The 144,179-nt window shown below is 42.9% G+C and overlaps 1 protein-coding gene across 5 annotated transcripts; it reads right to left on the reverse strand.

The window, feature by feature from the left end:
• Nucleotides 1–3,084: 3,084 nt before the first annotated feature.
• On the reverse strand, nt 3,085–112,384 carry TAF4 (TATA-box binding protein associated factor 4). Of its 5 annotated transcripts, none has more exons than XM_084854318.1 (16): nt 112,161–112,384; nt 107,474–108,538; nt 58,222–58,388; nt 50,289–50,408; nt 48,075–48,194; nt 47,156–47,278; nt 46,425–46,514; nt 38,914–39,156; nt 36,925–37,072; nt 36,039–36,153; nt 32,851–33,020; nt 26,093–26,223; nt 22,614–22,739; nt 20,863–20,919; nt 20,607–20,726; nt 3,085–4,839 (listed from the first exon to the last, which is right to left on the reverse strand). In XM_084854318.1, the coding sequence occupies exons 2-16, from the start codon at nt 108,369–108,371 to the stop codon at nt 4,672–4,674; spliced, it is 2,796 nt and encodes a 931-aa protein (XP_084710444.1). In that variant the 5' UTR covers nt 108,372–108,538; nt 112,161–112,384; the 3' UTR covers nt 3,085–4,671. The 5 variants fall into 5 exon arrangements, with proteins under 5 accessions (XP_084710444.1, XP_084710441.1, XP_084710442.1 ...); XM_084854315.1 differs by lacking the exon at nt 112,161–112,384 and adding an exon at nt 110,559–111,003 and having other exon boundaries at nt 58,204–58,388; XM_084854316.1 differs by lacking the exon at nt 112,161–112,384 and adding an exon at nt 110,559–110,998 and having other exon boundaries at nt 38,917–39,156; nt 58,204–58,388.
• Nucleotides 112,385–144,179: the final 31,795 nt, after the last annotated feature.

The raw sequence follows: 144,179 nt of genomic DNA on the forward strand, positions 1-144,179 counted from the left end.
GGGGGGCAGGTTACCTGAAGGATCATCTCCTCCCATATGTACCTGCCCAGACCCTAAGATCATCTTCAGCTCCTGCCAAAGGCAGTGAGGCAGGTGGCTACCAGGAACAGGGCCTTTTCTGCATTGTTTCCAGCACCAGGTGAAGACCTTTTTATTTTCCCAAGAATTTTAGCATTCTGGTCTTTTAGCTCTGCTGTTTTAAGTTTGTTACTGTATTTTAAATCTCTGCATGGCTGCTAGGTTTTATCCCATTTGTACTTATATACTGCATATAAGTATACAGTATCTAAGTACAGCTTGTACTTATATACTATACTCGACCTTGGGGGAGCTGACTCGACCTTGGGGGAGCTGGGGGTGGCGACAGCCGACAGGAAGCTCTGGTGTGGGCTGGTCCATGAAGTCACGAAGAGTTGGAAGCGACTGACTGAGTTAACAATAACAAACTTATATACTGTAGTTTTAATGCTGTTATATTTTATATTGTTTTTATGCTGTGGTTTTAATTTTTGTGAATCGCCTGGAGAGCTTCGGCTATGGGGCAGTACAGAAATATAATAAATAAATAAAATATATATTCACTTTGTCTAGTCTACTGAAAACTGATTATCCTCTCTATCCCCTTTTCTCTTGCAGCTTCGCATCACAGGAAAGCCTTCCAGCTGACATCCAAGTCTCTTCATTCTGTTTAACATTCAAGCACCTTATTGCACCCTGGCTTTTGCCAACAGATCCTCCTTCCCTGTTCCTTTCCTCCCTACCATTTCTTGTCTTTAGCTTTATAGTCTAAGCACATAGGCAGACCTGCCTCTATTTTTGTACAGTGCCTATCGAGTGCAAGTGCAGATGCCTAGTTTATATAAGTCACAGAATTCAGCTTTTTTTAAATACTTCCTCCCACCGCTTTCATGACAAGCATACACAGATCACCTATGTCCACTGGAATCTCCTTGCACAACTAGAGTTGTGCTCCAAGGTGCAACATTGGTGGTCACATCTATTTATTAAATTGCCAGGAACGGTGCTGTTCCCTTTCACTCTCCTCATATGTGCATACAACATAGATTCCGTGCAGCTGCATGTTGTTCAGTCCTGCTCTACATGTACCAAAGTTGGTCAGATGGACTTTCCAAAATGGAAGGGGGCAAGGGGGAGGGAATACTTGCACTGACATCCCAAGCTTATGCTTTGCGCACAAGTGTGAACATTAATACTTCTATTGTAAATGTTCCCAGGGAGGAAATCATTAAAATTACCTTAGCCCCTTGCTATTGAAGAGAAGTGCATCAAAGGCTGAAAAATACAGCACACATTTACTTGGGAGTAAGTCCTATTGATCTCAGTAGGGCTTAAGGTAAAGGTAAAGGTGTCCCCAACCAGTCGTGTCCGACTCTAGGGTGCGGTGCTCATCCCCGTTTCTAAGCCGAAGAGCCAGCGCTGTCCAAAGACGCTTCCGTGGTCATGTGGCCGGCATGACTGAACACCGAGGTGCACGGAACGCTGTTACCTTTCCCGAGGCGGTACCTATTTATCTACTTGCAATTTCTTGCTTTCGAACTGCTAGTTGGCAGAAGCTGGGACTGAAGACGGGAGCTCACTCCGTCACGCAGCACTCGAGTCTCGAACTGCTGACCTGCCGACCTTCCAGTCTGCAGTTCAGCGTCTTAACCACTAAGCCACCGTGGCGCAGTAGGGCTTACTCATGGGTAAACATGCATAAGACCAGGCTGAAATATTGTATTCTCTTGAAGCGCAGAAACCAGACAGCTTTAGGGTGCAATCCTATGCATGTTCAGACAGAAAACTGTCCTACAACTCCCAGCATTCCCCAGCCAGCTTGTAGGACTGTTTCTGTCTAAATATGCATAGTATTGCACCATTTGAGTGTAATCCTACATATGGTTACTGAAAGAAAGCTTCATTCCAGCTTACTTAAATTTCAGCACCCTTCATGGTTTCCTGCCCATCCCCACTCACCTCTTCCCCAGGTAATTTGCCTCCATCTGTAGCCATACTGCTCACCTCTACTCAGAGCTGTGTGTATTGGCCAACGCTGATACAAGGATAGAATTTTTTTATTGGCAGAAGTTCAGCATCTCACTTTTTCTTTTGAAAGTTTCTAGCCCTTAAGGCTGGTGTGGGCAATTTGTGGCCCTTGAGGTGTTTTGGTCTACAACTCCTATCATCCCTCACCATTGGCTATGCTAGCTAGGACCAAACATCTGGAGGGTCACAAGTTGCCCAGCCCTGCCTTAAGTTTATAAAGATACACTTGACAGCATATAGGCAGTGCCTGGTAAATCTCAGAAGCCAGGTCGTTGGGGGTGAGTAGGATTTCCATGCTCAGAAGGTTGTTAGGGTCTTCCATAGCTCTGTGCCCCTCTGCATTGGCAAAGACAGAATTATGAAATATATGTTTGTGTATTTCATTTCCATAGTTTTTTTTAAATTGCAGAATTCCTATTTGTTCATCTTTAGTGTATAGTATACCTGTCTGTATCCAATCAACATGCTTTTTGTCCCTTTCCCTTCCCTTCGTGACCAGCCTTCATAAAATAAATGAAAATCCAAACTCTTTAGAAACGTCCTTATTACGTGTTTATTCCCCCAAGAGCTCAGGGTGACATAAATACTACTCTCTCCTCCCCATTTTGTTCTCTCAACAGTTCAGTCAAGTAGGCTAGGCTGAGAAATAGTGACTGGCCCAAAGTCACTCACTTAGTTTTGTGACTTTGAAAGGATTTAAACTCAGGTCTCCTTGGACTAGTTCAACACTCTAAACACTATGCCACACTGGCTGAATCTTAGATGCAGAATTAATTAGGCAAAGTACATGTTTGCAAGTTTACATAACTGGCATAATTTATTCCAAGTGCAGAATTTGGATTTCCTTGATGCATACTTTCCATTTGTATTTTAATTTTTAGTAGAGAGCACCTGGCTAATTGTATCTTCTCAACACTGCTTAACATCGAGAGGCTTTCCTAGACGTTTTGTTTTGATAGCTTTGAAAAAGAGGGGAAGGGGGGTTAAATTAATCCAGAGATGGAAATACTTTTATAGATCAAAAATACATACACAGATACAGATAAATTTGTTTTTAATAAAGGAGTTAATTTTCTTTCAATCCTATATAAAACAATAGCAATTAAAAACTTCATTTTTGAAAGTAAATATTTACATATGAACAAGGAACTGTGCAAAATTTACATGAAAAAAAATGGAAAGACAGGATTTTTTCCCTAAAAGACAAAATAAAAAGGTGTAACAGTTTGTTGGGTGTTGATAAAAATACTGATCAGCATTCAGTTTACACACAAAAAGAGTTAAGGTGCAATCCACAGGAAACGCTTCTCACACAAGGCTCCGTTGAAATCAATGCCAGTTCATGTAGAGCTCCCTTCATTTCAATAGGATTTGCACAGGAAACGTTTACGGTGGCCCCTGCCCTTAAAATCTAACATGAGAGTTCACTCAAAGAAAGCCGACATATTTACAGTCATAAAAGTACTATCAATAGACAATTTAATACAATAACCTCTGAAAATATAAAGAACCAATTAGTATATTTGTAATAAAAAAATAGGTACAAAGAGGGGAATTTTGCTCTGGACGTCTTTAAAGTAAGCCCATAGCTTGCATACAGTCTTTTAGCAAAATAATTATAGTTTACATAGCCATTTTTTAATGTTATGTGCCAAAAATTATGTACAATTACTGACAAAATACACCAACCATTTTTCAACACTTGATTTCACACTGAGAAACTGTCTTTTTGATGATTCCTCTTAACTTTGATTTTTATTTAATCTAAGCTTTCACTTTCGCTAAAAAACACAGTGCAAGTAAAATATATTTATGCTGAAAAGGTTTTTCTTTTTTTCCTTTTTTCTTTTTTTGTTTTAAACTTTACAGCTTTACAAACTATAGCAAATAAAATGCATTTCTTTTTTTCCTTTTTTTTCTTTTTTACAGATGCTGATAAAACATTCAGAAGTAACCCTCCTTTGTGGGCCTTCAGAGTGGGTAGGGTGCCTCTAATAAGCGATAATAACAAGATTAAAAGAATTGAGGTTACGCTTAAAATTAAGTGTAATCTACAATTTGAACAATTTTGGGCAGGAAAAGATAAATATTTATTAAAATCAGTTTGCTTTGCTAACTGACTCCTTTTAAAAGCTAAAATAAAATGAGGTCATCTGCTGTAGGCATATACCTATATAATCGGTTTAGTTAAGTAAAACTGAACTAAAATGCACAATTAATGTTGAAATTGCTACAGGATCTGACACAGAGTAGCTGGTTATTTGCTAAACGGTTCCATCAGTCTCTATAATATGGCTTGTTTGGCAAGAAGGCCACTCAATCAAAGAGATGAGTTAAACTTTAAATTGTCCTCTTATCGTCTCCTCAGGCCTTTGCAAGTCTCCTTACTGTCAAAGAAAGGGATCTCTCTTACACCAAAGAGTTTATAATAAACGGGAATAGAAAACGGCTCCTTGTAAAGAGATGGTTGTCTCAGAGTGGTGGTGGTTGTCGTCGATGGGGTGTGTGTGTTTTTTTAAACAGTATCCCATATGCTCATTACAAAAAGGCGTAATCTGCAAATATATATAAAAAAGTGTCCCCAGGTGTCTTCTCCGCCAAAAAATACCTTGATCTTCTCCACTTTTACTTAAGGAATGCTTTGTATAGCAATAGTGAATGGCTTGTCTCTCGCTCATTTTCTAAACAAAATATGAGGTCCCTGAGGTTCACCCGCGTTATCCTTTGCCGTGTAAACTGCCTGGTTGTTCCAACTCCAGAGCTGCCTGGGACTGCTACGTTTGTACTGGATCCCTGAAAGCAGAAAGAGAAGAAGTCATATTTCTTAAGGCCTCTGAGAGAATCCTTCATAATGAAACTTAAGCCATACAGAATAAGGAGCATGGGAATCAGGTAACATGAAATTCCTTCAAGCTCGCAGTATAGCTCAATAAGAAACAGACACCCCTTAGAAAGCTACTCTACCTGAATGTATGAAACTGCCATATACTGATCAAGTTCATCTAGCTCAGTATCGTCTTCTCCAGCCTTTCCCAACCAGTACCATCCAGATGTATCAAACTACAACTCCCAGCATCCCCAGAGAACATGGACAATGGTCAGGGGTGATGGGAGTTGTGGTCCAGAACATCTGGAGGACACTAGATGGGGAAGGCTGGTCTACTCTAACTGGTTCTCCAGGATCTCAGGCAATGATCTTTCCCAGTTCTACTACCCAAGTTCTTTTTAACTGGAGATTTCCAGGGATTTAATCTAAGAATGCATGCATGCAAAGTTCCTCTGGAAGAAGATATGCATCTGATGCATCTAAGATCAGCTGCTACTATTGCTCAGATGGTTCCAGTTTTAAGCAGCTCCTCTTATTTATTTTTGACTTTGAAATACAGTGAACATAAGAAGAGCCATGCTGGATCAGACCAAGGGTCCATTTAGTCCAGCATTCTGTTCACACAGTGGCCAACCAGCTGCCCATGGGAAAACAAGCAGGACGTAAGTGCAACAGCACCCTCCCACCCATGTTCCCCAGCAACAAGTGTACTAAGGCATACTGCCTGTGATACTGGAGGTAGCATATAGACACCAGGACTAGTAGCCATTGATAGCCTTCTCCTCCATGAATTATCTAATCCCCTTTTAAAGCCCTCCAAATTGGTGGCCATCACTACATCTTGTGGTAGCGAATTCCATAGTTTAACTATGTGCCGTGTGAAGAAGTCCATCCTTTTATCTGTCCTGAATCTCCTACCAATCAGCTTCATGGGATGACCCCGGATTCTAGTATTATGAGAGAGGGAGAAAAATGTCTCCCTATCCATTTTCTCCACACCATGCATAATTCTGTACATCTCTGTCAGGCCTCCCCTTACTCGACTTTTCTCCAAGCTGAACAATCCCAGCTGTTGTAAACCTTTCCTCATAGGAGAGTTGCTCCAGCCCCTATGAAAACCTATCTATCTATCCATCCATCCATCCATCCATCCATCCATCCATCCTATGAAAACTTCAGCTGTTCCCATCTCCAGTTACCATCCACTGCCTCTGACGTGCAAGTGCATTCAATATCATAGAATAGTAGGGTTGGAAGGGGCCTAGAAGACCATCGAGTCCAACCCCCTGCTCAGTGCAGGAATCCAAGTCAGAGCATTCCTGACAGATGGCTGTCCAGCCTCGTCTTGAATGCCTCCAGTGTGGGAGAGCCCACTACCTCCCTAGGTAATTGATTCCATTGTCGTAATGCTCTAACAGTCAGGAAGTTTTTCCTGATGTTCAGCTGGAATCTGGCTTCCTGTAACTTGAGCCCATGATTCCATGTCCTGCATTCTGGGATGATCGAGAAGAGATTCTGGCCTTCCTCTCTGTGACAACCTTTCAAGTACTTGAAGAGTGCAATCATATCTCCAGTTAATATTATTATTTACTGTTTCTTTAGCCCTTTTTCAGTAGCTTTCATTTCTTATCCCATTCATCCTTGCAACAACTTGGTGAGGCAATTAGACTATAGGCCTCCCTGCCTGACTTTTATGGGCGCATCAGCTGTTTCCAAGCTGCCACTACCATGAGCATAAGCAGGCGTCTGACGAGTGATAGCATATGCAACACTCTACATGCAAGACTGAATTAATCACACTTAATAACCTATTATTATTATTATACTGCCATCAATGTACATGGCATTGTACAGAATGAAACAATGAATCCCTGCCACAGATGTATACATTCTAATAAAATCACATAATAAGACCAAGGGAGGGAAAGGAATGCATCAAATGGGCATAGGGAACAATACAAATATAAATAAATAATATTACCAAGCAATGAATAAAATCTAAGCTAAAATTCCAAAAGCTTTGGAAAAGATAGAAGTTTTTAATTGAGGTTTAAAAACAGAAATTGAACCAACCATCCGCAAATTCTCTGGAAGAGAATTCCAGGAATAGGGAGCAGCAAGAGAAGAAGGATCGAGTTGAGCAAGGGAAGTAAAAACCCTTGGGCGTGTAAGAAACATTCCACTCAAGGAGCAAAGAACGCGAGTGGGCCTATAATGAGAAATAAGGGCTGAGATAAGGAGGAGCTAGCCCATGACAGGCTTTAAAAGTCAGAAGAAGCAGCTTACATAGAATCCTAAATGGAATAGGAAGCCATTGAAGAGATTTCAGAAGTGGAGTAATATGATCAAAATGATGGACCAGGAAAATAATCTTAGTGGCAGAATGTTGAATAGAAACCAAAGAACAAATACGAGATGAAGGAAGGCCAGTCAAAAGAAGACTGCAGTAGTCAAGACAAGAGACAACCAGAGCATGAACAAGAATCTTAGTGGAAGAGACAGATAAAAATGGTCAAATCCTGGCAATGTGATAGACGAAGAAATGACAAGACTGCACTGGAATCTCAATATAAGGAACAAAAAAGAGAGAAGAACTGAAAATGCAGCTGAGACTATGTGCTTCCTTAACTGGATGGAGAATAACATTATAAACAGTAACAGAAAATGTACAGTGCCTTACATAAGGATTCACACACACCCTTTCATTTTTCTACATTTTTATGTGTTACAACTTGGAATTAAAATGGATTTAATTAGGATTTCATAGAACCATAGAATAGTAGGGTTGGAAGGGGCCTACGAGACCATTGAGTCCAACCCCCTGCTCAATGCAGGAATCCAAGTCAGAGCATCCCTGACAGATGGCTGTCCAGCCTCATCTTGAATTCCTCCAGTATGGGAGAGCCCACCACCTCCCTAGGTCATTGCTTCCATTGTCGTCTTGCTCTAAGAGTCAGGAGGTTTCTCCTGATGTTCAGCCGGAATCTGGCTTCCTGTAACTTGAGCCCATGATTCCGTGTCCTGCATTCTGGGATGATCGAGAAGAGATCCTGGCCTTCCTCTCTGTGACAACCTTTCAACCTTGAAGAGCACTATCATATCTCTCCTCAGTCTTCTCTTCTCAAGGCTAAATATGCCCGGTTCTTTCAGTCTCTCTTCACAGGGCTTTGTTTCCAGTCCCCTGATCATCTTTGTCCCTGATGTACACAAAATAGTCCATATTGTCGAACTGGGGAGAAAATCTACATATTTTACAAAATGATTTACAAATAAAAAACTGAAAAGTCTGGACTGCATAAGTATTCACACCCTTTGCTGTGACACCCTTAAATAAGCTCTGGTGCAACCAACTGCCTTCAGAAGTCACATAATTTGTTGAATGGAGTCCACCTGTGTGCAATTCAAGTGTCGCATGTTCTCATATTAAATACACCTGTTTCAGGAAGGCCCCAGAGTTTGTTGGAGAGCACATCTAAGCAAACAGAATCATGAAGACCAAGAAGCTATCAAAAAACTCCACAATAAAGTTCTGGAGAAGCACCAATCAGGGTTAGTTTTATAAAAAAAAATCTCAAACTATGAACATGTCCCAGAGCATCGTTAAAATCATTATTACAAAATGGAAAGAATATGGCACACCCGCGAGTCTGCCTAGAGAAGGCTGTCCATCAAAACTCAGGGACCAAGTAAGGAGGGCATTAGTCAGAGGAGCAACCAAGAGGCCTATGAAAACTCTGAAGGAGCTGGAGAGATCCACAACTGAGATGGGAGAAACTGTCCACTGGACAACTGTCACCTGGATGCGCCGCAAAGCTGGGCTTTATGGAATAGTGGCGAAAAGAAAGCCACTGCTGTGGGGAAAAGCCCTATCAAATCCCATTTGGATTTTGCCAAAAGGCATGTGGGAGACACAGCAAACATGTGGGAAAATGTTCTCTAGTCTGATTAGACCAAAACATAACTTTTTGGCCTTTGCACAAAACGCTATGTGTGGCGCAAAGCCAACAGTGCTCATTGCCCTGAGAACACCATCCACACAATGAAGCATGGTGGTGGCAGCATCATGTTATGGCAATGCTTTTCATCGGCAGGGACTGGGAAACTGGCCAGGATTGAGGGCAAGATGGATGGAGCCAAATACAGGACAATTCTAGAGGGAAACCTTTTTCAGTCTGCAAGGGACCTGGGACTTGGGCAGAGGTTCACCTTCCAGCAGGACAATGATCCTAAACACACAGCCAAAGTTACGCTGGAGTGGTTTAAAAACAAGAACTTGAATGTCTTAGAATGGCCCAGTCAAAGCCCAGACCTCAATCTGATTGAGAATCTGTGGGAAAACTTGAAAACTGTTCACCAACAGTTCCCATCCAATCTGACAGAGCTTGAGCAATTTTACCAAGAACAATGGGAAAAAATTCCAGGATCCAAATGCACAAACCTGGTAGAGACTTACCCCCAAAGACTCACAGCTGTAATTGCTGCCAAAGGTGCTTCTACCAAGTATTGACTTACGGGGATGAATACTTATGCAACCAACAAATGCCAGTTTGTTTTTGTTTAATTAACTTTTGTGCCACAATAAAAATAATTTGCACCTTCAAAGTGTTAAGAATGTTATGTAAATCAAATGGTACAAATGCCAATAAAATCCATTTTAATTCCAGGTTGTAACACAACAAAATGTGGAAAAGTCAAAGGGGGTGAATGCTTATGCAAGGCAGTGCATGCCGGGGAGAAGATTTGGGGACAGATGGACAAGAAGTTCTGTCTTTGCCATGTTACGTTTCAGACGACAATGAAGCATCCAAGCTGAAATACCCAAGAGACATGCCGAAAGAAGATCATGAATATCAGAAGAGAATTCTGGGGACAAAATATATAATTGTGTAACATCAGCATACGAATGATATTGGGAGGCCATGAGATCAAATGAGATTACCCAAAGAAAGCATATAGAGAGAAAACCATGGCCTCCAAACTGAACCCTGCGGAACCCCAACTGAGAATGGAAAGGAATGAAGTGCAGCTGTTAGCCAACACGTTGAACGACCAACCCAACAGGTAAGAAGCAAACCAGTTAAAGATGGCATCACAGATCCCAAGGTCACAAAGGGAATCCAGCAAAAGATCATGAACTATGTCAAAGGCCGCAGAAAGATCACAAAGATGGTCCCACTGAAATTAATGCAAAAGGTTATGACATAACTTAACTCCCATTGATCTCAGTGGGAATAAATCACAATGAACTTAGCCTGCATCCAACACATCATGCTTTAGCATGCCCCTTCAAACCACCAGTTCTGGCCATTTACAATAGAATTGCCCTGTATTTGCTCCTGGTGAAGCTCAATGTATTCCCAGTTGCCCCTCACATGTGCACACTTCTCTCTGTGGTAATGTCAATTGCACAGAAAGGTCCCCTAAGACACAGATGACTACTCAAGGTTATATAATGCAACGAATAAAGATGTCAACTTGGATATCCTATCTCAAAACCCAGTACTATACTATTATGCACACACATCCCAGCTTGCATACTGGTTGATTTATTTATGTTATTTATGAAGAAACCAATCCTTTGCCCACCAGACAGCTTCTGGGTGGGGTGGGGGATAGGACAGTTTGGTTTCCTGGCTCTGACCTCAGAGCCAGGAAACTGTGCTCCCCACCCCCTCTCCACCCCCCTCATAACCAGCATGGAAAGAACCACACAGGCCACCTCTCTGCACTCAGAAAACAGAGCAGAGACAGGAGAAAGGGGGTGTTCCCAAGGGCAGGGAGGGGAGGAGCCGGGATGGTTGCGTTATGCCATTTCCTATGGCCACCCCAGCCTCCTTCCCCCGCCCCCCGCTCCGAAGGTCTGCTGCTAAATGGCAAGGACAGTGTTCTGCTTATAAATACCCAGTGATATCATAACCTATTAATGTAGCAAAGACATTGAAAAGTTACACTGTAAGATACTTGCCAGTTTGAAGCCTATGCATATGTGTTTATATAAGCCACAAAGGAGCTAGTTGAGCTTAAGGTAAAAGCAGTTGCTTCAGGAAGGTACAAAAGTCCTCTCTTTCTCAGCCTCCACCCCCAAAGCTCAGTTTCCAAATGTCTTGGGAAGCCAAGTGCTCACTCAGTCTAGGTAGCCTGTGTCATCCTGTCTCCCCACTGGTGCTGACAGACAGTGCTGAGCATCAGTGAGCACCTGCTGGGTCTCAACAGACATTTTGCTTCTCCAAGGCCCCTCTATTAGCCTTTAAGTATCATGAGGTCAGATGTAGCCTGCATTTCCCTTAGAGATTCAGCAAGGACCAGAGAGTGAGACTTTACCCTGGAGACCAGGGTTCAATCCAACCTCTTCTATGGATTCATTAACCTGATCCCAAAATATTCAGAAAAAATATGTGGTACATCCCTTCAAACTATATCACTTCGGAAAGCAGTCATGACGATTCCATGCTTAAACCAACGTCAAATACTTCTCACTGAATACTAGGTTAGAACCTGTCTCCATGACAAGGTAGCTTTTGATCTGGTGACTGTTCCAACATTTGCCACACATTCAGTCTTTACGAACACATGGTACAGGCCTTCCTGGGATTGTACCACTTGAGAATAAGTTATTTTGCAAATTAAGGGTGCTATATAAATGAGCATGATAAAGGACAAAGAAGGCAGGGACCTCACAGAAGCAGATGAGATTAAGAAGAGGTGGCAAGAATACACAGAAGAACTATACAGGAAAGATCTGAATGTCCCTGGTAGCCATGATAGTGCGGTCACTGAACTTGAGCCGGACATCCTAGAGAGTGAAGTCAAGTGGGCCTTAGGAAGCATTAGTAACAACAAAGCTAGCGGAGATGACAGTATTCCAGCCGAGTTATTTAAAATCCTAAAAGATGATGCTGTTAAAGTGCTGCATTCAATATGCCAACAAATCTGGAACACTCAACAGTGGCCACAAGACTGGAAAAGGTCAGTTTACATTCCAATTACAAAGAAGGGCAACACCAAAGAGTGTTCAAACTACCGCACAATTGCGCTCATTTCACATGCCAGCAAGGTGATGCTCAAAATCCTACAAGCTAGGCTTCAGCAGTATGCGAACCGAGAACTACCGGAAGTACAAGCTGGGTTTAGAAGAGGCAGAGGAACTAGAGATCAAATCGCCAACATTCGCTGCATCATGGAGAAAGCAAGAGAATTCCAGAAAAACGTCTATTTCTGCTTCATTGACTACGCTAAAGCCTTTGATTGTGTGGATCACAACAAACTGTGGCAAATTCTGAAAGTGATGGGAGTACCAGACCACCTTACCTGTCTCCTGAGAAACCTGTACGAGGGTCAAGAAGCAACAGTAAGAACCAGACATGGAACAACCGATTGGTTCAAAATTGGGAAAGGAGTACGACAAGGCTGCATATTGTCACCCTGCTTATTTAACTTATATGCAGAGTACATCATGAGAAATGCCGGGTTGGATGAATCAGAGGTCGGAATTAAGATTGCTGGGAGAATTATCAACAACCTCCGATATGCAGACGATACCACCCTAATGGCAGAAAGCGAAGAGGATCTAAAGAGCCTCTTGTTGAGGGTGAAAGAGGAGAGTGCAAAAGCTGGTTTGAAACTCAACATTACAAAAACGAAGATCATGGCATCTGGCCCCATCACTTCCTGGCATATAGAAGGGGAAGAAATGGAAGCAGTGACAGATTTTACTTTCTTGGGCTCCAAGATCACCGCAGACGGTGACTGTAGCCATGAAATTAAAAGACGCTTGCTCCTTGGGAGGAAAGCTATGGCCAACCTAGACAGCATAGTAAGAAGCAGAGACATCACCTTGCCGACAAAGGTCCGTCTAATCAAAGCTATGGTTTTCCCAGTAGTAATGTATGGCTGTGAGAGCTGGACTATAAGGAAGGCTGAGCGCCGAAGAATTGATGCTTTCGAACTGTGGTGCTGGAGAAGACTCTTACGAGTCCCCTGGACTGCAAGGAGGTCAAATCAGTCCATCCTAAAGGAAATCAACCCTGAGTGCTCATTGGAAGGACAGATAATGAAGCTGAAGCTCCAATATTTTGGCCACCTAATGCGAAGAGAAAACTCCCTGGAAAAGACCCTGATGCTAGGAAAGACTGAAGGCAAAAGGAGAAGGGGACGGCAGAGGATGAGATGGCTAGATAGCATCACGGATGCAATGAATATGAACTTGAGCACGCTCCGGGAGAGAGCGCAGGACAGGAAGGCCTGGCGTGCTATGGTCCATGGGGTCACGAAGAGTCGGACACAACTGAACGACTGAACAACAACAATATAAATGAGGGGTAGCAGCAGATGCTTTGGCCTAGGATAGAAGTGGCCATAGGTGGATGAATCTGAATTTATCAGTGTTATATTTGGTGAAACTAAAAATTTAAGTGGGGGGGAGGTATAGTCATGGCACAATTACAGAAGTCTTATTCTAAACCCAAGTACAGTCAACAACTATGGAAGAAGAGCACACCACTGTTATGCAAAATGGCTATTAAAAGGTGACTCAATTTAAGTACCAATGTTATATAATAGTAGTAAAAATTACATTACAACAAAAACAGGAGTGAATTATTGTGTCAAAACTAGGAGAATTTTTGTTTGTTTGTAAGAATTTACCACCGTCCCCACATATCTTCATAAATGGGATAGAAAGAACTTTTAAAAAATCTAATGTGGGAGAAAACAAAAGTGACAGTTTCGTCCATCCATCCCAGGACTTTGAGTGCTTAGCTCTTAAAAGTCTGGGTTTCAATTCCAGTGTATTCAACCATATTTGTGGTGCTGAATTAGGTTTACCACCTTTTTTCTCACAATCTCCTCATCTTTAACTCCTACATGGCAGGCAGGTACAACTTGGCCCTCTCCATGCTGAAATACCTGTACCTATAGAATTTAGCAAGTACAAATGAGCAAGAATTCTATTTCTGTTCATTTTTGTTAAGAATTTACCAACATTCATATATATCTTCATATAGCGTATGGAAAGAACTTGAGATTTAAATAATTTGAATGCAGAATAAAGCAAAACTGACAGATTCATCCACCCCTAGCCAGAACAGATAGGTGGTTTTGCAGTGTCTCATTCTCTGAGAAAAACTGTGGGCAGGCAGTAATGAATTGTAACCAGCAGGTGGCATATATAGTCCAGAGAATCAGATTTTCAAAAAAGAATCAAAGAGAGAACTACTGACAGGTGATTTTGTCTTGAAAGACTGCTAATTGATGTGCAAGTTGAAGTTATAGTTTGTGCATCAATGCTATTTGTTTTAGTAGGGTTATCTCTGGGCATTTTGGGAAAAATAGTGGGAATGTTTATTGCATTGTGATGCATCTTCTCCACTTCCCTCAATCCTCTACATTCATGGTCCTCAGCAGCCCCATCATCCAGCCACAGGAGCATGAACCAGTCGTTACACACACACACCCCACCGCCACCCCCCACCCCCCTGCTGATTGGATGCACAGCTTTCCCACTCTCCTCTGGGGTCACAGTGAAGCCAAAGGTTCACACACCTCATCCATCCGGCTGGACTCCTCACCTTTAACCCCCCTGGCTTCAGGCAGGCCCATGCACCCCATTCCAGAATGTCCTGGCTTGACTCTTCCTTGCTTCCCAAAAGCATCAGATTCTTTCCCCTTACTTAACTGTCTGATGAAGCACAGCGTTCAAAAAGGAGAAGGAACATCTCAATGGCTGCTGCAGTTCAAGCACTGCCTTAGGTAGCCAGCCTGTGGTATAATCAGCCCAGCACCTTTCAGGGCCAATTGTGTCACTCCCCCAGAATGAACAAGAATTTCTTCCAGGACATTCAGCTGCCAGACCTACTGTGCCGGATACCCTGCTGTGGCACCAAGAGGTGCATAGGTGGTGAAGTAAGAGATTCTGTGAGCTGGTGAATTCTTCATGTTCCCACACTTACTGTGTTCAGGTGCACAGAATTGCCAAGCAACAAGCAGCTAGTCTGTAAAGAAGGCTGCATTCCTGTATCTTTCCACCTTCTTGTGGTACAATAGGCATCTTTAGGTTGAGCAGACAGGTTGGCTGTTGCATGGCACTCCTATACATTTTGATCACAGTATGTGTGGGACCATGAACAACTGCTCTGTGATGTTCAATGCAGAGCCACCTAGATTGATTTAAAGGAAGCTATGAAGGAAAATTAAAGGTTTTTTTAAGCAGGTGGGATCTGATATTCACTGGCTAAAGATATTTTTTTCTAATTAGAAGATTTAACGGCACAGATTCATTGGAAACTTTTCCTGCACCAATGAAATGAAATCAAGGATTGCCATAAGACTTATAACAGGCACAATTCTAGTAGGCTTTGAGCCTTAGATCAAAGATGTAAAACCTACAATACATATAAGATTGCCAGCTTTTGGAAAAATGTCTAAAATGTTTGGATGGTAAGCCCGAAGAAAGCCCTGCCAGAATATATAACTGCCAAAGCTTTCTGATGATCCTAAAAAGGGGCCTGGAGAAGCCCCAAACTTCCCAAGAGCCCAGATTTATAAGCCTTTCATGATCAAGAAACAAAAGTTAAGAGAGGTAGAAGACAGAGATGTTAAGGTAAGCTTTGGATGCAGATTGAGGACAGTCCTGAACCTACATTCAACCCCTTGCAAAGGTAGCTGTAAAAGGTTCATAGTAGCATATGTCCCTAAAAACCTGGACTCCAGCCATGGCCAACTGCTGGGTTACTACAGGTATATCTTCCTTTTTCTTCAAGATCATCCACTCTAAAACTAACCCCAAGATCAGAGTAGGTCTAGGAACTTCCTAAATCTGTTTCAGAGGGATTCTGACTTAGCCCTGTGTTACTGAGCTCAGCTTTGCTGCCATTTTAAGTACCTCATTAGCACCTTGTCTCCAGTTATTTCCATTTTGCCTGGAAGATTGAATCAAGCAAAGGTTTGAGGAACAAGGGCAAAATACCCAATATGTAGTTTATGTCCTTGTTTTATCGTGTATAGTAGGAGCGGCATACCCTTCCATGCAAAAAGGTATGAGAATTTCAGGTATATGCAGATGTCTTACTCTATTGCAATCAAGCCATCATGGTTGCACCCTTTTGAACTGGCCAATCCAGAGCTGCGACGAGGGAAAGTGCTATGCCAAAAGCAATGCCACCACCAGTAGACACCACCAGTAGACACCCAAAGGACCTACACTGGCCATCAGTTCCCCCATTGGAGATTCACAGAAGGATACCCCTGTGGTCTAGCACAAAGGAACTTCCTCAGCGCTCTGCAGAGCTCAACTCCTCTCCATAAGAGAAGCCCTTTCTCCTCCTGATCTGAAAGAGGTAGCGTTTGTACTGTAATTTCCTTCTGCCTCTGTTCTCTCACTATCTTGCTAACACCCCTTTCCCCTGCCCCTTCAAGCAAGTTAGCCACATTGCTCCTTCAACAAACTGTTGACACTCTGATTCCTTTCTTTTCTCCAGCTGGGATTCACACGAGTCCATCTGGAGTCTCTTGCCCTCCCCTCTCCTTATTTGGCATTACACATTCTTCCCTCTGTTTCTTTCAGTCTTCTCATCCCCAACTCACCTCACCTTATACTTAATTCAACAGCTTACAGTTCCATCTGAATACTGCTCATGTATATTCTCTTTTTATTTTTGTAATAAACAATATTGGTTGTGGACACCTCTACCTTTACTTTACCTAATAAACAATATCCTTGGCTCTTCTAATCTTTGGCTCTTGGTCTTGTTGCCAATTCCCCCATTTTAGAGAGCCCAGGTTTAGTTTTTTCCACTTGGGCATCCCAATTCCTGCCCCTACATGCAAGGCTAAAAGACCCTATTGACACATGTTCCTTCTGCACACATGAACATTACATGTGCAAACAAAGACATGGGGGAACAACTGAGAACTCAGGATCTGTCCTGTCCCTACATACCAAGTTCTCAAACGAATGGGGGTGAAGTTTCAGGGAGGAAGCAGAATTTATCCCACACTCCCTTCAAGAAGAGCTGTTGCTGTGTTTGAATGATGTTTCCCTGTGTGCAGCTTAAGGAGCAGGTCAGATGTCCTGTTCTATTACCCTTCTAGTGCCAGCACAGGAGCAAAACCCCATTCACAGTTCCTTGCACACAGCCTGCTCTGCATATACAGAACTGCACACAAGAATCTATCCAGGCTCACCTATTAGTCAGATGGATGGTGAAAGGTTGGCAGACTGTTTAGAAGCAGGGGTAGAATTCAAAAAGCTTGAGAAACACTGCCATATATACCAGGAAGCTGGAAGCTTCCAGGCAGGTCTTGGGGCATGCTCCTACTGAGATCCCAATGCCTATTCAAGGGCTACCTACTCATACAAGCTGAAATTCAGGAGAGAGAGAAAGAGCAACATCCTGTTTGGCTGCTCCTACTCAAGAGGTGTGGGGAGAATATTCAGAGAAAGGACCTCTTAGAGAGCAATCCTATGCATGTTTAGACAGAGAAAAGGCCTACAATTTGTAGGCCTTTTCTCCATCTAAACATGCATAAGATTGCGCCCTTAATCACTCCTGGGTCTTGGCCAAGAATGCACAGGTGGGTGTTGTATTATGGGAGCCTCTGCATATGCAGGGGATCTTGTCACAATATATTTAGAAGCTTCCCCAGAAATGCTCAAGCAATCAAATTCACACAAGAAGAATAAACAATTAATTTTCCAAGATAAAAATTGGGTCTTTGCTGTTCCCTCTAATACTGAATTTAAGTTCACATGTTAATTATGTAATTCACAGAACAGAGTATATGTTTCTTGAATTCTGCTGTTGTTGTTTTTAGCATTTGTTTAGCGGCTAAACAGATACTGAATTTCTTTGCTTAAAGCTGAAACTTCACCCTCATTACGTATTATTAATACTGAACATTCCTTGTACATTAGCATGCCAGTCTGAATGAACTATTTTGGCAGTCTGCTTTAACTGCAAAAACAAAACACACATGTACGCAGAAAGAGACAAGGAAAGCTCAGTTTAAAAATGTCAACTGCAACAGCAGCCATACAGCTGTGAGTCAATTAGATCCAAAGCAGCTGGTTCTAAATTAAGCAAACAAAAGGTTCAATTCAGGAAGTCTGCAGTTGATTTGGCCATCCAGTAACTGATTACTCTAAGATAACTAAATTAATCAGAGTTCGCTAAAGTGCAAACAAGATGTCCTGCAGAAAATAAAACAAATTCCATGTATTAAAGGGAACGTTAAGCTCAACATGCACGCAAGTGTTTGTATGCAGGCACGCACGTGCACACATTAAGCAGCCCACAGTACTTAAAACCAACCTTGGTTAAATATGCAGCAACTCTCTGTTCAAATGAAAGCTGTTTTCAGACACTGCATAAAGAACAGCAGCAATGTAGCCCAACTCAACGGTCAAAGTTCCACCACGGGAGAGAAATATTGATGACAAGGCCTTTTGGTATGATGTACTTGGGCAGGGGGAAGCCATGTAAAAAAAGAACAGCTCTCCTTGGCAAGTACATTACTGGGTGACAAGGTAGAGTATGTGGACACAGGTTTCCAAGATTATTCATAAGGCATGCAGAAATCCTTTTCTTTGGCATGGACAGAACCACTGACCCTTAATGGATTTATTAGAAAAGAGGGATGCTGCTGCTCCCTGGGAGTGAACACTAGTGCTCAAAGTCCAAAGAGCAAAGCAATGGGGTGGGTGCCTTGTGTCTTAATCCTTCCTCTCTCCCACTTAAGGAAAAGGTGACAGCCTCATTTCTGTTCCTTCATACTGCTAGGAATGGGGGCAACAATTAAGCAGGTGATTGCGTTATAGCCTCCTTTCCATACTATGTTGATAGGAGTGCATGTGGGAGGGGCAACAGTCATTATTAGACCCACCCCACCTGTAGCTCAAGGTATGTTCCCCACACACACACCTTCAAGACTAAACATGTTTCCAGTGTGGCATATAGCTAGAAAAAGGTATCTCAAATTGGATAGTTGAGATTCATTTGTTTATTCTGATCTATAAAGTTTGGTACTAAGTGGTTTTATGCTGAAATCCTACACACATTTATTAGGGAGTAAGCCCCATTGAACACAGTGGGACTTACCTCTGAGTGAACATGTCTAGGATTGTGCTGCATATTGATCAGCCTTAGACACGGTGAAGCTCCAGTTTTTGATCAGTGGTATTTTATTAATGTTATTGTATTTAATTTCATTTATTACTTTGGTATATCACTTCAGGTGCTACTATTTCCAGGAATGCAACTAATATGTTTTAGAAATAAAACAAAGTTTAGACCTCATTTTAACCCAATTTCACTGTCTCCATGGCTTCGTAAGCATCATCCCATTGATTTCAAGGCAGTTCCCTTTGAAGTATTTGTGTTTGGGCTCAAATCTAGATGTTTCATAGACATCGAAAATTCTATGTAGGATTTATAAAATATTTACCAATAACAATATAAACACATTTTATTGTACTTTATCATACTTTTATCTTACTTATGTTACATGAACTTGCATTTGCTACTGGAGAGCATTTTGCTGTGATATTTCTATATGGGGTTGTCAACTTATATTCCTGTCAAGGACAGGCAGGACATTTTGTATCTTCAACAGGCAGGCATCCAGCAGGTGCTACTAAATGCCACTGTCTCCAGGGCAAGAAAACTGCACCAGTTGAATTTCTGCCTGTCCCTAAAGCCTCTATGGGGGTGGGGGGAGTGCCTTTTGGAAAATGAGTATTTTGTGACTGGCCATTTTAGAGAGTGCTACTAATTTGCTATTCTCATTGAAACCTACAACATGACAAGGCGTCATTTCTTCAAGAGCTAAATATGTAGAAGCAGATTAACTCTGCAGTTCATTTTCTTGTTTTCCTCCATGCTACAGCCTTCACCAACCTGGTGCCCTCCAGATGTGCTGAACTACAACTCCCAGCATGCACTAGCCAACATGGTTGGCTGGTGTGTGCTGGGAGTTGTATTCCAACACATCTGGAAGCCACTAGGTTGGGGAAGACTGTACTACAGCAATAAAGAAAACAAATGGTCAGAAATGTCTCCTTTTATATTACTATCAGTTTTCTGTGGGACATCTGGAGTTGCAAACTAAATATATCAAGCCTCCACCCCCTTTGCTTTAAGAGAACTATAACTAATTGTTATCAAGCATTCTATAAGTTACAACTCACATACGAAATGCCAACTCCATTTCCTGTCTCACTTCAAAAAATTAAAAAGAAAAAGCTTGCACCATTAAGGAAACACAGATGAAGACGCAACCTCTATTCTGATTCGTCTTGGAAGTTATCAGTACAAACACGTTGGATAATCTTAAAGATAAAGCCCTTAAAATAATCTACCTGTCAAACCTTAAGACATACAATTATTTGGGTGGGAGGGAGATATATTTAAAGACATTTAAAAATATCTAACAAAATTAACTAAGGGCAATTAACAGATGAAGGGGCACGGGGAATAGCACCTTGGGGAATCCTGAAGCATACAAACAATGGGTGCAATCTACTGTTATCAGTTCCCAGAACACTGACACTGGGCGGTGTGCTCTAATGAGTGTGGCGTGGGCAATCCTAACTCTCATCCTCTCCACAAGTGAAAGCCGTTCGGAGCAAGAGTGAAACATGCTTTTGATTTTAATTTAGGGGAGGAAAATATGTCTGAGCTATTAGAAGTCTGAGTTACAACACTGCATATGTATACAAATGGAATTATTAGTCTTGTACCTCTGTCCCTGATCCAGAGCCCGGACAGTCCACTTTCCTCTTCTTTCTGGGCCCTATTGCAGCCAATGCAGTTAAGTTGGCATCCCTCTGTCTCATTTGTGCTAGTTCTTGTTGTTGCATCTGTGTTTGGCAAAACAGAAAGTCACAATTTCCTTTGGGTTTTAATTCTCTCTTATGTTTTTTGGAATGCTGTCATTATTACATAGTTGAAAATATGGTAAGAGTGTTAAAATGATGAATATAGTTGAAAACATACCTCCTTGGCCTTTTGTTTCAACCTAAGCTGTTCTGGATCTTCTTGTCTAGATCGAGACTGTGTTGGTAAAGAAAGGAGTGGAAGGAATGGGGGGGGACAAAAAAGTAAGAAATCTGAGACTAAAGCAGAAACATTTTTTTTAAATTGTGCTTAGCTATACTTTACGTTTTACATTTTAATTATCTTGAATATATAAATATTGTACATTCTCATAAAGTTAGCCTTAAATACAATGGGCTACCTTTAGCTTTAAGAATAGATTAAGGGCATATATTTAAAATACGTTACACAATTGGTGTGGGGGTGGAGGGAGAGAAATAGACCCAATCCAGCCAAATTTCCATCCACCCACCAACCCAGCTATGTTCTTCTAGCCCAAGGAAGCTCTGATCTTGTTTTAATTAAGAAAGAAAAAACAGTCTGAATGCGTTTTTTTTCCTCCTCCATCCAGGCTTTGATAATTCACTCCTTTTCTGGCATCCAGATTGCTTTAGATTCTTTGAAAATAAAGCCTTATGTTCCTCAAACAAATTCTGGAACCCAAAGAGAGTCAAATCAGCCCCAGTCTTTAGGGCTGGGGCAGGCTGCTGTCTCCCTTATATACGGTCTAAAGTCCAAAGATTACTTATTTATCACATTTGCAATCCACCCTTCCCTTCAAGGAGCCCAGGTTGGTGAACATGGTCTAATCTGTATCCTCATAACAAGACTATGAGGTACATTAGGCTGAGACAAAATGATTGGTCCAAAGTCATCCATTGAGCTCTCTGATGACTGTCGATTCAAATCCAGCGTCTAAGATCTCACTTGTTTTAAAAGGATTTTGTGCCTTTACACAGTGAATACAGGAGGTTCAACACTGCCATTTTTGTGCCTGGCTCTATAAAATGCATTTGCCTCTTGAAAACAGGGCCCAAGCATGGGGGTGAGTGGTGGGTGGGGAGGATATACTTTACCGGGCAGCAATCCAGGGGTGCTGGTTCAGGCTGCAACCCCCTTACCATGAGAGAAAAAACTAAGGCTACATTGTAGATCATGCTTGAGGATATTTATGGAAACGCATTTCCCAGTATCTATGCATCTATTGTCCAGATCATGTAAGATTTGCTGGAGCCAAATTGGAAGCAGTGTTAGAGCAGAACAAAGCAACAATCTGAACGGTGAGTTGCTGGCCTAGGCCCTTCTCTAGAACAGAGAGTGTGTGCTTCTGCAATTAAACAAGGACTTGTAGTCCTGTTTTCTTGTCAAAGGGAGTACAAAGCATCTTCCACTTAAATTTCACTTTGCCTGAGAGTAAAATGATTGCAACAGCATGAACGAATGCTATTACATACCTGTTACAGTTACAGGTTGGGATTCAAGGAGTTCCCTCTGACATGGGAAAGTGCTTCCATGCACTCCATGCAATGGTTTCCCAGTTGTTTTTGCCAGAGCCCAGCTCCACATGCTGTTGAAGGCCATTCCCAAAAGGTCTGGGAATGGCTTCTGGATGGTGTAAGACACTGACCCACAATTGGGAGAAGGGACAGTGAAGCTCTACTGTGCGTACGGAACTCTCTATATAGCCCTTTACTGGCACTGGTCTGTGGCTGGCATCCAAAAGGGCAACATCACACTGTGTTAGTGTCTAAGGTTAGCAACAGAGTCTCCTGTCTTATTCTAAGGCCTGCAGAACAAAAGAACCTCTGTGCTTTCAACGCGAAATGCAACACTTTGTCAATCTATTAGGGATAAAACCCAAAAGCACTTGCCTTCGCTGCACGCATTAAAATTTCCCTTTCTTGTTCATCTTTCCTTTGTTTTTCTATTTGATCAAGTTGTTCAAAGAACTTGAGCTGAGCCCGAACATCACTTGCTGGCTCATATCTTTCATCGTCCTGAAAAATGTGATAAAATGCTTTTCATTAGAAATGGGGAGAGAGGGGGATCACAAAGCTGCTCACTTGTACAATATAGCTAAAAGAGAAGATATATGCTCAAAATGCTCACTTAGTCATCTTCAAACAGCAAGTTAATCGTTAAACCCATATACCTTGCTGAATGATTTTTTATTCCATTTTTTTCTATGATCCCATCAGGGTACAACGTTTAAGTAATATTTTCAACTAACTTCTTTTTCAAAAAATACTTTAAAAAACATAGTTATTTGGTGCATGGGATTCTGTCAAGTCAACTCAAGTATGCCCAACATTTATCCTTCCCTTTATCTTACAGAGGTTCCCTCCTTCCAGTGCTCAGTGTTAGGGAACAAAAAAACCTGGGCCAGTGGGCTAATGGTTCATCAGGTCCTCTATTTTGTGTCTAATACTGGCCAGAGATGGCTTCCTGAGCAAGCATAGAAGTAAGGGCAAAGAATATTGAGAATCACCTTCTAACTTCCTATCATGTCCAACTTTGAGCAATATTAGGTTTAGGGATTCTCTAGGCATAAGTAAGCCCTGCCTTGACCATCTCAATTGATGGCTGTTTATATTCCCATTTGACCTACGCTGGGCCACTCCTTTCCATGGTCACTGTTCTGAGGCTACCGGCCAACACAAGATCCAGTAGGAATGAGCTCCGCAGTTCAGCTTCATGAACTGCGGAAATTATTCTTCTGTGTTCCCTTTAAAATGTACTGTGCATTATTTCAACAATTGGCCTTTAGTTCTTGGGCAGCAACATCCAAACTGTATGCCAGAACACACTCATGCAGTCTTCCCGAACCTGACACGTTCCAGATGTGTTAGACCACAACACATGTGCTGGCTGGGGATTATGGGAGTTGGAGTTCAACACATCTGGAGGGCACCAGGTTGGGAAATCACAAAATCATAGAATCACAGAATAGTAGGGTTGGAAGGGGCCTATAAGACCATCAAGTCCAACCCCCTGCTCAATGCAGGAATCCAAGTCAAAGGATCCCTGACAGATAGCTGTCCAGCTTCATCTTGAATATCTCCAGTGTGGGACAGCCCACTGCCTCCATAATGCACAACTATTAAGTGATCAAAAACCCAGATCCAGACCCTCTGTCATTCAATACTATATTCAGTACTATATAAAAATGACTACTTAAGTTGGAGAAAACCTAAGATGGAAAGAGATCTAGCAAATGGAGATGACAAAAGGTTGTGCTAAGAGGACAACTTTCAGAGTTTAATTAATGGACTTCCTACAAGGACTCTGGGATTTATTCTGTTTCAATATTATATCGGTGACTTTAGGGAAGGAAGTAGGATCATGATGACATTAACCTCAGCAGCATTCTTAACACAGAGAAAGATAAGGAAGTCTTCTCAGAATGAATCTGTTGCCCTCATAAACTTTTGTAAGGTGAACAGAATGAAAACCAAGTGAAAAAAAAGTCTGGAGATAAACCATTTTTTGCCATCAACAGAATGCTGCACTGTTGTGTCACAAAAGGAGCTGAAGGTAACTCAAGTTTTCAAGGTACCCACGTTGAATCCAACTACTCCTGAGCAGGAAAGCCCTTGTCTGGAGCATTCATTTCACTATCACCACTTACCAACACATACGGAGGGACGTGACTCTGAGGAAGGGAGGAAGGGCACACTAGGATTCTTTACAGATGAAAGAAACATCACAGTTGCCCAGAAAGCATCGTCCCATCTCTGAGCCCCGCCAGACTAGGCAAAGCAGAAGGCTGGACTCCAGGGAGCAATATTAGCCAGGCTATTCCACAGGTGGAAATAAAACACACAGCCCCCTTTTTATGACTGCCCAGTCATTATAACCCATTTGCCAGTCATAACAACATGTCCATTGTAATCACTGTATGAACTACATTTCATGAGATGAAATGTTGAAAATGTCACCATATGATCCCCATGCAGCTCCAGTGCTATTTGAGGAACTAATGAACGAAGACAACTGACCTTCCAAAGTTCATCTATCAATGGGAATTTTCACATGAAACCCCTGTATTTGTCATTTAGCTGGTGAATTGGGAGAGGATCCCCTAGCACAGGGACAGGAAACCTTTTTGGGCTGTGGGCACAGTTGGCAGTTTGAGAAACTGTCCTGGGTGCTGCTACAAAATGGCTGCCATGGGAGGTGTGGCAAAGGACAAATAACCTGCCCAAAAGACTGAGTACAAAGCAGAGGTGGGATCTGAGCCCCAACACTAAACAACTCCTTTGAACCCACAGTTTTCTGCACCAACAGAAACTATTTCACAGGAATCCCAGCTGCCAGTAAGAAAATGTGTTAATTTTTTTAAAAAGAAAAAAAAAGTAGGGTTAGGGAACCTTGGTGGCTCCAAAAAAGGTGTCCAGGGGTGCATTGGTGCCCACAGGCACCACATGGCCTACCCCTGCGCTAGCAAGTCACCAGTTCATTTCAGACATAATGACAAACCATGATTTGAAATTATAAGAATGAGTGGTGGTGAGCCTCAGATCTATGCGTTCCCTCTTCTCCTTCCCCCTTCCTTCACACACAAGAGGAGGAAATGTCACTCTGCAATTTCACTCGAATGCAGCAAACTATGGTTTGCCATCAAATCAGGATCAGACCAAGTCTCTCCAAAAGTTTTAAAGGGGAGGGAAATTCAGATCATAATCAGCCTCCCCAATTTGTCTGCACTGCACATTTTCTTAATGCTCTGAATAAATGTATCTGATTTCTTAACATTATCTGCCAGGACCTGCATGCTTTCACTTTGAAACATAAGAACCTGTCACGAATGGGCCACCCAGAAGCTAAACCTAATCAATGGCTGTTTAAAGCCACCATTTCTATTTGCAAATGCTTGATTTATTGATTTAATAAAAGGCATGCAAACCTCCGAAAGTCACTGAGAGTGTAACTTGATAGCAGGTTTCAATAACTCAGAGTAGGCATTTCTCTTTTTGCCTATGGAACTGATCTGCACATTTTACATTTGAGAAGCAGCCTTGGCATAGTTATTAAAAATAAAAACTTTCCTGTTGCTCAAGCTATTTTTGATATTGCTATCTAAGGTTCTTCTTAAGAGTTTATTAGAAGTTGTTTTCTAACTCCACCATGGAGTTAGAAAACCTGCCTCCACCATGCTTATAAAGCACATTTAATTCCTTCAGACCTTGATGCCTTTGCTCATCACACAAGATTCCCTATGAGGAAGGCTGCAAAAGCTGTTAGTCACCGGCCAGAGGAAAAAGTCCTGGGACTGCATGTAAATCCATTAAACCAGAGCTCAAAAGAAACACACATTGCCAAACACCTTCACAGTAAAGAAGACAGTTACCTTGTAAGAAATATTCTTTTGCTGGGCTGTCTCCGATACCTTCTCAACCAGGTTTTGTAACCTTTGTTGCGTTGCGTGCGATACGTAGCTAACTACATCAGGGTGGATTTCCATTATTCCATGCTTTTTACCTGAGTTTCCAAGAAAAGTGAAGGCATTTGGTAAGAAATTCAAACAACCGTTGCTAATTTTAGGGCCAGGTTTACATAAGCGGTTGCATGACTTGATTACTTGACTTGCAGGTGAATGTGTAAACTGACTCCATTGAAAAGCACTGTGTTCAAGGTATTCTCAAAGTTCTACCTGTGGCGTTCGACCTGTGATGGTCCGTTCACACACGCATATCATCACTTGATACTGCAGTCACCAAAGCAATGGACACACATGCACAAACCAGCCCCTAGAAATATGCTGAAGAATTCTGACTTACACATCAAGAAGCAATCCCTTGAAGAATGTGTTTTTCTCAAATATAACTTCACAGTTTCTAATAGACTATGCACCAAGACAGCTTATATTCTAGAGTTCCAGTACCAAGAGGACCGTACTCCTACTAAACGACGTGTTCTACTTAGCAGTGATATTACTTTAGATTATTTCTATTGCCCATGTGTGTGTGTGCGCACGTGTGTGTGCATGCATGCGTGTGTAAAGTGCTTTATCTTCAAAATTTTGTTGCTCAGCCAAAGGCCATCACCAGTCATTCAATAGTACAATAAAAAAGGTAGGACATACCACTTGGAATACAATTAAACAAAACCAAATAACATAATATTTTGATATATCCATTATCTTTTATCATAAAAACAACTATAGCACTCATTAAAAAAGTGATAAAGTAGGGCCCCACCCAGTTATAATTGACAGTCCCCTACTATCCAACAGTTTTCTCATCCTCCTTCATTGTTCTAAATCGTACTGGCAGTCAATCATATGAAATTCAGCTCATTCCTTTTTAATAAGCAAAACCACAACTAGAACATTAGCTGGATCAAAGTAACTCATGATAGCCATTGTGTTCCTTGTGGCAAAACAACCATGTCAGGTAGGTCACTACAAGTCCTATTTTAGAGATGGACAGCTATACTCAGAGACAGAGGCCACACACAGGGATAAGGGTTATGCAGAAGTTTAAATCCAGATCTCCTAGTTCCAAGCCCACAACTAAAGTCACTGCATGACAATTTGCCAAGTTGAAACAGTTGAGAGTGTTTGCCCTCTGCTTACTACAAACAACTGCTTTTGTTAGACAACATAAAGAGAAACACCTGGTACTCATCAGCCATAGAAGATGGATACAATAAATATGCTTATGCAATATCTATAACAGTTGATTGATACATAACTGTGACAATGCAGTGATGTACCCTCTGTGGCATCCAATGGAGATGTGGGGGGTGATTGTGTGAGAGTGAGAGACTGAGCGTGCACAAATCCATCCTGCTTTGCTGCCAGCCATATGTAATTCCATTGTAAGGATCATTTCACACATTACAGAAGGAAAGTACATGTTTTTCTCATACAGATATGTCCCGCAGGAAGCTACAGCCAATATAGAGTGCCTGATGATTTGTACCTATACTGCCTGTGTTTTTAAAAATACATGGTTTGGAACAGAAAAGCTACATTTTTAGCATGTAAAATATGGGTACATGCTAAAAACTAAAATAAAAAGTGCCTCCAACTCACTGCAGTATAGGAGTACATCCGATACAGATGGTCTTGCAGTAACTGAAAGACTTTTCAGGTGACATGTAGATAAATCTTGTCCCCATCCTACCCATACGACAGTATACTCTATTCTCAGCCCCTTTCTGCTCCATGTAATGGCTTTATGTACTACAGTCTCTACACTGTAGTAATGGTCACCATTGCTGGCCCAGTAGTATTGTCATGTGCAATCACACCAGGATAAAATCCTAGGTTACCTTATATAACCAACTGGGCCATTACATTGGCAGAGTCATTCCCACACTCAAAATTACCCATGTATTTGCTGACACCGCAGCTCATACATTCAGGACACAATTGCAACACAGCAATAAATCATAGGAGAAATGTATGCTGTTAACTTGCTCTGCATTTCTATGTCTCTTTCAGAATCAGATGTTCACCTGATATTTTTTTAAATGTTAACTTAAAAGTTAACTGTGTGAATGAGATAAAGACTTGTTTGGAAATGTGTTATTGTACAGGTACATATATGAGCCCCTCCATGGATCACTGCCTTGTTGTGGCGAAGGGGCTTGCGTAACTCAGTGAAGCCATAAGCTATGCCGTGCAGGGCCACCCAAGATGGACAGGTCATGGTGGAGAGTTCTGACAAAATGTGGTCCACTGGAGAAGGAAATGGCAACCCACTCCAGTATTCTTGCCAAGAAAACCCCATGGAACGTATCACAAGGCTAAAAGATATGACGCCGTAAGATGAGCCCCTCAGGTCGGAAGGTGTCCAATATACTACTGGGGAAGAGCAGAGGGAATTTCCAGGTAGCGCCAGAAAGAGTGAAGCGGCTGGGCCAAAGCCGAAAGGACACTCAGCTGTGGATGTGTCTGGTGGTGAAAAGGAAGTCCAATGCTGTAAAGAACAATATTGTTTAGGAACCTGGAATGTAAGATCAATGAATCAAGATAAGCTGAAGGTGGTCAAACATGAGATGGCAAGATTGAACATCAACATCTTGGGAATCAGCGAACTAAAATGGACAGGCATGGGTGCATTTAATTCAGGTGACCATCATATCTACTACTGTGGGCAAGAATCCCTTAGAAGAAATGGAGTAGCACTCATAGTCAACAAAAGGGTGGGAAAAGCAGTTGTTGTTGTTCAGTCATTCAGTCGTGTCCGACTCTTCGTGACCTCATGGAGCATAGCACGCCAGGCCTTCCTGTCCTGCGCTCTCTCCCGGAGCGTGCTCAAGTCCATATTCATCCCATCAGTGATGCTATCTAGCCATCTCATCCTCTGCCGTCCCCTTCTCCTTTTGCCTTCAGTCTTTCCCAGCATCAGGGTCTTTTCCAGAGAGTTTTCTCTTCGCATTAGGTGGCCAAAATATTGGAGCTTCACCTTCAGTATCTGTCCTTCCAATGAGCACTCAGGGTTGATTTCCTTTAGGATGGACTGATTTGTCCTCCTTGCAGTCCGGGGGACTCGTAACAGTCTTCTCCAGCACCACAGTTCGAAAGCAGTAATTCTTCGGCACTCAGCCTTCCTTATAGTCCAGCCCTCACAGCCATACGCTACTACTGGGAAAACCATAGCTTTGATTAGACGGACCTTTGTCAGCAAGGTGATGTCTCTGCTTCTTACTATGCTGTCTAGGTTTGTCATAGCTTTCCTCCCAAGGAGCAAGCGTCTTTTAATTTCATGGCTACAGTCACCGTCTGTGGTGATCTTGGAGCCCAAGAAAATAACATCTGTCACTGCTTCCATTTCTTCCCCTTCCATATGCCAGGAAGTGATGGGGCCAGACGCCATGATCTTCGTTTTTTTACTGTTGAGTTTCAAACCAGCTTTTGCACTCTCCTCTTTCATCCTCAACAAGAGGCTCTTTAGATCCTCTTTGCTTTCTGCCATTTGGGTGGTATCGTCTGCGTATCTGAGGTTGTTGATCATTCTCCCGGCAATCTTAATTCCGACCTGTGATTCATCCAACCCGGCGTTTCTCATGATGTACTCTGCATATAGGTTAAATAAGCAGGGCGACAATATGCAGCCTTGTCGTACTCCTTTCCCAATTTTGAACCAATCGGCTGTTCCATGTCTGGCTCTTACTGTTGCTTCTTGACCCTCGTACAGGTTTCTCAGGAGACAGGTAAGGTGGTCTGGTACCCCCATCTCTTTCAGAATTTGCCACAGTTTGTTGCGATCCACACAATCAAAGGCTTTACCGTAGTCAATGAAGCAGAAATAGACGTTTCTCTGGAATTCTCTTGCTTTCTCCATGATCCAGCGAAGGTTGGTGACTTGATCTCTAGTTCCTCTGCCTCTCCGGGAAAAGCAGTATTGGGGTACAATCTCAAAAACGATAGAATGATCTCAGTACGAATCCAAGGCAAACCATTCAACATCACAGTAATTCAAGTCTATGTCCCAACCACTGAGGCCGAAGAAGCTGAGGTTGATCGGTTCTATGAAGACCTACAACACCTTCTAGAACTAACACCAAAAAAAGATGTCCTCTTCATCATAGGGGATTGGAAGTAGGAAGTCAAGAAATCACCAGGATAACAGGCAAGCATGGCCTTGGTGTACAAAATGAAGCAGGACAAAGGCTAATCGGGTTTTGCCAAGAGAACACACTGAGCATAGCAAACACTCTTTTTCAACAGCACAAGAGGTGACCCTACACATGGACATCAACAGATGGTCAATATCGAAATCAGATTGATTATGTACTTTGCAGCCAAAGATGGTGGAGTTCTATGCAGTCAGTAAAAACAAGACCTGGAGCTGACTGTGGCTCAGATCATGAGCTTCTTGTTGCAAAATTTCAGCTTAAATTGAAGAACGTACGGAAAACCACTAAACCATTCAGGTATGACCTAAATCATATCCCTTATGAATATACAGTGGAGGTGAGGAATAGATTTAAGGGATTAGACCTGATAGACAGAGTGCCTGAGGAACTATGGACGGAGGTCTGTAACATTGTTCAGGAGGCAGCAACGAAATCCATCCCAAAGAAAAAGAAATGCAAGAAAGCAAAGTGGCTATCTGATGAGGTTTTACAAGTAGCTGAGGAAAGAAGGGAAGCAAAAAGCAAGGGAGAAAGGGGAAGATATATCCAACTGAATGCAGAGTTCCAGAGAATAGCAAGGAGAGACAAGAAGGCCTTCTTAAATGAACAATGCAAAGAAATTGAGGAAAACAATAGAATGGGAAAGACTAGAGATCTCTTCAAGAAAATCGGAGATCTCAAGGGAATGTTCTGTGCAAAGACGGGCATGATAAAGGACAAAGAAGGCAGGGACCTAACAGAAGCAGATGAGATTAAGAAGAGGTGGCAAGAATACACAGAAGAACTATACAGGAAAGATCTGAATGTCCCTGATAGCCATGATAGTGCGGTCACTGAACTTGAGCCGGACATCCTCGAGAGTGAAGTCAAGTGGGCCTTAGGAAGCATTAGTAACAACAAAGCTAGCGGAGATGACAGTCTTCCAGCTGAGCTATTTAAAATCCTAAAAGATGATGCTGTTAAAGTGCTGCACTCAATATGCCAACAAATTTGGAACACTAAACAGTGGCCACAAGACTGGAAAAGGTCAGTTTACATTCCAATTCCAAAGAAGGGCAACGCCAAAGAGTATTCAAACTACCGCACAATTGCACTCATTTCACATGCCAGCAAATTTATGCTCAAAATCCTACAAGCTCGGCTTCAGCAGCATGTGAACCGAGAACTACCGGAAGTACAAGCTGGGTTTCGAAGAGGCAGAGGAACTAGAGATCAAATTGCCAACATTCGCTGCATCATGGAGAAAGCAAAAGAATTCCAGAAAAACTGTGTGGATCACAACAAACTCTGGCAAATTCTGAAAGAGATGGGAGTACCAGACCACCTTACCTGTCTCCTGAGAAACCTGTACGAGGGTCAAGAAGCAACAGTAAGAACCAGACATGGAACAACTGATTGGTTCAAAATTGGGAAAGGAGTACGACAAGGCTGTATATTGTCGCCCTGCTTATTTAACTTATATGCAGAGTACATCATGAGAAACGCCGGGTTGGATGAATCACGGGTCGGAATTAAGATTGCCGGGAGAATTATCAACAACCTCAGATACGCAGACGATACCACCCTAATGGCAGAAAGCGAAGAGGATCTAAAGAGCCTCTTGTTGAGGGTGAAAGAGGAGAGTGCAAAAGCTGGTTTGAAACTCAGCATTAAAAAAAAACGAAGATTATGGCATCTGGCCCCATCACTTCCTGGCATATAGAAGGGGAAGAAATGGAAGCAGTGACAGATTTTACTTTCTTGGGCTCCAAGATCACCGCAGACGGTGACTGTAGCCATGAAATTAAAAGATGCTTGCTCCTTGGGAGGAAAGCTATGGCAAACCTAGACAGCATAGTAAGAAGCAGAGACATCACCTTGCTGACAAAGGTTCGTATAATCAAAGCTATGGTTTTCCCAGTAGTAATGTACGGCTGTGAGAGCTGGACTATAAGGAAGGCTGAGCGCCGAAGAATTGCTGATTTCGAACTGTGGTGCTGGAGAAGACTCTTACGAGTCCCCTGGACTGCAAGGAGGTCAAATCAGTCCATCCTAAAGGAAATCAACCCTGAGTGCTCATTGGAAGGACAGATACTGAAGCTGAAGCGCAAATATTTTGGCCACCTAATACGAAGAGAAAACTCTCTGGAAAAGACCCTAATGCTGGGAAAGATTGAAAGCAAAAGGAGAAGGGGACTGCAGAGGATGAGATGGCTAGATAGCATCACTGATGCAATGAATATGAACTTGAGCACACTCCAGGGGAGAGCGGAGGACAGGAAGGCCTGGCGTGCTATGGTCCATGGGGTCACGAAGAGTTGGACATGACTTAACAACTGAACAACAACAACACATATGAGAGAGCAAAGATTGGCTGCAGCTCCCCATCAAGTAAAGACTCATTGAGAAGCCTGGGTTTACAGACATGTAACGTGTGGAACAGTCCAGAAAGCAGGCAATTTATATAGGACTAAAAGAACTTTCTACCAAGGGTGTAATCTGCATGTCTGTCAAGTTACACTTATAGGAACAACCCACCTATTTCTAGTATCCTTCTTTGCAAAGGTGCTGGGAGAAGAAAGGTTTCATCTTTACACGATCTTGTTAACGTGCCCACGAGTTCAGAATTTGTGGCCAATATACGTGCACTCTCTTCTGAAAGGTTAACTCCTGCCATCGATGCAACATCGTTAATATCATCATCATCCCTTCAGAAACAGAAAACATTAGAGTCAAAATAAATCTTCTATCACTTGGAATTTTTCAAAAAAAAACACACTAAGAATTTGCAAAACAGGTTTGCAAGAGCAAACTAAATATAAATGTCTATCACTACCCGATATGAAACTGCATTCAAAGGGCAGCTGAATAGATTATAGGATGGTGAAAATCAAGCATAAACATAGTCAATGATGTTTTACAAACAATACTATGGTTGAAACCTTGTTTCAACTCAAAGAAATTAAAGATAGTTATATTGTAAAATACTGTGGATATAAAACAAGTAGAAAAGTACACTGAATCCAATCAAGTTGCCAACAGCTGCAGTTATTTCTGATATGGAACTTAATTCAAAAACTTATCCAGGGAAGATTAGAAATATGGAAATTTTGTGACATCTAAGAAGACTGAGTGTTCTACTTTGGTCAAAGGAAGAAACCAAACTGAAAATGCATATGCATAACCCATGGTTCAAATTTATGCAAATAAGGGCTCAAAAGGTCTGTAAACTTTTCAGTTAAAGAAACTTCCTGATTTTGAAAGGAAGAAATTACAGTTAATCAATGATAATAAATTATTATTATTACTACTACTACTACTACAAAAACATGTTCTGATCCAATAGAACATGGGTGGAGAACTACTTTCAGCCTGAGGGTTGAATTCATTTGGGGGTCTTGGGGGTCACATTCCAGCAGTGGGCAAGGCTGAAGGAAAAGTGGGAGGCAAAGACTCACTGGCAAGCCTGCGTTTGCTGACATGTAACATGTAGAACGACCCAGAAAGCAGGCAGCTTATACAGGCCTGAAAGAACATTCTACCAAGGGCATTTATTGGTGTAATCTGCATGTCTCTCAAGTTACACTTATAGGACCTATTTCTAGTATCCTTCTTTGCAAAGGTGCTGGGAGGCAAATCTGGTAGGGACAAAAATACCAGCATATTGTAGCTTATAGCTCTTATTGCCAGCAGTTAAGCCTTAGGAGGTATTTTAACTATTCAAATGGGGAAACAAAATGCACAAAAGCCAGGAAACCAAATGACTGGTGATAGGGCGAAAGAGGGTAGGGCCAGGGGAGCCCCAGGGGGCTGGAGTGGGACACCAGGAGGGCCAAATTTGGCCCCCAGGCTGGAAGTTCCCCACCCTGCAACAGAGTATATTCAGATCAGCCAGGGCTGTGCACTTTTAGCCCAGTAAAATAAGCTGGAATACTGCCAATCATTTGGCGGGAAGTGGAAGCATGAGGGGGCTAAATCCTGCCTCCCTCTCCTCCCTCCCAAATGGCTGTTCGATGGGATTCTGTCTGATAGGTGGGATTTGGTTTTAAGAACAAAACCAATCATCAGGCTTTAGTAACACAGCCCTGGCTGTAGTGCTCATTTGAGTTGTGATTCCCCATCTAGGTAGGTATAGTCACTAGCTGGATCAGGACTTTTTTTCTAGTTTCATTTCTGTAAATGACTGTAAGTTAATGAGAAATGAAGCACTTTAGGTGTTTCAGCTAAGACTAGCCCAACAAATTATTGAAGAGTAAAAGGAGTGAGTTAGCAATTACTTAAATTAGAATACTAAACATTAATTCACTGAAGGACTTCCATGACCTCTTGCAGCTGGTCCATCACCTCTATGGTTTTTGTGTTCGAACAAGGACATTATGTGGAAAGTGACACCAATACATGATAACACCGCTCAGCGGCCAGTCTTGAGAGACAGGCAGGGTAGATTGACGGCTCTCAAACTGTAGGGCAGCGGGTATGGGACGGTTGTGGGGAGGATGGTACGACAGGCTGGGGATCAGGATGCAAGCAGGTAGAGACTGGAGGGGAAAAGAAGCTCAACTCATTGAACTCCTCTATGCCCAGCAGGAGGTGCTATGACCCAACCCCAAAAGTAAAATACAAGGAAAACCGGTTCTAACTCAGCTTCCTGTGGAGTTATCATTGGCCCTCCTCTTCCTTGCCACAGGAGTGAAGAATAAATGTAATGCACTCCATGGTTCCAGTTCTGCAACCTGTAGCAACATAGTGGAAGTCTAATTTCATGTGAGAGTTGGAAAAGGGCTTTACTATTCACTCTCATACAAGACAGCTTGAGAAAGTGTGGGGGCGGGGGGAGGAGAGAGCAGCTGTTCCCTACTAAGGATCCCCATTTGCAGTGGATAGGAATTGGAGTTCCTTCCCACACCCCTAAGATTTGTGGGGAAAGAAAATTTAAAAAGTGGGCAGTGGTGTATTGAAGAGGAGAAAAAAAGACTCTTTCCTGTCCTTTTTCCCAGAATTCTTTCCCTCTCTTGCTCCTAAAATCAGGACAGGCTTTATAGGCTATGCTAAGAATTTCTCCCCTTCTTTAACAGGCATATTACTAGGAGATATTCCTACCCTGCAAAAAACATGGATTCGATTTTCCCCTTCACTGGCCTTGTTCACGCATCACAACAACCCACATTTTTAAAAAAATCGTGGGTTTTCATGAATAAGGCAGTGCACTGCTGTCTGATCATTCACACTGCAAGCAGGAGCAGCTAAACAAACCAGGGATGTGCCGTCCCTGGTAGTTCAGTGCTGCATCCAGCCCCATACCTCTAGCTAGTCAATTCTAGGATTGTTCTTCTGGCTTGTCAGGGGAGAGAAGCCAGAAGCGTTAGAACACAATGCTAAACAATCCAGGAACCGAGCATCCATGGGTTGTCTAGACACTTCTACTTGCAGCTGGAGCAATTCGGCAGCATGCACCAGCATTTTAAAAATTGTAAATAGATTTTTAAAAACATATTAATTTAAAGATTAATGGAGATTTAAAACATTTTAAAGATTGTGGGTTGTTGTGATGTGTGAACCAGGCCACTGTCTCACTGAAATGGGATGCTGAGAAAGCAACATAAACCAGAGAAAAGAACCAAGTCAGCATCCATTGCAGACACAGGTGTGTTCCCTAGTATGTTTCCCCCCAACCCTCCCCCTGCAAGTCTTTTTGCATAAACACATATCTGCATTGGATTATTTACCTAAAAGAACCTCCCCCAGGTTCTTTGAGTTTATTTTTTTGAGCAGCTGCTGCTTGGGTTGAAAGAGTAGAAAGAGCTTTGGTTCCAGGTAATACTGTCTGTTTTACCACAGGGACTGCAAGAAAAGGAAATCAAGATGGATGATCAAGATGGATGCTCTATATGCAGTATTAACACACCAAAAACTGCAAAATAAGGGAAGTTGTGCAAATTTGCTCACTGTGCATGATTTACATAGGTCACAGAATCCAGCTTAACCTGGGGCAGTATTAAGAGGAGAGCAAATTAAGTGTGGAGTACACACGGCCCTGCCTAAGGACCTCTTACTGGTTATCCTTGCTCAAAGAGACTATAGAGAATGTGCACAGCTTGTTGCTAGCTCCAGATCCATTTTGTTAGCAACACACTTCCTGTGCAAGCTTTCTCCATCAAGAATCCAGCCCAAAAATTCACTCCCCAAACTAGTCATGGACCAATGAAGGGCTGTTGCCTCCAAACATTATTTCCCAACTGCAATTTTATGACAAGGCACTAGATGGGGCTTTGGTATTTTTAAAAAATGTCCCATAGTCGTAAGCAGGGATGACTGGGAATTACTTTTCAGTTTGCGAATGACTTGAAAATGCCCCATTTACAACCACAAACACGAGCGCGGATTCTCCAAAAATGTTGTCAAACTCCCGGATTTGTATTTAAAAATGCTCACTTTTACACCTTAGTGTAAAATGGAGGAAAAGTGTGCACTTTTGAAAAACACACTTAGAAATGCACACTTCCCCCATTTGAACGAACCGATAAAACAAGTCACAAACGAGAACGGGAATGAGCCAAACCAATCTTTGAAGTTCTCCCATCCCTGATCATCATAATAAGGCTTCCCCCATACCTGTCTGAAGTTGGTTCAGCTGAATTTGTTGAGGAGCAGTAAGCATAATACGGTTGTGTGGTGGCCGCAAGGCTACCATGGGGGTCTGTGTCAACGTCACCTGTGGAGGCCTAATCAACGTGCCTGGTTTTTGAGATTGCTGGATAACCTGTAAATATTTGGAGAGACAACACTCATCTTACTAAATTTGGTGAGGATAAGACGGCTGTTAAAAGATCCAATAAGGAAGCCACCATTCAAACTCGCTTGAGAGTAGCTAAAACAACAAAGTGTCTTGTGGCACCTTAACGATTAATTGTTAGTCTTGAAGGCACCACAAGACTCTTTGTTGTTCTTCCTGCAACAAATGAACATGGCTATCCCTCTGGGAATTGAGAGTAGCTGTGATTGACTAAGGATGGCCACTTCAAACTATTTTGTTTTTGGAGCTCTTCAGACATGCAGCTAGTTACTCAAATTAAAGCATGCAGTTGGAGAGATCAAGCTTAAAATTAATGGGAAACAAAGTATGTGAAAAGGGGGTGGGCCTACAAGTTGCATGGGCATCCCTGATGTGTTTTATGGAGCCCTTGAGTAGATTCCCCACATGCATTTATGATGCATGTGGTCTGCAGAGACACCTTGTTGCATGATACCACTGAAGCCCTGTTCAAGATTTTTCAAGAATGAAGCCCTTTGTAGTACGTGAAGTCCATCTGCCATATTTTGGTGGCAAGAGTCAACAGAAGCCTCTCCCCCTGTAATGCATAATTTAAATGCATCCTCTTTGGCATGGGTGCACCTTGCCACAAAGCCCCAAACCCTTGCAGAACATGAGCAAAGGCTGCTGCTGAACACCAGTGGGGGTCATAAGAATTACTGCAAGAAAAGTGTCCCTGCAGTATCAAGAGTTGGCCACCCCCACAGTTCATTGATGAAGAGAAATAGATTCGTTTTTTAAACAACAAAGAATGGGAGGTGATACAGGCAAGCTCAGGTAGTCAAAACAAAAGGTTTCAACCTTAATAAACTTTCAAAATCAAATTAAAGAATGAATAACTGCCTTACTTTTAATAAGAATACAGCCCCTTTTGGAAATGTTACCAACTTACAAGCACACATACACATAGCAATTGCCTTGTGATTCATTCAGTCCAGTGTTCTGTCTCTGTTAGTGGCCAGCCACATCCTCCTTGGAAACCCACAATCAATGGCCATCCCCTACTGCTTGTCCCTAGCATATGGCAATCAGTGGTATACTGCCTCTAAACATGGGTTTTATTCTTACCTGTCACAGGTAATAGCCACTGACAAACATATTCTCGGTTAACTTTAAAAAAAAAAAAAACCATCTATGCTAGTGGTCATTGCGTGCCAATTAATCCAATAAATTGATTTTGCACTATATGGAGTGCTACTTCCTTTCATTTTCATCCTGTACTGCCAATAAATTAAATTTCATCTTCAGAGGGGCTGTAAAAGGTAAGCATACTCCACAGTTTCAACACCAGAGAATTATTGCCAGAATAAGGCCACAAGTTGTATCACATAGCTGAGGAATGAACTAGATGTTACATGCAAATGTGTGTAAATATAGCCCTGATTGCCTTTCTTTTCTTTTCTCAGTAAAAGCAGATTTGGGTGGAGGGCACATGAAGCAGAGAAGTGGCTTGGGAGGCGGGGCTCGGGGGAGAAGGGGACAGAATCCTGATCTGTTGTTTTTCCACTCCAAATTGCTGCCCCCCAGCTATTTTCGCCTTTCAAATACAATTCTGGAACATAGCTGTTTCTCTGCTTCACATGGTCCCCTCTTGAAGATGCTTTTCCTGAGGTGAGAGAGCATCGTCATGTGACTTACACAGGTTTGTAACATCTACTTTGGTTCTGAACATGCATAGAATACTAATAAGGTATCTGTTTCACATTTAAGACACACCACTGACTAGCTTTAGGAAGGAAAAGGTTCCATTTTCTGAGAAAGCAACAGTAGTCTCATTTTGGTTTACACACCACCTGCGTAGGCTGCCCTTGCTTGCCAACCCCAACTTGCGTCGGCTGTGTTAGACTGATGACCGGCTGCTGTAAGGTACTTGTTACGGTGGCAGTGGTCTTCCCCGCTGTACGCTGAACTGAGCCAGTCAGCATCATAGCCGTTAAAGCAGTCGTAGGCTGCGTTGTGGGCTGCTGATGCTGGCTTTGCTGAATGAAAGCCGCCGAGTCTGGAGTCAGCTGTCTCAAGGCCGGTAAGCTCCGCTATAAGAAGAAAAGAGTAACTGACATGATACTTCTCTGTATTAAATGCTAATAAAATACAAAAATACATATGCACTGATCATCCCAATAGGACTTCTGAAACATGTAGAAGTCCCATGAAACATACCGTTAGACAGGGACAAAGAGTGACATAGTCAAGAACCAGAAGTTATTTGAAGTCTGTTATCTGGAGATAGAAATCCATCTCTAGGTGAACAAGGAAACCCAGGATATATTTGCCATACTTCTTTCCTTCCTCTGTTGAATCACTCATGGGGTCAACCTTGAGTTAACAACCTGGCTACAATTTTTCATAAGAGAGGTGAATCAACAGCCCCTGATTGTGTTATCTTTCAACTCACTTCAATCACGAATTCACTGCAATGAGAATGGGTGCAGTGTAGTAGCTAGGAATGTTTCATGTGAGGTTTGAACTAGGGACATCCTGGTTCACCTCTGCAATGAACTCAATAGGTGGCCATAGGCAAGCTACTCAAATAGGGGATAATTGGCTGATCGGACATAAGTGCGAAGCACTGAGAAAGGGAGCCTTTTTCAGGGCTAAGCAGGGAAAAACACTTATATTCGGTATAACCCATTTGCAAAATAACTCTAAGTGCCAAGATACTGTATCACTTCTGGACAGCAGCTAAATTGCCAATTAGTAACTAGTTTGGGTATCTTGATACTACTTACAAGCATTAATTCAGACTTTGACCAATTAATAGTAAATGGTATCAATTAATCTTATTAATTTTTGTACAGAAGACTCTAACATACTAACAAATAACAAAGCATCTGAGTATAAAGCTGTTTTATACTCAACCTGCTCATACCCAAAGCAGAAAATATCTCTGTTATGCCTAATTGCACATGCCAAGAGCTCCAAATGCAAATCAAATATCACAGGAGACAGAGGACAGCCCTGCCTTGTACCCCACTCCAAACTAAAAAAAATCTTGAAAGAATTGCATTTGTCAACACTCATGACACAGAAGAGAGATATAAAATTCTAATCGATTTTAAAAATTTCTGTGGAAATCCAAATTTTTCCCAGGTCAAACATAAACTGCCAATATAATTTGTCAAACCCTTTCTCAGTGTCAAGTGAAATAATCACAGCTGAATCCATTCTTTTAGAATTCAAAATAATCAGATTTACTGCAAGCTTTAAATTATCTGCTCCCTGTCTCTGGGGAAATAAATTCCACTTGATCAGAATGGACTAATGTCTGTATCATGCACTGAAGTCTTTAGCCAAAATTGTCGTTAATATTTTAGCATCCTCATTAATTAAGGAAATTGGCCTATAATTTGCACAGCAGGTATGGTCTTTGCCAGATTTAGGGATGATATAAGCCTCATATAAAGAAATGGGTAAAGTCCCTGATCCAAAAGCCTTATGGTAAAGACAGAAAAGTTTAGGAGTCAAAAAGTCTAAGCGTGCCTTATACCATTCTATAGGCAAACCATCTGGCCCCAGAGCTTTCCCATTCTTCATATTCTCAATGACACACTTAACCTCTGCAAGCAGCTCCTTTTGCTGTGGAAGGCGCAACTCAAAAAAGAAATTTTCGAAGTGCATTACTGCGAGAGATATCTCTTGACTTGGAAAGATGGGCATAACTTAATTTAAGTACTTGGAGTAAGGTTAACATACTTAGGGCACAATCCTAAGTAGATAGACGGCCGCCTCCGACCTTAGAGGCGACCGCCTAGCCAAAGCAAGGCAGGAGAGACATGGGGGGATAGTTCCCTCTGCGCCTCTCCTGCCTTGCTCTTTTTCGCTAGACAACCATTTTCGGCTGTCTAGCGGCAGCGGGGCCGGCCGGGAGAGGAAGCTGCCGTATGACACATAGGATGTGTCATATACGCAGCTCCGCTCTCCCCACCTCGGAACGCCCCCTACCCTGCCCCTTTTCAGTCGGATGAGTGGGGAGGTCAGTTCTTCGGGAACCGACTTCAGAGCACAGGCTTCAAGGTCAGTTCCCGGCATAGACCATATCCTATGGCCCGCTAGACACTGTCTAGCGGCCACAGAATTGCTCTCTCCAGGTGAATGTCTTGCGATGGTAATTTATGTATTACATAGTATTCCTTTATATATTTCCCAAACATATTTTCACTGCAAATGCAGTTATCAATTAAAGAGAGCACATTTAATTTTCCAGATCTTAGTTTATATCATAAAGCTTATTCGTTAACCCGCACTAATGACTGGAAAACTATTTTGTCTTTTAATATTCCTCCATGGGTTTTGGAGTCAAACTACTTGGTTCCCCTTTCTGGCTGGATGGTGTTAGGATCTAGGTATATTAAAAGAAAGGAATAGCTCCACTACTAGCAGCAAGAGAGACTCGGAATTAAACGGCTCGTCAGCTGCAGTTTGATCCGTATTCTCATGCTAAATTAACTTTATGGGGGAATCCAGTTCTGAAAATAGAGAGACAACCTTTTATGTGGAGGAGTTGGGCTGATAATGGAATTTATACTTTAGAACAGCTAATAGGTTTGGATGGTTGATTTTTACCATTTTCAGTATTGTGGATTAGATATCATTTACCGTCTAGTGCTAGTTGGCAGTACATTCAGCTTCAGCATTTGTTAGAGTCTATGTACGGGCCATCAGTGATGAGTGCTTCAGCACTTCCTGCACTGCTGAAGGAATTAATTGGTTCCTTACAGAAAACTAAGCCCACAATAGCTGTTTATAAAAGTCTTTTGGAATGCAGTAAAGTAGATGTTCAGAAGGTCAGCGATGGATGGAATGAGGAATTGGAATGCTCTATACAGCCTAATCAATGGACAGTTGCCTTAGATTCCATATATACTATTTCTGTAGATTTAAAACTGAGACTGATTCAACAAAAAATAATGTTTTGTGTATAATGGACACCACAGAGGCTTGTTAAGAAGAAGCTGGCTAGCTCAACTAGATGTTGGCAATGTAATGAAGATAACGCCCCATTGAGGCATACGATGTGGGCTTGTCCTGTAATGGCTTGTTTTTGGTTGGAAGTTATCGCTCGTATAAATTTTGTTTTTGAAATGGTGGATGTACATGTGCTTTTAAATTACATCCCTGTGATGTGGGGATTAACAGCTGGACAGCAAAGTGGATACTGAGAGTCCTTAGAGTTGCAAAGAGATTTATACTTCAAGATTGGAAGGAAAAACACCCACTACCTATCACTCAGTGGACTGAAGATCTCACTGGTCTTGTTACATTTGGGCATAACTCCTACAACCATCAAAGTATGGATGCTTATTTAGATATATGGAGTGCTTATATTAATGTATATTATCGAAATAGAAGCGTTAAAACCTTTCAACCGCCGCGTGCATTTCCCCCTTTTTCGTATATCAAGGGAGATCTTAATGATTACTGTGTTTTGGTATGTTTTATGATATGATTTTCCCTCTTTTTAAAATTATTGTTGTATTGCAAAGAAAAACATTTTTTAAAAAGCAGGGGAAAACACTTATCTCGGATCAGCTGCTGATCCATAGCAGAAGGGGCAGGGCCAGAGGAAGAAGCAGCTGGACTAGATGGAGAACCGCAGAGGCCTTAACAAGCCCACGGGCCAGAGTTTCCCTATCCCTCTATACAGCACTACAGAAGTCTGAATTGTTATTAATATTGATTAACCCCTTGAACATGTCAACAACAAAAAAGCTCGGAACAACTGGGTTAAAGATTGCTGTCCCAGGAGCCCTGTTCATCTAAACAGCCTCAAAGATAGAGGCCTAGTTCTCACTGAGAGGCAAACCTGTTTCTTGGGCTGTACTACTTCAGACTGCAGGTGGAAGCTCACAAGACTGAATGCTCCTCCCTACAAAAAATAACCCCTGCACATAACAGGAAGATAGCTAAGCTTGAATCATTATTCCTGATGTGCTAGTTTTCTATATGCAGGAAATGTGGTATGGAGGAGCAATTCAATCATGTGAACTCCACTTGTGGTCTGCAGTGGTACAGCTGAAACATAGATTTTCCACCACAGTGAGAACTAGGCCAGAGTCACACATTTCCTCCTTCCCAAAGCATGGTAATTTCTGCTCCCCCTTGTGATGAGAATCACAAAAATTCCTTCATTACTGAGTTCCATGTAGGTATCACAATGGCATGTCCATGATTATCAACACACTCTGGGGAAAGGCAACTATATAGAGCCATATTAAGAGTGTGTGATAGACATGATTAAGACTCCCAATATGCCATCTATACTGTTTCAGTATCCATTTATTTATCCAAAATTCTTCATGATGACAGATGTTTTGTTTGTCCTACAAACAGAGACACAAATACCCAAAACACCTTGAACATGCTCACTATGACCAAGAGAATGTCCTCCCAATTCCATTGGGATCCAGTAATATGAGGCGGGGGGGAGGGGAACCAGCCCCCTCCCTGCCTCACTTCCCTCAAGTCATGCATCATTAAATGTCTTGCTTTCACAGCATCCATGTGCATAGTCCAACAACTATTTAACGAGTACCTTTTGATGTACAATGCATGGTATAAAAGGGCATTATGGCTATTTATTACATTTTTATATGGTCCAATAGCCAAAGCTCTCTAGGTGGTTCACAACAATTAAAACCATAAAATACAAGACAATAAAATACACATGATAAAATACAATGTAACAGTTTAAAACTACAATATAAAAATAATAATCAAACAGAAGTTAGCAGCAGTATGAAAATTTAGAATACCAGATATAAAATGAACTGAAAAACTAAAATGCCTGGAAGAATAAAAAATCTTCACCTGGCGCCAAAACAAACACAATGTAGGCACCAGGAGAACTTCTCTGGGAAGCTCATTCCACAACCAGGGTGCCACAGCAGACAAGGCCCTTTTCTTAGTAGCCACCCACCTCACTTCCTTTGGTGAGGGCTCCCAGGGAAGGACCAGTGAAGCTGATCTTAGGGTCCGCGGTCTTTGCATAGTTCTTATCTAGTGCACTGAACTTATCTATTCTCTGCACCTCCAATCAATACTTTACATTACCAGCATCTCAAAGCTAAGTTGGAGTTGCATATATCTCTCAAAGTTCCCAAAATGAAGAATGTATTTGGGAATCTACCTCAAGCCAGGGAAAAACCCATCCTCAAATAGAAAAAAAATCTACAGTCTCTGACCCTTGATTGCACAGGCTCGACAAGAAACCTTAAGGCACTGATGTCTGATAAGGAGTGTCTTATGAGTGTACATTTTTATCTTTTTAGTGTGGATTCCCCAGGATAGTCTGGAAATACTGTGGATTTTAACATAATTTCAGCAGGAATCAAACAAAAATAGAAATTATACTGCACTGTAGTTAAACCCAACAGTACACTGCAATTATAAATAATTCCTAGGATTTGTTCATAGAACTGCTATCTGGAAATCACATCATGTGGTTTTGCATTAAGCTTCTATATGCATCTGTACACACACATTGCACATTCAGTATAACGTCTAAGATGGCATATATGCATACCCTAAATTCCTAGAATTCTTGACTACACACCCTTCTTTTTAGGGAAAGGATAGTTGAGAGTGAACATACATGTGTATACCCTGCATCACACATTATGCCACTCACAACACAGGTTGCAATATCTCACCTGGTGTACAAGATTTCCAGACAGCAACTGTGTGAACTAGCCCCTAGTTTTTTGTTTTTAATTAGTTACAATATTTATATACCGCTCCACATCTAAACAGATTCCAGAGCAGTTCAACAGATTCTGGAGTGGTTCAATATAGTTCAATATTATGTATACAATTCTTCACAAGGCTCCTGTCAAGGCCTAGTAAGTTATACCCAAGATTGGACTAGAAGTAGCCTGGAAGGGTTTAGGGCCTATTTATTTAAGGGTTTAGGGCCTATTCAGCCTCTGAAATGTCAGAATCTGTGTGAACTTATCTCTGTCAGTGTTCTCAGAGCAGAGCCAGGGGGAGTCACCCAACTGCCTGCCCACCTGCTGGTCTGGCCTTGGCAGGCAGGGAGGCTGGAAGCTGGCCATGAGAACCTGACAGAGGAAGGATGGAGTTTGCAGAAGGGTTGCCCAGGTTGAAGCGTCACTGCTGGAGGGCTGAGCAGTGACACCCTGTTTAGACAGGGGCCTTGCTGAAAGGCTAAAGGCCCTTGTCTGTCAAGAGATCTGGAGGAGGTGTCTTACAGTCACGCTGTCCCTTTTAAGCTGATGCAAAGGCAAAGAGCCTTTGCTATGAACAACTCGTCTTCTACCCGAAGCTGTCTCTGTTTGGTTCCATCACTGTCTGGGCTGTTGGAGGCACTCTGCACATGGACTCTCCCTGAACTGGAACTTTGGATTGCTAAAGACTTGCCATGAAAAGTACTGTGAGGATTTCAAAGACTTCAACTCTTGTTTGCTGTGGATTGTGTGTCTTTGTTTGTTGTCAGCTCAGCATACTGGCAGGCTGGGTTTGATCTACGACTTTTGGACTTTCCTCTACCTGGATGCAGGCAGTGTGGAGTTACCAATGTGAAAGCACTGGCACAGAACTCCCTGCGTGTCTGGGTTTACCTTCCCCTGATCTTGACAGGCCTCAACCATGTAGCCTGGAGTTATCAACAAAAGATTCAAAGTTGGACTCTCAATGGGTGTGGTTTTGTTTCGGCCTTTCAAGAATGTATCCCTTGATTGCCTGAGGGGTCATTCCAGGAATCATTCCCATTCCTTGTCTGGGGTTTGGAACCCTGTGTATGGATTGCCTGGGTTAGGTAAGCCAGGAATCCAGAGTCCCTTCCCTTGTGTTCAGAACCATGGAGATGGCAACAGGGAAACCACATTGATGAAGATCTCAGTCACAGTAGGAGTGTTTAGCTTTGCTCTGTTCTGGAATTACATAGAGCCTATAGCTACTGACCATCAGCTATATGATTTCTGAAGAGTGTAACCATTAAGCTTTTGCCGTGGGATTTTCTGCAATAAAGAAATCTCACTGATTTGCGTGTCCAGTGTCAGACTGCCTGACAATGTGTGCTGGGGGGATTGGGAAGCCTGACAGCTCCCTACTATGGCTATATTCCATGAACAGTTTCTACATCGCCAATTCTCCCTATGATTCTTCTAAAATCTTACAGAGAACAGAGAAAGAGGGAAGAATTTATATTCTAGTAGTCAGTCAGTCATGTTTACTCTTCTAATCCAATGCCATTTTTAATATGGCATTGTATGCAACTTCTTTATTGAGAAGTGCAGGGCCTATCACTACAAGAGATGCAACAAGAATGAAGGGATATTATTACCTTCAAGAAAGGCACAAGGTAAGGTTGAGGTGAAGAATTAAGTTCCCGGTACAGCCTGCTGGTGAAATCTTCTGCTTCAATTTTCCCATCCTGTGGAATACATTTCAGATTCAGATTCTCTAGATAATGAACTATGGATATTAAGGCTTCATCTGTTTAAGCACACTAGATCTCTTAACATGATATTTCACTGGATAAATTAAAAGACTAACATTTATTTAAGGCATTTTCCCAAAAGGAAGCTACAAATCCAAACATAAAAATATGAACTTCACCTCTACTAGCAAGTCCAGTTAAACACATATTAAAATCCATCTGATCTGCTCCTATTTTCTGTGATCACACAGCTCACACGCTCCCTCTCCCCTTTCCTTCTTATGTAAGAAGAGGAGTCATTTCGCTTTTGCTGTAGAATAAATCACAGTTCTATGTTATGTTTGGACTCCAGGAACTGTGGTTTGTTCCAACTGAATTGTTAAAAATAAACCAAGATTAAACCATGGTTTTAGATCCTGGTTTGTTAAGTAACTTTGCTGAGAACAAATCACAGTTCACTGAATTCAAAATGCAATGCAAAAATGTGGTTTGTTCTACAGTGAAAGTGAAAGTTTTCACTCTCCCCCTCTTATGTGCAAAGGAAGTGGAGAAGGAAGAAGTTTGCCACAGCTCATTCCCAATCACCTATGCCTTGGTTTAGGTGGTCATCTGAGCCAATCTTGTGTTTGTCTTACCAGCAAGTTCTGGACTAGTTCTTTCACATTAGCTGCAGTCTCTGTAGACTGCTTTCCAGAAGAGGCCAGTTTTATTAACGTAGAGAGAAAATTTTTGCATTTCTTCACATTTTCCATGGTTTCCTGTTGGAGGGAAAGATAGGAAAGCAAAGTGAGAAAGGAAAAGATCTTAAAAATTGAATATATTTGAATTCTGCCTGAGCATTCTAGAACCCAGGTCAAGCCCATCATTTCACAACACTGCCATTCAAACATGTACTTAATCAGGGTTATGAATGTTCTGTGCATATTCAGAAACATACACATAATGTGGTATTGAGAGGAAGTCAGCTTCCTAAGAATCCTAGCCTTTTTTCCCTTTTCTTTTTTAAATGAATCCTGTTTCTGATCCTTATTACCACAAAGATTATGGTGTGCGGGCATGGGCCCTTAGTAGCCAAATAAGCTTTCCAGTAGTTATGGAGGGAGGGTGGTGGGGAGGTTTCAGAGCCCTGCACAGCTCTTTGCTTCTCCATCCATCTCTAGGAGTAGAATGAATTGTTTATAATCAGCAAAAATATGCGAAGTGCAATTTGCATACTTTACACAGGTCACAAAATTCAGCTTTTCCTGTCTCAGAAGTTAGGTGACTTTGGTGCAGAACCTGTATTTATTTATTTATTTATTTTCACATAGCGCATTTGCGGCCCAGTCATGTTTACCATAATTCCCACAAAGATTTATAGGATCACAGCATAACCAACTCACTTAGGCAGTTTCATACTCATAAGGTATATCATGGACCGAAACACTGTACCAGTGTGCAGTAATCAGTATGCCCATACTGAACATTTATTTGATGGCAATTAATGGATTCTTCTCTTGGGGAGCTGGCAAGATTTGGCTTTTGGCTTGCTGCTAACAGTCATCAGGATCTTACTGTGGCCGCAGTTGAGGTCGCTGTGGCTCCTTGCACTGTCCTCTGAGGCGTTCCAGTCTGCACAGCAGTTGCTGTTCCTAATGCTGTCGTTTGTGCAGGGCTACCCAGAACAATCTGAGGCTGCAACATACACAGATATTTGGCGATTATACAGAGAGTTACAAACAAAGGGAGAATGTATTGATGTCCATGACCTCCACAACAGGGTTAAAAAGTGTACTAAAAAAGAGATTCCTGCTCTGCTACCCCATGTGATGAAGTTTAATGAAATGACCACCAGGTGGCACAAAGCCCTGTACATTCAAAACCGAAAACCCTGGAATTTGATAAGAGAAGGCATGTGTTTTGCTTAAAAGGTAGAAGGCAGTAGAACACCGTACAAAGATGTGGATGCAATGGGTTATTGTCCAGCTAGTGCAGTTGCATAAAACTGTCTCACTCCTGCTTCTTAAGAATCAATTTTTATGCAATCAATTATTATAGGGGTACTCTGCACATGAACAGAACAGGCATAAGAGATTAATCGGGAGCAGAGGGGTCTTTTGCTTACATTTCACATCAGCAGCGCAAGACGGTAGCACCCAATCGATGAATGTCAAAGAGGAATTCCAATAACAGGTATAACTGGAAATGTACTGAATAACCCAATGAGTTTTAAGTTGTTAAAAGCTGTAATTCAAGGGGGGGGCTCAAATGTCTTATTGAGAAGTATAGTCACTACAAAAGATGCCTCTTCACTGGTTCCTTCTCTCTGATGGCTATCAAAAGTCTGAAGGATTATTTCACAAGGCTTAATCTGAACCAATTGCAACATCAGATGCATGAAATGGACTGAGAAGATGGAAGGCATGTGCGTATATATATATATATAGAGAGAGAGAGAGAGAGAGAGCGAGCGTGCTAGATTAAAGTGCATGACGAACCTACTGCAACGAGGTGACAGAACTACTACAACACACACCATGATAACTGGAGTATGACCACATTAAAGCACAAAAAGCTGGCAGGGAGACAGGCCGCAAATAAAGTATTTTTCACTATTATATTTCAATAGCTTTCAAGCGTCCTAACATCAGGAAATCCTTTCCAGATAAATTTGTCTGATGCAGACAATATCTACATACACTGCAGAGGTTTCTGGGTATGGCTAGGATCCACCCTCAGTTTGCATGCGATGCCAGCCAGGACCATAGTGTCTGACCATTGCCCCATGTAATCTAAGAATGCACTCTAGAAAGGGCCCAACAGTCCTGAGGCAGGATTCATGGAGAAAGGCTACCAATGGCTATTTGTCATGATGGCTGCATATTACCTCCAATATCAGTAGCAGTAGGCCTCTTAATACTAGTTGTTGGGAACCACAGGTGGGAGGGTGGTGTTGAGCTTATGACCTGCTTGTGAGGTTCCCATGGGCATCTGATTGGCCATGTGGTAACAAAGGGTAAAATCCAATGTAAGTCTTACTTAAAGTAGACCCACTGAAATGAACGGGGCTTGAGTTAGTCAACATCAGATGCATGGAGCTTAAGTCCCATTCATTTCATGAATGAAATTCATGACTATGACTTAGCTTCATGACTAGCTTAAGTCCCATTCATTTCATGAATGAAATTCATGACTATGACTTAGCTTCATGACTAGCTTAAGTCCCATTCATTTCAGTGGGTCTACTCTAATTAGGACTTACGTTGGATTTTACCCAGAATGCTGGACTAGATAGGCCTTTGTTCCGATCCAGCACACTCTTTTTATGCTCATTGTAGGGGAAGATCATTAATGGCAGACAAACTGTCTTTCAGGGAAGCTAATCCACCATTACCAATTGTCTTGTCAAGCTACCACCGTCAAACTTCCAAGATACCAAACTTTCCCATGAACACTCTTGTGAAGCCACCGCTCTAATGTAGCCTATTTTAAGGAAGGTGAAGTGCAGTCCTATGCATGTTTACTCAGAAGAAAAGCCCCATAATGTTCAGTGAGGCCCACACACATACTTTGGAGAATGCCCCTTTCAAATCAGTGAGATTTACTTCTGAATAAAGATGCATGGATTGTGCTGGAAAACAGATGGTTCACAGCTGAGGATGACATGTCTAGTTGTCTTGCATCTCCATCTGCCATTCCCATAAAAATGAAGGCTGCAATTTGGTACTCCTCTAATTGCCCACTTTAGCATTAGAAAGTATGTATACATGCCGGTTTTCATAAACTCACCTGAACTACAGGCGGCCTCTGTAACGTTGTTGTGGGTTGTACAGTTGTCTGTGCCTGAGACACTTGCTTGATTATAGTGGTCGGTGCCACCTGCCGAGCAATTATAGGCGTTCCAGGAGCCTGCAAAAAGAATCCCAGGTACAGTCACAGAGAAGCAGCTACATACAGATAAGTAAAGTTGTTCAGCTTAATCCAGCATTCTAAGAAAGTTGCAAGCACAAAATAATCAAGAAGGAGAAAAAAAAAAAGTAACTTTATGAAACTTGGCTTAAATTTAATTTCTCATCCTTTCTTTGGTTCCTCATCCTTCAAAGCAAGTCCACAACCTGACTGGCACAGTCATGATTTTGTGCTGTTCAACAACTCACAGATTGAAATCTGGTCCAGACTTTTCATGTACAGTCAGGGCCAGAAATATTGGAACAAGGATAACTGTTTTGGCAGTTGGCCCCTGTACACCACCACATTGAAGTTGAAAGGAAACACATCCAGATGGGAGCGAAGTCAGGACTTTCAGCCCTAATTCAAGGGGTTTGACAAAAGTGGGGCACTAACCATTCAGGAAGTACAGCCAGTGGCATACACACACACACACATCGTTGGTGGCTCATAAGTAATGGAACAAACCAACATCATTTCAAACTTAAGGATCAACTTTAATACCTGGATGAAAATCCTTTGCCGTCAATGACTGCCTGAAGTCTGGAACCCATGGACATGACCAAATGCTGAGTTTCCTCCTTCGAGATGCTTTGTCAGGCCTTTACTGAAGCTGCCTTCAGGGTCTTTCTGCCCTCAGTCTTGTCTTCAGTAAGGCAAAAGCATGCTCTATTGGGTTGAGATCAGGGGACTGACTTGGCCACTAAAGAACATCCCACTTTTTTGCCTTCAGAAACCCTTGGGTAGCTTTTGCTGTATGTTTTGGGTCATTATCCATCTGCAATATGAAGCAGCGTCCTATCAGTTTGGCAGCATTTGGCTGAATCTGAGCAGAAAGTATAGCCCTGTACACTTCAGAATTCATCCTGCTGCTTTGATCAGCAGTCAGGTCATCAATAAACGCCAGTGACCCGGTTCCACTGGTAGCCATACATGCCCATGCCATAACACTGCCTCTGCCATGTTTGACAGATGATGTGGTATGCTTTGGATCATGAGCTGTTCCTTTCCTTCTCCATACTTTTCTCTTCCCATCATTGGTTTCATCAGTCCAAAGAATCTTATTCCAGAACTGGGCAGGCTTTTTGAGGTGTTTGCTGGCAAAGGCTAATCCGGCCTTTCTGTTCTTGAGCATTATCAGTGGTTTGCAACTTGTTGAGAAGCCTCTGTATTTGCATTCATAAAGCCGTCTCTTGACTGTAGATGTTGACAATGACATGCCTACCTCTGCAAGAGCGTTCTTGACCTGCCTAGATGTTGTGAAAGGGTTCCTCTTCACCATGAGCAGAATTCTGCAGTCATCCACTTTAGTTGTCTTCCATGGTCTTCCAGGCCTTTTGCTGTTGCTGAGCTTGCCAGTTAATTCCTTCTTTTTCAGGATGTTCCAAACTGTTGTGTTGGCCACTCCCACTGTTTTTGCTATCTCTCTGATGGGTTTATTTTGTTTCTTCAGCCTAATGATGGCCTCCTTCACTCGCATGGACACCTCTTTGGACCTCATGTTGGGGGTTCGGGTGAAGAGCTACCAAATGCAAATGTAACACTCAGAACCACCTCCAGGCCTTTGATCTGCTTGATTGGTCATGGGGTACCCAGGAAACAGGCCACACCTGGCCATGCAACTGCTTGTCAGCCATTCGTTCCATTACTTATGAGCCACCAAGGATGGGGGCATGTGTATGCCACTGGCTGTCCTTCCTGAATGGTTAGTGCCCCACTTTTGTCAAACCCCTTGAATTACAGCTGAAAGTCCTGACTTTGCTCCCATCTGAGTATGCTTCCTTTCAACTTCAATGCGGTGGTGTACAGAGGCCAACTGCCAAAACAATTATCCTTGTTCCAGTATTTCTGGCCCTGACTGTATATTGAAAGAAAAGCTTTCATACATAAACAAATTCATAGCCTGCACAATCATGCAGAACATTACAAAAAACATGGACATTAAAATCTAAAGGGAGCTTTGGGGCAGAAATTCCAGTGGTCAGGGGATCAGAATTCAGTGTCCTGTGCAGCTTTGTAGAAGGTGGATTAAGGTCATTGCTTCTTTAAATAATACTCTGATTTTTTCATTGAGATGGCAACAGGCCAAAGCTTGGGGTGGGGGGCCTAGAGAAATGGGGGGAAGGAAGTGAAGGGAAGAAAGCCAGCAGGAAGAACTTCCGAGGGAGAGGAAAACTGGTGAATGAATGCACAAGAGGACAAGTCCATAATAGTCAGGCCTCTAGCATCACCGTAATGTCACAGACTTATAATTATCCTGATTGCAAAACTAATATGACAACTTAGATCTTTGCAGGACATTTTGTTAAAAAGAATCCAATGCAGGATGTAATTGGAGAAAAGTTTGACTCTGATCATCTGCATTATTGTTATATTCTAACATTAAAATTTAGAAGTGATGGGGGGGATAATTTCCCATCTGCTGGTGGAACCACACTGTTGGATCCAAGCCGTAAACTCAGATAGGAAGTTTAGGAAGGGGTAGAGATTCTGAAATTACATGGTTGCAATTTGCCTCAGAATATCCCATATGACACCCAGTGCAGAATCCAGTAGCTCAGGGCCAAACTAGATATTAATAGAGAGTCACCAACAGGTAGTGTTATTATTATTATTACTACTACTACTACTACAACTGTTAGAAACAGCCATGGGAGGGTGCAATTAAAGGAATGAATGTGTGTGTGTGTGTGTGCGCGCTTGCTTATTTATTTATTTATTTATGGAATTTATACCCTGCCCTTTTACAGCCAACTGGAATTCCCAGAACAACTTACAAAAGAATAAAAATACAAATATTACAAAAACATCTAAAACATCTAAAACAAACAAAACAATAAAAACTTACAGCGGTACAAAAGAGTTTAAAAAATTTAAAAGTTAGCAACATTAGAAAAGGGTGGGAAGGACTTTAGCCTGATTAACCCTTTCCCCTTGGGGCATTTTCCCATTCAAAACTGCATTCACACATCCCAAACTGCTTTTTTACCTGTCCTGGAGAAGGAGATATATTTTTTCCACCTGCAGGTAGAAAAGTAGCTGGGGTGGGGTGGGGTGGGGTGCAATTCAGACGCACAACCAGTGAGGAGAGGGTAAAGCAACTCCTGTCCTCCCACTCCCCATTTATTCCCTCCTGATAGCAGCTTCCTTTGGCTGCTTTTTATTTAAAAAAAACAAATAAAGAAACACATTGATAGACTGTTGCATGCATCACCCATGTAATAGGTGCCTGCAGGAGAGCCAGGGCCTGAAGGAGAAGCCACCACCACCACCGCTGCCGCTGCCGCCGCCACCACCACCACCAGGCCTTCCCTGTAGACTTCTGCCTGGCAGACTGCCAGTCCCTGCAGGACCAGGCCCCCAGGTACTGAGCCAGCTGTGCTGCTCCACCTGCCCCTCCCTGGAGGGGCTACATAAGCTGGCTGGCTGAGGTGGCCTGGGAGAGCCAGGGCCTGCAGGAGAAGCCGCCGCCGCCGCCGCCGCCGCCGCCGCCGCCGCCACCACCACCACCACCACCACCACCACCACCACCACCACCAGGCCTTCCCTGTGGACTCCTGCCTGGCATTATTTTTAAGGGGATTTTAATTGTTTTGTTTGTTTTGTTTGGGGGGGGGATTTTGTTGTGTTTTTAGGGGTGGGTAGCCTGCCTGATAGGCGGGAGTGAGGGGGCATGTGTCCACCTGATGGAGGCAGTGGGGGGAGTGTTGGGGGCCAGAACATACCGAGGCTGGGCGGCAGGCGCTGGCACAGCGTTAGGGGCAGGCCATGCCAGGTAAGGGGAACAAGGGAGAGATGTGTAATATCTGTCCCCTGCTCCGGGCCTGTCCAGAGCCAAAGGATGGCTGGGGGAGGCGTGACCCCATCTTCTGGCCTTCGTTTGCTGCTCTTCAATGCCAGGTCTGTTACCCAGAAAACCTCCCTCATCCATGACATGATCCTGGATGAGGGTGCAGACCTGGCATGTATTACGGAGACTTGGCTGGCCGAGGCTGCTGCTCCAACCCTTGCAGCCATGTGTCCAGCTGGATTTTCGTATGCACAGCAGCCGAGGGCTGGGGATCGGGGAGGGGGAGTGGCTGTTATCTACCGAGAGTCCTTGGTCTTCACCAGACCCCCACTCCGGGAGACCAAGGTTGCTGAGTGCATGTACTGGAGGTTGGGCCTGAAGGGCAGTCTGGGGATTCTGCTTGTGTACCGTCCACCCCGCTGCACGACTGACTCCCTGGCCGAGGTGCTTGAGGTGGTCTCTGATGTGCGTGTACAGTCTCCTAACTTATTGGTGTTGGGGGACTTCAACGTACATTCAGAGGCCATCCTCACAGGGGCACCTCGGGACTTCATGGAGACCATGGCCTCCTGAGAGCTGCACCATATTCTAACTGGGCCCACCCATGTAGCCGGTCATGCACTAGACCTTGTGTTTGTTTCTGGAGAAGCGGGGAGTGATCTAGAAGTCGGGGGTATATCCACCACCCCCTTGTCATGGTCAGATCACTATCTGGTGATGTTGGACTTCTCGGTTCCACAACCCCTCCGCAGGGGTGGAGGACCCATTAAAATGGTCCGCCCCAGGCGTCTTATGGATCCAAATGGATTCCTGAACGCGCTTGGGGATTCTCTGGGGCATGCCAACGGCCACTCGGTCGAGACCCTGGTGGGTGGCTGGAATGCTGCAATCACTGGGGCATTAGATCAGGTGGCTCCGAAATGCCCTCTCCCCCTGAACAGGGCTCGGACTGCACCATGGTTCAATCCGCGGTTACGAGCTCTGAAAAAGGAGGTGAGACGGCTAGAGCGCCGGTGGCGGAAGTCTCGCTCCAAAGACGATCAGACACGGGCTAGAGCTGTATCTTCAGCCTATCACGTGGCGGTGAAGGCAGCAAAAACAGGAATATTATGCTGCTTCTATCACATCTGCAGAGTGCTGTCCCAGGAGGCTGTTCCAAGTGGTCCGGAGCCTGGTCGGTCCTGTGGCTCCGGAACCACTGGAGCATTCTAAGGCCTCCTGTGAGGCCTTGGCAAGGAACTTTGCAGATAAAATTGATCAGATTAGGTGTGTTACTCTGCACGCTGTGGATACAGTTAGTGAGCAAGAGGCGGCCTGTGGCAAACCGGTTTTGTGGGATCGGTTCCAGCTTCTTCCTCCTGATGAAGTAGACAAGGTGCTTTCATCTGTGCGGCCGACCACCTGCTTACTTGATCCTTGCCCAGCTTGGCTCATTATGGGCTGCAGAGAGAGACTGGGTGAGGGGATCAGGGCAGTGGTGAACACCTCCCTTGAGGAGGGAGTGATGCCATCAGCCTTCAAGGAGGCAGTGATAAGACCACTCTTAAAGAAGCCCTCCTTGGATCCTCAAATTCTGAACAACTTTCGCCCATTCTCAAATCTGCCATTTTTGGGCAAGGTGATTGAGTGGGTGGTGGCGGTGCAGTTGAAGGCACACTTGGAAGAAACTGATTATCTAGACCCATTTCAGTCGGGCTTCAGGCTTGGGCATGGGACAGAAATGGCCTTGGTCGCCTTGGTGGATGATATGAGGAGGGCTCTGGATAGGGGTGAATGCTCCTTCCTTGTTCTCCTCGACCTCTCAGCGGCTTTTGATACCATTGACCACGGTATCCTCCTGGACCGCCTGGAGGGGTTGGGCATTGGAGACACCGTATTGCGGTGGTTCCGGTCCTTCCTCTCCGGCAGGTACCAGAGGGTAGCACTGCGAGAGGAGGTTTCGGACCCGTGGCCACTTACTTGTGGGGTGCCACAGGGTTCCATCCTCTCCCTGATGCTATTTAACATCTATGTGAAGCCGCTGGGGGCTATCATCAGGAGGTTTGGGGTGCAGTGTCATCAATATGCGGATGACACGCAGCTCTACCTCTCATTCAAACCTTCACCAAGGTTGGCCGTAGAATCCCTGTCCAAATGTCTGGAGACGGTGAGTGGCTGGATGGGGAGGAATAAGCTGAAGCTCAACCCTGACAAGACCGAGGTACTTTTGGTGGGAGACAAGAGGAGGCTGGGGGATGTTGACCTGGTATTGAATGGGGTACGGTTACCCTTGAAAGACCAGGTCCGCAGCCTGGGGGTAATTTTGGGCTCCCAGCTGTCCATGGAGGCTCAGGTGTCAGCTGTGAGCCGGACAGTGCTGTATCAACTCCATCTGATACGGCGGCTGCGCCCCTTCCTTCCTGACCATCTGCTCCCATCGGTAGTACATGCCCTAGTCTCCTCTCGTTTAGACTACTGTAATGCGCTCTACGTGGGGTTACCCTTGAAGACGGTTCGGAAGCTGCAGCTGGTACAGAATGCGGCGGCTCGCCTGATTAAAGGCAGCTGCCGGCGAGATCACATCACTCCAGTGCTGAAGGAGTTGCACTGGTTGCCAGTTGTTTTCCGGGCCAAATTCAAGGTGTTGGTTTTGACCTTTAAAACCCTATATGGTTCCGGCCCAGCCTATCTTAAGGAGCGCCTCCAGCAGCACCAGACAGGCCGCTTAACAAGATCAGCCTCGGATGGCCTTCTCTCTGTCCCATCAGCCAGGACAGCTAGACTGGTGGGGACGAGGGAGAGGGCCTTTTCTGTGGTGGCCCCCACTCTGTGGAACTCCCTCACTAGGGCGTCATGCCCCCTCTTTATTGAGCTTCCATTGTGCATTAAAAACGTGGTTGTTCAGGCAGGCATTTGGGGTGGGTTAGGGTATTTTAGAAAATGTTTTTATTGTAGAATTTTGTTGTTTTAAACTGTTTTATTGTATGTTGTACATCGCCCAGAGTGGCTGGGTGACCAGCCAGATGGGCAATTAATAAATTTAATAATAATAATAATAATAATAATAATAATAATAATAATAGCAGCAGCTATTTGGGGCCTTAGTCAGAGTCCTGAAAATCTCATGATTCCTTCTAAACCTTTCTTCTTCTAAAGCTATGGTCAGTAATTTGATTCATGCCAATTTAACATGTTCAGCCATTACCTATTGCAGTTTAAGGACTGGTTCTGAGAGTGATATTAACATGAATTTCATCTCCATCTAAACACTGAATCATGGGTCGAGATCTATGTAAAGGTCTGCAGTAGACCTCAGTTTTAGTTTTAAAAGAGAGAGAATATGAGTTAGGCGGGGGCTGAGGTGATATTTTTCATAACATGACTATCAGCCCTCACACTTATCCTATAGGCCCTCAATGCATACATACACACATATACATATATAAATATACAGAGAGACAGACACTTTTCCTGTCTTTGGCAGTCTTTCAGAATACAAAAAAGTGAATGCTATATTCAGTTATGCAAATAATATTATGCATATGTATTAAGCAAATCTTTGCACATTTGGGTTATTTAGTTCAGCTATGGAATTAAGGTGGGGGGGCTTTAGAATTTCAGGGCACTTTTAACACAATAGCTGAGTTCTAGTGTAGAAAGAAAATGCAAAGGACATAAACAGGACTGCTTTAGGCTCAAGAAATGTGCTGCTTTCTTTTAGTAATAAAGGCTTCACTCCATATCTAAGGCAGAGTTATAAAAAGTGTTATCACCTGGCCCCTGAAAGAGAAGAGGGTTGGCGGCTTAAGAATCGTGCTAGAGAACAAGCACAGAATAGGGACATAGCAAGCACACAGAATACACTGTGGGGCATATCAGGAAAAAAGGGGAGTCCTATGAGGCTCAACCCTCTAGAAGAAGCCAGCGCAGATACCCTCAAATGTTAAAAAAAATCATTTACAAAAATTAAGATGTTATTTTACTTACATTTCTCAGTGAACTGACCTGCACAGTCGAGAGCTGGACCGGAGATGCACTGGTAGGTGTGGCAGGGCGAGGAGTCATGGTAGTTTGAGGCTGGGACTGTGCATGTGCTTGGGCCTGCATTTGCGCTAAAGCATGTTGAGGGATCATCAATAACTGGCCATTCTCGCTACGCACAAGGACCATGCCTAAGAAGAAGAAAGAGAGGAAGCACCCATCAGGAACAGCTTGGGAAATAGAAAGTTATTCCAGATACAGAAGCAATGAAGATGCAACCTAGTTGTCATTCACTGAAAAAAGTCTGCATGTAAGAGTAAATAAATAAATATTGCAGTTACTAGGCTGCACAACAGGGGCCACCGCTCAGTGGCAGAACACATGCTTGGCATGCAGAAGAGCCCAGATCCAGTCCCTAGCACCTCCAGCTAAAAGGACGTCTAGTAGAAGGGCCTGAGGCCTTGAAGAGCCACCACCAATTGAAGCAGACCACCCTTCCCCAATCTGCTGCCGTCTTGCTGTTTTGGATTACAACTCCCTGGACGCCTCCCTGGACTCCAACACTGGCCATGCTGGCTGAGGCTGATAGGGAGCTGAAGTTCACAACACAGAGGGCACCAGGCTGAGGAAGGGTGAAGTAGACATTACTGGATTGGATGGGCCAGAGCAGGGGAAGAAAGGCTGAAGTAAAAAAAAAAAAAAAGGCTGAAAAAAGGCTGAAGTCTTTAAAAAAATGGCTGAAGGCTTTAAAGAAGGCTTTAAAAGGGCTTTAAAAAGGCTGAAGTAAACATTACTGGATTGGATGGGCCAGTATTTGTTCAGAGCAGGGGGGAAGATGTTGCTTTTCCTCTATATTTCACTTTATATCTTGGAGCAAAGTGGTATTTAGGTAGGTATTTAAATGTTAGTTTGCCATATCTTGAATCCTCAGAACAGGTAACAAAAGAAAGAAAGCATATAAAATCACATTAAAATATAGTAATGCAGTCAAATTCAAGCCAGTTCTTACAACAGCAGCAGAGAATATTTCTTCAATGAGGCTACTGCTGCAGTAGGTTGACCTTATTCCACAGGCCAATGCAACAGGCCCTGTCAGCATCCAGCCCACCAAAACCTTGTTCCTCTCCCATTCAAAGCAAGATTATACAACGTATAAGGGCCTTTTCAACAAGCACTGCCTATTTCCTTACAACAATGCCATCATGAGGGGGGAAGGAGGGAACAGCGAATAACTGGCAACAAAAGTCTACTAACCTGGCTTAAAGAAATGAAAGTGCATGCTATAAGGGCAGGACCCAAGCTGGGAGGTTGTAGTGTTAGGGCCATGAAGATCCCTTAGCTACAAAGCCATCCACAAGCTTAAATGCATATATGAACACTGTGGCGTTCCTGCCCCTTCCCAGTGAGAATATCCCTTCTCTAAGTCCTTACTCTGGGGAAGGAAACAGCACCCCACCCCAGTATTCTTGCCATGAAAACTAAATGGATCAGTACAACCAGAGATATGTCGGTATACCATCGGAAGATGGGACTCCCAGGTTGGAAGATGGTCAAAATGCTACTGGGGAGGAACAGAGGATAAGTTCAGCTAGCCCCAGATGTGATGACGCAGCTAGCTCAAAGCCAAAAGGATGGCTAGCAGCCGATGGTGCTGGTGGTGAACGATAAATCCGATGTTCTAAAGATCAACACACCATAGGAACCTGGAATGTAAGATCTATGAGCCAGGGCAAATTGGATGTGGTTATTGGGGAGATGTCAAAATTAAATATAGGCATTTTGGGTGTCAGTGAACTGAAATGGATTGGCATGGGCCACTTCACATCAGATGACCACCAGATCTACTACTGTGGACAAGAGGACCACAGAAGAAATGGAGTAGCCGTCATAATTCATAATAAAGTGGCTAAAGCAGTGCTTGGATACAATCCAAAAAATGACAGAATGATCTCAATTCGCATTCAGGGTAAGCCATTTAACATCACAGTGATCCAAATATACGCCCCAACCACAGATGCTGAAGAAGCAGAAGTAGATCAGTTCTATGAGGATCTGCAGCACCTACTGGATAGTACACCAAAAAAAGATGTTATTTTCATTACAGGAGACTGGAATGCTAAGGTGGGTAGTCAAACGACACCTGGAATTACAGGCAAGCATGGTCTGGGAGAACAAAATGAAGCAGGACATAGGCTGATAGAATTTTGCCAACACAACTCACTGTGCATAACAAACACTCTCTTCCAACAACCTAAGAGACGACTTTATACATGGACTTCACCAGACGGTCAACACCGAAATCAGACTGACTACATCCTTTGTAGCCAAAGGTGACGGACATCTACGCAGTCAGTAAAAACAAGACCCGGAGCTGATTGTAGTTCAGATCACGAACTTCTTATTGCACAATTTAGAATCAGACTAAAGAGAATAGGGAAGACCCACAGATCAGTTAGATATGAGCTCACTAATATTCCTCATGAATATGCAGTGGAGGTGAAGAATAGATTTAAGGGACTAGATTTAGTACATAGGGTCCCGGAAGAACTATGGACAGAAGTTCGCAACATTGTTCAGGAGGCGGCAACAAAAAACGTCCCAAAGAAAAAGAAAACCAAGAAGGCAAGATGGCTGTCTGCTGAGACACTGGAAGCAGCACAAGAAAGAAGGAAAGCAAAAGGCAACAGTGATAGGGGGAGATATGCCCAATTAAATGCAAAATTCCAGAGGTTAGCCAGAAGAGATAAGGAATTATTTTTAAACAAGCAATGCGCGGAAGCGGAAGAAGGTAATAGAATAGGAAGGACAAGAGACCTCTTCCAGAACATTAGAAACATCGGAGGTAAATTCCAGGCAAAAATGGGTATGATCAAAAACAAAGATGGCAAGGACCTAACAAAAGCAGAAGAGAGCAAGAAAAGGTGGCAAGAATATACGGAAGATCTGTATAGGAAGGATAATAATATCGGGGATAGATTTGACGGTGTGGTCAGTGAGCTAGAGCCAGACATCCTGAAGAGTGAGGTTGAATGGGCCTTAAGAAGCATTGCTAATAACAAGGCAGCAGGAGATGATGGTATCCCAGCTGAACTGTTTAAAATCTTGCAAGATGATGCTGTCAAGGTGATGCATGCCATATGCCAGCAAAGTTGAAAAACACAAGAATGGCCAACAGATTGGAAAAAATCAACTTATATCCCCATACCAAAAAAGGGAAGCACCAAAGAATGTTCCAACTATCCAACAGTGGCACTGATTTCACATGCCAGTAAGGTAATGCTCAAGATCTTGCAAGGTAGACTCCAGCAATTCATGGAACGAGAATTGCCAGATGTACAAGCTGGGTTTCGAAAAGGCAGAGGAACTAGAGACCAAATTGCCAATATCCGCTGGATAATGGAGAAAGCCAGGGAGTTTCAGAAAAACATCTATTTCTGTTTTATTGAGTATTCTAAAGCCTTTGACTGTGTGGATCATCACAAATTGTGGCAAGTTCTTGGTGGGATGGGGATACCAAGTCATCTTGTCTGCCTCCTGAGGAATCTGTATAATAACCAACTAGCAACGGTAAGAACAGACCACGGAACAACAGACTGGTTTAAGATTGGGAAAGGAGTACGGCAGGGTTGTATACTCTCACCCTACCTATTCAACCTGTATGCAGAACACATCATGCAACGTGCTGGGCTTGATGAAGCCAAGGCTGGAGTTAAAATCGCTGGAAGAAACATTAACTATCTCAGATATGCAGATGATACCACTTTGATGGCTGAAAGCGAGGAGGAGCTGAGGAACCTCATGACAAAGGTGAAAGAAGAAAGTGCAAAAGCTGGGTTGCAGTTAAACCTCAAAAAAACCAAGATTATGGCAACCATCTTGATTGATAACTGCCAAATAGAGGGAGAAAACGTGGAGGCAGTGACAGACTTTGTCTTTCTTGGCGCAAAGATTACTACAGATGCTGACTGCAGCCAGGAAATCAGAAGACGTTTACTTCTTGGGAGGACAGCAATGACAAATCTTGATAAAATGGTTAAGAGCAGAGACATCACACTGACAACAAAGGTCCGCATAGTTAAAGCAATGGTATTCCCCGTAGTAACCTCTGGCTGCGAGAGCTGGACCATAAGGAAGGCTGAGCAAAGGAAGATAGATGCTTTTGAACTGTGGTGCTGGAGGAAAATTCTGAGAGTGCCTTGGACTGCAAGAAGATCAAACCAGTCCATCCTCCAGGAAATCAAGCCAGACTGCTCACTTGAGGGAAGGATATTAAAGGCAAAACTGAAGTACTTTGGCCACATCATGAGAAGACAGGATACCCTGGAGAAGATGCTGATGCTAGGGAAAGTGGAAGGCACAAGGAAGAGGGGCTGACCAAGGGCAAGATGGATGGATGATATTCTGGAGGTGACAGACTTGACCTTGGGGAGCCAGGGGTGGCATTGGCCGACAGGAAGCTCTGGTGTGGGCTGGTCCATGAAGTCACAAAGAGTCGGAAGCAACTGACCAAATAAACAACAAACAAGGCCTTACTCACCCCAATCAGGAAACACCTTCCCCACACACAATCACAGTGCCAGCAGGACCTTTAAGGCTCAGGTCCAACCCACACTCAGTGCTCCATCTGTTAGGACACACTTGTTTATAATGTCACCTGTATTGTTTCCTTTATTACCGTCCCCTTACAGAGGCAAGAGCAAAGGGCGTAGGATTTGGTTAAACAAATGAACTTTATTAACTACAGTAAATACGTTCTTAAGTAATAAATAAGTAACTCTTAATTGTTGTAGTAACGTTTTTTCTCTCATTCACAGTACTCTAGATCACACTCTCAAACAATCACTTCACAAATCACCACAGACCTCCTTATCTCCCTGAGTTCTTGATCCTAAAATTTTATATATATCCCTATCTGACTCTGTTCTAAACCCTGTCTGACTCACCCAAGAGCAGCACCCAACTTTTATCACACACACACTTCACACACACACACCCCACTCACTGAGCCATACATCTCACTCTCACCGTAGAGATACTCAGCATAAACGTGGACTTATAGCAGGAATACATAATTATACTTACAAACTCCATATATATATATATATATGCATGCCACACACACATACACGTAATGTCACAAACACCATATATACACACACACACACACACACATTTACTAGAGGCATTTTTAATTTTTTTGTAACTTGCCACATTTGCATCCCACCCTTTCTCCATCAAGCTCAAGGTAATATATATGGGAGTCATCCCATTTGAACCTCACAACCATGTGAAACAGTTTAGGCTGATGAATGGCTCAAAAGTCCCATGGGGCTTCCCCCCCCCCAAAGGATTTGAATCCAGATCCCACAGCCCAAGTCTAACAGCCTGTTCACCACACTGTGCTGGCTTTCACACTGATGTAGAGTTACTTATCTTGAAAAACGATCCAGCTTTCTCCATGTTACTCCCTTTTAAATACAATTGCAGAAGGAAAAAACTGCTATTAAGCATGATTTCTATTTGACCAGCCTTTAAAGCCATCAACCGATTAAACACAGCTTTAGTCAGAAACGGGAACACAAATTGTCTAACTTCTAAATTAATTTTCCATAACACATTTAGTCACAAAAGTGGTTATAAAAACCATAACTGGCCTCCAGTGCATCTGTAACAGACGGTGCAGCACTGAATTACATCCCAAAAGAAAAATAAAACTGAGGAAATAAGGCAACTATTCCCTGCTCAGCCACACATATCTACACTCTTAACCCATTATAACACCTATGATAGGGAGAGGGTTGAAAAACTAAACTTGCAAATACCGGCTTTAACTCTTATGACCAGAATTAGGATACAGAAAATCTAACATACTTAGGGTGCAATCCTATCCATGTTAAGACAGGAAAAGTCCTACAAACTGGTTCCCCATGCTGGCTGGGGAATGCTGGGAGTTGTAGGACTATTTTCTGTCTAAACATGCATAGGGATTGCTCCCTTAGTCAAGTATTCATTCACTATAACTCATAAAAATAGATAGGGCTAGTTGTGACAAGCACATTCATCACTTGCTCACTTACAGGTATAAATCAACCATGACATAAACATACATTCTCACATCACCTCAAAACACCAATGCATTTCAGCTATGTGAATGCACACATTCAGCTCAGAGTGTGGCTCTTAAACAGGATGGTTTGTTACAATGGCAGAGTATCTGTTTAAATGGGGAAACCAGATATGTAACAATGAATTTGGTATCATGAGGATCTTTTCTTTCACTTTTAAAAACGTTTTTAACCTTACATATTGGCCACATACACGTATAACACTATGCCATGCTTTATATTAACCATGGTTTGTTTCTTTAGTCATGAATTGTCCTGCAGATGGGCGAACAAACCACGGATTGTTTCCCCTATTGCTGGTTCATTTCTCTCTCACCCATTTTGCCAACCTTCAGAGCCTTTTCATTTTCAGAATTCTCTTGCCGGGCTCCCTGTTTCAAACAGGGGTCTGATTTGAATATCCTATATAGCTCACTGTCCTTCCCCAAGATTTGAATAATTTCTCCTAAATAAGACAGTGGTCTTAATTTACATAATTAATACATGTCACATAACCCAGGTTTTCTTGGCACAGGATTCTTATTCTGTCCTGGAATAACTAGGTAGGAGGAAAACGTAAGCACTGCCCACATGCTTCTGGCAGTGCTTACATCATTTAAGCACAAGTCTTCTGTTTTTAGCTGAAGTGGGAATGTGACTGAATACCACCTGCAAGCCCTAACTGTACTTTAGCCAATGACTGCCATCCCATTCTACTTGTCCAAGATACTCCCCTACAATTCAGCACCAGTAGTAGTCAGCACAAACCCTGAAGCATTTTCACTCATCCATTTATCAGAGGTGATCACTGGTGCCAATTGGGAAGAAAGGAGGCATTAATCATTCTAGTTGAATCAATACTTTGAAGCTGTAGCCATGTGTTTATCGAGTCATACAGTGGTCAAGAGATGTGCCAAGTTTATATCTGTCTTCACTGAGGAGCAGAGAAGCCATCAGCTCGGTTAGTTTTACAGACTGTAGAAACATTAATTATATTTGTTGCTGATATTTAGATGAAGTTGAAAATTGTAGGTGTAAGCTTCATACTTTGAACAAAGGTCATATGGGAAATATAAACTGGAAGGTCTCAGCTAGTATCCCCACCACCACCCTACCCCAGTGATATGCAATTAACACAACTTGGATGGCATGTTGTATGATTGCAATGATGTCAGGTCACTAACAATGGATGTTGAATTCTAACATTTCTTGAATAAGTATGACATACAAATACTACAATTAGCCTACTTGAGGTTCAGGGAAAGGTTGTAGAAATGAAGAGATTTGAAAAACAATGGATCTAGGGTTCATATCCTTTTCTTCTAGCCTAAGCATTTAGAACACAGCAACAGTACATCCTTAGGTTTATCTCTGCAACCAGGAGGGCTTGGCACTTAGAAGACAACAAAGGCAGCTCCAATATGAAGGATTTTTAAGAAGCTCAGGTTCCACACAGAAGCGTGAGGGTAGTACTTTGGCCAGCTCAGCCCCTTCCCTCTGACTCTCCCACCGCAACTTGTTTCCAGAATAATTGTGAATGAATAGTTTTTGAAAGCCATTTCAACACCCTATCTAAAAAAGGTAGATACCCTTGAAGAATGGAATTGACAGAGCAGATACTCTTTAACGGTGGTAGTTGACAACAGAATCCTATCCATTTACTCAGAAATAAGTCCACTGACAATGGAGCTTACTCGCATGTTACTGTGCATAGGACTGCATCATTAATATAGGTAATTTTCTGGAGCATGCTTACCAGAATTTTTAAAGCATACACATGCACCTTATTTTTAATTGCTAACAAATTTGTTTTATTGCTGTAATCATGCTATGAACACACATCCACTGCAGCTGTTTCAGCAAAAATTAAAAGTCGTCCCTTTTAATAAGTAATTATAATCACAATGGACATGATCCAGCCAACGTAAGGAGTTTTAAGTCCCATCATTCTCAGTGGAAGTGATGAGCACATGCTGAAATGTTATTCATTGACATCATAGGGATTTAGAAGTGCCTAACTTCAGCTGGATGGTGCTCCTCAGGAGCAACAAATCAAGTGTTAATATAAAAATGTAAGTGCATCTCACTCCAGAACCTAGTATTTTTAATTCAGCATGTAAATATGAAATAGTTAAAACAAACAATATCTGTCCATTCTCTGCTATATTCTTTTTTACTTTTATTTTTTATTTTAAATCATTTTTAGGCCGCCTTTAAGGATGGAATACACATTCTTGCATTTATTAAGCCTAGAAAGAAACAGTGAATCAGCAGAGATCTTCAACACACTCAGAACTGAAAACAAACACCTGCTGCTCTTGAAAATCTCTCTCTCTCTCTCTCTCTCTCTCTCTCAAGTGCCCCTTTCAAAAACTGGTCACCAAAATTGAGGCTTCCGAGATAAATTAGCAGTGGTACAGCAGTGAATGAAACAGAAAACATAAATGGCCTTGAACTAGAAAATACAGCAAACTCGGGGCAGATAATAAATGCAAATTTTTACAACTCAGAATCTATCCTGTGCTTTTCAAACTCTCCTCTATTCTGCTCAGAATTCCCCTCAATGTGAAGCATGAAGCACCTCTGTCTTGCAAAGAGTTCTGGGCATATTCTAGTGTGCACGCTAAGACCACGTGGAGCCCTGTCTGAGCCTGTTGGGGTTCACCATTGGCCTGCAAGAACGGACAGTGTGCCCTAAAATCTATCCTATTCATCAAACGCTCAAATCAGCAGTGGTAAACAAGGAAGCTTCTTCTCTTTTAATTATCTTCTCATTGAGGAACCCCTGGATTCCTCAAAACAGAGTCTGAAAACTACTGGTAGAAACATTTCAGAACTAGGCTACGTATACTTCCAGTCCCAACTATATGCAAAGTGCATTAGCTGTCTGCAACTGAGCACTGGAATGCAGTAACAACCATAAGACTTTAATCTGGATCCCAGTAATAAACAAATATAGTAGGGTGTAAGTGAACTCAGTGGGATTTACTTTTGAGTCAACATGCTTAAGACTGCACTCTGAGAGATGGTGATGCTACAATTCTTATTTTGGCAAACATTCCATTTTACCAGGACGTTGAAAGCATAATCCACATTCCCTGTACTAATTTGCTTTAAAATGCAAGTTGTCTTTAATGTAAGTTGTCTTTAACCTTGGTCTGAGACACCTTTCTCTTTGTAAAATTATTTCAAAACTACCACACTGTTTAGCTGCTTTGTAACATGAACGGATAGGTAGCTAAATTTGACAACAGTACATTTTTGCAAGTCAAAACAAAGCTCTCTTCCAGGACCGTTTCTTAAGGAGAATGTACATAGCCTGGCACCCCCTCTGATGCTATAAAATAGCGTTAACAACATTAATAATTACAGCACCCGCTACCTACTTCAAACAGTGCTATAGAAGATCAATTGGGCTATAATCTTGCAACAGCATGACATTAAATTTAAAGGGTCTGAAACTACTCATAAACTAAGGATTAGTTGCTACTGCCATAAGAATAAATTACAAAAACATTCAAAGTTCCAGCAAACACGATAATCCACTCAAGAAAGAGATTGTGGAAATCTTGCCAGTGTGGAACTGCACTGCTGACAGAATTCTATCAGTGATAGCATGGTACAGAAAATCATTGTCAAATTAGCCCCAGAGAACTAAGAACAATTTACACTTCTACTTTTGAAGTAAAGCAGTCACCATAAAGAGACTTTCCCCCTTCAGATTTTTTAAGACAAAATGGTCTTGTGAATGGGCATGCTGTATGATAAGATACAAAATAAGATAATATTTTCTGCTGGACCCTAAAAGTGCAATAAAAACATTATTTGCAATTGGAACAAAACAAAAAAGAGGACAAAGACAAAAAGAACATAACAAAAAAGTATATCCATTCACAACACCACTGATTAAAAAAAGAGCAAAAAAAAGTCAACACTTCTATTGCAAATACATATGTTACTATAAGCAGTTCATATAACTAAATAAGCATTCAGATGAAATTGACAACTGTAGGTTGTTCGTTCAAAAGCAGCACCGTCTTTAGATCATTGAATGATAGGCGGAGGGTGTTTATCCTTCTCTTTGCAACTGCAAGGGCTCTGAAAGTCCACTTTTGCTGTCCATCTGTTAATCCTCACATCACAGGAATATAATTTAAAAGTGCATGAACATCTGCGTTTATCACAGATTTTTCAAGAACAAAATTTATGCAAGTAATGACGTCCAACCAGACGGAAGCCACCACAGGGCATGCCCACATCATATGCCTCAACAACGCATTGCCCACATTACATCTGCATGGCATTTTCTTCTAAGCAGACCTCCATGCTTCTGCCTCTTCATTTACCCTCCCATAACTATGGCAATGTATCCTTTCTATAATGCTCGCTGCTATGGCGGCTGCCAGTCTCAGCCAAAAAACATTTGCAGTTGTAAACAATTCTTCTCTATGTAGCTGCAGATAATTTATTTATGTCCCCCTTTTCAGTAAAGATTGACTCTCAAAGCAACTTACAATGATAATCCATCAGAAGATGCAATTTAAGTAAATCATAGTGTGTATGTGTGGTAAAGATTATCAGACTTGCCATTCTGCCTTTTGAAGAGTTCTGCACAACTCAAAATGTTGGCAAAGTCAACTATTACCTTTGCGGGAAATGTCTTTAACCTGAAGTACATGGAAACGATCTTGACCATTAATCCCCATAATCACAGTGGGAAGAAGGATTAATAACAAAGCCAATCACAGGCATAAAGTTTTCAAAGTTTTAGGCTCAACTGAAGGAGAAGGGAAGAGGAGAGTTGCAAGTAAAACAGTACCAAGACAGAAGGTCATTTCTAGAACAGACAGGCTTACTAAGGTGAGAATAAGCTCAGTCAGACCTATCTACTCTAAATTTATTTATTTATTTATTTATTTTCTGTACCGCCCAATAGCCGAAGCTCTCTGGGCGGTTCACAAAAATTAAAACCAAACAACACACAATAAAACAATTTAAAATATATAGAACATTAAAACCACAATATAACAATACAACCACAATAAAACCTAGCAGCAGTACAGGAGTTTAAAATACAGATTTAAAACAGCAAAGATAAAAATTTAGAAAGCTAAAATGCCTGGGAAAATAAAAAGGTCTTCACCTGGTGCCGAAAGGAGTACAATGTAGGCGCCAGGCGAACCTCACTAGGGAGCTCATTCCAGAGCTGGGGTGCCACAACAGAAAAAGCCCTCCTCCTAGTAGCCACCCGCCTCACTTCCTTTGGCAGGGGCTCACGGAGAAGGGCCGCTGATGATGATCTTAAGGTCTGGGCAGGCACATATGGGAGGAGGCGATCCTTCAGGTAACCTGGCCCCAAGCCGTTAAGGGCTTTGAATGTTAACACCAGCACTTTGAATCGGGCCCGGAAATGGACTGGCAGCCAGTGCAGCTGGAAAAGTACTGGCGTAATATGAGCTCGCAGGCCAGTCCCTGTTAACAATCTTGCTGCCCTATTTTGGACCAGCTGAAGTTTCCGGACCGTTTTCAAAGGCAGCCCCACGTATAACGCATTGCAGTAATCCAGACGAGAAGTTATCAGAGCATGGATAACTGTAGCTAGGCTATCTCTGTCCAGATAAGGGCGTAGTTGGTATACCAACTATGTTATATAAACATAAATGATGTTTATGCCTATGATGACAGAAGTTAGGAACAGTTGTGCTCTGAATTATTCAAGGGACAGAAGCCAAATCAGAATGCTCTGAATCTGAGAGGAAAACCAGCCCAAAGATCAACAGGCTGAGGAAGTGAAATGCAACTGAATCATTTGAAAATGACCAACTAAAGTACAGCAATACATGTAGAATAGCAGACAGGTTGATGTTGAATGTGCATCTAAGTACAAGAAAAGTTAATCAATCTAATATTATTGCCCTCATCCATCTCATGCTTTCATTTTAGTAATACGTAAGTTTGTATTCCCTCTCTCCCCATATATACACATTTCAAAAACAAACCTTCCTTGCATAAATATGGAAAGAAACTTATTAATTACTACAGGCACTGGTCACATGCAGATTCCAACACTAAATTACCCTCTTCAGCCCTCTTGTATGCCTTCTTGTATATACATTCATACTTTACATCTTTGGGCATACACTGAAATCTTTATCTTAGTTGTATGTCTATAATGTAATATGCAGATTAGCCTAGGGCTTCAATCCTATGCATGCTTACCTCAGGGTAAGTCCCATTGTACACAGGACGAGTTTAGGAGTGGGCTATAAATCTAGGAATTCAGCACTGAATCATTTACGCAGCAGATTTATTTTATGCACACTTCCTTGGGAGTAAAGCCCACTGGACTCAACGGGACTAATATCTGAGTAAGCATTCATAGCCAGGATATAAGATTGCCATCCAGAAACACCTTCTCTGTCCTCCATCCTATCAAAAAAACAGTATCCAGATATACCACTCTTTTAAAAAAAAATCCATGAGTTTGACTCTATTAGCTCTTTATCAGAAATGTCCAGAAGCCATGATTAGTACTTGTAGTACTCAGTAATTATTTAAATGCAACACATTCAACCAACAGTCTCAGGTACTGCACGTGCGTGCCACAAATATATTTGCTGAATTAAAGATACGAACACTAATATACCCTTTTTTCAGCTCCTTTTTTAAAGCAAACTTAGAGAAAAAGGGTTTTAATTAGTTATTAAATTGATTATTTTCATTAGAATGAAGCAGACACAGTGGAGACTTAAAAAGCCTCAGTCTCTATTATGCCAATTTATTATCTCATGTGTAAAAAACAATTACCCAAATTGGTCAAGAACATCCCTTCATTTTAATTATGGAAGTTACCTTTACATATGTCACAACAATTCTCATATTTTCCTTGCTGTAGGCCACTTATGACATTGTCTCAAACACCTCCATTCATCATTTCCCCAAAACATTACATTAGAAGAGCAACCTCTGAATAAATGTAAAGGACTACAAGGGTTTTTGTGTGTTTTTTTACTCAGCCATCTGGCTCTTCCAGACCCTTAACTCTAAACTCTTCCAATTCATGTGCCCAAGGCTCTCCAAGAAAGGGTTGTTGCATCCTAGGATATAATTTATTATGGAGTGAAATTTTGGGATTTGGCCTTTATGGATTGGCTTCCACTAGTTCATCAAGAAGATGATATACAGGAAGGACAATTCTTTCATTCCCCTTTCAGAATTTCTGGGGGGAAATGTGACAAAAGTTCTTGCCCAGCACTGTACATTCCAGTAGAAGTCTACAAAGCCTTCTGTCTTTAACACCAACTGAACTTACATTAGTCAAAGTTAAATACAAAACATTCTTGCATGGGGCACAATCCACCAGCAAGCAAAATGAAAGACTATTATTATTATTATTATTATTATTATTATTATTATTATTATTATCTTGCCTTTTTCCCAATACTGAGATTCAAGGTAGCTTTACAATATAAATCATCAATATTAGAACTGTATCTAATATCAGAGTTTAAAAAACAACAACAATATAAACAATGGTACAAATCCATCATATTCTCACAGGTCCGGACTATCTATCCCCAAAGGCCTGCCGGAACAAAAAAGTTTTTGCCTGCCTGCAGAAACATACCAGGGAGGGTGCCACTCTCACCTCCCTGGGAAGCGAGTTCCAGAGCCTTGGGGTAGCCACCGAGAAGGCCCACTGCCACCAGGCAAGCCTTTGATGGTGGCAGGACCGTGAGAAGTGCCTCCTCTGAAGATCTCAGGGCATGAGCAGGCTCGTAGGGGAGAACACAGTCTTTCAGATAACCTGGACCCGAGCCATATAGGACCTTACAGGTCATGACCAGCACTTTGAATTAATTGTGCCCGGAAACAGACTGGGAACCAGTGAAGCTGTTTTAGCAGGGGAGTTGTATGCTCCCTGTAGCCAGCCCCAGTCAACTGTCTGGAAACAACTCTTTGAACCAGCTGAAGTTTCTGAACACTCTTCAGAGGCAGCCCCACGTACAGCATGTTACAGTAATCCAAACGGGATGTAACTAAGGCATGTGTCACTGTGGCCAAGTCAGACATCTCAAGGAACGGGCACAGCTGGTGCACTAGCTTTAACTGTTCAAATGCACTCTTGGCCACCTCTGAAACCTGGACTTCCAGGCTCAGGGCTGAATCCAGAAGTACACCCAAGCTGCGAACCTGTGTCAGGGAGAGTGTAACCCCATCCAGCACAAGTTGAATCCCTATTCCCTGATCTACCCCCCACAAGGAGGCTGTCAAATATATTTCTTTGTGGCACCTCCACATTACAGAGAAGGCAGAATAACTATATAAAATCACAACCATATTGATTGGCCTGATCACATGGAGTATCCCCAGATCAGCATCAGCAGCCATCAGGAATGTTCAGTATGGCACAGATGCTCTCCACACCAGCAGGCTAATCCACATGTAGCTTACAAATTTTAGGACCCCTATGTAGCATCACTGCTACATGGAAGCATTTTTTGGCAGCTAACACATGCAAGGTATAATATTTCAATCAGCCATAAGCATTGCAGTAGCCCATGCTTCCATTTGAGTGATACTGTACAGAACTGGAAGCATGGACCTGCCCCTGGAAAGTCAGTTGTCAGTTCCTCACAGGACACACACACCACAAACAGCTTGCACAAACCACACTGGTTCTGCATTGTCCATCACCCACATCTACATGCGTGGAACCAACACCGTGCCCAAATATCACCATTACATACAGGCCTCTGACACAACATGTAAGCTTATTTTACATGATTTCTTAAGAATGAACAAGAGATGCCACTCCAAAGATAAGTATATATACATGTGAATTGATTGTTAGTAGTGCTTGATTTTCATGGTGCTTGATTTTCATTCTGATTTTTTTCTCTGAATAAGTTGAATATTTTTCTGAAAAAATATTGTTTATTTCCAAACAGTTCCACTACAACTTCCATAAGCAAGATCACATGAGTCTGTATAACCAATCCAATAGCACATGCAATTCCACCGGAGCATCAATGAAGGGCTACGCAATTCAAGACAACTGACAAAGCATTAATATTTCAGGAGCATAGAAAGTAAACTGAAAAAACGGGGCAGTTTGGGGAGGGAGGAAATGAAAGTGAAATGTGACTGCAGCTTAGGCTCAGCTCACATGATACCTTCAAAGTCTTCAACAGATGCCTTGAGGAGAATGATAGCCAAACTATAGCATCAATGCTAAAAAGGAATGAACAATAACACTGGCAAGTACTTTGGGGGAAGAGATGAGGGAAGAAGAATCAGCCCCTGTGGTTATCAGAAGCACCACTCTGCAGTACGCAGTCCATGGAAATTGAACTCAAATGGGTCAGAGGGCAACCCCCTCCCCTATCCAACAGCTGAAGATAGGCCATGGTAATTGTTTTGCACCCACAAAAAATAACCAATTTTGAAGAGAGAAAGGGCCAGCATAAAACACTAGTTAGCTTCTAAAAATACTCTCTCTCCATATTTTTCCTGCCTAATTCCTTTAATAATACCACCATTTCCTCAGCTGCCATCTTCCCCCATTCCCTAAAGCTTGAGCAGCCTTTTGCAGTCCCCCACTTTCCACCAAAATAGGCTGCTCGTCATATGCCACTGCTTGCCCTCCACAATTTTTCCACATGCCACAATCACCATCTACCACTATCCTGCCAACCTCAAGTCTCCTTTCCCCCTAGCCACAGATCATCACTACCCATTCCACAACTTTAGCCCTTACGTAAAAGTTGGCAAATTGCACTCCTTGACACCTGAGCTGCTACTTTAAATGAAATAGAGAAGAGACTGATGCTGTGGCACACTAGAGCAGCCATAGGTAAGTCACCCCCTTTTATTTTGCTAAAGGCATCAACTTGAAAATTGTTCAGGTTTGTGTTTAATGTGGTAAATGTCCTATGGACCACACTGGAGAGCCCACAGACTTCGGATAGATAGCACTGCCATCGAGTTTTGCATACCGTGCCTGGCCTGTCAGTGCTAAGAAACAAAGAAAAGGGAAGGCTTAGATCAAGCTCCTTAATGTTCTACATAATTACTAAACATAGCATCTCAGACATTGCACATGTCAATACACATATATTGAGATCACAAATGTAAAGTGTTTTGAACACTCAAGATTCTAAAATGAAAGATAAATGCTCTATATAATATCAGACTGAGGCCACTGAAATTACCACATATTAACCCAGCTTTTAAAAACAAATTCTTACAATCTCAAATCTTCCTTCTTGTCACTGATTTAGGTAGGGCCTTCTCAACAGTTGCACACATTACGTGGCAGCAAATTTGGATTTGCCTTTGAACGTACAGTTGACAGAGAACTGTGTTAGCTTAGCAATGTTAGTGTTAGCTTACATCATCTTAAAACAGATCACAGCTTACAGGAGGTAATAGTAAAGGGTGGAGAGGGGAAGAATCCATCCCTCCTCTAACAAAATATTGGCTGGACTCTCAACAGCCTCAGTTTGAGTCTGCAGTGCTAAGTGACCTCTGTGTTGTGCAACCTCCTTCCAAAGGATTTTGTTTCAATGTCCCTCCAGAGGTGTTAGAACTATGGTCTGTACTTCTTAAATTCCTCTGCCAAGCCGAAACTGTCTTGCTGGAAGATTTCCTCGATGTTAGCTACAACCACCTTATCCATGATTGTCATCTAAGAAGGAAGATCATACCAACAAAGCATCCAGTAGCTAGACTTGTCCTAATGACCCTCCTCCTCAGCAAGCAGACAAAGTCCTATAATCTTGGACTAGGAATATCCAGGTTTAACTGCCTTCTCAATGATCAATCATCTTTGGTAACACTGGGCCCATTATAAGAACAGAGGAGCAGCCACAGTGAATTAGACCAAAGGCCGCCCTAGTCCAGCATTCTGTTCCCAAAGTTTATGTTGGCACTGTATGAAGTAGCACCTCCTTTTATCTGTCCTAAATCTCCCACAATTCAACTGCATTGCACGATCCTGGGTTCCAGTATTATGAGATGATAGCTTTTCTCCACACCATGCATAATTTTATACACCTCTATTATGTCTCCCTTACTCACCCCTTTTCTAAGCTAAAAAGCCCAAATGTTGTCATCTTTCCTCACAGTGGAATTGCACCAGTCTTTGATCATTTCAGTTGCCCTTTTCTGCACACTTTCCAGCTCTACAATATCTTTTTTGAAGCGTGGTGACCAGAACTGTACACAGTATGCCAAGTGTGGTCACACCATAGATTTGTATAAAGGCAGTATGTAGCCATGAAATTAAAAGACGCTTGCTCCTTGGGACGAAAGCTATGGCAAACCTAGACAGCATAGTAAGAAGCAGAGACATCACCTTGCCGACAAAGGTCCGTCTAATCAAAGCTATGGTTTTCCCAATAGTAACGTATGGCTGTGAGAGCTGGACTATATGGAAGGCTGAGCGCAGAAGAATTGATGCTTTCGAACTGTGGTGCTGGAGAAGACTCTTACGAGTCCCCTGGACTGCAAGGAGGTCAAATCAGTCCATCCTAAAGGAAATCAACCCTGAGTGCTCATTGGAAGGACAGATACTGAAGCTGAAGCTCAAATATTTTGGCCACCTAATGCGAAGAGAAAACTCCCTGGAAAAGACCCTGATGCTGGGAAAGATCGAAGGCAAAAGGAGAAGGGGACGGCAGAGGATGAGATGGCTAGATAGCATCACCCATGCAATGAATATGAACTTGAGCACACTCCGGGAGAGAGCGCAGGACAGGAAGGCCTGGCGTGCTATGGTCCATGGGGTCACGAAGAGTCGGACACGATTGAACGACTGAACAACAACAACAAAGTATGATACTGGCTGTTTTAGTTTCGATTCCTTTCCTGATGGTCCCCAGTATGGAATTTGCCCTTTCAGCAGCCACACACTGGGTTGAAGTTTTCATTGAGCTATCCACCGCAGCCCCAAGATCCCTTTCCTGGTCAGCCCCTGCCAGGTCAGAACCCATCAGCATATGTGTGAAGTTAGGATTTTTTGCCTCAATGCGCATCACTTGATATTCGCTTACATTGAACTCTATTTGCCACTTTAGTGCCCATTCCCCCAGTTTGGAGAGATCCTTTCAGAGCTCTTTGTTGTCCCTTTTGCTTTAACCACGCTAAATAATTTGGCATCGTCAGCAGACTTGGTCACCTCACTGCTCACTCCTAATTCCGGATCATTTAAGAACAAGTTTAAAAGCACTGGTCCCAATATAGATCCTTGATGGACCCCACTGTTTACATCCCTCCATTCCAAGAACTGTCTAGTTCTTCCTACTCTCTGCTTTCTCTTGGTTAACCAGTTACTGATTCATAAAAGGAATTATCCTGTTATCCCATGTCTGTTATGTTTGTTCAGAAGTCTTTGGTGAGGGACTTTGTCAAAAGCTTTTTTGGAAGTCTAAGTACACAATGACGGGGTTTGCATGATCTCCACAGCCAACTGTGGCTTATTTAAGCAATGGTGGGTTGCGGCATGTGCCACCTGCCCTTTTGAATATTCAAGCCACGCTGCGCAGTTGCCATGGCGTATCATGTCCTGCAAACCCAGCGAGGGTGGCTTATGCGAGGGTTAAACAACTCTCACCTAACACCAAAACAGCCCATGGATTAGGAGGGGGTTGTTTAACCCTCGCATAAACCACTCTCACCAGCTTCGCACAACACAATAAGCCACAGGGACTGCCTGCTGTGGCTTGAATACTCAAAATGGACACTGGCATGCACTATAACCCACCATGGCTTAAATAAGCCATGGTGGGCTGCAGCAATCATTCGAACCAGCCCAATGTCTACCAGAGCTCCCCTATCCACATGCTTGTTGACATTTTCAAAGAATTCAAAAATATTAGTGAGACAGAATTTACTTTTCCAGAAACCATGTTGACTCTTCTTCAGCAAGACTTGATCTTCTATATGCTTCACAAAGATAAAATTGTGAAGCATACAGAAGATATGCTTTTCACCAATTCACTCAGAACAGAAATAAAGCTAAGCTGCCTGTATCCTAGATTCCTCCCTTGATCCCTTCTTAAAAATTGCCATTACATTGGCCACTTTCCAGTCTTCTGGTACGGAGGTTAATCTTAGAGACTTGTTACATATTTTTCTTAGAAGATCAGCAATGCCACATTTGAGTTCTTTAAGAACTCTAGAATGGATACCAACTGGACCAGGTGATTTGTTAGTTTTCAATTTGTCAATAAGGTCTAGAGCTTTATCTCTTGTCACCATTATTGCCTAGTTCCTCAGACCCCCTTCCTGAAAATATCCATTCAGGCATAGATATCTGCTCTACGTTTTCTGCAGATTGTATCACATGCTCATTATCTGTTAATTGTGGAAGATATTTATAGATTAGTCAAAATGTTTACTAGATTTAAATGTATGGGAACAAAATGTCCTTGGTATCACGTTCATCTAAACATGTTGCACCTGAAACTTAGCACATTGCATTTTCCTTTAGACTGCAGGTTGGGATTTGCACATTGGAATATTTCCCCAGACAGAAAATTCCCTTGACAGAAAAATTCAATGTCCAGCCTATGTGGAGAATTTAGGGGGGGGGGGAGTGATATGGAGGAGCATTCCATCTTATCCATCTTGTGATCCCCTATCCATAGTATGAAGTAAAACACAGACACATGTCTCTATGAACCAGCCTTAATGTTAACGGGAAATACTGAAGTACAAACAGAAAATGCCAAACATACAAGTTAAACCAGGGCTTCACTTTACTTGGCCAAAAGATCCTTATGGTTTACAAAGGATATCAGAAAATCAATTAAGGGCACAATCCTATGCATGTTTAGACAGGAAAACATCATATAAGTCTCACCGTGGCTGGGTGGGGCATGCTGGGAGTTGTAGGCCTTTTTCTATCTAAACATGCATCGGATTGCACCCTTAAATATACCAGTGGATTGTGAGCATCTTTCTGCTTTAATACATTGGGACAGAAACAAAGTTATGAAGTGGCTTCCATAACAGCACCCATCAATATTCTCTAGCATGAACAATAATCAGGACTACTGTTGCAGAAATCAGAGTACTAAGCAATGAGAGAGCTACTTTAGACACACTCACAAGCTTTGATATGCCCAATGGAAATGATTTTTTCCTAGAACAACTGATCCCATTTCCAGGACACACACTGCTTTTGAAAGTCCCCTCAGTTCCAAAAGTGGTCTGTTATGTGATGTGGGAAGTCAGGAACAGGGGGATCTGCTATTCAAGAAACCCAAATCCAAAGTCCCCTTGGACATGAAGAACTAGTTGTCTAATTCTTTATGCATACCAAGTTTCAAGCCAGAAAAGAATGATTGTCATTATCAATAAAAATGTAAATTCTTCCCTTCCTTTCCCACTTTGGTATATATGTGATTTTCATTGGAACAGTCTGACCTAATGAAATATTATTTTTCATGGTGGTTTGTTACACACAGTTGTTTCCAAGCTGGTCCTAAGACAACCAAGAAAATGTAGAAGTTAGGATAAAAATAAAAGTCCATATATACCACCCATCAACTATCTTGCTCTAATACATAGGCTTAACAATCTAACCAAAAGGCCTGTTAAAAAAATTCACCTGGAATTGAAAGCTGACCAATGGCACCAATCTTACCTCAAGGAGGGGAGAATTCCACTACCAGGGAGCCAACATTGAGAAGGCCCTATTATGTGGGGATAAGAAAAGTGTTGTCCTTCAAATATTGTTTGGACTGTAACTCCCTTCATAAGTCACCATTGCTTATGCTGGCTAGTGCTGATGGGAGTTGCAGTCCACCAACATCTGGAGGGCCACACATCCCCCCCATATAACTAAAAAGGCAAAATATATAGACAGAATGATACAGGGAGAGATGCTTCTTTAAATAGCCAGGGCCTGAGCTGTTGAGGGCTTATACGTCAAAATCAGTACCTTGAATTGGGCTCAATGACAAATGAACAGCCAATGCAACTCTTTAAAGACCAGTGTTATATGGTGTTACACAGCTCAACCAGTCAACACCAGTGTGGCTCCATTTTGCACAAGCTGCAATCTTTGGACCGCTTTCAAGACAGCCTCATGCAGGCTATCCATGTCCAGGAATGGGTGTAGCTGGGAATCCAGCCATGGCTGGAAAAAGATACTCTGTGCTACTGCAGCCCCTTGAGCCTCCAGTGACAAGGAAGAATCAAGGAGTATCCTGAGACTATGCACCTGGACTGCAACCCCATCCAGAGCAGGCCACTCCCCTAATTCCCAGCCCAAGAACCAAATCCACAGTACCTCTGCCTTGTCAGGATTCCACTTCAGTTTATTGTCTCTCATTCAATCCATCACTGCCTCTAAGCACCGATCAACGATCTCCACAATTTCACCTGATTCCAACAGAAAGGATAAGATAGAACTGGATGTCATCAGCATACTGATGGCACCTCACCCCCAAATCGCCTGATGACAAACTGTTTCATATAAATGTTGAATAATTCGGAGGACAAGATGGAACCCTGTGGGACCTCACAGCACAACTGCCAAGGGGCAAAGCAGAAGTTCCCCCATCACTATTTTTTGAGACCAGCCCTAAAGGAATGAACAGAACCACTGTAATACTGTGCCTCCAGCTACCAACCCTCAGAGCCACTCCAGATACCATGGTTGATGGTCCCAAAAGCTACCAAGAGATCAAGAAGAATTAACAGGGTCACACTCCCCCTGTCCCTCTCCCTAAACAAGTCATCAATCAGAGCAACCAAACCTGTTTCAGTGCCAAAACCAGTATTGAAGCCAGATTCAAATGGATCTAGCTAATCTACTTCTTCCAACAGCACCAAAAGCTGGTTGGTCACCATCCTCTTGAGCACCTTGTCCAAAAAAGGGATATTTGCAACTGGGCAGGAGTTGTCACAGACACTTCCGGATCCAGGGTGGACTTCTAGAAAATCCAGTAACTGGATTAATAAATCCAGTAACATTCTTGCCATCAGTTTCAAACCCTGACCTTTTCTATTAGCTACTGCAAAACTTAACTGTTTTCTATTTCTCTATTAGAGATATATTTTCTGGGCAGTTAGCCTTCAACTTTGTGTATAGAATTCCATAGAGATATCCCAATCCTATCAAGCGAGTTTCAGTATAAATATTTTATTCTTTATTACATTTTTATCCTGTGTTTCTCCCAAAGAACTCGGGACAGAGTAGATGGTTCTCCTCCCCCATATTTTATCCTCACCACAACCTGAGATGCAGTGACTGGCACAAGGTCCACCAGTGAACCTTCATGACAGAGGAAAATTTGTGAACCTGGATCTCCCCAGTCCAAATCAAACACCCTATCCCACTAGCTGTGTGAACTGCCCAGAGAGCAGTATAGAAATGTAATAAATACATACATACATACATACCACACTGGTTCCCATACAGAATGGCTTCCCCATTCAATTCAGTGGAGGGAGGAGATCTATGCATGCATTCTTTTCCATGTGTAGTAAGCTTCCTGAAATACAGATCATGTCATGCACCCGCTGGAGGAATCCTCTTCAAAGGACAACCTAGAGCTACCTGAGCTAAACATCTCGGAGAAACAGCCTATTTCCTGGGACCGTGAGGCATATCAGGGAGATCTTGAGCCCCCAGGAGAAACTGTGGCTGGGTTCACACAACACAAAAAGCCACGATGTTTCATTTTTCTGAATTAGCCATGATCGTTTATCATGTCGTCTGTGAGCAGTTTTCCCCAACCATGGTGGTTTATTTAGCCAAACTAAGCCACCCTCATGTCGTTTGGTGCTCCAGAGTGGTTTAAACAGGTTGTCTACAGAGTCGCCTGGCAAGAGCGGTCAAAACTGCTGTCGCCGCTCTGCTCCTCTTGGATGATCTCTATTTCCAAGATCCACCTAGCAAGAGATTGCGCTCTCCACCCATCTCCACCCTCACCCCTCCCTCAGCAGTGCGCACTGCAAACGTCCAAAGTGTCAAACCTCCACGTTTCCCACAGAGATGCATAGCTGGACAGGGTTTTAGTTTTGCCTTGGGTGCCTCCCCATGATGGGAACCAGTGTATGAAATGCTGTTCCATTCCTGCATACTTCCAAGGGTTTGGAGCCAACATCCCCTTTTTGGTGCAAAGGTGTTTTTCACTCACACAGGTTTGTAATCATGCAGGGTTTTGGTTGTGCATCTGGTGCCTCCCTATGAGGGGAACCTGTGTATGAAATCTTGTCCCATTCCTGCAAACTTCTAAGGGTTTAGAGCCGCCACTCCTTTTTGGTGCGGGAGGCAGGGGGAAGTGCGGTGTGAGGAGAGGTGGGCAGCACGGCAGGATGGGCGGGGCAATGGCAGGCAGGGTGCAGGCAGGCAGGGGCAAAGGGAGAAGCATGGAAGTCCGAATGTTAAAAATCAATCAGAAACACAGTTGGAATAGGAATTACATGAAGAGTACAACATTTTTAAGGCAGATTGCCAACTGCTTAAAAGAAAAACAGCCTGACCTGCTCTGATGCATCTAAGAGCAGCATGGCATGAACAAATCAGCAAACAAATAATTTCTCATCATGGAAATTGAGGTGGGATTGGCAGTGACAAGGCAGAGACAGAAGAAGGCATCCCCTAGCACGCAGCTGACCCATCGGAGAGAGGAATGGGATGTAGCTGCGGTGCGAAGGTCAACAGGGAATGGTATCCAGCGCAAAGGAAGCTGGGATACCATCCCAGCCAGGTGGAAGGACTACAGAAGAGGAAGGGCAAGGGAGGGGGGGAAATAAAGTACTCTGCATAGCTTATTTGTCTGATCGTGTGAGGGGTCACAGTAGCTTATTTTCTAAATAACCTACTGTGAGTAGCTTATAAACCACCATGGCTTAAAGTGACATGCGAACCCTCCCAGCATCTCAACCATCCCGTTGAGGCATGGAGAGCCCACTTTCTGATTTGGAGGCAGAAGCTGAGCTACCGCCTAGTCCTAAAGGTGCAGGCTGGGTCAGCCATCATGTGATGAAGTGCTTGCCTCAGGAATAAGACTCCTCAGGAGTAATGGGTTACTCATGAGCAAGACTCTCCTCATGAGCAGACCGTCCCTCAGGTGACGGATGGCCAGCAGCTGTGCCTTGCCAGGGCTCTGAATTTTCAAGCTTAAAAGCCTTTAGTTCAGAGAGTTGCTGGAATGACTGCTTTGCACAGAGAAAGTCCCAGTTCAATCCTCAGCAACTCCAGATAGGGCCAAGAAAGAATCCTGCCTGAAACCCTGGACCTTAATTTTTTTTTCTCTTTTTTTCCTAGGCCTTCACAACTCTGGAAGGTTAAGCAGCAAAAGGGCCAGAGTTTTCAAATTATGAATTACTATAAAAAGTTATCTAAAGGTAAGCATAAAGTGAAGCACAGCACCGCAAAAAATCATAACTTCACATAGACACTGAAGAGGTCTAACCTTCCCTGGAAACTAACCAGGAAAGAGATTTTGGATTCATGGTGGGTAGCTCAAGGAAAACAAACTGAGCTTGTGGCAGCAACAAAAAGGGTAAATAACATGCTAAAAATGATTATGAAAGGACCTGAAAACAAAACTGCCACAATGGCAATGCCTTTATATCAACCTTTACATAAATCTATGTCATTTGGAATTCTATGCATCGTTCTGGTCAACCCATAGCAGAAATGATACTGTAGAACTGGAAAAGGTGCAGGAAGTGGGCAACCAAAATGAGGAGGCTGCAGCACCTTCTCTATAAGGAAAGTAATCTTGTTTGTGGTTTTTTAGTTTAGAAAAATGGCACCTAAGAGAGGAGGACATGGTAGAAGTTTATAAAATTATGCATGGTACAGAGAAAAAAGAATGAGAACTTTTTTCCTCCCTCTTCCATAAAACTAGAACGTATGTGATTGGCTGTAGATTCACAGCAGCTTATTAATTTAGGGAACTCACTGCTATAAGAAATGGCAATGGCTACAAGTTTAAATAGCTTTTAGACAAATTCAGGGAGGAAAAATCTATCTTTAGTTATGGTGTCTATATGGAACCACCATGTTCAAAAGCCATATGCTACTGAGTACCAGTTGCCGGGGGGGGCAGGGGGGTGGACAAAAGGGAAGTGCTGTTGCCTTCATGTCCTGCTAGAGGAATGTAGTTGGCCACTGTGGGGGAAGGATGCAGGATGGATTTTGATTTGATCCAGCAGTGCTCTTCTTATGATCTTACTGATCTTGCCAAATATTTCTTGAGGTTGAATAGGGTAACTGTCCCATTAACTTCAGTAGAACTATAGACCACAGCCACTACCCAGTGTTTCATAGATTCAGAGAAATATCTAAAATTTCACAGAGAAAATTGCACAATTTGACAGAATGTAGAATAATCATATTCTGCGCAACAGGAATTAGCTGATTATGGCCTATTTAGTGTGAATATCCTAGTGCAGAACTGTCCGGGTGCAAAACAGTTATGCACATGTAATTCAGTAGGTTTTAAAGGGACCTACATAGTGCACAGCTCAAGATTTAAAGCTGGGTGACAAGTGTCTGCCTAGATCAAGGCTCTACTTCCTCCAACTGCAATAGTGTTTTTAAAAAGCAATTAAATATACCAGTGGAGTATGTAGTTTCTGAAAAAGACCTTTAGCCTCTAAACTTTTTTGTTGCTTCCAGTCTGCTCCATATGCCTACATGAAGGTTTTCTCATCTTTCCCTGTTCCTTTTTTCAACCTGAAAAGGAAGGCTGAACATTTTTCATGGTATTTACAGCAGACATTTAGGGGCGGGGGGGGGGGGAGAGAGAGAATAACGGGTTGCACATTACACTTAGTGTTCAGGCAGCTGCTTTTGGTTTTATATCACCCTGCTCTGCTAAGCTTTGCAATGATATTTCTGTTGTATGGTTCTGGGATTGGGGCTTATACAAACTCAGTCTAACTTTAGGATCGTTGTTAAAATTTAAATATGATGCTAATGGCATTTAATGGTTCAAACAATTCAAGAAAACAAGGAAATAATTTAGACTGCAACTAGAGGGCAGGGGGTGATATGCCAGAACCCCATGCTCCTTTTGAAAAGAATGGGAAGTAAGGGTTTTGATTTGCTAAAATAAAAGAATTAAATCAGCCTTGTTTTAAACACTCATCTGGTCACCATAGGACACTAGGAAATTCACTAAGGCAAATGAGGGGAGTGCCTCTGGCAGCCCATTGCATTTCTACACTGGGTGTGGAAGCGGGTGCTTTGCCCTCTCCCCCACATAGCCTAGACATATAAACAAACAATACATGCTTGTTTACTTGATGATCTACACTTGGAACGTTGCACAGGCAAGTGGCTTTGAATGTCTTAAAACAGTACTGACATCTTTTTTCTCTTAACTAAGCTTTTTCATAAAACTGCATCAATGGCCTCAAAATAGCCAGGTTTGAAAATATTACCTTTGTTCAGTTGCAGCCTTAGAGAAGTGAATAAACGTTTTACCTTAGTAGTGAGGCATATGTTTGATGTCAAAGAAACCTTTTTCAGAGGACAGAGGATGAGCTGCAGTAAGTGTAAATTTGTCATGCGAATGAATTTGACTTGTTACAATAAAAAAGAGTCCTCCTAGTTCAGCATCTTGTTTCTAATAGCAGCCAGACAGATGTTTCCAGGAAGCCTGTAACCAGGGCATAAAATGAACAGCACGGATCCCCTTTGTCTGTCCCCAACAACTGGTATTCATGAGTATTCTGCAGAGGTAGGCAACGTGGTGCCTGAGAGCACCAATACAACCGACATGACACCTTTCTTGAAGCTTCCCAAGGTACCCTACCCCTTCTACATTTAAAAAAATAATAACACATTTTCTTACTGGCACTGGGATAGCAATCATGAAATAGGTTTCTGTTGGTGCAGAAAACTGTGGGTTCAAAGGAATTGTTTAGTGTGGAGGCTCACACTCTACCTCTGCCTTGTACTCAGTCTTTTTGGGCAGGTTACTTGTCCTTTGCCATGCCTCTCATGGCAACCATTTTTTGGTAGTACACAGAACAGTTCTTCTAATTGCCAACTGTGCCCACAGCCCAAAAAGGTTGCCTACCCCTGTTATACTGCATACAGTGACCAAAAGAAGGTTCCATTTAGCTATTATGGCTGATAGGACTAACAACGGCTTTCATGAATTAGTCTAACTTTTTAAAAAGTCATTAATCTAAGGGTTATCACTAACTTAGTGGCTAGTCCACATCCTATGGCAGTGAATTTCACATGTTAACTATGCCTTGAGTGAAATAGTGCTTCCTTTATTCTATCTTTTACCTATCTGATTAATGAATAACACCTAGTTAAAAGATATGATGCTGGAAGATGAGCCCCTCAGGTTGGAAGGTGTCCAATATACTACTGGGGAAGAGCAGAGGGTATTTCCAAGTAGCGCCAGAAAGAGTGAAGTGGCTGGGCCAAAGCCAAAAGGACACTCAGCTGTGGATGTGTCTGGTGGTGAAAAGAAAACCCGATGCTGTAAAGAACAATATTGTTTAGGAACCTGGAATGTAAGATCAATGAATCAGGGTAAGCTGGAGGTGGTCAAACATGAGATGGCAAGATTGAACATCGACATCTTGGGAATCAGAGAACTAAAATGGACAAGCATGGGCAAATTTAATTCAGGTGACCATCATATCTACTACTGTGGGCAAGAATCCCTTAGAAGAAATGGAGTAGCACTCACAGTCAACAAAAGGGTGGGAAAAGCAGTACTGGGGCACAATCTCAAAAATGATAAAATGATCTCAGTACGAATCCAAGGCAAACCATTCAACATCACAGTAATTCAAGTCTATGCCCCAACCACTGAGGACAAAGAAGCTGAGGTTGATCGGTTCTATGAAGACCTACAACACCTTCTAGAACTAACACCAAAAAAAGATGTCCTCTTCATCATAGGGGATTGGAATGCTAAAGTAGGAAGTCAAGAAATCACCAGGATAACAGGCAAGCATGGCCTTGCTGTACAAAATGAAGCAGGACAAAGGCTAATAGAGTTTTGCCAAGAGAACATACTGATCATCGCAAACACGCTTTTCCAACAGCACAAGAGGCGACTCTACACATGGACATCACCAGATGGTCAATATCGAAATCAGACTGATTATGTCCTTTGCAGCCAAAGATGGAAAAGCTCTATACAGTCAGTAAAAAAAAGACCTGGAGCTGTCTGTGGCTCAGATCATGAGCTGCTTCTTGTTGCAAAATTTCGACTTAAACTGAAGAACGTAGGAAAACCACTAAACCATTCAGGTATGACCTAAATCAAATCCCTTATGAATATACAGTGGAGGTGAGGAATAGATTTCAGGGATTAGACCTGATAGACAGAGTGCCTGAGGAACTATGGACGGAGGTCCGTAACATTGTTCAGGAGGCAGCAACTCAATCCATCCCAAAGAAAAAGGAATGCAAGAAAGCCAAGTGGCTGTCTGATGAGGCTTTACAAGTAGCTGAGGAAAGAAGGGAAGCGAAAAGCAAGGGAGAAAGGGGAAGATATATCCAACTGAATGCAGAGTTCCAGAGAATAGCAAGGAGAGACAAGAAGGCCTTCTTAAATGAACAATGCAAAGAAATTTAGGAAAACAACAGAATGGGAAAGACTAGAGATCTCTTCAAGAAAATCGGAGATCTCGAGGGAACGTTTTGTGCAAAGACGGGCTTGATAAAGAACAAAGAAGGCAGGGACCTAACAGAAGCAGATGACATTAAGAAGAGGTGGAAAGAATACACAGAAGAACTATACAGGAAAGATCTTAATGTCCCTGATAGCCATGAGAGTGCGGTCACTGAACTTGAGCCGGACATCCTCGAGAGTGAAGTCAAGTAGGCCTTAGGAAGCATGACTAACGACAAAGCTAGCGGAGATGACAGTATTCCAGCTGAGCTATTTAAAATCCTAAAAGATGATGCTGTTAAAGTGCTGCACTCAATATGCCAACACATTTGGAACACTCAACAGTGGCCGCAAGACTGGAAAAGGTCAGTTTACATTCCAATTCCAAAGAAGGGCAATGCCAAAGAGTGTTCAAACTACCGCACAATTGCGCTCATATGCCAGCAAGGTGATGCTCAAAATCCTACAAGCTAGGCTTCCGCAGTATGCGAACCGAGAACTACCAGAAGTACAAGCTGGGTTTAGAAGAGGCAGAGGAACTAGAGATCAAATCGCCAACATTCGCTGCATCATGGAGAAAGCAAGAGAATTCCAGAAAAACGTCTATTTCTGCTTCATTGACTACGCTAAAGCCTTTGATTGTGTGGATCACAACAAACTGTGGCAAATTCTGAAAGAGATGGGGGTACCAGACCACCTTACCTGTCTCCTGAGAAACCTGTACGAGGGTCAAGAAGCAACAGTAAGAACCAGACATGGAACAACCGATTGGTTCAAAATTGGGAAAGGAGTACGACAAGGCTGCATACTGTCACCCTGCTTATTTAACTTATATGCAGAGTACATCATGAGAAACGCCGGGTTGGATGAATCACAGGTCGGAATTAAGATTGCCGGGAGAATGATCAACAACCTCAGATACGCAGATGATACCACCCTAATGGCAGAAAGCGAAGAGGATCTAAAGAGCCTCTTGTTGAGGGTGAAAGAGGAGAGTGCAAAAGCTGGTTTGAAACTCAATATTAAAAAAACGAAGATCATGGCATGTGGCCCCATCACTTCCTGGCATATGGAAGGGGAAGAAATGGAAGCAGTGACAGATTTTATTTTCTTGGGCTCCAAGATCACCGCAGACGGTGACTGTAGCCATGAAATTAAAAGACGCTTGCTCCTTGGGAGGAAAGCTATGGCAAACCTAGACAGCATAGTAAGAAGCAGAGACATCACCTTGCCGACAAAGGTCCGTCTAATCAAAGCTATGGTTTTCCCAGTAGTAACGTATGGCTGTGAGAGCTGGACTATAAGGAAGGCTGAGCGCCGAAGAATTGATGCTTTCGAACTGTGGTGCTGGAGAAGACTCTTACGAGTCCCCCGGACTGCAAAGAGGTCCAGTCAGTCAATCCTAAAGGAAATCAACCCTGACTGCTCATTGGAAGGACAGATACTGAAGCTGAAGCTCAAATATTTTGGCCACCTAATGCGAAGAGAAAACTCTCTGGAAAAGACCCTGATGCTGGGAAATACTGAAGACAAAAGGAGAAGGGGACAACAGAGGATGAGATGGCTAGATAGCATCACTGATGCAATGAATATGGACTTGAACACGCTCCGGGAGAGAGCGCAGGACAGGAAGGCCTGGCGTGCTATGGTCCATGGGGTCACGAAGAGTCGGACACGACTGAACAACAACAACAGTTACGAGGGAAGGCCTTCTATGTATCCTCTCCATACCATTCATAGTTTTATAAACCACTATCTTGATCCTAGTTGGCATCTTTTTTCAAAACAAAAAAGTCCCCAATATTTTAGCCTTTAGGTGGGTGGCAACCAGAGACAGGACTTTTTCTGTGGTAGCACCCCATCTTTGGAATACTTTCCCCAAAGCTGGCACTCAATTTATGGAATATTTAAGATAAAGACAGTTCTATTCTACACCAACATAATCCCCTGGGTGTGTTTGCACAACTGATACTGTTGGGATATTTGATCTATATAAATCAGTGCTTGGCTTCCCTGTTTGGTATGAATTGTATGATTTTCATGACCAAAAGAAAATATATTTAATTCATGGATTTTATAGGAAAAATAAACGGCGGTACAAGGAGCTCACTATTTTGTGTCATTTTAGTTGGTCCTAATTAAGGTATTACTACTGTACTGTGTACTGGGTTATTTGTACGAAAGGAGCCGGTGCGTTTGCACGTGTGTGTGTGTGCATGCACTTGGCCCAAATTAACTGTGGCTTGAAAGTGACAAGATATACATACTATTTCAGCCTAGAGTAGACATTTAACTGTAGTTAAGTGGCCTATTGTTTTGCTCAAACTGTGATAACTTTCTACACTGATTCAGGTTAATCAAATCTAAACCTAAGTGAAGCTGGCATCCATTTTTCACATAGGCAAGACTTAGCCACAATTCCAAGAAGAACTAAAGCCTGCAGAGGAAATATTTTTGACTTTTTAAAGCTGCAATGGCATTCTGTAGTTCGCAAATCCACCCTACGTACTATAATGTAAAAAAAAAAAAAAATAGGAAGGGCTACAGCAAATTATTAGGTGTTGTCAGGATTCAAGCCCATAGCGACTCTTGAACTAGTAAAACGAGGAATGTCAGGCAGAGATTCTGCTTGAGCATCACAACCTGGGCCAACACAGACCAGCCATACCAACCAAGGAAGTCCGTCTGCACCAATTGACCAGAATAGGCAAAACTGTTTGCTCCATACAGCTAGAAAGACCTGCTCTTGCCAAACTACAGATCAGACCTTTGCTTCATCCACGACTGAACAACAACAACAAACCCTTAAATGCACAGCAGCCAGGTCTGAGAGTGTATGGTTACAATGTATCAGTTCAATGTTGGCAGAAGTACCTTTCCGATGCTGCCACATGCCCCTCTCCAGTCAATTCTGACCTATACCCAACAGTTCTGCATAGTACCAATATGCATATCTGGCAATGAAGGCTGCTGCTCCTGCAGCAACACATGTTGGATTAGCTTACCACAGTTGCTTTACTTTATCCTCCGCACTTTTACTGTGCAGCAGCTGATGGCATCAGACAACTGTGCTTTGATAACATGCACCCTAATCCAGAGATGTGTAGGTGTAGTTGCATCCTATTTCCCTCCACCCAACATAGAGTGATGACAGGACCAGAACCTCCAACATAGGCCAGGTGCTAGATACAATGATCATCCCCAGTCCCCACAGCAAGCTCCAGCACATGCTGTGGTGGCTGCGTGAGGATCAATCCTTTTGGGACTGGGGCCGTACTTCTCCAGGTTCCTTTAAAGATCAAGGTGAAACATAAACGGCCCCTATTTAGAGAAACATACAGGAAGAGTTGTAAGTATAATGAGTTTTCTTCTTTTAAAGAAAAGGAACAGCAGCCTTCCATTCCAAGGCACATGAGAAGCAACTGTTTCTATTCCTTCAGGTTTCAAAAGAAACTCTCATAATTGGAGGGGGGGGGCAGTGCCACTGCACACAACACAAATTAAAAGGCTTTGGTGTATGTATGCAAGTCCACCCAGGTACAAACAGAAGCTTGTTGGATCTAATGAAAAGCTGCCGTAAGACTCCTAAAAGCACTTGGCCAAGTAAGATACAGATCTCAGATTTGCATTCTTTTTTGAGGAGTTCTTGACACCTCACTTCAGGATTATTCCATTTTATCCTAACACCACCTCTGTGAGATAAATTATGAAAAGAGAGAGATTAGCCCAAGATCATCCAGTAAGTGTTTCATGGCTGAGCAGGAATTTGAACTTAGGTCTCCCTGGTCTAGTCTAGCATCCAAGTCATTTTCTCTGTACACTATATCATGTGGGCACATTTCCCACATTGGCTTTGTCATCTTTTGTCACCATTTTAGTGTTTTCAAAATTACTCTAATACCATCTATTCTTAAGGTGTAATGGGGAATTCATGTATGGAGTACACTTTTCAACTGAATAGTATGACAATGAGCTGCTTTTATAGTTGCTTGACTTAAAACAAATTACTTTTAAAAAATAGACTTTAGAGATACCACAATTAGCAGTAAGCAACAATGGAATATGCAGAAGCAGTTAACAGGAATAAACTTTTGCACATTCAATTTGGTGAATATAAGTAGTGCAATGCCATTTCAATATTCAGTGTTCTATTAATATTTTGCATACCATTTACATCTCAAGAGATAAACAAATTCCTTACAGCACATTCATAGATATTTAGGTCAATGGCTAAATCTTTCAAGGGCACCCACTATATGGCTATACAACATTCAAAAGCCACATCTCTTAGACAGTGACACATGTATTCTGAGCTGGGGGGGGGGGTGTCCAGACCATGTGCCAAAAGGAAACCCCAAACTATGCAGTCAGTAGATTTAAAAATAATAATAAATTTAGCATAGGTTCAACACTTTTTTTGCCCTGCCTGCAAACCCGTTCATTAGGGGCAGCCTGAAGATGGGTTCCCAAAGTCCAAGAGAACCATTTCTCCTCTTCCCCACCCCACCCCCCTGTTGCCACTATGCTTTGTCAGCTGTCTGTCAGTCCTTAAAGCTGAGGAAGGAAGTTGGAAAAGCCCCATTCATGCTACTCTTTGGGGAAAACAACAGTGCAGCTCTCTGATAACGGAGAAGCTACTCTCTTGTGTTCTTTCACATTCCTTAATGGCATTTTCAGGTTGGCAGAGGAAGCACACTCAGCCACCATTATCGCTGCACTATGGTTTCCTTGACAGAGCAGCATAGGTGGGACTAAAAGAGCACTCTCCCAACTGTGAAGGTCTGGGATACTAACTGAAATGGTTCCAGAGTGGCGGGAAAGGATAGGGGTAAGCAGCAATAAGCTGTGGAAGGTAAGGGAGATAGTGAAGAAGGGGAGTGGAGGTGAATCCCATCTGTCTCAGAAACCAAGAGTTTTACTTGCAGGGTCTTAATAACTCTTCATTTCCCACAGAGAGGTACTTTTTAAACATTTGTAGTTAGACCAGGACAAGTGGGACCTGCAAAAAACTTGAACCAGTTCAGAGTTCTCCTGTTCAGTGTTCTAACTAGCCAGCCAGCCTGCCATGCCTTCTTCCACGATATTCTATTCCTCCTCCCGTGCTTTCTGTCCATCCCCCAATGTCAGCTAGCATTCCATGGCTACTGAGAAGGCTCAGTCCGCACTGAGCTGGTGTTGGGGGAGCTGTCCCCTTAGAGTTTGTTTCTGAAAGATTTTTGTATTTCTGCAAACCCTAGGATTTCCCCAAGTCTGCTGATATTTTCCTCTTATGAATGGATTGTGCTGTGTTGACTAAGGATCCAAACTTGGAGAATGAGTTCGCTATTAGTATATAGGATGATCTCCACACTGGCCATCAAGGGCAAACAGGAGCCTGGGGTTCTCCTTTCTTTTTGGAGAGAGGCCATAACTCAGTGGTAGAGCACATACTTTGTATGTAGAAGATCCCAGGTCCAATTCTCTGCATCTCTACTTAAAAAGAGTTCTCTGGAAATATAGTTGGAAAGACCATGAAGCACTGTTAACTAGGAGATAGTACTGGGCTAAATAATGCAAAGTAAGTCAGCTTAATGTTTAGGGCACTAATGTCTACCCTGTAAACATTTGACACATTGCCCCAACTCTGAACCTTTTTCAGATACTCCTCACACATTTTCAAAATTGTCTATACAACTAAATAAGGGTTAGACATTTACCTCCCTCCCCACACTTCCTCAATATGAAAATTAAGGTACTGTAAAATAGCAAATTTTGCACATGGAAAGCACACACAACCCTACTTATAACACGAACACAAACAGTGTTGTGACCTACCCAGAGGGCTTCAGCTATTGGGCAGTATAGAAATGTAATAAATAAATAAATGAACACACACACACACACGCGCACACACACACACATACACACACTTAGGCCACCTACCAGAATGCCACTGGCAACAGGCAAATAGTATTCCTGAACTTGCAAGCAAGAACTGAAGTAACCAAGTCATCAAAGATACTGATAATTTACACAGCTAGTACCTGCACATTTAAGTGTGGGATCGGGGAGCTCATTCACTAGCTGAGAAGCAACAAGTTCTTCCCAGTGCCTCCCTTGGAGGAACAGGACCTTAACATTCTTGGTGAAAGGGAGGTGGGAGGAGGGAAGCCTTGTGTGCCATGTGTAGCATGCGCTAGTAAACAAGAGCTCATTTCAGACACTGCTCTCGAGAGCTCTGATGTTCCTGACAGAAGACTAGAATGACAACTCTTGACTTACATTTTCATCACCTGGAAACACTTTCATAAGATCGTATGACAATGTGAGTATTTCTGGGGAAAGTTACCTTGTGGTAACACTTCCAACTCAGAACAAGCTCTATGGATCAACCCCCAAATTGAACAGCACTGAATAATAAAATGCATCCTGTGATCCTTGGTGCTCTGGAGTTCAATGGACATCATGACCAAAGGAAAAGTAGACTGGGAGTGCAAGCTCTCTGCATACTAGGGAGCATTCAGGAAGTGGAGGATTGGAATTAAGTCCAACATGCATCTTCTTCACAGGCAATACACCCATCTCTGTCACACCTGCTCTCTCCTCCCTCACATAGAATAGAATTTTCAGCACAGATTTGTGCACTCACTGGTTTGTTCTGGGTTGAATTCCCCAGGACTGACAGCATAAAGGTTTCTATCATTCTGTTTATCCCACTTTTACCTATCCAAATTAGGCCAGTATTTACAGTACAAGCACTTTCATTGGTACATCTTTACTAACAAATATCCCCCCTGACATTAACTGGAATACTCACTCAATAACATGTCATTGGCATTTCCATCTCAATTAAAAATCAGTTCATAACTGGCCTGGAGGTATACCATATTCAGCTCTTTCTCATCAGTAAAACTAGCATACCTTTAGTATACAACATAGGCTCATGTTTTATTTTTAATAGTGACTAGGCTACAGTAGTCTTACTTAAGAGCGTATTTAAGCAGATACTTAGGTGTTATCTTAAGCTTTAGCCTCTAAGAGCCAAGCCTGGAAGGAAATATTTACTCTCCCCTCTTGAAAACCCTCAGGTGTGTGACAAAGATTAGAGGCATCAGTTTGCTCACATGTTAATACTTTCACTTAACATTGAAATTTTCCATTCTCTTGTTGTAACGAAAGCCTGCCAGACCTGAATCTGATATAAACAGAGACATGTTACTTAATCTACAGGTATGGAGCTCAAGCATTTAAGCATAGTTTTACGAAGAAAAGTGAAGCTGGATAGGAAATGGAAAATATACCAGAAATACAACCCCTTTTTGCTTCCAATAACGATGAAGATACAATTAATAGTAACCAAAGCAGTTCTTCATGACACTAAAATGCATGTCTTTTACATGACGGGGGTTGAACCTTTAATTGTAGTTAAGAGACAGAGTATATCATGAGATAACACACTTTCTGCCTAGCGCAAATTCTCCCTGCTCATATTAATCTCATTTTAAATGACATTGTCACCTACATTAACTGTGGTTAAAGCAAACTAGGCTCCTGCTTAACTAGGATTTGCTAACCAGCTTCAAATCCTGGTTAAGAAAAGAACATGGCGGTTTTGACACCAGTTAATGTGGATGGGGCAAACTGTATCAAAGAGAGTAAACAAGAAGAACACAATCACGGTTAAGAGATGACTTCCATTACGTCTGCACCAACTCGAAGTAGCTGACTAGATAAAAGGTCAAATACCATACGGCCTATTTTTCCCTTTCTGCCCTAGGTTCCTAAACTACAGAGGAAAATTAAGGATAATGTAACCAAGGTCATGTTTTAACAAGCAGTTATTTCAATGTAACAAATGTCTAACACTTTTTAACTCCTCTCCTATTATCTTCAAAAGAGAACTCTAAACCAAGGCAGTAAGCAAAGAGTCCAGTTGGTCACAGTTCTTCCCATCCATCTCTTTCCAGTATGCTCTGCCCACCATAAAGATGACTACTTCCTCCCTAGGAAACAACTCCCCATGGCAGCCACTCAGCAAGAGTGGTGCAGCCAAAAAATGGAACCAAATAATTATAGAAAAATACTGTATGGTAATAGTATATGCCCTCATTGTGACACTACATGTCCTCCTTACACTTAAGCCACCTTCCAAATAATATATGCATTTAACTTGAATCAACTTCCCTAATCAAGATAAACCTCTTGATGAACTGTAGTTCAGCTGTTTTGCATTGAAATCTGTCTATGAAATTGCTTTGTTCAAGAATGAGCACCTTAAGGTCAATGACCAAGTGTCCTGGGAGGCTGAAATGTTCCTGTACCCATTTTTGAATATTGCTATTTCTGTTGTTAGATGTGTTGTGTGTCCATTTTGTCTTTAGTGTAGAGACTGGCCTGTTTGTCCTATACAGAATACAGTACAGAATTGCTAGCAAATGATGGCATATATCACATTGGAAGATGAACATTGTGTGATCCCCTGATGCTGTGGATAGCATTATTAGGTCCTGTAATAGTGTTGCCAGAGTACAGAATTAGCATCTGGATCTGTCACAGAGACCAGGTTAGGATGACATGCTGCAGCTCACCATGTATTATTTAACTCACAATGAGCCAAGGTGCCCTTGCATAACCCACTCACCACATTCACACAGCAGGACAACCCCAGAGGGGGGTTGCATATTTAAAATGGCAGCCAAACATGCCTCGCACACACCACAGCCTTGCCCATGGTGGGCTGTCATGACATGAGAACAGCCCCCAAACTGTGGTTAATCTTGACTGTTATTAGTGGATACAAGCAAAACCATAGTTAATAAAGCTGACTTGTTTTCTTCACTAACCATAGCTAAATACAGTTTAGGGTTCAGACGTCATGTTAAACAGTGGTTAGTGAAAGCATCTGATCTCCTTGCAGACCTGCCAGTGGGGGAAGGGGAAGGTGGGAGTGTGCAAACTTACACCGAGGCTAGGCTTGGTCTCGTAACTAAAACTATGGTTTAATGCTATATCTGAATGCAGCCTGGATTGAATCCACAGGTTTATTTCGCTAAGGTCACAGAATGGACATTGAATGTAAATTGTGAATATATATCTTCCTTTAGGTCCCTTTACAAGCTACTTTGTTAATATCCTTAATTGCCCCTAGACTGATTGACCTTGCATAAGAGTTCTGTGGACCAGCATTGCCATCACTAAGGGCAGGCTAACAACTGCATGAACCTGTGGCTTGATTTGGGAAGTGTTGTCCAAACCTGGTCAGTATCTGGGTTCAGACACAGCAAGCTGCAGCTAATCAAAATGGAAGCAAATGCTTCCGAACTCTTCTTCATGGCCACCCTGGAGGAGGGTGGAGGATTTGTGCACAACCCTGGGAGAAGCTAAGCTTGTTTTTATAACACTAAAACCAACCCACTGATCCGAACCAACCCACTGATATAAATCTACTGCAAAGCTAACAGAACTGAGCTTATTTATTGCAATTATTGTATCTCACCGTTCAGGATAAAAATTTTGAAGGCAGCTTACAACATCAGTGAAAATGCATTAATAAAGTCACAATAAAAATATCAAAAACATAAGTCACAAGATCTTTCCCACAGGGCAGTTGGTGGCAGGGAATCAAACTGAACCTGAATCAGATGCTGGAAGAAACCTTTATTTTTCTAAACTGAAACAGAACCTGAAAGTCTGTTTCACGTGAACGGAACCGGGGGTGGGGGGAGAGGGGAGAGGGGAGAGGGGAGAGAGAGAGAGAGAGATCAGGTTGCTAGTTCAGAATAAGGGTTCAGCCAAACAAAACACCTGATGTGCTACACGCACTGGCTCCACCAGAACCAGAATGAACACATAAAATAAAACCAATATCTGAGAGGATTTATATATTTTGGGTTTGTAGAGGCTTCTATACTCTGTTCTCTTCAAGGGCTGGGCCTGGGAAGCATTAGGCAGGGATTCAAATGGAAACCTCTTTCTCCTTTGGGACAGAGGTTTCGTCAACATACAGGTTGCAACATGGAAGGGATGAACATATGACACATATATGAGATGATACAACAATACAAGAGAAAGGACAGATTTGTTATCCATCTTTACACGTTCAGTACAATGAGGACAATCAGCACATATACATAAATGTCAAATGAAGTAGGAATATGTTTGAAATAGGGAATATTCACAGAACCCTATTCTGTGAAACTGGGGCAGGAAAAAAGGAAATAACATTACAGAAAAACAGAAAAAGCAAAGGATGAACAGGACTCATTCAAAAGAATAAGTATGAACACAAAACTTGATGGCAGCTGTGAGAAACCTAAGGGTTGCTGTGCCTGAACCAGAACTGTACCAAAAAATTTGATGGTTGGTGGTAGACGGCTGGGGGCAGGGCGAGACAAACTAGAGTAGGCACCTGGTATTAGCTTGGACTGCATGTTGAGGTAAAACAACTCTATTTCATTTTCCTGCTCAGACAGCTGAGCCTCCGTGGACAGTACCACCCCAACGGCCCTTGTGCTCACACAGCTAACACAACTCCCTTTCTGGGAAAGGCTGATAACTCACACACTCTAGTACAAAATGAATACACTAAGCAGAAATCAATTTTAATAATGACTGCTGTAAGATCCTGCAAAAGTTGAGGTAAATGACCAGAACGTTCAGCTTCTCATCAGAGATAATACTGTTGTGTTGACATTTAGCTATTAACCCCTTTCCCTTCTGTGGACCTCCAGAACTTACATAGTGTCTCAGGAATGCTGGTGGTCTTCTTTCCCTATCTAGATACTTCCTCACAGAGGATATGGACCATGGATCAGGAGCATCTCATGGCCCTATAAGATATACCCAGTTATAATGGAGAGTTCCTGTGGCAATGGCAACCAAATAGGATCCCTCTCCTTGCACCATTTACTATGCTGAGTGAAGTGCCAAACATCAAATAGGAAAGGCAACGAAGGGGTTGTCTGAGGGTAAGACAGCCCTCAAATAACCCATGGCTTGTTTTAAAAAAAATAGCATGTCGTGCAACACAACAGGCACGTTGCGCAACACAACAGCCCTCCTCTTCCCCACCCCCTCAGGTAAATTAAGCCACAGAGGGGTGTTTTGTCATGCGAACCAGATCAATGTGTTCACTTTGGGGTATAGCCAGCAAACGGGAAACGCACCACAACAATGCCAATCCCCACTGTGAAAGCATGACTGGTTCTAACATAGTATTCTTCCCCAACCCAGCTCCCATTTCTTTGCAAACAAAATTTAAATGTATCATAGATGTTTAGCAGAATAGTTAGCATAATATACTAATCACATGAGCCTGATTTTCTGAAGTTTTAAGGATAACGTATTGTTAAGGGCATTGCAGGCTAGTAAATGTATGCCTTAAGTCTTTCGAGAGTATGAATCTGGTACTAAAAAAAGGTTATTTCACTAAGCAAAATCATGGCCTCTAGAAGCAACAATTTAAGAGTTCCATTTGCTTTAATAATTAAAAAAAAGTATTCACAGAGGATACCAACTTCTATTAGTGGAGCCAAGGGTGTGTATATAAGTTTGTAGAACCTAGAATTAACTCCATGTCTTAAAAATCCATCTTATATGTCAACAAATGGCATCAACACTCCATAGCTCCTCTCTACTTACAAGTTTCTGTAATGCTCAGGGGCAACTAAAAAGTTTTGAAAATATTTGTCAAACACATATGCCTCAGTTGTTTCAAATGAGTTCACAATCTTATTAGCTACTACACAACAGTGCATAATGGTGCTTTCTCACAGAAGAGCCAGTGTGGTCATTAGAGTGTTGGACTAGGACTGGGGAGGCACAGGTTCAAATACACACTTTGCCATGGAGCTCACTATACACGTCTACTCAGAAGTAAGTCCCACTGAGTTTATTGGGATTTCCTCCCAGGCAAGTGTGATGTAGGACTAAGCACTGACCTTACATCACACTGTGAGGATAAAAAGAGGGAGGCCACCTATGCCACCTTGAGCTCTTGGGAGGAAAGGCAGCATTAAAATATAATAAATCAGTTTCGTTACAAAACCAAACACTGCAGTTATAAAAGGCATGATTACTGCATTGGCCTGTGAAGAAAGGCAAATAGGACTCAAAAAATGACTCTGACACTTTTTATATCACTTGACAGAGAAACAAATTTTTAAAAGTTGAGCAGCAAGAAATTCTGTGCATCTGAACAGAAGAGTTCTATGCAACTTGACAGCTCATCATTCTCTCCATCCAAGACAATGCATCATAGAAATGATTTTGAAGCCAAACATGGTACACTCTTTAAATTGCCATGCCTCATCATTTCAGAAATCAATGAACTCTGGTGTAATATGAAATCCTCCAATATAGTGTCAAGAAAGTTGCTGCTGTCCCCATATTTGTTTGATTCACACCTTTCAAAAACCTGGAATAGAAATACCATGGAGTTTAAAGAAATCTCTCAGAGAACCGCCAACAGCTAGGGTCTGTACACAAGTTATATACATAGCATTTGCCACTTGGGGTATATTAGTTCAACCTGAGGTTATTAAGGTAAATGAGTAAGTTCTCATTACCTCAGCTACTAATTTGAGGTAAACTTCCTGCTATCAAGAGGCAAATAAGGAGAGGCTTCTTAGACTGCAATACTATACCACTTACCTGGGAGTAAACCCCATTAAACTCAACAGAACTTACTTCTGAGTGGACATGTGTAGGCCTGTGCTGTTAAGACTCCTTTTCTATATTCCTGTACCACAATGGTTGCTGCCCCCTCCATCACTGCTCCAATGCAGATCCCAGTATGTATAAAGTCTCCTGCTCATGTGGATCTTAACAAGCAGTTAGGAAGAGCCATGTGGACGGAAGCCTGCACATACCCAGGAATGGTGTGGAAGCAACAGCAAAGGCAATAACGAGGAGCAAAGGGCTGGATGTGCCTGATGTCATCTGATCTCGGAAGCTAAGCAGGGTCAGCCCTGGTTAGTACTTAGATGGGAGACCACCTGGGAATCAGGCTTCCTGCACTGAGCAGGGGTTGGACTTGATGGTCTTGTAGGCCCCTTCCAACCCTATGATTCTATGATCTATGAACCATGAAGGTAAAATAAGGGGAAAGTACATCAGCCAAAAGATAACATATAATGTTAGAACAGTCCCTGGATCTAGATATAAGGGTGTGGAATTACTTCCTAGTCACTGCTGGTACTCTTTAGAATGGTTTGCCAATTTTGAAATATATGTTATCCTTTCCTTGCTTAAGAAAAGCAAGAAGATGTAAAACAGAAGTCATGGTTAACTAAGGATGTTACTCATCTAATTTATATGGGAAATAGCAGGGTCGATGTGTGTGGGGGGTGGGGGGGAGCAAGTAGTATTAAAGATAACAGAATCAACCAAAGGGGTTTACAAAGTAGCAACTGACCGTTCCTTTTTAGAATTTAGTCAACACTGGGTCCCACATTAGACAACCAGTAATAACATGAGATGTAGCTCACATTTTTCTTGAATGAAACAAAATACAGGCTGTCTACAGAAGTTCTAATCTCAGCCATCACTTCCTCTGCTATGCCAAGTACCCACAAACAAACTGATTTTTACATTCAATTATTTTTCCAAGTCATGTATTAATTCAACTGGAATGGGGACAGTTGGTGTGGTGGGTGGGGGGAGAGGGAAGAGGTGGTGCAGAAAGCTACCCAGTTTACACTGTATGTAGTCTCACGAAAAGTTTTAACTTTAGGAACATAGGAAGCTACCTTATACTGAGTCAGACAATTGCTCCATATAGCCCATTATTGTTGACACTGACTGGCAATAGCTCTCTGGGGGTTCAGGCAGGAATTTTTGCTAGCCCTACATGGAGATGCTGCAGATTGAACCTGAGACCTTCTACATGCAAAGCATGTGCTCTACCACTGAGCCCAGCCCCTCTTGCATGTTCCTGATTGTGGCCACTGTTTTATGTGGTACCTTTTATGCACCAAACTCTACTTCATACAACTTAGAATGTCCAGATGAGACAATGGGTTGCTATTTGGTGTTACCCAATAAATCTTTTAAGGTGCAATCCTATACATGTTTAGACAGAGAAAAGACCTACAACTCCCAGCTGGGGCATGGTGGGAGTTGTGGGCCTTTTCTCTGTCTAAACATGCATAGGATTGCACCCTTAACTATCTTTTCCTCCTGAACTCCTCAAAGCCATGACATTCACAAACATTTTTTTTTCAGTGCTGAAAGATATTTACAATATCTAGAAGCCATTCAAATTTTTAGAAGCCAATGCTTCACTGAGTTGATAAAATAGTTAAATTGCTCAGAATGAAACCACTAGGAGACCAAGAGACCAGGTACCTCATCTCTTTGAAGACCTGTCTTTGATAGCAAGAAAATTTGGACATTTTTTAAAGGTAGCATTTTTCTTTGATGGACAATAGTTAAAATTTGTTACATGGAAAAATAAGCTTCTAGTTATTATTTAGAGTAATTTCTATGCATGACACTTTACAGAATAATACAAGGGGGAAAGACTGATACCCAAACTAAATAGCCTACAATTGAGAGTGAGGAACACAATGGAGGAAAAGGGAAGAGAAGAGCAAGGCAAATGAAAAATAAAAGGAAATGATTACACGCAACTGAGTTAAATGTACTTAAGTTTTGTTTTAGTTGGGGATGATTATAGACTAAGGCAGGGTGGACAATCTATGGCCCTCAAGATGGTGTTGGACTACGACTCCCATCAGTCCTAGCCAGCATAGCCAGTGGCGAGGGATAATAGGAGCTGCACTCCAACAACATCTGGACAACCATAAGCTGCCCGCCTTTGGACTAAGGGTTTAAGTCAATGGCTTCATGGAAAAGTTGGGTTTTGACAGAGATTTAAAGGAAAAGAGCAGAGCGGCATCATGCAAGTGTTTCAGGAAAGATTTCAAGGCAAAATGGGCAGCAAGGGTGAAAGGACAGTGCTGCTTAAGCGTGCAGGAGGCTTTAGGGCACCTCAGTCCCAATTAAACCATGATAGCATGTTTGAAAAATGCAGCATTCCTCATGGACGCTGTCATTTCAATCGGACTCCTTACCTACATATGCAATCTTAGCACAAGAACAATCCATGGCCCAGGCATGAATCATGCTTGCATGCAAACACCACACACATTGAGCCGGTTTAGTAGTTAGGCTGTGATTTGTTTAACCCACAATTAACCTATAGTGTCTGGGTTCAAATGTCACATCGCAACCCCCAATCAGCATCATCAGAGATTAAGTATTCAAAAAGACTGTGGAACATGGCTGGCATGTGCGGCACCAAATCTTGGGTTACTTAACCCATGATTTGCTGCTGTTATGTGTGAACGGGCCCATAGCAGCTGAGGGCCTGGTTTAAATCAGCTGCATGTTTACAGTTTTCTTATATGCTTGGCATCACGTTTAAATTAGGCTTGAGGTTGATAAGAGTTGGAAGAGGCAAGGGGATGGTGAGAAATAACAGCAAGGACATGGAACACTGTAGGGTCTACTTTTGTGAAAATATAATTGTATGGGAGCTTCCAATAAGAATGAACCGATGAACAGTTTTCCATCAGATGTAGCAGTATTCTGCTAGCTTCGCTATCCCATGATAAAATATTCCAATACTTTAGGGTCCAGTTCTTCAGGATTGTTCACTACTTGGGATATGTAAGAAATGCTCTCTCCTTTGGAGTGTGCACAAATGCCAGCTGTTGAAGTCATAACGAACTGAAGTCCCTCAACTTATTGTACTCTCAGAAGAGACTGGAGATATGTGAGGTCACTCAGTCATAGCTCTAGATGTAAAGGGCAGCTTTTTTGGAAAAAGAGCCTTAGTGCTACTTTGTATACATTTATGGCTTTACCCTGCACATCTGAGGCATGATGTGCAGAGTCCTGAGATTTACAGCATCACTTGCTGCCCTCAAGTATCCTACACTTTTTCACTTACAAAACTTCAGCAAAGAATCATAGTCCTACCCTGTACAAGATGTAGAATTACATTAAACTTCATCTGTACAACACAGTAGCCATAGTATCTCACTTCATCCAGATTATAGTATGGCACACAGGGAGAGCAGGAACCAAGAAGACACTTCATGCCAGACTCTTGACAACTGAAAACACAAATGGTGTAAGCAAATCAGCTAAGCTCCCTGGTATAGGAGAAGTTACAACACATACAAAATAACTGGCAACTCTGATCTGATTATTGATTAGATACCATATGAAGCAAAATCTTCAAATATAGCAACCGCTGATGGAAAAGGAAATTACCTTAAGATATTGGGGTGCAGTGCACTTTCTAACACCAGGAGAGGTGTCATTTTCTATAAATGAAATTATTATTCTTAGATGTATCCAGCTATCTGAAACTAATTGAGTTCTTTCCACCTATGATTTCTCTGTGGGTATTTTTCCAGAATTTAAAGATCTCCAGTTGCCAGAAATAGCTTCTGATTTGCATTTTAAATTTATTAGTAAATAGTAGCAATTATTCCTCAACCTACATACAGACCCAATCACAGCCTTTTTACACCCCTCAAATTTCAATCAATCATGAATCACTATTGAGCGTTGCACTTTATTTGGAAAACTGACAGAGTTCTCAAAGTTGCTGTTTCCCCCAACTCCATGCCAGCCAATCACCTCTTCAGCACTTTTAACTATCTGCCCCATTTGGGGCATGGAACCCTGCCACTCGACCCTGCGATGTACTCAATCCACCCAGCTTGAATTAGCTGTGAAGGCCTTATCTCCCACATCTATCCATACACTTATCAACTAATATGGTCTGTTGTTCAACTAGGCAAAATAGCTACGGCTTTCTCCAATCTGAATCTCAACCCTATCCTTACCCTCAGCCAGAATTTCAATGTCTTCCATGGGAGCAGGTGCTCCACCTTATGAAATGCGACAATAATTCACGTTCTCATTAAAATAAGCATCTTAGCCTAATAATAAATGTGTGTGTAAAATTCCACTTAAGATTTTAGGCACAATAATCAACCATGTCAGAGCAAGAGATCACTTCCAGTACTAAAGATTCCTGCAACTGGGGGCAAACTTGCAACAGCCTCTTGATGCTGCAACTTCCATTAATCTCTGTCCCTCTTCTTTTAAATACACAATTTCTTTTAGGTGCCAAAGTACACCAAGATGCCCCTTTGTATCTCTCCAAAAATGAATCCTCAATTCTGACATCATTTTCTCAACTCCCAGCCCTTCCACTTGAGATCTGTTGATACAGAGGACTGAACCTTGTGCATGCAAAACATGTGCTCTAACACTGACCTATGGGCACTCCCCCAAATTTCAGGGCCCTCTTGCTCAGTACAGCAGAACTGGGGGTTAATCTGCTTCCTGGACACTACTAAAAACACTGGTGCCTTAAACTGATCTGGCTTTTAGCAGTAATCATGTTTTATTGTGATTTTAATGGTTTTACTTGTATTTTTTATTTTTAAAGTAATTTTGTTTTAAAAAATCGTAAATTGTATATCTGTGGTTATATGTCACCTTGGGCATTTTTATAGAAAAAATGTTGATTCAATGTAGTAAATAATTAAGCAATGAAACTCACTAGCTGTTTGTATATTTTTGGGTATGCAAAAAGATGGGTTTTTTTCCACATTATAAAGTCATGCCAGTTTGACTGTACAAGGGTTGCATCTGAGTGATGAGCAGCCTGATCTTCAGCAGTAAAGCCCATTTCCAGGGTGAACAGGACTACAGCCTTAATTTTCCTCCCACATCTTGAGGGCAGGGGGGTGGATTTTGAATGTGACCACAGGTCCAAATGTTCTAGAGAGCTAAACACAACATGTTAGGTCATGATTTGGAGCACATTTTTGCAAGCTGACAACTTTTTCAATCACAAAAGTCATGTTAATGAAAAGCATTGGTGGTCATATATGCAACAGTTTTTATGACAGATTTTTCTTCTGCAGTGCCAACCCCACAGGGCCATATTTCACATTTCAGTAGGCAATTAGGGGTTGGGGAATTTTCAGCTAGGGTGGAAGCAAAGTTCTCAGCAACGTCCACCCTTGAATTACTTTGAAATGAAAGAATTTTTCTTTTAAGAGCATTGTCATGATGTTTTTGTACCTCATGACAACTACAGAAGCGATGGTAACACAGAGTCACCCACTCTTTAAGTAAGGGGATTTGTGCCTTTGGTATGTACGAGTACATAAGAAGTGCCCTGCTGGGTAAAAGGTCTACCTTGTCCAGCACACTTTTTCCAACAGTGGACAACTAGATGCCCACAGGGAGCTCTTAAATAGGGCATGAAAATAGCAGTCATCCCCTTCATTTGTCATAGGCACACCTCTTCTGAAGACAGAGGTTCCATCTTGCTCTCACTGCTAACTCCTCCATTGCTATACCCTGCATGAATTTGTCTTTCCCTTTTCAAAGCCATTCTTAAAGCTAATGGCCATCACCACATCTTGCGTTAGGAAAATCAATATGTTCATCATGCATTGTGCATCCCTAATACATAAGCCCAATTCTATTTGTTTTAGTTTGCTTTGAGCCAGAAATATAGGTGGCTTCCAAGGAATAATTATGTGTGGTCTAAAATATAGACATCCCCCCACCAGTTAAAGTGATCCCCCCTCCCACCCCAAATGTGCAGTCCTGTCACCAGTATGAAGTGTTGGTCCTTTTAGCAGCTAGTCACTATATTCCATAAAAACAATATTGTGAAAGAAGATGAAGACAGAACTTTTGGGGAGGCAGGGTTAATAACTTCTCGTACCCCTTCAAATTAAGAAAACAAGGAAGAGTGGGTATTACATGGTGTGGAAAGCGTTCTGGTGCAATTCAAGACTGCCTTGAACCACCAGCATAATTAAGCTTACTATGCAGTATCTTTCTGCCCAATGCAACTACCCAAAATTTTCTGAATAACTAGTCAGCCTTTACAGAAGATATGACAGACAGCCTTCAATGAACCAAGCATCAACTACTGCATATGAAATGCTACTGTATTAGAACAGTATAGCAATAGGATTGCTGGTCTCTCTTACATGATAAACACATCAATCTAAGCATTTTGCCTAGTACGTTTCAAGCAAGATATTGGTTTTGCTACTCAAAGATCCACTGAAATGAAGCACACGGAACATACGCACCCCATTGATTTCATTAGGTAGTAATAATAAAAATTTAATTAGATGTGCTTTGTGCAGCAATAATGCCACTTTGCAATAAAGCTTTGGGAAGAAAAAATAATATCCCACTATAAGTGTCAGTTACTGCTGCAGATACTCATGGGCATGTGGAATCCAGGTAGTATTAGCAGGTGTAAGGTTCTGAGACAGGCAGTTCAGATGAGTGCCCTCATATTTCCGCACCACAAAAGAATGTCAGCCAAAGGTGTATCACTGTGAAGGACTGGCAACATCTGGCAACTCTAGATGGAAGAGGATTGCCCACGTAATACTCAGGAAGAACAGGAAGCTAGACACATTGTGTTTACTATTAATTAAAACATCTCAATTAAAAGGTCACAAAATTGAAGGTATTGAAGCCTAGGATATGCTACCACCTTTGAGATCATAGGGGTGGGGAAAGCAGAATGAAATTAATTGAGCCCTATTGGGACTTGGACTATAGAAGCTCCTACCCACATTGCATCTCAGTACCAAAATGTGATCTCAGTTATTACATGTGCTGTAGCACTACATACAACAGAATGAGGTGAGGACAGAATGAGACTGGAATGTTACTCCAGACGTGGCAGTTGTAAACCGTCAAGGGCTATAGCACAGCATTTGTGTGTCAATTTAATCAAGAATAAAAGAAAGCAGATTTGCTCCCAAACTGTACTTGCTTTTTGCTGCTTCTGTGGCAACAGTGGCAGGCTGAAACACAGGAGAAGAAGTAGGAAGATGCTAGGACATATCCTAGGATAAGTCATCTTCACTAAGCACATTACTATAGCATTTTGTTGTACAGCACATTTGCTGCTTTGCCTACTTAACACTCAAGTAAAAAAAATCTACCTAATGGTGCCAGCATGCTTTGGTCCCTTGAAACAACAAACTGTGCAAGGATATCACATGCCACTCTGGCATCAATATGATTTACAGCTGTGTGTCATACACCCCTGTTGTAATCTTAAGAATGTAAGCTTCCATATCTTTAACAGATTTGTGTTTCTAGCCCTCATGTTTGCCAAGATAAAACTGAAGGGAAAACTACTATTACTATTAGAAAAAATAAGAAAAAGTTTAATCAGAGCTTTTAAAAACTCTTCGCAAATTCTGATCTGTCATAACCAACTTCAGTTTTTTACCTTTGAGGAGAACAATTTCAGATTAAGAATGCTGGGAAATAAATGCAAAGTGTCCATCAACTGGTTCCTGCATGCTACCTGCAAAATGCCAACTACAAGCAACTAGATCAAACACCTGTAACCCAATTTCCAAAAAGGCCATCACAGCACAAATATTCAACCTTGCATTAGAGCAAAATCCAGACTATTTGCCTGAGCCTTTTAAGCAACAGATACCAGTACCACAAAAAAGAAAAAAACTCCCTCCAACCATCCCTTACCTGGTGGCAACTGAAAATTCTGAATATTTGTTGGATTCTGAGGAGGCTGAGGCAGACGAGGTGCTAAAACAGTGGGAGTCAAAGTTGCTCTGATTCCACTTGTTGTTGCTGTCGGAGTCCTTGGCAGGCTCTGTGCCACTGTATTGGCTGCACCTTTAGCAAGGCCTGTGGGGGTACCTGGAGGCGCAGGAGGTACCCCACCAGGATTAGGGGCTACGTTGGGCAGGCCAGCTTGCATAGTTTGCCCAATGATCATATTACCCCCTGTAGTACTGGGCTGGCCACCAGTAGCCAAGGTTTGCTGCTGGGTCACCGCCTGCACAATAGTTTTAGGAGACTCCGATTTGATGACCTGCGTGGTGGGTGCAGCCGGCACACCAGAGCCTGGCTGGCTGTTCACAAGAGAGGTCTGGAGGGAAACACCAGACCCCACGGTGGCTGCAGCAACAGCTGCAGCAGGAAAACTACCCACATTGATGGTTGAATTGATCACAGTATTGCTCCCGTTCTGGGTGGCTGCGGCCACTGTGGGTCCTGCTGTGTGAATCGGTGGCCTCACCAATGCTACAGTTGGCCCTCCAGTCCCAATGCTTGGGGACTGCTGCGAGATCACCGTAGGCGAGGAAGAAGAGGTGGAGGACACACCAGTGCCAAGAAAAGAAGTCTGGATGACAGTACTTGAAGCAGATGGCAAGACGGCATTAACTGTGTTGACTTTCCCCACATTTCCAGGTCCATTGTTAACAAGAGGGGTGACAGTGGGGACAATGGCAGGGTTCGCTGTTACAGGAGTGGCTGAGAAAGAAGCGTGAGAATTCATCACCACATTACTCCCATTTAGAGTCTGCACTGCTGTGGTCCCAATTTTACCATTCCTTGTAGATAAAGCTGTCGCCATGGTGCTGATTACCACAGATTTGCCCTGGCTGAGGGTCCCTGGGGTGACAGCAGCTTCAGATCCACCTTGGACTGTTGCAGTGGTGCTGGTTGTGGTGGCCCCATCCAAAGTAGAACCCTGGGACCTGGCATTATGATTGATAACACTCCCTTGCACTCCACCAGTTCCTGCAAATAAAACAAATGAGGTTAAATGGCAAGCCAAGAACATACAAAGTAAGAGAGAATACAATGGGTCCATGGCTAGACAAACCGAGAAGAAACCATCTTTCCCTTGTGCTAAACCATCTCCATGTTGAAACAACACATGGAAAAAGGTGAAAATATTAAATTGTGCTGGAGAAATTAAGGAGTTTCACATCCCACTGTTCCCACTATTGACAACTGCCAGGAATGCTATACTTAATAACCAAAGTCACCTGCAATTTAAAAAAAAAATAAGTGGCACAGACATACAGCAAAAATAAGCTCAAGGGGAGATATTTCTTTTTTGCCTCTTTGGAAGCTATAGCACTGTGTTTGATAACATCCTATTGCAAGCCTGCTCTTGCAGGTGCTGGGGGGGGGGGAATATGGGAGGCAGCCAGAGAAAAGTAAATAGGGAGAAGCCCCAAGGTCTCTAACCCTTCCATTTGATCCCCTCATCTGCTATAGCGAATCTAGCAGCTATATGTATCCTGGCTAATGGAACAACATGAAAAAGTGGGGCTGAACAGGAACTGTCAGACTGATGATACAAGGGAAGAGGTTACAAAGCAGTGTTAGAGGACTTCATCCTCCCTCTTAAACACACACACACATTAAACCCTGCTGTTTTGATTGCTGCTGCTACAAAGGAAAACAAATAATAACAAAGACACTTCTTTTGCACCCAGAAAACCCACTGTCCCTAGTAAAGTCTGGCCTTATGACTTGCACCACCTCTGACTCTCCAGGCCCTGCATTTAGTAAACACAAATAGGACTATAATCAGAAAGGTAGTGTCACACAAATCAGGGCAAGGGGAGGGTTCTTCTTTTGATATCCCCCTACACTAGCCTGGTGTCATGACAGGCAACAGCGTCCCCATAATATTTCAGAAACACGAAAGTGGGGAGGGGGGAATAATACAGGGAGGAGGGAGAGCACAAATCATATCGGGGGAAGAAGAAAAGCACTGTCCCCCCCCTTTTAAAATGCCTACCCGCACAATGAAAGGCAGGATCTAATGTTAACATACCCGTCACAGTCCACCGTCTTGCTATAAGGGGGAAAACATTCACAGATGTACTGTCATCACTCCCAACCCCACACACAAGAGGGGTTATATTCCGATTCTCTGCATACCAGAGCCTGGCATATTACGGTGAAAGAAGAAAAGCAAAAGGTTCGGGTATAACCCCTAAAACAAGAGAGCAGCCAAACAGACCGGTATTTGCAAAGGGATATTTTTAAAAAGGGTTCCTGACCCTCAAGTCCCCCCATCACTTCCTCTTCTCAGGGGAAGCTGGTGTTATGATTAATAACATCCCCCCTCCTCACACTTCAGCAACAGAGTGGGGAGGGCAAAGAAAAATTCAGGCAGCTACAGAAAAGCATTATAAATGGGGAGGGGAGGGGAGGGGAATCTCCCCTGTAAACAAGACAATTTCTTATTTCTACCACAAGGAAGGGGGTGGAGAAGGGGGGAAGAAGGTACCAAAGTCAAATGATAAGGATCTTTCTTCCTGATCCTCAGGAGCACCCCAAATACTCCAGCCATCAGGAGACTGGGAAATGACATAATTAAAGCCAAATACTGAGGTGAGGAGGAAAACTACCCCCCACACACTGATCACATCAAAATCCCAAACCCATTTTCGCTCTACTACATCTAGAGGAAGGAAGGGAGACAGTCCCAGCCAAAATAGTGTATTTTCTTTGGGGAGGGGAGAAGGGGGGCTGGCATTCTAGGAAGGCCTCCCTTGCCTTTCCCCCAACCCCATGCCACCCCCTTACATACTCCAAATCCTACCCAAACAACAACGAATATGAGAAGGTTTGGAGGGGGGGGTAAAGAGAGGAGAGAAAGAAAGGGGGGAGGCAGGCGAGAGACCAAGGAGGGAGGCAAGCAGTCGTGGCTTAAGAAAGGGGGAGGCAGGAGGGAAAGGGGAGGCCCCTGTTCCTGAGGAGGAGGTAGCAGCCCCCCTTCCCCCCCTCGCCAGGTTACCTGGCTTGGTGATCTCTGGGCCACTGAGTCCCATCTTGACGGCGGCGGCGGCGGTAGTGGTGCTGCTGCTGCTGCTGCCGGTGGTGCCGCTGCCGGGGCTCTCTGTTTGGACATTAGCATTGCCTCCTACTACTACTCCTCCAGGGCTAGGGCTTGGGCTGCTGCTGCTGCTGCTCACAACATGGTTCCCCAGCAGCCCCCCAGCGGCCCTGAGGGGCTCCTGCGCATTGTGGTGCTGGTGGTGGTGGCCTGAGGCCGCCAGCTGGGACTCCAGGGAGCCTACCAGGTCGCTCACCACCTTCTCATCCACCTCAGTGTTCAGGAAAACCTCATCCAGCAGATCCGAGCCCGCCGCCATCTTTTTTTTGGAGGGTTCCTGTGAGCGGCTCCCTCCCGCCCGCCGGCCCCCCTCCCTTTCACTCCTCCCTCTGCCCTCCTCCCCCTCCTCCCCCCCCTCACTCACTCATTTTACACATACGCTGATCTCCCCTCCCGCCTCTGCCTTCCCGACCGAGCATGCGCGCACGGCACTAAGCGAAGGGGGGCCGCGGCATCACATCAGCGGCCGGAGAGGGATTCCGCCGGCTCCTGATTGGCCGCCGGCTTGTTATAAAAGCTCGGGCAAATGGCTGCGAGCTCTTAGTGAGGGAACGGGCGGCGGCGGGCCTGGCTGTGGCCTGGGCGAGGGGGTGGGGACGCGGGAAGGAGCGTCAGGGGCTTGGGGGGGCGGTGACTGGAGAGGGGTCTGTGATGAGGCGAGGGCGGAGGCGGCACTGTGGACGGCGGTCGCCGCCTCGGCAGAAGCGGCCGCCGCCGCCGCCGCAGTTCTTTGTCTGGCGAAGCCCAAAATGGCTGCATGTTCCTCCACCGCGGCGGCGGCGGCGGCGGCGCCTGCTGCCGTTGCTCTGCCTGCAAGCCTGGGTCTCCCTCGCCGGATTGAGCCTGAAGGGCGCCCCACACCTGTGCCAGCTGCTGTAACCGATATACCCGCGGGGAGGGGGAGCGGGGGAAGCGGGTGGCTGAGGGAGAAGGAGACGAGGGCTGGCGGGCGGGCGGGCAGCAGGCCGGCTACCAAAGCTCAGCCGCCGTCTCGGCCCGGGCACGGTGGTTGCTGAGGGAGCGCTCGCTCGCGCTCCCCCGCCGCTTGTCTGTTGCTAAGAGGGCCGCGCCGCGCCGCGCCGCGCAGCTCTGCCAGATAAGTGTCCTCCTCTCCACTTTTGCCCTGGGATGCGAGGAGAGGAGGTCACGCACTCGTCTCGCCCTTGAAGAGACGGGCCTGAGTCCGCTTATTTTTATATATCTATCTATCTATCTACACATATACACACGCGCACACAGACGGGTATATGCGTGTGTGTGTATATATATATGGATACGTATATCCGTTTTCGGCTTCTCTGCACCGCCCCACCCCGTTTGCCCCAAGAGTTTGGTCGCCGGTTATGTCACACAACCCAGAAACGCGCCTTTCCCAGCGCCCCCGCCTCTCGTAAGCTATTTGTCCTCTCGCTTGTCAACCTCCCCCGCCCCCAAAAGCCCTTTTATATAGTCGTCCGCGAAACAAATGAAAGTAAAAAAGAAGGCTTTCCCAGTGTAACTTGCTTTTGGTGTCAAAATAGTGTCCTCTCCCGCCTTTCTTTCCCAAGCGTTCAGCTGCTTCCTTTGCTCCGGTCCTACGAGGTCGTCAGACTTTTTACACTTCAAGCCGCCTTCATCTATTAGGAGGTTCTTATGTATAATCCACGCACACCTCTCTCTTTGCATACTGGCCTGCGAGCAGTTGCATGCGAATATGCCCATCGCGGCCATGTCCCACCTTCAGTTTCATATTGGAACTTGAGTAAACAAATACGTTCTCTTTTGTGTGTAAAAATACAAGTGTTCCTTTATTACTGAAAGGAAGGACAGGTGTGCTGAAAACGCGGAGAGGCAGTGTATAGCCTCAACCCAAATTTGGGGAGAAGGGGAACACAGCCTTGAGTCTACTTAAGGTCCTTTATTTCTGAAGCTGCTTTATTTTGGCATTTGCTGTCTTAAGCATTCTCCGTTGCTTCTTTTCTTCTTTAATATTAGCCTGGCCTTAAGTCGCTTGTGTTCAGAATTTTTGTCAACACTCCCAAACCTTTTTTTAGGGTGACCAGTGCGCTCTCTGCATTACAAATCCATCTAAAATTGTGATTAGTCTGCACCCTAACATTGCCTGTTACAATGGCCGCACACTCCTCCCTTCCCCCAAATTAGCAGAGATGCAATATCAGTATATCACAACATAAGATCAGTTGTAAATTGGACCTTTCAGAATTCCCTTTGTATTCTTCCTCCTGCTTTTTTTTTTAATGAATCTGAAAAAAATCTACTTTCAGGCTGTAGTAGCCACTATCTCCCTGGCAGGGATACCTTATGTCTCCATTGCCCTTTATAAATTATTTCTGTGTTTAGCCCACCTCATCCTGAGGGCTCAGGATGGGTGGCAATACTTTATTCTATAATTTATACTTTTAATGAGACTTCTGAACTGGTGAATACTAGAGGGGAAGAAGATGTCTACTTAAACCTAACCATTAAAAAAAAACAATGCAAAGGTTTTTTTGTAACTCATAAAGTAGTCTCTTTAACAATGGAGATTCGTTCCAGTTCTAGTACGGGGGAGAGAGAAATTTTACTGTTTTCTGGTTTTAAGTTGTTACAAGACTAAGCTTCCTGTTGCCATCAGTGTCAGTGCACAGCAGGGATTTCAAATGCCTGTCTGGGCAACTAGAGGGGGTCTATGTACCCTGCAGCAGGTAACTTGGTTTAGTTCCCAATTAAGGATTGGCTGACAAAGTAAGGAAAATGGAAAATATTCGAGGAAGCTACTAACTGATTCACCATATGTTGTCTTTTTTGGAGGTATTCTTGCATTTGGATTTAGGAAAAGACTCTACAAACTGACAGTCCTGCTGTATAATCAAGCCATGTAGATGCAGGGAGAGGGATTTTTATATTACCATCTTTGGAAATAAATAGGATGGTGGGGGATGGCGAATGGCTATTGAAATTGCTCTGCTCTTCAAAGTTCAGCAGCAAAATGTGGAGAAAGATGATGCCTTGTTTAAAGTGACATAGCAAACAAATATTAATGCACAGTGGGGGGAGGCATGTCCTAGAAAATTGCTAAAAGGTCTCTACCAACCTGCTTCATGCTTTGAATGCCTTCTACAGATAGAGGAAGGGAGGAACTACCAAGTCCTTGATTCTGAGCACCACTACAAGAGATAGTGTCCATATAATCTATAACCTTACTCGGGTGCCAAAACAGAAAATATTCTAGCCTTAGATATAAAACTCACAATGTCAATTTAATGTCCACTGTCAAGCTATCGTCACTCTCGGTAAATAGCATTTCCTTTAATCTCGCCACTTCACACTCTACCCCACCCTCCTTGCAATTTGGATAACTAGACATTTTGCTTAGTAATTACTGTGCTCACAACAGGCAGTAGAGACCTCATTTGAGTCCTATTGAATAAAACAAAAGGGATGAAGTTTAGCTATGGCAGAAATATAACAATAGTGATAAGAGAGGTGGTATGCTACTTACCAAAGTCCAGGTTGACAGGAAACAATAGCTGCAAGTTACCAGTCGTTGCTGGTTGTACTTCGGCTTCCTTATTTATGCTTCCTTTTACCTTTGTCCTGTCCACCTCCCTTGCAGCAAAATTACTAGTGAGCGCGATTAGATCCAAGCAAAAGTCATGCTACTTCTATAATCTGTGCAGCAAGGAGAATAGTTAGCACTACAGTCTTAAACAGATCCTCAAAGCAAAAAAATAAGTACTGTTTACATGATGCAAACTATTTCACAAACCAATCCTAGCCATGTTTACAAAGACGTCTCACTAATTTCGATGACATTTACTTACCAGTATGTATGCTTAAGATTGCTGCCCAAGAGTGCAATCCACATTCAAATTTAGAGATGTGCACACAAAGTAGAGTGTGTTCCATGGGTGGCCCACTAACCCATTGCTGATAGACAATTTACTACAGGGATGCAGGACCTCTGGGCCTCCAAGCCCCACCCACTGGAGAAATCCCTGCTGTGATCTGAGATTGAAGATAACCGTGGGGATGTGGGCAGCAGGGGATTCACCTGGTGCTGGGACGAGTGGCTGCTCTTCCCAATGCTAGCCAAGTCCTTTGACACAGCATCCCAAAGGGAATTTGAGGCACAGAGTGTTGTACCTGTCCCAGGATGGAGAAAGTAAAAATGGGCAGTGAGCAGGGCAATTACATCAGGGGGGCATAGTGACACCCACGGATATCCTCCAGCTTGCAGGGAGCTCAGTGAGTAGTTTGGGCTCCCACCATTTTTTGGTTTGGCACCCCAGACTTAGGGCTTGCTAGTTGCTGGGGTTCTTGCAAAGAAGGCTGTTCTACATGGTCCTTGGTTTGATACAGCAAAGCACTTTCTGAGTTGTCTACTCATGATATAGCAGCATGTGCTAATGTCTGTTGACCTGCTTGTCAGTGGTAGGCAACATGGCCCCTTCTTACCTTATCCTAGCAATTTTGAACTGTTGCAACATAGCTTATTCCCGCACCGCCTGGTAACATGATATGTCTTAGAGTGTATATGGAAGGAGCCCAGATGCTCCCCACCACCCACACACCAGATTGTGGGAGTGGTGATGCTGGTGCAGGGAGGAGCCACCGTGTGGTCTCCTCCCACATAACTCAGGTTTTATTGTATTATCCTAGCTTGCTACACAGGAAGGAGCCATGCTGTCAACATAATGAAGCCTCAAAGCTGATCTACACATGCAGAGCTACATTACGCAAAATGAGACAGTAGAATTCTAGACTAACATTTCAGACTAAGATGGGGGTCATAGTTTAATGCTTTTACAAACAGGAAACTTCTGCATGCAGCAAATCAAGGACAAGCTAAGTTAATCCTCTCTCTGATATGCTAGTTTATTACATTCAGAGGATGTTTTATATGGGGGCATGCTTAAAAAAATGCACTTTCCCACCTGAAATGATACAGCTGAAAGTTCTGCCACTTCATTTTGTAGAACAGCTTTTGGGGCTGGGCATTAAAAAGCTGGAAATAAGAGTGGCTCAGACTTAAGAGTTGGCTAGTCTATTTATATATTTATTCAGTTCTGTTTTAGTTCTCTTGGATTTAAGCTCCATATAGCAGAATTTTTCAAGAAGGAAAATAATTATAATTGTACATCATATTTTCAGATCCATGGCTGTTTCTTAGTGAAAGTGGGAATGAATTGAATTCATTCATTCATAGAAATGAATTGCTCATTCTCCAAATCTGTTTTTGCTAGTCTTTAAAATGTGAGAACTTCAAAGGGCTGGTTTACATACTGGCCACCACCCAACACAGAGTTCAGCGTGCTTACTCCTATTGATATGAATGGACTTAAGCACACTTAACTCAGTGTTGGATTGTGGCCTTGTTTATTTAAAGTGGCTTCTTTCATAGGAGCAGTTTGTGTAAGTAGTGTAATGTGTTCTTTAGGAGCTCACAGATCTCAGGCATTGCTATTGTTAGGTACATTTTGCCACATGAGAAATCCCAGAAACTGCTGCAGCCACGCATGAAGAAAATGACTGAAACTAATATGTAAATCTTAGAAAACACCTTCTCTCATGCAAGAGTCTTCTTCTTTGGACAAACCTTCAGGTTGGGGCAGGTAATTTTAATATTGCAGTGTAACTTGTGGAGTGGATCTTAATTGTGTGTGTTTTAATTTGATAAGCAGCACCTCTACACCCTTGCCCAAGTCAACATTTTATAAATGACTTGGGTGAGGTTGTAGAGGGGCTGCTTATCAAATTTTCAGATGACATGAAGCTAGGAGGGATAGCCAACACCATAGAAGACAGAATCAATATTCAAAAGGATCTAGACAGGCTGGGAACACTGGGCTGAATCTAACAAAATGAGATTCAACAGAGATTAATGTAAAGTCTTGCATTTAGGCACAAAAAAATCAAAGACACAAGTATAGGATGGGGGAGATCTGGCTTGTGAAAAGAACCTAGGTGTCCTAATGGATCCCAAATATGAACCAGCCTTGCGATGCAATCTTGGGCTGCATAAACAGAAGCATAGTGTCCAGATCATGGGAAGGCTTAGTTCCACTCTATTCTGCATTAGCCAGATCACATTTGGAATACTGTGTCTAGTTCTGGGTGCCCCATTTTAAGAAAGATATTGACCAGTTGGAGAATGTCCAGAGAAGAGCAACCAGGAAGGTGAGGGGTCTGGAAACAAAGTCCTATGATGAAACGTTAAAGGGTAGCCTGGAGAAGGGAAGATTAAGGGGAGACATAATAGTGGCGTTCAGATATCTGAAAGGGTGTCATACAGAAGATGGAGCATACTCGATCTCTGTTGCTCCCAAGGGCAGTACTAGAACCAAATGAGTGGAAATTGCAGGTAAGCAGATTTTGACTTTACATTAGAAGAAATTTCCTAATAGAACTGTTCAGCAGTGGATCAGATTGTCTTGTGAAGTGGTTGATCACAAAGTCCCCAGTTCAATCCCTGACACCTCCATCGAAATGACTCTCAGGTAGCAGGTCTGGGAAAGATTTCCAACTGAGATCTTGGCGAGCCACAGCTGTTTAAACCAGACAACCCTGGGCTATATGGACCAATGGTCTGATTCTGTAGAAGGCAGTTTCATAGATGTTCATAATATTTCCCTGTTTTTATTCTTAAAGTTCAGATGCCTTTACAGGCTTCTTCACACGGAGCTTTTATCCCATTGAGATTGGTTACTCATGGAAGTTTGCAGGTCCTTTAGATGAGGTCATCAACCTCCAGGATGTCTCCCACACTAAATGACCTTTATTCCATTTTTTAAAAGACCGGAGATAATGAGCTATCAAATTACAGCACTTGAGTACCTTCATGAAAAGAGAAAAACCCACAGTAAGAGGAGCTAGACCACAGCACCATCTAGCAGCTGTATAATGAAACATCGAAGACTCAGATAAGGGGGAAAGGGGCAGGGAAGGAAGCGCATGTAAAGGGAGTCCGTCATGATCCAGTATTTAAAACGGAAGCAGAAAGCCCCATCTTAAATGCAGGATTTTAGGCTGGTGTAGTGATGCTCTATAACAAAATATAAAGTTGCTGAAATGAAACATGTTTATGCATGCCTTTTGTCTAAAGGAGAGTTTATGCATGCATTTTTTCACCACTTGGTGACTACAATATCAAGTGATTATTTACATGGGTAACACAGCCATCACACACCCAATGACGTTTACAGAGCTATTATGTCTAACATAGTACTAATAATAGAAGGTGTTCACACATTCAGCCATAGCACTAAGTTCCTTATTTATGTGATTTGTACCCTGTCTTTCTACCAAGAGAAATGGCACTTGATGCAGCTATATGTACATATCAAATGCACCGCAACCATGTTACTGGTTGAAGTGGGGGAAAGTGTCCGTAGCATTTTAAAGATGAACAGTGTTGTTACGATACAAGCTTTTGTGATCTAGAGCTAGAAGCCTGAAATGTTATCCTCAGTTGCCAAATATCTACCGGTTGAGGATACTATTTAATGCATCTGATAAAGTTGGCTCTAGTTCACAAAAGTGTGTGCCATAATAAATGTCAGTCTTTAGGGTGCCACAAGGCTCTTCATTTTTTTTTATAAACATTCTTGCCATCTTTCCTCTGTCATCTCAGTATGCAGTAGAGGAATGGGAGCATGCTGCTTTTTCATGTGGTTTAGCAGGTTCTGAAAAATGTTCAGAAGACCAGTGTATGCATTCTATAACCCTAGGCCTGGTTGCCTAATTGTTAAAGCTGTGTCAGAGCACACTTAGCCATCTAACTTTGGTCAACTTTACCTTTCTTGTTTTTTGACATAAGCCCACAATAGTTAGCTCTTCTGGTATAGTTTCCTGAAGGTTGTTTTATCTAGAAAAGCCCTATCCAGCAAACACTGAACCACATCACAGAAAACATATGTTTAACAAAAATGAAATTTGGACATTACTGAATTTAATGTTGAGTGTGGAGTTAAAGAAGCTTTCCCCAATATAGCACCCTCCAGATGTGTTGAATTGCAACTCCCACAAATCCCCGGCAGCATGTCTTATTGTCTGCCGGCATCACCTTTGTGAAAGCTTGTGGTCCCTTTTGTTTTCCTCATTTGGGCAAGAATTCCATTTTCTGAAGGAAGCCTGCCTTTCTCGCATATCTTCCTTGGCGCTGCTTATTAACCATGCTGGTGAACTTTTGGGCTTCATGCTACCCTTCCTAACCTGTGGTATACATTTTAGCTGAGTTTCTATTGTGGTTTTGAATAACCTCCAAGCATTTTGAAGGGATTTAACTCTCTTGACTCCCCTTTTCAACTTCCTTTTTACCAGCTCCCTCATTTTTAGAGAAGTTTCCTCTTTTGAAGTCAAATGTGACTGTATTGGATTTCCTGGACAATTTTCCACTTAAACACATATTAAATCTGATAGCACTGTGGTCACTGTTTTGAGTTAGTTCAACAACATTTACATTTTGTACTAGGTCCTGGGCGACACCACTTAAGATTAAATCCAGGGTCACCTCCCCTCTGGTCAGTTCCATGACCAACTGTTCTGCCGCACAGTCATTTAAGGCATCAAGAAATTTACCTTCTTTGAATAAATGCATGTTTCAGTTATAACAATAAATGTGGGGGTATTTGAAGTCACCCGTTGTTACAACACTTTTTTGTTTGGAGGCCTCCCTGATTTCATTTTCCATCACAAGATCACCCTGAGCATTCTGGGCTGGGGAACAATAGCACATCCCTAGCACTAGATTTATTTTAGAGCCCAGTATTGTCACCCACAGTGTTTCTGTGGAAGAGTCTACCCCTTGTAGGTGATCTAGTCTGCTCAACACTATGCCCTCTTTGATGTACAGAGCAACATCTCCCCCAGTACGCCCTTCCCTGTCCTTCCTGTAGAGTTTATACCCTGAGATGACCATATCCCTTGGTTCTCTCCATTCCACCAGGTTTCAGTAATGCCCACTATATCCAGGTTCTTTAAAACCAAGCACTCCAACTCTCCCATTGTGGCTCAGAGGCTTCTGGCATTTGCATAGAAACACCTATACCCAGTGTCCCTCCCCAGATGTCTTTGGTGTGTGCATCTTTTGTTATGGCACTTAGGCCTCTTTGATTGGCTGTCATGTTCCAAGATATGTTCATGGTTTATTTCCCCCCTTCTACATTTGGGAAATCAAAAACATTTTCATTTTCATCCCCTAGGGATAATTTGTCCTGAATCGGATTCTTCCCAGCTCCAGGCTAAACTTTCCCCCAGGATTTAGTTTAAAAGCTGTTCTGCCACCTTTTTTATGTTTAGTGCCAGCAGTCTGGTTCTATTTTGGTTCAAGTGGAGCCCGTCCCCCTTGTACACGCTTGGCTTGTCCCAAAATGTTCCCCAGTGCCTAACAAATCTGAACCCCTCGTCCCAGCACCACTGTCTCAACCACGCAGTGCAACTCCTCAGCTTCGCCTATCTAGCTGGCCCTGTGTGTGAAACAGATAGCATTTCAGGGAAAGCCACCTTGGTGGTCCTGGATTTCAACCTCTTACCTAGCAGCCTAAATTTGGCTTCCAGGACCTCATGATTACATCTCCCCAAATTGTTGGTACCAAGATGGACCACGGCAACTGACATCCGGCGCTATCTACTAGGCTATCTAGATGGCACATGATATCCACAAACTTCACACCAGGCAGGCAATTGACCCCCATCTTAGTCTGAAATGTGTTCTTTAGGAGCTCACAGATCTCAGGCATTGCTATTGTTAGGTACATTTTACCACATGAGAAATCACAAACTGCTGCAGCCACGCACTGAAACTAATATGTAAATCTTAGAAAACACCTTCTCTCATGCAAGAGTCTTCTTCTTTGGGCAAAACTTCACACCAGGCAGGCAATTAACCATGTGGTCTATATATCCATCACAAACACAGCTGTCTATATGTTTAATTATAATATCTCCCACTACTACTCCCCCCAGAGACACATCCTCAGTGGAAGAAAATAACTGCTTGTCTTCCAAGGAATGGCCCCCTTCTAAGGGATCATTTCCCTCTTCCTCAGAATGATGCCCTCCTTCCCCAAGACCTCCATGACTGCAGAGGAGCTGTCACCCAGGGAGTAGGACACTGCTATTAGGTCCCTGAAGATCTCATCCACCAACCTCTCTGCCTCTCTTAGCTTCTCCAGGTCAGCAACCTTGGCTTCAAGGGAACAAACTTGTTCCCTGAGAGGCAGGAGCTCATTACACTGAGCACATACCCACGACTTCTGTCCATAAACTACTACTGCAATCTCTGAAAAGCTTGAGCAGGCTATTGATTTAATTTTTTGTTAAAGTTACCTTGTTCCCCTTAGCAGGCCTGGCTCTATAAACTGCCTTGGATGGGAGACCACCTGGGAACCATCTGTAAATGGCTTTGAGCTTCTCAGAGGAAGCACAAGTAATTAATAAATGATGCTTATTTTCAACCATATTCAAACTTTTATATTGGGTCAAAGAAGAATCCTTTAGGGGAAAATTAGTAATATGGGACTGCTTAAGTCAAGGATAGGCATCCTAGTGCCCTCCAGATGCTTTGGACTACAACTCCCATCATTTTGATGACTGGCCATGCTAGCGAAGGCTGATGGGAGTTATAGACCAAAACATCTGTAGGGCGCCAAGTTGCCTGCCCCTGGCTTAAGTGATTTGACTTGTAAGAAGTGTATTTTGAGGTCATCTTAAAAAACAAACACCTGTACATTTTATTGTTTCATAATAAAACTATAAAATGGGCAAGGGCACAGATAAGTGGCAGCATTTCTAAAGCAATAATATTTAAGGCTGAAAGGAGTTTTGAAGACAACTTATTCTAATATATATGTCCTCATCTAAATGGCAAATTTCTAGTTTCGAAATTCCAACCCTAGCTTTGAAATATTACTCTAGATTTGCAGTTCTATTTGTGAGTGCATTTTCTGTATTTGGGGTGGGTATGTTCATGAGTATGTGTGTATGCACATGTGTGTTGACGAACTTTGACAAAAATTGAGTTACAGCTGGAAAAAAGTGCATTGAACTGCAACATATACACCAGATATTGAATTTTGGAAGTTTGGTAAAATCTCAAATTCATGTCAAATTCCATTTGTGATATAGTAGTAGAAGACAAAAAGCCACTGAATCCACTCATAATAAAGGAAATAAAACAGAAGTTAAATTATCCTCATCCTGCTTCCAGTATGTAGTTGTATATACTGATATTTAGAGCAACTATACTATTGAGTCAGGGAGAAACACCCCAGAGCAGGAGTGGGAAACCTTTTCCCCCCTCTCTATTAGGGGTCAGTGACTCACAGGAAAAATAAATCAGGGACTACCAAGTAAAAAGTACCTTTCCCACCTGCAGAGAGCTTTGAAAGTCTGTGTTGGGCTTCTCATAGTTGCAAAATTCATTTCATTCAGTTAAGACATTTATATCCTGCCTTTATGGAGTTGGTAAATATTTTTTTAATTCACAGCAATAAAACTCAAGAAATGGGGGGGGGGGAATTAAAGATAAAACACTGAAAATGTGTTGGGTTTGCCATTTCAGTTCAGTTCTGTTGTTTATAACCCTAGGTCACGGGTAGGGAACGTGGTGCCTTTGTTGGCACCCATTGAGGTCCCTACCCCTTCTACTTTATTTTCCCAAGTTAACACATAATACTGGCAGCTGGGATTGCTTCAGACAGAACTGGGAAGAAAGAGCAGGAGGGAATGAGTTAGTTGGCAGTGGAGGAAGGGAGAGAAAAAGAGTTTGTCTTCGGTGAAATAGGTTTCTGTTGATGCTGAAAAATATGGGTTCGAAGGAGTTTAATGTGTTGATGCTCAGAACCCACCTCTACCTTGTACTCAAGTCTTTCGGGCAGGTTACTTCTCCATTCTGACCAGCCATGCCTCCCATGGCAGCCGTTTCGTGGTGGTGCCCAGGACAGTTTCTCAAATTGCCAAATGTGCCAACAAGCCCAAAAAGCTTGCTTACACTTGCCCTAAGTCATCACAATATACCAAAGAGAGAAAAATATCCAATGTATTACAAAAGTAAAGGTGAACAAATTAAACATAGGTCAGATAAAATGATTAATTTAAAAACTAACGAACCTGGGGTGCAATCTTCTGGATTTCTGCCTTCTAGATGGAAGCCCTCTATCTCAGAGGCTTCTGAGAAGTCTATACCCTGATGAGGTGTTGCTAGCTGGGGAGGAGGAGGAGGCCGGACGTGATTTTGCCTCCCATTCCTCCTCAGAAAAGAACAAACCCAGCTGGGCAGGCCTCTGAGTCCAGCTAACTCACTTACCAGTGTTAGCCAAGTGACAGAGTGGCTATAGGATCTTGGAGATCCAGCCTCTCCCCTCCTTTCCCCACCCACTAGAATGCCCTCTATTTGACCTCTAAGAGATCATCTAAGGTCACTATTGCAATCTCAGAAAGCAGCCACTATGGTTCTTTCACAATAACTGCAATAGGGTGGGGGAAGATCCAGTGTTGGATTCCTCCTCCTGAGGTCATAGAGCCAGTGTAGTGTAGTGGTGAGAGTGACAGACTGGGAGCCGGGAGATCCGGGTTCTAGTCCCCACTCGGCCATGGAAGCTCACTGAGTGACTTTGGGCCAGTCACAGACTCTCAGCCCAACCTACCTCACAGGGTTGTTGTTGTGAGGATACAACGGAGAGGAGGAGGAGGATAATGTAAGCCGCCTTGAGTTCCTTGCAAGAGGGAGAAAGGCGGGGTATAAACGCAATAAAGAAATAAATAAGGTCTATGGCCTCAGCAGAGGGAATCCAAAATATGATCATTGGGACACTCTCCCAGGGACCGCAGGATTGCTCTGCCCACCTACAGATAAAACTCCATAATGCTAGTTTCCAGTTTGTATAAGCCGTTGTTAGCCAAACCAAGGATAAATTATATGAGGCTAAAAAAAATTAAAAATGAACAAGCTGCAGCCTTTTGCATCTGCCTATCTTTATTATTATTATTACTACTACTACTACTACTACTGCTACCTTCATATCCTGCCTTCCCCCCCCCCTCTTGTGAGGAACCTAAGGTGGCTTACATGATCTTCCCCTCTCCATTTTATCCTCACAACAACCCTGTGAGGTAGGTTAGACTGAGAGTTAGTGACTGGCCTAAAGTCACCCAGTGAGTTTCCTGGTTTAGTGGAGACTAGAACCTGGTTCTCCTAAGTCCCAATCCAACACTCTAACCACTACACCATATCTACTGTGAACCTTAGCTAGTGCCATTAAGAAAGTAGCAACTATTCTCAAAAACAGTATGTCCTTATTGAAAAGCAAAAAATCTTTCTTATAGCAAATTGACCAGGATTTGTCTTTTGAACACTGCAGAGGGGTGAGGGCGGGGGACAGGGAATCAGACAAGTATTATGTTTGGACTTCTATACTCACGTTATAATGAAACGAAGTAAAACAGATTACAATCCTATGCGCATTCACACTGAACGTCTCAGCATACATGTGTAGGATCAAATTGCACGTTGTCTAAGGTGGTCAGGGCTCAATGGACTCCAAGCGCAATGCTCCTTGGTCAAACCTATCTGAGCTTGTTCTTGAATCTGCCAACAAAAACAAAATACAGCTTTGGCAAGGCATTTGATATTCTGCTAGGACTTCATTGTTTTGCAGGGGTACATCTTCCCCTGACCACCATTGCCTTTCCTCTTGTCCACTCATGATCACACTTCATTTGCCTCTGCTTTTTACTCTGTCAATTTTTGCTCAAAAAATTTCAAATTCTTTGAAAATCTGAATCTTGTGTATCTGTATCCTAGTATAGCACAACAGAGCATTTAAATACATTGATAGGAGCAGAAGGATCAAACTGAGAAGTGCTTAGAATGCAATTGATAAAAGCAAATTTATTCTTAGGAAATCAAATCAATTGGAATTCAAAATGTGAAAGAAAATTTATGCAGTTTATTTTTTAAAAAAATCTTCTCTACCTTGTGGCAGTAAAGTAGGGCAGTCATGACAGAATTGTGGGAGTAAGATAGAGTAACCATTACAGAATTCTTAAGAGTCAAAGTCCACTTTCAAATCTGGATCCAAAGCTACAAGAAGAGACTGTGTTTTTTCACAACACAGGAATATATGTGACCACAGAAGATTCTCTATAGTTGAAGAATTTTCCAGAAAATTGTCCAGCTATATTTCCTGCTCCATCCATCTGGAGGGATGAGCTTGGAAACTGGCTGAAAAGCAGGGTATTAGTATAAGAAATTAATAAATAATTTTAAGAAGTCCCAAGCTTTATTAGAGAAACCCTTTCAGCATTGGAGAAAGGGAGACTATCCACCCATTGTTAGATGGACCATTGTTAGATTAGGGCGCAACCCTATCCAGATAGGCGGCCGCCTCCAAACTCAGAGGTGACCACCTATCCAATGCAGGGCAGGAGAGGCACGGAAGGGATCATTCCCTCCGCGCTTCTCCTGACCCACATTTTCGGCTAGACAGCTGATTGCAGCTGTCCAGCCACGGGAGGATGGAGCGGGGAGGAGGCTGCTGTACAACACATTGGATGTGTCATACAGGCATTTCCACTCCCCCGCCCCGCCGCCCCGGAAGGCTATCTGTCATTTGGGTTTTGCACTATTAAAATGGAAGCCAGTAATGTCAAACTGGCCAAACCTGGGCAATCATGGCCAACATAAGTAAGATTCATCACAATATCCATTTTTATTCTCTTGTGTAAAGACAGTTCTGTTCGGCCCTTTAAAATGAAAAGCCATGCTGGCAGATGATGGCACCTTGATCACTCCAGAGATGTAAACAAGCCCTTGACAGTATGTTATTTAATCCTACAATAGCCCTGCCCAGGTAGGTATGGGGACAGAGTTGGCATTAGGACGTGTTCTAGGGGATCGGTGGGTCTCTGTGTTTGCTGGTGCTTGCAAGTAATGTATAGCCACTTCACATTGATGGACTGTCTGTAAGCAAAGACAATACCTGCGTAAGAGAAGCATAATTTTACATATTTGATTGTAAATCTTGAAGTAGGCGTTGGAAAGTTTTAGTTGGGAGGTCCAGCACAGCCATGATCCTTCAAACACAGATTCTTAAAGAATTATTTAGGGTATCCTAATTCACTACAATGAGTCTTCTCATGAAAGTAAAGCTAAGCACATGTATGTGGAATTGTTTTATAGCCAGGGTTTGCTGCTGTGCTATGCATAAATAGTAGAAACATAGGCTGCAATCCTACACACATTTACCTGGGGAAAAGGCCCATTGAACACGGCAAGGTTTTCTGTAAGAGGCTGTTAATCTGCTCTATCTACTTTTGGTTTCGTCGCAGAATTGAGATCTGAACATCTGAACACTACATGAAAAGTGTTTCCTTTCCTGCTTTTTTGCTACATCACCTATAGGTGGCACTGTGGTATAGCAGACTAGCATGATTACCCAAGTGGAAAAAGCGTTTTCTTCCGCTTTCACAAATTACACCTCTTCCCTGCTCTAAAAAAAAAAACTCTCAGAAAGTGCTGTTTAAAAACAGAAGCAAAATTGGAGGGTCATGTCATCTACAAAACCCATAAGCAACTGTGAGCGGAAAAATCTCCCAAAGGGGGGAGGAAGGGGAAACAAATCACCACCACCCCACCCTAATATTTGAAGACTCCCCTTCCACAAAAAATACTGGACCTGTCCTTTCAAAATGTTGTAGTTGTCAGGATGCACCCTAGCTGCCTCTTACAGTCTACTCCAATAGCCAACTCAAGACACAGACAAAAGGATTCTTTTCAAGGCTTTAATCCTTTTACAACTTAATGACTCTTTCAAATGCTAATCACCAGTGACTAAGCAAGGAACAGCACTGGGGAAAGATAGCAGAGTAGTCTATGCTCCAGGTTAGGCAGTTGGTCCCCATTTGAAGGAGAATCACGGGAAGACCTTGAACTTATGGGCTAGGGAGAGATCCTCCCTCTTTCCCTTGGGTCCTCGGGACGCGACCGTTGCTTGCGCGCCAAATGAATGCTACGCCTCCTTTCTGCGCCCTCCATCTGTTGTTGCCCCCTGGGTCGGCGTCGAGCGTCCAGCAAGCCCCTCTCCAGCACCCTCTTGCTGCCAGGGTCACTATCTATCCCAGGAATGCTGGCAGAAGGAATCTCTGCCAGCTGCTGTGCCTGTGAGAGATGAGCGAGCGCCTCTGTTCCTCCTCAGAATCAGAACTGCTCTGGGGTTCTATCGGCTCAGTTTCCACCCTGACAGTAGGTTTCTTAGCTAAGGCTACCTCTTATGCTATATGCTATTTTCATAAAAATTGCCCACAAAGAAAATAGGGGGATACATGTGTTCTGTTTTGGAAGCCCCTAAACAGTAAAAGCTGCTCTTGCACAGAAACCTCTACACCTATTCACCTGAAACTTGGCAGGCTTGATCCACTCAGAAGGGGCAAGTATGCCAGCAAATGTCATCCAATTCTCTCAAGAAATTTAAAAAAAAATATCAGCAGTTCGCTTTAAAAAAAAGAGCAAAATTTAAAGGCACCTACCCACTCTACTGCCTTATCTAGAGGTCTGCTAAGAATTACCGAGCAACCGTGACTTACTTTCATTTTCCCTCCTCTTCCCTTTTCCCTTTTCCAATGTGCCTATTACACTGTGAGCATGTAGACAGGAACTCTTTTACCCTTTCTTATCCTTTAATATCTGACCAGTGCTTAGAAAAAAATAGGTTCTTTAGAAGTACAATTCTAATTGGCATTGCACTGGAAGATGTTTATGCTGGTGCACATAATTTCTGTTAGTAATAGTGTCGCATTAGATACTGCCCTATCATCTTCATCATTATAGATAATATTGATAATATTAATATTGATAACATTGATAGCCCAGTGCAGATGATGTAAGATCTGAATAAATGTGTGGTATGAGAAATGGGATCGTGCCTGCTATCCCTGCTCCCAGCCTCCATATATTAATCCAAGGGTCTAAATAAGGTCTATGCATACAGAAATTGTATGTGCATAGGCTTTCTCCACATGATTGAGATCATGCAACAGGCAAGGTCCTTGATCGTGCATATACAGCGTATGTGCAACCTTCAGAAGAGCATGTCTGGCACTCAGGAGAGGAGACAGCAGACATAATCCCAGTTCACCCCCTACCACATGTTCAATGAAGGTCTGAAAATGGCTATTTTAAAGCTTCAAATGTGCTAAATAAAAAGTTTATTTCATTTATTAAAGTAATTTTAAGCCATCCTTCATCCTAATGGATGCCAGTATGCAAGAGGCAAGAAAAAACTAAAATACCGCCTTTATTTATCTATCTTATAAAATGTATATCCTGCTCCTCATCACATGTGACCTCAAGGCAGGTCATAACAATCAAACAACAGCAAACACCGTTTAAAAACAGAAACATGAATCAAAGAACTATTACCCAAAGACCCACTGAAAAAGAAAAGCTGTTGGTTGGCACTATTATTGTGCTGTTTTACAATAAAATAGTAAAACATTTTCTTCATCATAAAACCAAAAACAAATCAGAAGCATAAAAAAAGGAAAACAGATTAAGCATAAACCAGTTTCAAAACTTTAAAATGCCTTTGCAAATCAGTTTTAACCTGGTGCTGGAATGATAGTAATGTAGGCACCAGTTGAGCTTCTATGGAGATAGTATTCCAAACAAGGGGCACCACCACTGAGGAGGTCCTCTCCCTTGTTCCTTCCAATGAACCTCTGCTAGTAAAGGGACCCAAAGAAGAGCTTCTGCTGAAGATCTGAGGAAATGGGCAGGCTGGTATAGGGGGAGGTGTCTCTTCAGGTATGTGGGTCCCAAGCTCTTTAAATCCCTAAAGGTAAGCACCAGAACCTTAAACTGGGCTCAGATGTTAATAGCAGACAATGTAGGTCTTTAAGGATAGGTGTAATATCCCATCTGGCTGTACCAATTAGAATTTTGGCAGCCACGTTCTGCATTAGTTGAAACTTCTGGGTCATCTTCAAGAGCAGTTCCATCTACAATGCGTTACAACAATCCTCTTGGGATGTTACCAGTGCCTGAATCACCATGGCCAAACTATCCCTGCCCAGGTATGGTCGTAGCTGGTGAACCAGCTGAGGCTGATAAAAGGTACTCCATGCCACTGAGGCCACCTGAACCTCAAGTGACAGTTATTAATTCAGAAATACCCTGAAGCCACATACCTGCTCTTTCAAGGTGAGTGCAACCCCATCGGGAATACATTCTACACTTAATTCCCACACAGAGAAGGACCTACCCACGGTACCTCCATCTTGTAAGCTCCGGTTTATTGCCCATCATCCAGCCCATTACCAACTTCAGGGACTGGTCCAGCACCTGCACAGTTTCACCTGACTCAGATGACATAGAGAGATAGAGCAGAGTATCATCAGCATTCTGATACCACTCTCACCTCACTGAACCAATCCAGCAACATACCATGATCAATGGTATCAAAAGCCAATGAGAGATCAAGAAGAATCAAGAGAGATCAAGGAAACATACTCCCCCTGTGTTTCTCCCAACAAAGGTAACATTGGGGCTGCCAAGCTTACCTCAGTGCCAAACCAAGGCCTGAGCTGGGATTGAAATGAATCTAGACCAGTCTTCTCCAACCTGGTGCCCTCCAGATGGCCAACTCCCATCATCCATGACCACTTATCATGCTGGCTGGGGCTGATGGGGGTTGTAGTACAGAACAGCTGAAGGTCACTAGGTTGGGGAAGGCGAGTCTAGATAATAATACACTTCATCCAAAAGCACCTGGAGTTGAACTGACACAACCACCCTCTCAAGTACCTTCCCCCAAAAAGGAGATACTAGCAACTGGGGAATAGTTGTTATAATCTTCCAGATCCAAAGATAGCTTTTAAAGAAGGGGCTCCAGAAGTGCCTCTTTAAAGGCTGATGGTGCCACCCACTCTTGCAAAGAAGCATTAACCACCACTTGAGCCACCTGGATGTTAATAGCCAAGATGGGCAAGGTTCAAACATACAGGTGGTTGGCGGAACCCCTTCAAGCACTGTGTCCATATCCTCAGGCTGCATCAGCTGTACCTGATCCCATAAAACCAGAGTAGATGGTACTCTGGAGGCCTGGACATCTTCACAGGAACTGTATCAATAATGGTGTCAAGTTCAGGACAAATATGAGTGATTTGCATAGCAATATTGTCACAGCAGGCCTCTGAGCGCTCCCCTACGTCCCCACCAGGGTCTGGTTGTAATAACCCATTTACCACCCAACAAAGCTCTGCTGGACAGCTACTCAAGGACACAATAGTGGCAGCAAATTAAGAATGTATTGCCATATCACTGCCACAACGATGATGGTGATTCTCCTTTCTGTCTTGTTGTCTTAACCTGTGTGTGTTCAGTAGATGAACGTGGGTGAAACCATGATACAGGTTTGTCTTGCCACTGAGAAGCTGCTCTTCAAACACACTATCTCACTGGGAAGCCTAACAAAATAATTATCGTGCTTAAAATGCCTGTCATTATCCACTGCCCTTTTAAAACTAATTATAATTACACATCACTGCCATTCAGTAACTTCTTAAAAATGAATGGTTTATGCTCTACATGTACATAGGTACTCTAGCCTGTTTCCACCCACACAGCATACACGTTCACTCCTGTTTTCACTCTTACCTGCCAAGTTAATTTTTTGTTAGTAATGCATACCTTTTCCTAATTCTGGAAGAGTATCCAGATATTAGAGAGTACCTTTCTGTAGCTGTAGTAAGAGAAATCTTCTGTGGTCCTATAGAAACAGCCCTGTTGTTGCATCTAATGTGTTTGCCTTTTGTTCCTCACTGCTTCAGTATAAATCTTTGTACTGAAATTCCCATTCACACATGCTTCCTCCTCATGGAATGTTAGGCTTGGATATTTTCCTGCCCCTTAAAATACGCTGAATTTGAACAGTTGCACCTGTGTCTCATACACACACCAGATTAGATGTGACATGCCCCAAAGTTGGGGGGGGGGTGTTCCCTGAGAGAGAACAATGAAATATCCAGGCTCTGGAATGGTAAAAGAGCCAGCTGTAGGTTTTGCTAGAAGTAAGTAGCAGATGAAATTAGAAAGGTGATTAGGAGGCTAGCTGCATTGTGAAAATTAATATCAAACATGTGTTTGTTCCATTATCCCAGCAGTACTAGGGGTAGTCCCAGGTGCAATCTGAGAACATAACATCACCAGGTAGCACATAATTTGAATGTCTGCAACGTCCTCCCACATTTCATCTTAAGACTGACAATGATTTGACTTCTACATCAAGTCAATCTTTATTTTTCTCCTGTCCCGCGCCCCGCCTGTTTTTTGTAACATCTTACCTGATTAAGAGATCTCGAAAACCTGTACATTTTCGTGAGCTTTCTGCTGCTGGCCTAATAAAGGTATTATCCTATTATGAACTTAATAATTAAAACACACACTTTTCAAGTGTCAGTAAATAAGGAGATCTAGTTCAATAGCGACCTACGTTTCTAGTTCAATAGCGACCTAGGTTTCGGAACATGTTGCCCATGTAGGACAGCCTGAGCTCAAGACTGAGGAATTTCCGTGTCAAATTAGATGTGAAGTTAAATGTATATATGCACCAGTATGTACCATGAGGCGATTCCCCTCCCCCCCGTGCTCCCCCCAAAAAAGCTTCAGAAGAGGAATTTTCTTCAGGACCACATAAGGGAGAAAAGGGTTAAAAAATGCCACTGTACCAGCAATGATGCTGATAATTATCAGCCCTCTCCCTCCAACTGGTGTTATTTCCATTTTTTAAAATTTCACTTTAAATGCAAAGTCACGTTTAATCATGTCTGGTTTGGCCCATTAAAAAAAAAAAAAAGCAAGGTAAGTTTGTTTCAGGGAGTCCTTAGGAATCTTTTGCTCCATATGTTTGGCGTCTTTATAGCTCCTTCAATACAAAGATTGCCAGGGTGCTTACAGTAAAAACATACAGTACTATATTATTAATAATGAGGATGAGGATGAGGATGATAAATCTAGGCCACCTTTCAAGGCAGAAGCCCAATTAAAACAACATGAAACAACAAATAAGTCAGCAGAGTAAAAGCAGTAATAAAACCAGATAATAAAACACCCCAGATAGCAAAAGCTCAGGAAATTGAGGTCCTCACCACATTCCAGAAAGTTCTTAATGTAGGTGTCAGGCAAGCCTTCCTGAGAAGAGTTTCAGAAGTGGGTGCCACAAGAGAAAGACCCTGAGGTAAAAAGAATTATCCCTGATAAGTGGGGCATTTGTGTCTGTGTTGTTTAGTCACAGGGATGTTGTTTTTACATTAGGGAGCATTCAAAAATGGCATCCCCCACCTGCAGTAGCATGTTTTGGAGTTACATGCCATTGAATGTTTTTCAGGAGATATTATGAGCATGGAGAATGACTGTACTGACTAGTTCATACCAAGATCTGCTTGCCCGTGGATCATAAAGGAAGTAACTCTGAGGGCCTGTACACAACAGAAAGTCACGGGGGTGAGGGTGGGAGAGAAGTATCTCTACCTCTGAAGAGTCAATGATTATATCCCTTCAGGGAAGCTGTTTGGAACACAGATTCAAACACTCAAGGGGTGGGGAGTATGGAGATGACAGGACCTTTTCGGAAGTAGTCCTAGTTGGCAAAATCAGAAGATCACCACACCCAAGGCAGTTTTCCATTTCCGCTGCTTGGCAGTCTTCGCTATGCAGGCTTGTAGGCTTTCAGTGCCCCACACCCCATACGACATCATTGCAATCATGTCACATGGCAGACTCCACACACATGCACAGCGAAGCTTAGACCTATAGAACTGAAGCCTTATTGTAGGCTGGTGCCCTGTCCAGATTGTTCAAGCTCTTGCTACACACATACTGGAGTCCTCTGTGGGTTTGGCAAATCTAAGCCACTATGTAAGGCGAAGCTGTGGAGTCCAGCTGGAATGTGTGTTTCAGAATTCACTTCTAGAAGGGGGGGGGATCTGGTTTCATCTCTCCAGATGGCTGTGAAACCCAGCACTTTGCTACATGCATCAACTCTTCTAACTATGCATATAATCCAGGCTTGGAATCATCGCTTCATTCCTAAAACAAGTTGTCTGTGCACCAAAACATTCAGACTTTTTAGGTTATCAAATCAAGAAAATACTGTGTTCCCGTATTTTATTTTATTTTCATTTTTGGTCTGCCCTCTAATCCTTCCTCTGCTATTCCCTCCAGGTGTTTGTTCTTTATTACTAGGCAGTAAATTGATACAGATAAAATGAGCATCTGAATCCTTTCACTAGTTTTTGCCATCTGTGTGAACTTAATGGACTCCTTACTGCACTCTAGCATGTTTAATAAGGACCAATTCATATGTTACTAATGTTACACAAAAGTCACATGAAACAGTCCTCCCATGGTGGCAGCTTCAGCCATGTGGACTCTCCATACTGTTCCCAGACATTCATGTGGGTGGAGAAGAAATTGTCCCACACAAAGTGGCCAGTTCACATTTTGGTGCCTGCATGGAGCAGCAGCTTCCAAGTATTTGATGGTACACGGTGGGCTGTTTAATGCATCAGTTCAATTGGTTATGGTTATCACTGATGTTTTAGTTATGTTATGGGGTGGTTGCATTTTAGTGGACAATTGTTTTTGCTATTTTAAATGTGTCTTTTCATTTTGTTGTAAGTTGCCTTGAGCCTCTTTTGAGAAAGGTGTTTAAGAAAACTGATGATGTAACATTTGGAGCATGTAAACCAGTTCTATGTTAGACTGAAATTCACGCTCACTAGTACACTCTTGGAATATACGTTATATTTACATTTATTGCATTTCTATACTACCCAATAGCCAAAGCTCTCTGGGCAGTTTACAAAGATTAAAATCATATCAATACAACATAATACCACAACACAGATTTTTATTTATTTTATCACATTTCTATACCAACCCCATAGCTGAAGCTCTCAGCACATAAACCATTAACATACAAAATATAAAAACAATTTTAAGCAATCAACAATATCAATCCCCGGACACATGAATTCAATGCCAGATAGGTAATTCCAGATGAAGTAGACTGCAGCAACTTCAGAAAGAATAGTTAATTGGAATTAATGAAGCCATATACTTTAGGGTTTAACAGAACCCACCGAAGCTTTTTTATCACATGCGAGACAGCATAGCGTCTGTTTACATTATATACAGCCCCCATAGATCACAATATAATTCGGGCATTTCTTAGTTCGTTAAAGGCTTTACATCCCAACTTTCCATCAAATAAATGTCCAAGGCAGCTTACAAACATTAATAATCAATTTTAAAAAATCAAAGTGAAAAACATGGAATGAGATGAAAGATTAAAGAGCCAGCTGTAATAAAAACTCTACAACTGTGCTGTGATCAGAAAGTAGGAAACCACCTATATGCAGAGGGAATAAGGAAGTGAGCCAAGCCTACACCCACAGGACAAGTCACACATACGCACCATATGGTCCAGTGATTAAGAATGTAGAAAAAAGTTACCAATTTACACACCATTGAGAATATGAAGACTGGGTCTAGCAGCTCTAGACCAGTCAATGAATTTATGCCAAAAGCACCCCTTCTTTTATTATGAGTCCTTCTTTCGAGGAGACAGTGCACAGAAACATACAGAGGCTCTCTCTTACTTTCTCAGCCACAGAAAGGAATGCACACATACAGCCACACCTGATAGCAGACAAGACACAAAACACAATTCATACACATAGCACTCTACCCCAACGTCAGCAGCCAGGACAAAGAATGGAACTGACCCAGCCAAGCTGCCTTGCTAAGCTGAGACTCCAAGCTTTCATGTTGAGTAGCATAGCCTGTCCTCCAGCCACCACCACCATTGGCACCATTAGCAACTTGACCCCACGGTGGTCCGGAGACCTCAGTTGCACAGAGGTTCCTTGTTGCTTTGTGCTCATATGGCAGCCAAAGAAACTTCCTCCCTTGAGGTAAGGTGGGGAGGACAGCAGGTGGGGTAGGGTTTGGCTTTCCCAGCTTCCCCCGGCCCCTTCAGGGCAGAGATTATGGTGGCCATATGCCCTTCTTTACAAAGGACAACCCTCTATTTGAAGGCTTCCTCTACTTGAAGTGCTGTTAAGCCCAAGTCCAGTTTACAGGTAAAGAACCCAAAGAAGTAAGAAGAGGAGCCTTGAAGTTGCCCATCAACAGTTTGCACCTAGGCAGCAGACAGAGCAAATACTCAGATCACCTGGTCACAGTTTCTCCCACTAGGATGTGAAGCATTGTATTTCTATTTAAATTATAGTAGCTATTTCTAAATGTACATATATACATATAACTTATCATATGCACTTAAAAAAAAAGTTGTCTCCTGTTTTGCCCTCTTTTTTTGACAATGTGTAATGGGCCAGCGTGGGTGTTGCACCTCTACCACCTCTCAACGTTTGGTTGCAGGGCAGATGGCCAACCTCATCCCTCCTGTTCTTACTCCCCTTTAATTCTCTGCAGCTTCCAGCATGGCTTATCCCAGCCAGTGGGGTCAACAGTAAGCAGCTACCATCAGCCACCATTCACACGAGGGGCATGGCACCTGGCCCAGATGCACCAGAGCTGCAGAGCTCCCTGATCTTCCTCCTTCCTGTCTCCAGCAGGTCAGGTCAGAAGAGCAGTAATCCCCAGTCCCAGAGACCACCACTTGAATTTTGGTGTGCTACCTATTAATAGAGCCAGATCTGGGACTTAAGTATTATGGGTGCTTTCCTTACTATAAACAGTAATTGCCTCCCTGTATTTTATTCATCCCCTTCATGGATCACTGCCTTGTTCTGGAGAAGGGGCTTGTGTAACTCAGTGAAGCCATAAGCTATGCTGTGCAGGGCCACCCAAGACAGACAGGTCATGGCGGAGAGTTCTGACAAAATGTGGTCCACTGGAGAAGGAAATGGCAACCCTCTCCAGTATTCCTGCCAAGAAAACCCCATGGAATGTATCACAGGGCTAAAAGATATAACACCGGAAGATGAGCCCCTCAGGTCGGAAGGTGTCCAATATACTACTGGGAAGAGCAGAGGGAATTTCCAGGTAGCGCCAGAAAGAGTGAAGTGGCTGGGCCAAAGCTGAAAGGACACTCAGCTGTGGATGTGTCTGGTGGTGAAAAGAAAACCAGATGCTGTAAAGAACAATATTGTTTAGGAACCTGGAATGTCAGATCAATGAATCAAGGTAAACTGGAGGTGGTCAAACATGAGATGGCAAAATTGAACATCAACATCTTGGGAATCAATGAACTAAAATGGACAAGCATGGGCGAATTTAATTCAGGTGACCATCATATCTACTACTGTGGGCAAGAATCCCTTAGAAGAAATGGAGTAGCACTCATAGTCAATAAAAGGGTGGGAAAAGCAGTACTGGGGTACAATCTCAAAAATGATAGAATGAGCTCAGTACGAATCCAAGGCAAACCATTCAGCATCACAGTAATTCAAATCTATACCCCAACCACTGAGGCCAAAGAAGCTGACGTTGATTGGTTCTATGAAGACCTACAACACCTTCTAGAACTAACACCAAAAGAAGATGTCCTTTTCATCATAGGGGATTGGAATGCTAAAGTAGGAAGTCAAGAAATCACCAGGATAACAGGCAAGCATGGCCTTGGTGTACAAAATGAAGCAGGACAAAGGCTAATAGAGTTTTGCCAAGAGAACACGCTGATCATAGCAAACACGCTTTTCCAACAGCACAAGAGGCGACTCTACACATGGACATCACCAGATGGTCAATATCGAAATCAGATTGATTATGTCCTTTGCAGCCAAAGATGGAGAAGCTCTATACAGTCAGTAAAAACAAGACCTGGAGCTGACTGTGCCTCAGATCATGAGCTTCTTATCGCAAAATTTCGGCTTAAATTGAAGAACGTCGGGAAAACCACTAAACCATTCAGGTCTGACCTAAATCAAATCCCTTATGAATATACAGTGGAGGTGAGGAATAGATTTAAGGGATTAGACCTGATAGACAGAGTGCCTGAGGAACTATGGACAGAGGTCTGTAACATTATTCAGGAGGCAGCAACTCAATCCATCCCAAAGAAAAAGAAATGCAAGAAAGCAAAGTGGCTGTCTGATGAGGCTTTACAAGTACCTGAGGAAAGAAGGGAAGTAAAAAGCAAGGGAGAAAGGGGAAGATATACCCAACTGAATGCAGATTTCCAGAGAATAGCAAGGAGAGACAAGAAGGCCTTCTTAAATGAACAGTGCAAAGAAATCGAGGAAAACAGTAGAATGGGAAAGACTAGAGATCTCTTCAAGAAAATCGGAGATATCAAGGGAACGTTTTGTGCAAAGACAGGCATGATAAAGGACAAAGAAGGCAGGGACCTAACAGGAGCAGATGACATTAAGAAGAGGTGGAAAGAATACACAGAAGAACTATACAGGAAAGATCTTAATGTCCCTGGTAGTCATGATAGTGCGGTCACTGAACTTGAGCCGGACATCCTAGAGAGTGAAGTCCAGTGGGCCTTAGGAAGCATTACTAACAACAAAGCTAGTGGAGATGACAGTATTCCAGCTGAGCTATTTAAGATCCTAAAAGATGATGCTGTTAAAGCGCTGCACTCAATATGCCAACAAATTTGGAACACTCAGCCGTGGCCACTAGACTGGAAAAGGTCAGCTTACATTCCAATTCCAAAGAAAGGCAACGCCAAAGAGTGCTCAAACTACCGTACAATTGCGCTCATTTCACATGCCAGCAAGGTGATGCTCAAAATCCTACAAGCTAGGCTTCAGCAGTATGTGAACCGAGAACTACCGGAAGTACAAGCTGGGTTTCGAAGAGGAACTAGAGATCAAATCGCCAACATTTGCTGGATCATGGAGAAAGCAAGAGAATTCCAGAAAAACGTCTATGTCTGCTTCACTGACTACGCTAAAGCCTTTGATTGTGTGGATCACAACAAACTGTGGCAAATTCTTCAAGAGATGGGAGTACCAGACCACCTTACCTGTCTCCTGAGAAACCTGTACGAGGGTCAAGAAGCAACAGTGAGAACCGGACATGGAACAACTGATTGGTTCAAAATTGGGAAAGGAGTACGACAAGGCTGCATATTGTCACCCTGCTTATTTAACTTATATGCAGAGTACATCATGAGAAATGCCAGGTTGGATGAATCACAGGTCAGAATTAAGATTGCCAGGAGAATTATCAACAACCTCAGATACGCAGACGATACCACCCTAATGGCAGAAAGCGAAGAGGATCGAAAGGGCCTCTTGTTGAGGGTGAAAGAGGAGAGTGCAAAAGCTGGTTTGAAACTCAACATTAAAAAAACGAAGATCATGTTATCTGGCCCCATCACTTCCTGGCATATAGAAGGGGAAGAAATGGAAGCAGTGACAGATGTTACTTTCTTGGGCTCCAAGATCACCACAGACGGTGACTGTAGCCATGAAATTAAAAGACGCTTGCTCCTTGGGAGGAAAGCTATGGCAAACCTAGACAGCATAGTAAGAAGCAGAGACATCACCTTGCCGACAAAGGTCCATCTAATCAAAGCTATGGTTTTCCCAGTAGTAATGTATGGCTGTGAGAGCTGGACTATAAGGAAGGCTGAGCGCCGAAGAATTGATGCTTTCGAACTGTGGTGCTGGAGAAGACTCTTACGAGTCCCCTGGACTGCAAGGAGGTCAAATCAGTTAATCCTAAAGGAAATCAACCCTGAGTGCTCATTGGAAGGACAGATCCTGAAGCTCAAATATTTTGTCCACCTAACGCGAAGAGAAAACTCTCTGGAAAAGACCCTGATGCTGGGAAAGACTGAAGGCAAAAGGAGAAGGGGACGGCAGAGGATGAGATGGCTAGATAGCATCACTGATGCAATGAATATGGACTTGAGCACGCTCCGGGAGAGAGCGCAGGACAGGAAGGCCTGGCGTGCTATGGTCCATGGGGTCACGAAGAGTCGGACACGACTGAACAACAACAACAACAAAGGAAATCAACCCAGAGTGCTCATTGGAAGGACAGATATTGAAGCTGAAGCACAAATATTCTGGCCACCTAATGTGAAGAGAAAACTCTCTGGAAAAGACCCTGATGCTGGGAAAGATTGAAGGCAAAAGGAGGGGACGGCAGAGGATGAGATGGCTAGATAGCATCACCGATGCAATGGATATGAACTTGAGCACACTCCGGGAGAGAGCGTAGGACAGGAAGGCCTGGCGTGCTATGGTCCATGGTGTCACGAAGAGTTGGACACGACTTAACAACAACAATTTTATTCATGTTCAGTACTCCATCTATCTGGGCGTTACTTTTAGTTCTTGAGGTGTTAACTTGGTTTATTCTTCAGGTGTACCCCAGTCCTTGTATATCACTCCAAAAGAAGGCCTATCACTTAGAAAGCAGAGAGTGTCCTATGAAGAAAATATAACTATTTCTCCATTGCTTTCACTAATCAAGCCCAAAGTATCAGAGATACAAAGTAGGCAAAATTATATTTTCAACTGACAAATTGAGAAGGTGTAGTACAGAAGTATAATTTCATTTAATATTAATTTATTACACTTGCTAGAACTGTCAGTTCACCTCTAGTGATTAGAGTACTGGACTGGGATTCAGAAGACCCAGGTTCTAGTCCCCAATTGCCATGAAGCTCGCTAGGTTACTTCGGGCCAGTCACTTATTCTCAGCCTAACCTATCTCACAGGGCTGTTGCGAGGATAAAATGGAGAGAAGGAGGAACATCTAAGCTGGTTGGGCTCCGTGGGGGAAAGGCGGGATATAGGTAACAAATAATAAATAACAAATAAATAAATATTTCAATGAATTGTGTACTGGTATATGGAATCGATCAGGGCCGCTGTGGCTTAGTGGTTAAGACGCTGAACTGCAGACCAGAAGGTCGGCGGGACAGCAGTTCGAGACCCGAGTGCCGCGTCACAGAGTGAGCTCCCGTCTTCAGTCCCAGCTCCTGCCAACCTAGCAGTTCGAAAGCAAGAAATTGCAAGTAGATAAATAGGTACCACTTTGGCGGGAAAGGTAACAGCGTTCCGTGCACCTCGGTGTTCAGTCATGCCGGCCACATGACCACGGAAGCGTCTTCGGACAGCGCTGGCTCTTCGGCTTAGAAATGGAGATGAGCACCACACCCTAGAGTCAGACACGACTGGTTGGGGACACCTTTACCTTTTTATATGGAATCTGCATGAATCTGCTTACATTTGTTTTAAAGTAAGTTACGGCATAATCCTATGGCTGCTAGTCAGAGGCTAGATGGCCATAGGATAGGTCAGTTCCCGGAGAACCGATCCCCACTCCCTCCTGCACCACCTCATAGGCCGCATGGATCGGCTCTATGCTCCACACTCGTCAGAGCGGCACGGAGCGGTGAAAACAGGGCATTCCCAGTGGCGGGGAAGTCAGAAATCTGGTACGACACAATCTATGTGTTGTCCAGCCGCCGCTTCCCACACTCCGAGGTCCCGCAGCTGGACAGCCGAAATCAGTTGTCTAGCTGCAAAAGCAGGGCTGGGGGAGCGAGGAGGAGATACGCTCCTCAACACTCTTCCCGCCCTGCACTGGATAGGCAGTCGCCCCTGGGGTTGGAGGCAACTGTCAGTCTTGATAGGATTGCTCCCTTATTTGATTTGCAGAGCATTACACAGCTGAGCTAGGTTCTCTGTAAATAGAAATAATTGTGTGTTTTTAAATTTAAAAACCTACTATTTAAAGGGTGAACAATTGTTCCATATTGGTATGCTTTGCTGAAGTATCTAGCACAATAAACCTTGGTCTCTGTTTCTGTTTCTTAGGGTTTACTACAATAAATATTATGATTAGAATTATTATAATAAAACAATACAATAAACCTCATAAGTCAGATAAGCATGTGGGAAGTTCAGCTGTCAACAGAGAAAACAATCCTTATGAAAGTAGTCAGATTGGAAATATGATCTCAAACTCATTGAAAAATCCAATGCTAATTATTTTTTAAAGGAAATGCCAAATCTAGATGGTTTTTGAAATCTTACTTGGGAACATCATTAACAATTTTCATATTTTTATATTATCAGTAGTGAAATACAAACAATTAGCACAGGTCATACTATGTCCTTTGCATGACATGCTACTCAAATGTGAGAAGGAGAAGAGAAATATCCCACCTGCTAGAGGCTACCCTCTTCCCTTCATTTTCTGTGTGACTTAATTTGCAGGGAAATTGCAACGTCCTCAGATTGAATTAGACTAGGCCTCACACCACCACCAGAAGCACCCACAACAGAGATATGTTGATGAAGCACATACACAACAACACCCACTGGAACATGGAGGGAAAACACCCACAACAATGATAATACCCAGTGACACAGGCCTGAATCTCCACGGCAACATGCACACCTCTTGCATCACCTGAGGCAACCCAGTATGTCGCATGAAGACAAACTGCATATACCTAACACAGCAGGAGTACATAGTAGAAAATGGGAGGATGTAGAACTGGATGAGGGCAAACAAACTGAAGCTTAATCTAGACAGAGGTGCTCCTAGTTAATTGAAAGGCAGATCAGGGAATAGCGACTCAACTTGTGCTGGATGGGATCACACTCCCCACTGAAGACTCAGGCTCACAGTTTGGGTGTACTTCTGAACTTGGTCCTGAACCTGGAGCCCCAGGGTTCGGTGGTGGCCAGGGCCCCATCTACATGAGCCATTTACTCCAGGGCTGCTGCAATCTGAGGATCTTTGGGACATACGACGCAGTCACCACTTTAGAACTTTGCAGCCAAACCGTGGTTTTCACTGGGAAAATGTGGATTTCCGCAGAGGCATTTTGCTGCGATTTTTTAGCTTGCTGCAGGTTTACCGCAGTTGCTTAGTTGTCTGTCCCTTCCTCGAACTGACTTTGCAGTTTGCGGTGGGTGTGGGGTAGGTGTGCTTAGTGATTGCATCACTCTGCAGCTGTGCAGTAACAGAGAGCTGCACCTGAAGCTCAGAGGGATCTATTTTGGAATGATGGGTAGGCACGTACCTCTCACGTGGGCACGCCCCTTCGCATGTGCAAACCATCACGAGAGTATGGGGCTGGAGGACTGCCACTGTGATCGTGTACAAACAGTTGGCATAGTAACAAAGCAGCAGAGTACCTATAGCTTACCAAAGAGGAACGGACAAACACAAAAGAACCCCTAAAATACAAAACAGCCACTAAAACCCAAAGCGTCCTACCTTCATCCTCATGTGGCTGTGCAGCTGCACATTTAAATATAATGATAAAAAAAAGCAGCGCGACTGCAGCAGTTTACTTCGTTTTAACCGCCATGTGTCAGGGCACAGCGGATTTGAGAAGTCCGCAGTAAATTGTGTGTGTACTACAGCAGAAGCTAATTTGCAGCTGCAATGCTGCGCAGTTACGACGGAGTGAATGTTGAAAGCGGTGCTGCGTAGATGGCCCCCAGGAGTGTGTTTGTGCAGCTCAGGCTAGTGCACCAACTGCACCTGTTCCTAGAGATATCTGATCTGGCCACGGTCACACATGTCTTCATTACACCCCATTTGGACTACTGTAACACACTCTGCATAGGGCTGCCTTTGAAAACTGTTCAGAAACTTCAGCTGGTCCAGAATGCTGTGGCCAGACTGTTGACTGGGGCATGTTACAAAGAGCACATGACTCCCTTGTTACAACAGCTTCACTGGTTACCAGTCTGTTTCCAGGCACAACTTAAAGCGCTAGTTAGGACATTTAAAACCCTATACGGCTTGGAACCGGGCTACGTAATAGACCCCCTTCTCATGTATGAGCCTGCCCAGTTCTTACGATTTTCGGAAGCAGCCATTCCTTTGATACCACAGCCTTTAGAGGTACATTTGGTGGCGATGTGAGAGGGGACCTTCTCCGTTGCTGCTCCCAGGCTGTAGAACTCCCTGCCGAAGGAGGCTAGGTTCATTCCCTCTCTAGTGTCCTTCCACCAGCAGGCAAAGATCTTTCTACTCAAGCAGACTTCGGTGTGTGAGCAGGTCTGTTGAGCTGGATGCTGTTTTATTCTATGATTGCTGTATTTTTAGTGTGTTTTAATGCAGTGTTTTATTATTTTATCAAGTTTTATTTGTGATTGTAAGTCACTTTGAGTGCCATTTTTCTTTGTAGAAAGGTGGTGTACAAATCAAATAAATACATAAATAGAAGCACATACACATCCTATCCTTATTACATGTCAATTCTGGCAAACGCAGACAGGAGGGGGCAGAAAGGGTGTTCAGGCCTGCCTTTTCTGGCTTCTGAGTATGCTTTCCTTGGAAAGCAGAATTTTGAGCGCATTTCCACAGATATGATCTGCTGAGCCTTCTTGTCACATTCCTAAAGTTCATGATTATAAGTATCAATGATCCCTGAACAACACAGCAGAATAATCAGATTACACATCCCAGGTCCATTTCCAAATACAGATCATCAACGGCAGCCACAGACAATGTCTTTGTACCATGCCATGCTAGTGCAAGTCCAGGAAACTGGGCTAGCCGTACCAGTAGGTGTGGTGAGGCAGTCCACTTAAGGTGGAAAATTTGAGGATATAATTCAAAGCCAGTACACTGTCAATAATTTAGCTTATTATATTGTATGGCCATGAGGATTTGATTTCCTCTGGCTCCAAAATATCTTAGGCCATCTTTGCCAGGTTGGAAACTGATGCTGTCTAAGTATCTCTAAACTGTGAAAAGACCAACTGTACTACTATCTCATCCCAAAATGGGATGGGATCGCTGCCTGTACCAATGGTTTATTTCTTGAGAGAGAAGCAGACAACCACTGTTTTCAGATTCTCAGAGACTCTATGTGTTTAAAGAGATGTATTAACAACTCTAGCCACCAATTAACACAAACATAGATCCTACTTAAAGCTGGTCTAATTTCTCTCTCAGATGATAAAATAAATGTGAGTATTTGCACTAATCAGGAAACAAATGCTTTGTTACTGAGAGTATCAAAAATACCTGTGGCCAGTTATTCAGATTTCTTTCCTCCCACACTCCCACTGGTTGGTTCAACAAGCTGGGTTGGTGTCTGTTCTTGAGCAACCATGGAAACAAATCTACTTCAGAACTCTCTGGAGAATATCTCACTGACCTTGTTGACCTTTTGATGGCTTGAGCTTGAATGACAGAACAGAAATCTGATTTGATCACGTGACATGGTGGCAGCAAGTATCTTCTTCCTCCATGGTATAATCACAGGTTCCTTGGATTCACATGGAATCTAAGATGGCAGAACTAGAAGATAACTGGAATGTGAGTGGCAATGGACTTGTACCAAGTATAGAAGTTTTTGGCATTGTCCTTTTTAAAAAGGCTGTTTGATAGCTGGAGCAACAGCGAAGAAAGCTTTTACCGCCTTCATCTAGCATCTGTAAAGTGTTGTCTAGCTAGCAAAAGGCAGAAAGCCTGGTGCAGGGTAGATTCTCTCTCTGATAAATTTCATCTATTGCAATGAGCTGATACTTATGTTAGAGAAGAACAGCTCATATTAAATACAAAGGTGGCCTTAG

The sequence above is a fragment of the Heloderma suspectum genome, chromosome 4 (assembly GCF_057233095.1).
Source record: "Heloderma suspectum isolate Gila_16-S chromosome 4, 16-S_ref, whole genome shotgun sequence".
NCBI lineage: Eukaryota > Metazoa > Chordata > Lepidosauria > Squamata > Helodermatidae > Heloderma > Heloderma suspectum.

Bases quoted from the DNA above. Each gene is read 5' to 3' on its own strand.
- TAF4 (XM_084854315.1), bottom strand. From the start codon at position 110,916: ATGGCGGCGGGCTCGGATCTGCTGGATGAGGTTTTCCTGAACACTGAG. The intron at 48,195-50,288 runs GTGAGTTTATGA...TGTATGTTGCAG, and splicing joins AGAGGCCGCCTGTAGTTCAG to CCTCAGATTGTTCTGGGTAG. The intron at 36,154-36,924 runs GTATGGGGGAAG...CTTTTCTTGCAG, and splicing joins GCTGAACCAACTTCAGACAG to TCCCTGTGGTAAAACAGACA.